Raw genomic sequence first — 144,179 nt, forward strand, 5'->3', positions numbered from 1 at the left:
GAGAGGTCGAACTCCGGGTCGGCAATGGAGCCAAGATGTTGGCCATATCCGTTGGAACTCTCAGTTTGTCTTTTCTCTCTGGGCTTGTTCTAGAACTTGAAAATTGTTATCATGTTCCAAGAGTTACCAAAAACATTATTCCAATTTCACCGTTAGACGCCAAGGAATTTGAATTTCGAATTAAAGACAATAGTTGTTCGTTTTATTTCGATAATGTTTTATATGGTATAGCACATTCAGAAAATGGTCTTTATGTGCTTTCTCTAGACAAACAAGTTTATAATGTTAATGATACCACCAAAAGTGCTAAGACCATTGAGTTGAATCAAATCTACTGGTGGCATTGTCGTCTTGGCCACATTAACATCAAACGCATCAAGAAAATTTTTCATGAAGGTATTCTTGACTCATTCGACTTAGAGTCGTTTGAAAATTGCGAAGGATGTTTATTAGGCAAGATGATAAAGCAACCATTCTCCAAGTTGGGAGAAAGGGCTAGTGACTTATTGGGTCTTATACACACGGATGTATGTGGACCAATGAGTACACCCGCAAGGAATGGTTATCGCTATTTTATCACTTTCACATACGACTATAATAAATATGGATATGTCTACCTTATGTTGCACAAATCTGAATCTTTTGAGAAATTCAAAGAGTTTCAGAGCGAAGTGGAAAGCTTAGCAAGAAGATCAAAGCACTTCGATCGGATCGAGGTGGAGAGTATTTGAGCCATAATTCGACGATCATCTGAAAGAACATGGTATTCTCTCAGAGTTGATACCTCCGGAACTCCACAATGGAATGGAGTGTCCGAGAGGAGGAATCGAACCTTGTTAGACATGGTTCGATCAATGATGGGTCTTAGTGATCTTCCTATCTCTTTCTGGGAACACGCACTTCTAGCCGCGGCACTAACTCTGAACCGAGCTCCGTCAAAAGCTGTCGAAAAGACTCCATATGAATTATGGACGAAGAAACCTCCACGGTTGTCTTTTCTTAAGATTTGGGGTTGCGAAGCATATGTCAAGAAATTAATTTCTGACAAACTTCACCCAAAATCAGACAAGTGTTTGCTTGTGGGATACCCAAAAGAAACTAAGGGGTATTACTTCTACAACAAATCCGAGAACAAAGTGTTTGTTGCTTGTGATGGTGTCTTTTTGGAGAAGGAACACCTTTCCAAAATGACAAGTGGGAGGAAAATCGAACTCGATGAAGTTCGAGAGGACGAGCAACAAAGTCAACCTGACAAAACTGACAATCAAAGTTCTTTAGAAGCAGCTGTTGACATTGCTCAGAGTCAAACCGACAATGTGCAAAGTCAAACCGACAATGCAAATGCTCAACCTATTACCCTACGTAGGTCGCAACGGCCAAGATCTTAACCAGACAGATACCTCGGTGTTGTCTTAATCGAAGATCAAGACATCCTAATTATGGATGCAGATGAGCCAGCGACATACAAACATGCTATGACGAGCCCCTACTCTGCAAAATGGCAAGAGGCCATGAAATCCGAGATGGACTCCATGTTTGAAAATCAAGTCTGGGACTTGGTTGATTTGCCCAAGGTTACACACCTATTGCTTGCTAATGGATTTTAAAGTTGAAAACCGACAAAGATGGAAATGTATATGTATACAAAGCTAGAGTGGTGGCAAAAGGTTACAGGAAAATTCACGACGTTGATTATGATGAAACCTTTTTGCCAGTCGCCATGCTTAAATCCATTCGGATTATCCTAGCAATTGCCGCATATTATGATTACGAAATATGGCAAATGGATGTCAAAACCGCCTTCCTTAATGGGATTTTGGAAGAAAATGTGTACATGACACAGCCGAAAGGGTTTGTTAATCCAAGCAATGGTGGGAAGGTATGCAAGCTTGCAGGCAAGCAGAAGTTGGAATCTGCAATTCGATGAAACCATTAGTAAGTTTGGTTTTATCAAGAATCCAGATGAGTCTTGTATTTACAAGAAGGTCAGTGGGAGTGACATCGTATTCCTCGTCTTATATGTCGATGACATATTGCTCATTGGAAACAGCATTCCAATGTTAAGAGTCCGTATGGGCTTGGAAAGTGCTTTTCAATCAAGGACTTGGGAGAGGCATAGTACATATTGGGCATCAAGATCTATCGGGATAGATCTAAAAGGATAATTGGATTGAGCCAAAGTACTTATATTGATAAGGTGCTGGCACAATTCAACATGGAGGAGGCCAAGAGAGGGCACCTAGCCATGTCACATGGTATAAGTCTCAGCAAGAAGCAGTGTCCACAAACATCTGATGAGCGAGAAAGGATGAATCAGATTCCATATGCTTCGCTTATTGGATCGATCATGTATGCCATGATATGTACTAGGCCGGATGTCTCGTATGCCTTGAGTGCTACGAGCCGATACCAATCATACCTAGGAGAGGCGCATTGGACTGTGGCCAAGAATATCCTAAAGTACCTGAAAAGGAACAAGGATAAATTTCTGGTCTATGGTGGAAGTAATGATTTGGTTGTTAAAAATTATACCAACGCAAGCTTCCAGAGTGACAGAGACGACTTCAAGTCGCTGTCAGGGTACATATTCTATCTAAATGGAGGAGCGTTTAGTTGGAAGAGTGCTAAGCAAAGCACAACTATAGATTTTACAAGTGAAGCCGAATACTTAGCAGATTCAGAAGCAGCTAAGGAGGCAGTTTGGATTCGTAAGTTCATTAGTGAACTTGATATTGTACCCTCAATCAAGGGTCCAATAGACCTCTATTGTGATAACAATGGAGCTATTGCTCAGGCCAGGGAGCCAAGGGAACATCAGAAGGTCAAACATGTCAAGAGATGATTTCACATGATAAGGGAATGGAAGTCCGAGGGTGAAATCAAAATTTGTAAGATTGGAATGGACGACAATGTAGCCGATCCACTCACTAAACCTTTGCCTCAAGTGAAACACAACAAGCACATTGAGGCAATGGGAATGAGGCACGTTGGAGATTGGCTTTGATTTCCCTATTCATGTGTTTTAATTAAATTTGAGGATTTTAAATGTAAAACACTATGTTCAACCATTCGTTTTTGGAGTAATTTAATTTTCTGCAAAATTATTATCACTCCATTTCTATATAATTGTGGTTTAGAATTAAATAATGAGTCCATTCGATTTCTAAAAAATGTTCAAAACAGGGTATCAAGACAATGTCTTGGATAAAGAAACACCTGTTAAGTGAACATTAAATATTTTAATCGAAAATTATCCCTAATCAAGGTCATTTAAATGATGGACGATTAATGACTACTTGAGATTAGTGTGTAGTATGATTTATAGCACCGTTTCTTGTGCTACAAGGACATGATTGTCATAAATCATTTGCACAGGTATTTGTTTGGAACTATACCGGATCGACCTATGAGAATACTTCAAGATATTTAAAATCGTCATAAGTACATTTCTCATTATGGCTATCAGAACCTCTTTCCTTGACCATGAGTATTGTAAGTTCTCTTGCCGTAAATGGGGATTATAACGGCAACACTCGGGCGGCTAGGTCCTCTTAGTAAGAGAAGCTAACAATGCAAGACTGGGAATGCCCCCCTATTAACAATAGGGAACATGTCTTTATTGTTTACAAGGCCTCTCGAAGAGTGAGACTGTGAAAATGCATGTTGTGCTCAGATGAATTTTAGAAAATCATCTGCTTATTGACAGTCGAACTCGGAAATCGAGAAACACTTCTGGACGTAATAAGGATGACGAAGAATCTTACCTTATAGTTCATGAAGAGACATTAAGTAACATAGGAAATAAGCTATACACTAACAGCGCACTTATTCGGAAGGACAAGTGGAGATTGAAAGGAATAGTGTCCTTCGAACAAGTGTATTATTCCGATAGAGGGTTCGGAATTATCAGAAAGCTAATTATTCAGTGAGGTCAAGTGATCGGAATGCCTAGCTAGAGGCCGCTTCCGATCAGTAATATTAATGCTTAATTAATTTTACAACTTAATCTTGACTGAAACCTTCGGGTCACACCCAATCGAGTAACTGAACCGAAACGACGAATTAATCCAAAGGATTAAATGAGTCATTAGAGTATTACGAATTAAGACGTCGGATATCGAGCTTAGAGCGTCAAACCGAGCGTCGTAAGTCGAGTCGAATTTAGAATTCGATGAGACGAGAAATCAAGCAAACGACAAGTTTAAGCTAAGACGTAGCTTCGCATTGGCCTAGCCATGCAAAGTCTAGGCTAGCATAGGGCACCAACCGCATTGCATGGATGTGCCGCAAGCCAAGCATGAATGTGCTTGCTAGGCTTGAATTGCTGGCCGAGCATGCTTGCGGGGCTGGTGCGCCTAGCCGCAGGCAACCTAGCACCAACTCGCATGGCTGGGCTAGCAAGGGCGTGGTAGCAGCTCCCTTATGGGGTAGCGAGGGCCTAGCTAGCATGTTAGGCCATGTGTGCAGCAATGCCGCACAGCACGAGGCCCAGCACGCAAGCTGGCCTGTGCGTGTGCTGGTTGTGCCGCACAGCATGAGGCCAAGCACGCAAGCTGGCCTATGCGTTTGCTGGTTGTGTCGCACAGCTAGGCTGGCAGCCAGCCAGGCCTTGCGCAAACGCCAGCCACGGCACTTGCGTGTGGCAGCTTGTGCGTGTGGCAGCTCTTGCGTGTGGTTGGTTGTGCGTGTGAGAGCATGTGTGTGTGGGTTTGCTTGGGGAGAAAGGGGATGGTGATCCCCCCCTTGTGGTCCCCACCTAACCCCTTGCTCACCATTTGATACTTGTCGTTTGTTAATTCACTTGTATTTCAATTTGATTTTTGAATTAAAATAAATTGAATAAAATGTATTTTACCAATTCTCCCACATTGATGGGAGATCAAAATTCAAGAGCTCATTTCCCTATAAATACCAATCATTTGGCATTGGGAAGGGACACTTGAGTTGTGAACTTTAAGGGATCTCCAAGAAGAGAATACCTTAGTTCTAATAATCTAAGTTCTTTTGGTCTAGCCTCGACTAAGCTTCGGGGTAGAGGCCGTTCGAGTTGGGTCTCGAGGGAGAGCCGTCGGAAGCTTTTGCATTTGCGAAGCTTTGAGCTTTCAAGTACGAGCTCTTAGAAAGAGCGAAGCACGCATCAAGGGTAAGATCGCCTTTTCTTCTTTCTCCCTCCTTGTTAATTAATTATGTGATTGTTAATTAATTAATTAATTAATATGCATGTTTAGTTACTTTAATTTGTGTGAAAATTTTGGGAGGGTTTCATTCCGCGTAGTGTCAGACACTACGAAACCCAACAGCAAAATCACTCTACGGTAATTCAAATTCTAGAGAGTATTCTATGCTCAATTCTTCCAATTACTTAACTTCGTCAAAGTTAGATAATTAGGGTTTCTCGAATTACCTCTAACTAGCCACTTTGAAACCTTTGTCAAAGCAATCATCCACCTTCAAAGTTACAACCTTTGCGACCTTTGACTTCAATGAATAAGAGTGAAAGTAGATTTATTTTTTTTTGTTTGGTTGGCTGCTTAGTTTGGAAAAAAATGGCTCCTTCGATTTTCTGGGAAAATTCGTTAGAGAAGAAACACTTTTGGGAGGGAAAGAGAAGAGGTTAACCAGTTGAAGAGGTAACCTGTAAAATAGATTGTTAGTGTAAGATAGGAGTGAAAGGTGGGATTGTTTGAGAATAATCAAAAGGTGGGATTGTTTATGGAAGACAGAGTAAAGGTGGGATTATTAATTTTCATTTTTCCTATTTTTAACCATCGAATTTAATTGTCAAATGCCCAATTAATTAATCATCCAATTTAAATTTCACAATCTATTGTATCATTAATCATCGAATGTCAATATCTTAATCTAGTACATATCAACTTCAATGGCAGAGGGAAAGCTCACAAGAAAAATGAAAAACACCTACCCTTTAGGGTTAACAATGCCCTTTATTTCCTTTTTTTTCTTAAGGTTTTCATTGAATTCGGCAACATTGACGTTGAAAATGGTGGGTTGGGGTTGGTGTTTTTTGTGGTGTTGGGTCGTTGTATGAGATCTTGGCATATAATCCCGAGAAAGCAAGAAGAAGGTAAAAGGAGGAAGAAAGAAAGGGGGAGGGAGGGTAAGTCAGCAGCAAAAGAATGATAAATATTGATGATTTTGCTTTTTATTTACAATTTTAGCCACTAGAGAAACTTTCAATGTTCAAAAGAAGAGAAACTGGAGCTCTCCACCTTATTTATAATCCATCCAACTACCGAGTCAATTACTCAACTCATTTAGTCCAAAGATCTGGTGAATTTCACTCCCAAAATCAACCCCTTGCTAAGAATCCTAGATGTCAAAACTTCTTGTTCAACTCGGCCTCTACTCTTTTTCTCTCTCCTGCTTTGTTTCTCCCTCTTCATCTCCATATTCCGAGTCTTTTTTTTTTTATCGGCTCTTTCTCTTTATTTATGTCACACACAAAAAGTTTGAGTAGCTCTACCACTTTTGGTAATATCAACATTTTGTAATTTATAATAATGAAATTTTTTAAATATTAATAATCAAAGTTGCATATCAACAAAGATGTCGCTCAACTTATTGCACTTATAATAAATAGAGTATAATTTTTACTAACATATAACTAGAGATATTAATGATTTAAGATTAGCATTGGCAACTGGCATACATGTCAAAGGAAAATGTGCAAAAAAAAAAAAAAAAAAAAAAAAAACAAAACAAAACTCTGTGTATAAATATGTATGACGTCCATCTACTTCACTACCCCCTTTATGGCTCTCTCTACATGCCAAATATTTTGGGGGTGGTATCTAAGACCAAATCTCATCTACTTCACTACCCCCATTATGGCTCTCTCTACATGCCAAATATTTTGATATCATAATCCTTAATTAACTATCTGTATAACAGTACGATGCCCATCAAACTGAATAATTTTCTGGAACAAAGAAAACAAAATCCAGAAGCAAAAGATATAAGGGGTTGTTTGGTTCGCTATAATGGGGAAAGGGAATGGGAATGATTACCTTTGTTGGTGTTTATTTTCCCTCTTTTGTCATTCCCATTCCCCCTTTTTATTTTTGGGTTTACCCAAAATCCTCCTAATCCCATTCCCATTCCCCACCCCCCTACCTTTCCCATTCCTTTCCCCAACCACAACCATACCCCTTAACCCTAAACCACCTCGCCGGGACTAGTAGCACCTCGCTGGAACTCGCTGCACCTCGTCGGATGCTCGCCGGCCTTCACCCTACCCTCGCCGCCCCTCCTCCCACCCGGAAACCCTTCTCCCACCCACGTATAACCCTTAAAAAACCCTCCCCTCCACCGGAACCTAAGGTCGCACCTCACCGGATGTGGTTTGTAGGGTTGCTTGGCTAGGTTTCGGTCGTTGTTTCACCGTACCTCACCGGACGCGGGTTTGGATTTCGGTCGTGGTTTGTGGGGTTGCGTGGTCGAGTTTCGATCATGGTTCGTTGGGTTGCTTGGCTGGGTTTCGGTCTTGGTGGTTCTTGGGGGTGGCGTGGGTTTGGATTTGGGTTCGTGGAGGTCTGGGTGATGTGCGGCCGGCAGGGTGGATGTTGGTTGGGCGATGGGGTGGCTAGAGAAGGTGGAAAAAAATGGACGGGTGTTGTGGTGGTGCAATGGTGGTGTGATTCCCTAGCTTTTTTTTGTAAACAAACAATATGCTTAATTTTGAGGGTTTCATTCCATTCTCCTCCATTCCCTTTCTGCATTCCATTCCGATTTCCCTGTGCGAACCAAACGGCCCCTAAATGTGGTTGCAGCAAATATATTCAAGCGTACAGGACTTAAAATACAAATAACAAGATAGTAATTAAACACTACATCGATATCCCTAGAGCACGTCTAATTGACAGTTTGACAACATAAGTTTATAAAAACTAAAAGCGTGATTTACAGAACATCTACTACTAATTAATTTACATAATCTGTCTAAAAACGCCATAAATCAACACGCGTACTTTGCAGTTTGGTAGCTCAAACGGCAGTATTAAAGCCAGGGAGCAAAGTGTTCTTATAAACATTAGAAATAAACTCGGCAGTTTCAGAGAGACCCCTTTTCATGTCTGAAATTTTCTTTTCGGTGTACTCCTTGCACCTGGAAACTGAATCAATCAAAGCAAATAGCTCATATGCACAGAGTTGTATTTCTTTCTCGCTTTGTCTTGTTTCCTCGTGGAGCTTCAACTCAGCAGCCTTCACAGACATATAACATAAATATTAAGCCAGTATTTCATATGAATAAATTACATCAATAGCAGGTTTTGGATGATAACTTATGTTATTCAGACACCTCATTTTCACCTCATACAACCAGTTTCTACTTTGACATGGGTAAGGACGATTTTGATACTCCAATTTGTACCAAAATCATGGATAATCTTTGTATCCTAACCTAATCAACACTTGGATTCTCACTACTTTGACATGGATATGAACGACACTCCATTTTAAAACAAGTGTGGACATCCTTCATAAAATAGCCAATTCCAACACTTGGACATGTGTGGGATGTACCCACAATTGACACTAGTATCCAAGTTTGAGTAAGGACCTTTCACCTTACCACTATATATATAGTAAACATCTGATAGCCTCTTTTTAGCATACATCTCACAGCACTATCACCAATATTAATCAATTACTTCAAAATATTTGCAAGAATTCATACCTTCAAGGTAGCAGTTGCTTCTTGTTCCATGATTTCAAGGTTATGCTCCTCTGCCACTATTTTTTCTTTAATCCTTTGAGCTTCACTTGCACACCAGGATGTGTATTCCTCGATTTGATTCCTCATTACTTCAAACTCTCGTTCCCTCTATAATGTTAGATTCATTTTTCAGTAGATCAGCCTCACAGTATTAATTATAAAGAGAAAAAGGAAATGAAAATAGTTAAAACAGAAAATGTGACACAGAATTTATTATCTGATATGCATGAATATATCTTCAGCCTCTTGATGAATGTGAATGTCACAGCAAATTGAAAACCTGATAAGCTACTACTCCTTTTTCCCTATCACTTTTATATCATTCCCTAGGAATATGAATACATGATTGTCAACCAACGACTCATCATTCAATAGCACAAATAGTAAGGAGCCAATCATAACAAAAGGTGAGCCAATTATATCCCGAGCAGAAGTGAGTTGATGCATGAGGAAGACAACTTATGAACTGATCAACCAGCATCGCTGATAGGGTAAGTCTTTAAATAAATTAAAAAGAAAACCCACAATTTGCATAAACTTGATCTCAAATTTGAAATTTAATGTCATGATTTGTATAAGAATTGAAGGTACTCTCATGCATATTTAGAAAGAAATGAATACATGTTGGCCACGATTAGCAAAAATCTGGAGAAATCTCACCTTTGGGTAGCAAATCCAATAAATGAGAGACATGAAAGGTAGAAATTAACAATATAGAATTGAAGAAAGTAACATCAAGTTTTCTTTTTCTTTTGACAAAAATATCAAGTTTTCTTTTTTTTTTTTTTTTTTGGCAAAAATGAAAGGTAGTTAAAACCAATCTTTCCAAATTAAAAACTTGGAAATCCCTCTGTAGTCAGTATTTTTGATTAGTTTAACAGTTGACATACAGGTGGAAATTTCTGTGAAAATTTGCAGTTAAGGCATGCACAAAATCTTCATTCCTTTCAGTAACATAGAAGAGTTTGAGCATTTCATCACTGAGTTGTCTGTACATGGCATGATGGCACATCTTCATTTTCTATGTCAGCGCTTAGGGTTCTCAATTCCTTTCTCACCTACATTATTGATGTGTATACCATATATTCTACCTTTTCATGCCTTTTGTCTAATACTTCGTATCTATTAAGAGTGCACTGTTCCACTAGGGACTTGAGGAGAATGGGTCATCAAGAGGTTGGGAGGATGGAAATCAGGTTGCAAATGATCCCAAATATAATTCAGATTATATGCTTAGCTTCAATAATCAAAATTGTATGCAATAATCCTATCCCAAGGACATCAGAATAGGATGTGAATCTGATCAAATCCCGGCATAATCTCCAAACAGAAAAATTGAGTTTAAAAAAGCCATTATATACCCTTAAAAGAGAATTGACTAAGAGGAGGTATACCAGATCTTTCTAATTTTTACTAAAAGCATTTCTCAAATTTTCATAAGCAAGATACAGTAACTTAAAACCAGAACACATCAACACAGGGATGCAATGTGGAACCGCAAGAAGTAGCATTATCCTTTGTTCTTTTCAATCTCTCACTTTCATGTATTCATCTCTGAAAATCCGAGCCTTCATAATTGTAGCTTCTTGGGGCAGCCATCTTGTTCTCATCATTTATCAGTTAGATTTAGGACCTTGTTAATTGTTTTCATAATAATAGTCATCTCTTAAATCCGTAAATTTTGTTTTCTCTCATCTGTAAATGAATTATTTAGTATCTCAATGTTGAAGGGTTTTGGTAGCACTCTCATCTGTTTATCGCCTACATATTTTGGCACGATTCTTTTGTTGGTCGTTGTGCTAGGTAACATTCATCCATTCTTCAGAACCAAGAAAATCAAATCAGTCTACATCTCAAAAAACTTGAGGGAGATTGTTTGACACGTAGAGGAAGGTCGTATCGAGAGACTAGTAAAAGAAAGAAAAATAAAAAAGCAGAAGTGTCCAAAACTAGCTTTCTAGGAAATTAGATTATTTAGTGTGTGGGAGTGTCTAAAACTAGCTATTTAGGACATTAGATAATGTCATTATTCTTCATTTCAAAGTAAGACGAACAATTTAAAATCTCTCTTTCGACATAGAATTTTCAATTTCCAGGAGCTCTTTTAAAATAAAGCATGATTACTTACTTCATCAATGTGCAACTGAAGTGCTGCAAGACGATTTCTCTTTGCTTCAATCCTGTTGCTCAATTCTTTAGATTGTTGTTGAAGGGCGATAAACTCCTCCAACTTGGCAGTAGTGCTTTTCTTAATCTCATCAGCACACGCTCTGATTGCAGGCTTAAGTGTATATTTGTAGTTTATGCCCAACACTTCAGCAGGAGTAGACCCATTAGCATTCAACACATACTGAAAATCACCTCCATGCTTAGTGATTGCAGGCTTAAGTCTGCAGTGCAAAAAACTCACATAATTAGAGACAAATAATATCATCCAAATTCAATTCCAATACAAAAACCGATTTCCATAATCAAACAGATCTCTTCTCTTGAAGGAATTAACTTCAGAGAAAGGATCAATAAATAACCAGACACACCGATCCTGGAACCATTGATTTCCTGAACATAAAAGACTAAATTTTCTAATCTGGCTATACCCAACTGATCACCAATTCACCATAAACACAATTAACATAAGATACAGAAGGAAACTATAAATTTCTCTCTTAAATCATAAGAATACCTGGCTTCATGGACTCAAATCATCAAAGTAAACAGTAGCCAGAAATACCAGGAAAAAACTTTGCAAAATCAAAGACCACTCTATTTAAAAAATATTGCAGGTTTTTAAGAGCTAATTGCATTGATGTGACAGCAACCAAATGATTCCACAGATGGAAAAGCATGTAAATCTGATGATTTCAAAAATCTTGATGCATCTAAGTTCTGACATTACTGAAATCAGTTCCTTCACACCAAGTTTGAATACCCAAATCTAAAAGTGCTGATCGTACTCATGCAGTCATGCATCTAAGCTCTTCCCAAACCTGAAAGTAACCAGCAAGTCAACCCAATACCAAAATATATGTAAAAAAAGACGGAAAAACATACCTTCTTAGAGTCTGGTTGCACTCAACGGAAAGGGCCTCAAGTTCTTTGTGCTTCTGCGCAATAGTTGCATGAAGATCCCAAGACTTCTCCTCCCAAGAGCTTCTGCTGGCCTCAGCCTCACTAATCTCCCTCTCCACAGACTGCAACTCCCTTTTCATCCTCTCCGCATCCCTCAAGTTAAACTTTTGAGCATCAACCCTTTTCTGAAGCTCTTCATTTTCCTCCCGTGTTCTCTTGATCTCCTCCTCTTTAGCAGCCAACTCCATTTCCTTCTCCTCCAATGCCTTCTGGGTGATGGAATTTCCATCCCGAACTTGAGCAATAAACTCTTCAAACTTCCTCAAGTCACCTTTAAGATCCTTGCTTTGACTCTCATACATCTCCCTCTCAGAAGGTTTGGATTTCAATCCTTCCAGCTCTGACTCTAACTTCTGTACTTCGTCATCCAACGCCTTCAAATTACTCGCCAACAACTCCTTCTCCCTCTCCATCTTCTCTGAAAACTCTTTATCCAATAACTCAACAGCCTCATCATCACCCTTCATATACGGTAAGTAACTATTCACATAATAAGCCATGAGAGCATCCTTCATAAATGAAAACCTGTTGCAATTATAAAACAAGTTACACTATGATCATCTTTGAAAAATCATACTAAATGCAACTTGTTTTTGAAATGGCAAAAAACTTCAATTTCTTCATAAATGCAAGAAAAGTAATACACCCTACATCCAGAATTAATCATGAACAATGCTAGTTTTATAGACATTATCGTGACTATTAATTCCAAACAGAGCAAATAATAACAAATAACCTTATAATTTCATAAAATAAACATAATTACATCACAATTTCAAAACTCAATTGAACAAATCCTTTCAACAAGTCTAATTGGACTAAATGCAACAAGTTATCTATCCTTTCAACCGCGAAGAAGTTCAATTTCTACAATTATTCACGAAAACAAATCCTTCAGACCCGGATTTTATTATCACTATCGACGTGACTATTAAATCCGGACAGAGAGAGAAATAACATTTCGGACAATAACAGTACTATAAACTAAAATTATAAACCAATTTAGCGAAATAAACCTGCCGGTATTCTCATCGGAAGCAAGATGATCAGTATAATCAGCAAGCTGAACAAGCCAATGAATAACAGCAAGCATCTGAGGAAAAGCATGAGGAGCAGCAGGGGCACGAAGCGCAGATTTATTGATCTTATGAGGGCAATTAAGACATTTCAGAATCAGAAAAAGCTCATCCTCAAGACTCCTCTTAGCAGCGCCGGAATTGCAGGAGAAATCGAGGCGAGAGAGGAGAAAACGCAGCACTTCAGTGACGTCTTTGGCGGAAGGAAGAGGTTTGAAGGAGAGAGAAAGTGAGACGCCATGAGAAGCGAGGTAGGCGTTGATGGATCGCACCATTGATTGTTTGTCGGTGGGGTGTCGGCCGGTGGCGATGATGCCGAAGGAGGAAGATGAAGGGCGGCTGCTGCAGAGACTGGCGTCGGAATCGCGGCCTCCGCCGCCGAATTGAGGGGTTGCTGGTGGCCGGAGAGATTCGCGGTCTGACGGCGGTGGCCGTGTTGCTGCGCCTCTTGGCTTCATTTCCGGTGGAGTGTGTGGAGAGGGGAATTAGGGCTGAGTGGTTGGGGGAAGTGGATGAGATGAGATGAATTTGAAGTTTTGAGTTTATAAAGTTGTAACGGTGTTGAGTGTTGAAATGGGAAATGGTAGAGGAGGGTCGGAGGGAGAGTATGAATTTGAATTATACACTAGTGTTTACTGTTTAGAACCTGGCGGTATGCCCCTAAACTTTTTCGGTTTCTAAGCTATGCCCCTAAACTTTTTCGGTTTCTAAGCTGTGCCCATGGTTTTTTAAACGTCTAAGCTATGCCCTCCAGTTTACTATTTTTAATTAAAAATAACCTATGTCATTAGCAGTAAGTAACAGACGTTAAGGTCTGTTAGTTGTCGTTGCTAGTTAAAATAGAAATAAAAAGAAAACAATTAAATTCCTTAAAACAATTAAACAATTAAAGTCCTTCTAGTTCCCAAACAGTGATAGTATCAAACTCCTCTTATTAAACTCCTCAAGTACTCTGTTTCATGAACACTCAAATGAAAATCAAATCCCTTAAAAAGTAGTGCCCAAAATTTGCGATAGAAATCAAATTGACGAGCTGCGTGGTTGAATTTCGTGGAGGTTGTGGGTTGCAAACGAAAGCTGGGTTGCGATTTGGTTGAGAGAAGGAGTCATAGTGTGGCTGCGTTGCTGAATTTCACCAAAAACGGGAATTTAAGCTTGGAAGAAAGGTAATTTCGAATAAATTTGTGAGATTTATAGCAACTCTGTTGAATTTCGTGGAGTTGTGGGTTGCGATCTTCATCTGGGTTGCAATTTCGTTGCGAGCTGGAGTGGAGTGGCTACGTTGCTGAATTTCACCAAAAAACGGGAATTTCGGCTTGGGAAGACAGGTAATTTCGATATTTGTGAGATTTAGAGCAACTCTTTGTTATGCTACATACATTTAAGCGAAATGTTGGTTGTTAATGTCGTAATTGATTCTAGGGTTTTGTTTTTTTATATATAGTTGGTAAATGTTGATTTAGTTAAATATTGTTTGGTTCAATTGTGTATTTGGATATGTTGGTTAATGATTATACATTGGTTTTGTGCCCAATGTTTTTGATCTGCAGAATGGGTGAAAGGGTGTTGAAAATGCATTTTATGGGTAACTCTGTCGATGTTATGGTTGCTGATATAGATGAATGTTTGATGATAGATGTAGTAAATGATATGGTTGACAAATTTAGTTCTTTTGGGTATGAACTCCCTACTTTTCCTGTGTTAAGTTATTGTTCCAATGGGAAGAGTCATGCACTTACTGATGATAAAACACTAATGACCATGTTTGAGGTAGTTGAATCTAGGAGGATAGATATATGGATTGGTTGTTTGAAGCAACCTAATTTTATTTGGACCTTAGCTGAAAAGGTAAGGTTGAAAGGATCAAATGTAAGTGGTTCAGCATCACTACCTAAACCACCAATAACTAAACTACCAGTTAGGGGTGGTAAGAGGGGTAAGCCGGAAGAAAAAAATTCTGGTAATCTATCTCCAACCCCATCATCTCATGGACCATCTAAAATTCAATCTCCTGAACAAAGTCAAACCATTACTTTGTCAAGCCCAAGAAGAAGCCCCAGGCTTATGGCTTCTAGCCCCTCAACCACACAAGAATCATTAATCAACCCTCCAACTTCAGGTGTCACCCAAACAGGTCCTAGTGTTGGCCATACTGCCCCTACTAAACCAAACAATATTCTTAAGCCTTCTTCATTCCCTCATGGTAAAAAAATCTCAAAATCTACCCTTAAATACAAGGGGTTATGGGTTCCACCTCAACCAAACACTGAAGCCAATGAAGTTCAGAAGGAGCAACCATTTGTTAGGACTAGAAAGAGGACTAGGGTTAGGCTAGATGATGATGTTGGGGTGTCAAATGTGAGTGGGGCTTTATTTGATAGTAGTGGTACAGATAGTGAAGGGGATTACCAACCTGACCAAGGTTTTGATGTAGACACTGAATCTGATGATGATGAAATGGAGTATGAAGAGGGTGATATTAATGAACTCTTGAATCAAAATTATGTAGATGGTGGATGGGAACCATTTAGGACAAATGAATGAGCTGTTGATGATGATTCCTACATGAGTAGGTTGTACAGGAATGGGGAGGTGTTTGAGGAGGCAGAGTTTGGTAAAATAAGGTTGAAACAGTGGCAGCTTTTTGTAGACAAAGATCATTTCAAGGATGCTTTAAGAGATTTTTGTATCCAAGAGGGATTTGCTCTGGTTGTGAACAAGGCAGACAATAGAAGATATACTGCAGAGTGTGCTGATGAGAGATGCAACTGGAGGGTTCATGCAGCTTTGCTACGTGATGGACAAACATGGGCCATCAAAAAGTTGAGAAAAGGCCATACTTGTGACCTAAACTTAGTAAACAACCCCATGTGTAACTGTGAATGGGCTGCTAATAAGCTTCTTGAGGACATAAGAGGTAACACAGACATTAAGGGAAAGGCCTTAAATGCTCTACTCTGGGAAAGATATGGTTTGAAAATGTGCAGATCTACCATTTATAGAATGAAGGGAATAGCAATGAAGATCATACAAGGGGGGCATGATGAATCTTACACTTCTTTGCCTCAGTATTGTGAACTATTGAAGGGGAGCAACCCTGGGTCAATGGCCTTTTGCTGTTGGACTAATGTTCCGGGTCCTGAAAGATCACTACAATTTTCATCAATTTTTATCAGTTTTGCTGCACAGTTCAAGGGGTTGATAAGCGGATGTAGAGGGTTAGTTGGAGTAGACGGATGTCACTTGAAGGGAAACTACGGGGGTATCTTATTGTCTGTTGTTTCCTTAGACGGTAACAACGAGATTTTTCCAGTTGCTGTAGCAGTTGTTGATTATGAAAATAAGACAAGTTGGAGTTGGTTCTTTCACCATCTAAAGAAAATACTCACTGCTACAGGGAGAGGAGACTGGACTATAATGTCTGATCGACAAAAGGTTACAACTCTATGCTATTTAATTTACTTATTTCGTTTTACTTTGTTTTTTTTTTGCTAATATTTGCAATGTTTATTTTACTTTCTTTGTTTTAATTTATGTTGTACAGGGTGTAGACCCATCTTTGGACTCAGTTTAGCCAAAGGTGCCTAGAAGGTTTTGTGCTAGGCACTTATGTAAAAACTTCAAGAAAGACTACCCCGGATTACTCATGCATAAACTATTTTGGAGTGTTACAAATGCGTACTCAGACTACTCATTTAGGAAGGCAATGGTTCAACTTCAAAAACATGGTGGTTTAGGGGCAGTGAAATGGTTTAAAGATGTAGGCCCACTAGAGCGATGGACAAGGTGGAGGTTTGACCCCACTTTGAAAAGTGATGAAAACACAAATAATTTTGTGGAAAGCTTCAATAGTACTATTGGGGTGGACAGAACTTATCCAATTCTAACTCTACTAGAAGGCAAGTGTGTACTTATTTTTGTTGTTGTTGTACATTAGGAAATGCAAGCCAATAATTACCTTTTATTTTCTATGTAATATCTGCAGGTGTTAGGAGAATAGCAATGGTTAGACATGCTACTAGACAACAGCTAGCAGACCAGTGGCAAGACGGAATCTGTCCAAACATTAGGAACAGGGTCAGGGTACTAACTAAGGATAGCAGAGTTTGTCAAGCATACCCTTCTGGTAGGGGTACTTATGAGATTCATGATGGAAGGGCAAGGTTACCAGTGTCTTTAACCGGTGGAACATGTGCATGTGGGAGATGGCAATTGAGCGGAATTCAATGCAAACATGGAATTAAAGCTATCTTACATGAAGGTAAGGATCCAGCAGATTATGTGAGTGAATGGTTCACTGTAGCTAAGTACAGACAAGCCTACACATATCCCCTGTTCCTGACCAAGAGCAATGGGCACACATTGATGGTGTTCCAACCCTCATACCACCAACAATGAAACGAAGTATTGGCAGACCAGCAAGAAATAGGAGGAGAGAGGAAGGGGAGCAGAGAAAAGGAAAAAAGAAGTGCAACCGTCCAGTGTAGTAACTGCAAGAATTATGGGCACAATATGGCAACATGCAAAGGTGGCCCAACTGCCAGAGAAGTAGCCGAGCAACAAGGGAAGATTGTGCCACAAAAGGGAGGCAATAAAGGAAAAAAGCACAGAGACTACCTGAAGATAATGATGTTGACTTCTCCCTGATTGAATTGATGGTCAGTGGAAATTACGCTAGTGAAGGTGCTGATAGAACAGACAACCGTACTCACCACAGTGGTACATCAAAAGGGAAAGGAAAGTCACACCAAGATCAGTCCAGCAACAGTGATGCATTTGATCATAGCTTCATTGATACCATGATTGCATCTTCACAGCCCCAAGTTCAAACATCAAACCAAAGTGCAGAACTCAGGCAACCATCGATGAGTCAGCCTTAGGTAATCAGATCCTTTAAGCAAGCCAACATACCACTCTAAAATGGGTGAAACTTATCCTTTTGTAATTATTGGGGCAAACTGTAATCACTTTTTTTTTGGCATAAACACTATAATGTAATGTTGTTAGTGTTATGTCAAGTATGCAAGTGGCCTAGTTTTTGTGGCAAACTTTAGTTTTTGTGGCAAACAATACTTTTTAAGCCAACTTTTGTGTTATTGCTACTAAGTGATGTAATTTTTTGGGCAAACTCTGAATATATGGTACTTTCGGTTGACATTATGGATTGGTATTTAAATTGCAGAGTGTCACTGTTTTCTATTTCAAATGTTATATTATCAAATTCAATACAAGACTCAATATAAACAGGAATCTGGTAAACTGTTATTAATAACCAAATAAAAAAGAACAGTACATTACGTCATGAGATCATACACAAACCAACTTACTATGATTCTCATACCATACACTACTTAAACACCACTTACATTTTCAATATGATAATTAACAACAAAAACATCACCACCCCAATTTTAAACATGTCCTTAAAAGAAGCAGTAACATTATCAACTTTATGCCTAAAAGCCTCCAATTCACGCTTCACCTCCATCAGCGCACCATTGTCAATGCTTTCATCACCATCAAAACCATTGTAAAAAGCTTGTTGGTATTCTCCTCTCCACAGCATGTTATGAGGGCCTATCCATTCGAAAAATCTACAGAATTCACACCTCCAATATGCCTTTCTAGGGTTCCTTGTTGAAGTGGAAACATGTAACTTGAAATCTAAAGGAGGCTTGCAATTGCACTTGGGACTAATAAAATCCCATTGACAACTACAAATCACAGAAGAAGAACGGGAGCTCGTCATCTTAATGGCTAAAATTTTTTGGGGCTAAATTTTTGGGAGCTAAATTTTTGGGAGATAAAGAAGAAGAAACAGGGGAAATGTGTTATACAAGCCCCCTTTTATGATCCAAGTAAAACCCTAACAATTATGGCGCCAAATCTTCCCTCCAAAGTGATGTACTTAACAGTTCCGCAACTACTAACGGGGTTTTAACGTCACAGGGTATAGTGTATTAAAAAAGGTAAACTGGAGGGCATAGCTTAGACGTTTAAAAAACCATGGGCACAGCTTAGAAACCGAAAAAGTTTAGGGGCATAGCTTAGAAAAACCCAAAAATTTATAAGGGGTCGTTTAGTTTGATCATTTGGAATGGGTTGGAATGGAGTTAGAATTCATTTCAATTAATTTTTTATTTGGTTGAGGTTTTAGTAATGGAATCTCATACCCAAAGTGTTCTAACTCCCCCTCATACCCATGGAATCTCATACCCACCCTTCCCCCTAAGATTCACAATCCATTCTATTAACGAAGGATAAAATCCATTCCAACAATAAAACCAAACAACTTTGAACTAGTATGGGTTTTGGAATTCATACCTCTCTAGTATGAGATTCCATATCAATCCATTCCAAATTGATGAACCAAACACCCCCTAAAGAATTATAAAGACACTAGTTTTGTGCCCATACGATACCCGGGTTGTTTTTTTAATTTTAAAATAAATTTTCTTATCTAATATATATAAGTTATTTAAATTTTCAACTCATGGATCAATAATCACTTGACAATCATACTTGTCCGTTTATGGGTATTTTATGGATTAGTAATCACTTAACAATCTAAAAATATTAGAAGTAATAATGTACAACTAAAAAAGAATGGTTGTCTAAATCTATGATCTCCTTTCATTTTCTTTGAACATCTAGGTAAAGGCTGGTTCCATGTTAAGACTTAAGAGAACTGTTATATATAATAACAGGTCTCTTTGATTTTTTATTTTTTTTCCTTTTGTACCCCTCTGGATCCGCCATTTTGTATAAAAATATTGGTATTTTATTAAAAATAAAATTCTAAAACAAATTTTTATTGAAAATAAAACTCTAAAATAATTTTATTATCATACTAAATGTATTTAAATTTTATTGAAAATATCTAAAATAACTTTTTTGTCCTATTCTATAAAAAATATATTCAAATAAATCCTACGTGTCATATTAATAATTAATTATTGCCTTCGTGACACAACACTTGGCGAAAAGTTGAAACGCCAAGTGTCGTTATCTCGTGGCCTGGCTAAAAGTGCAACTTTATATATTAGTTACTAGTTTTGTATCTGGACGATGTCCAGATTGTTGATAAAATTTCAGTATAAATTTTTTTGCTTGAATGTTAAATACAGTCCTACAACCTTTTTATAATTTAGGATATTTAAACATATAATATCATATCGCTTATTTAATTAAATAATAGCGTACTTTTGAACTTAAATTGTTTTTTTTACTAATTCTCTATTATTTTTTTACAATAAATTAAATATATTATACTGGATCTTATTTTAAAACGAATTTGACGATGGAATATAACAGGGTTATAGGATATTTATTAAAAGTTATGATTAATTTTATATATATGAAATATTAGAATTCTATCGATAATAAAACTCTATACAACAATTTTATCTTTAAAAATCTATCCAAAAATCGCTTACTTAGCATCATATGTGTCACAATAATACCTATTTTTCGTCTACGTGGCGCGACACTTGGCGAAAAACTGGAATGCCAAGTGTCGTTGTCTCGTGGCCTAACTGCGAGACCGGTTTTATTTATTAGTGATATGATATGATATGATATGATATGATTATTCCTCAACCACTCTTTATATAAAAAAAATGTAATTTATTTACAGAAATTAAATAACTTAGTCAAATTTAATTAGTCACATAGCTTATGATAGCATGTAAACACAAATTGGCACAAACCTAGCTATAACGATGATAGTAAAAAATTTAAAGAATTAGACATTGTCAATAATTTAAAAAAAAAAAAAAAAATTAATGTATTGTGGAATTTATAAATGAAGTACCGTTCTAAATTAATTATTCAATGTAAAAACTTCGTAAACTTGAGTTTATTAACAAGATGTATGTAAGGTTTTCATTAGAGGTGATCATAAAGTGTTTGTCTCGATATTACGATCAAGCTTGTGGTAAAATAATTTAGATTTTTATAACCCCAAATCATAATTGTAAGCCAACAAGTACGGTCTAAATTTGTGGGTTTTTACATGTAAATAAGTCCAACTCGACCTATCTTTAATATCACATCAAATGTTCTTATACTTTAAATTTTAAAAATTAAAGTGTAAGTATTAGAGTAGTAGTCATGTAATATAGGAACTCAAAAATGAAAATTATGTTTTTTTCTTTTTTTTTTTTTTTTTTTTTGTAACTACATTACTTATAGTTTTCTGTTAATAGTTGTAGAATTTTTTTTATTGAATTGGGAAGAAAAATACATTTTTTGTTTTAATCATATGTAAAATTTACATATATTTTCCAAAAGAATTGCAATGTTAATAAAGGTAAGGATAATTGCAACTATATATATTTAATAAGTATTGATAGTTTTGCATGGGTTCATATAAAAAATTTAGCGTATAGTACATATATTCAAACGGTAAGGATAAATTGCAATTGTATATAGTAACGTAGAATGTTAGGATAAATTGCAATTGTATGAAGTAACTTATAATATTAGAAAGGAAAGCTACATACATTTTTTAAAAATCTTATACTCTGTAAAGGTTAACCTGTGATGGGTGTTGTTTAACATCTGCAAATAGTACATATATTTTTGGGAAGGATATTATTGTTAAAATTGTTACGAAAATGGTTAAGTAAAAATAATTTAAAATTCCAATCAAAGACAATAATTCAAAAATAAGAAGAATATCGTCAAAGTTTTTGCTATAGATTTTTTTTAATTAATGAAAGAGTATATTAGTTACAATTATTCAAAGAACTATAAATAAGATTAATTAAAATGATTTCAATTGCACTTAAAGTTATTTAGGAAAATGACTAGAAAAAAATTACCAATAATATAGTTGTTGACCAATTTTGAAAATAATGTTGAACTTGAAATAAGTTTGATAAATTTAAACCTTGAATTATAAGAAATAATATTATAGTTGAAACAATTTGTAACACCCCCGATTCTAACTAACAATAAATAAGAAATAAAGGAAAATAAACAACCTTTGAATAAAATTGCAAAAGCATACACCTATATCGGAGGTATTACTGCCACACTCGACAACTTGTCAAGTGCTAAGGCTTACAAAATCCCAATAATTACAACTCAATAAAACTAAGTGAGCTATTTATACAACCTTACAAACTCGTTATATCAGACTAATCAAAACAATTGAGCTCCTTTAGCTACGATCACTTGATCAACCTGTTACAACCTTTACTGCTTACCATTAAGGACAACTTCCAAAATAGATCGTCGTAGGGCCACCATAAGAAAAAGACATGACCGTAAACACAAGTAGCACAACAAAACAACACACACGTCAGCGAAAAGCTGAGTAATCACCATATATCAGAATACAAAGAGTAATTGGATAACTAACATTACTAGCTCAATTAAACAATGTAGTTCAAAACTACATTAGACATTGTACTCTGAAATAACCTTTGTCAAACTCAACCTCAAATAACAATACGAACCTTTACCCAATTAACTCATCTATCCCATAAGTGTTCCATGCTCTTTGTTATACCTAGCCTTGGACATGAGTAATTCGAATAACAAACCAACAAGTATAAAAACTTGAATACTCTCAATAACCAGAAAACACCTTAAACCATGACCAATATTGGTCAAATCCCACGTAGGGTACCATAGAAAAATAAATAATAAAGATTGTACCTCATTCTTAACTCATGATTATTATCTCCTTACCAACATGCCAAGGACTAAGGTCTATTACGCCGAGCCTCAAACCAAGAACAAAATAATAATTCTCAACCTTTTTGATCTCATAGATTGAACAAACAATCATTCATGAGCGGCACAGGTTCCCAAACAACATAATAATTCGATTTACAAAATATCTCAACTCTTATAGGGCAAACATACTGGTTTTCAAACATAATCAAATCTCAACCCAAAAATAATACTCCGTATTAGTAACCCTAAGCCTCAACATTAAAAACCCTAGAATAAATAACACAATCAATCGATACGACAATTAAATCATATAATACAAGATCCAGCACACTAATCACATACGAGTATATATAAATTTTTTTCATACAAATAACAATTCATAAAATTTACGCACAATTATACGGTGTACAATCAATATAAACAATAATTTATAATTAAACAACTCCAAAAATTAAGATTCGTGTGATTACATATAATAATAAGAGTAAGCAAGCTAACTCCAAATGAAGAGTGTGATTACCTTCCCCTTCAATATATAGGGTAACGACCAGAAACTAATAACATTAATTTGTATATAAGAGGTCGCAATTTCGTTCGCACATGTATGTGACGATCAGGAAAAAGGGTTAGGCATAAAGGTTTGACAATCGTGCATAATTATTTATGCTGTGAGGATCATGGAATGATGAAATATATTTCTCAGAAACTAGGAAGGTTAATATATTGGATGAATGATTAAAATTAATTATACAAAGGCTTAAAATTATCATGCATGAAAAAGTCAAGTGTTCTTAATAGGAGGAAGAAAGGGATGATAAGAACAGTAATACAATGACCAAAAGGTTTTAGGATTGATGGGAGTATTTATAAGTACAGAGATTTAGCCAAAGTCCAGAATAAAGTAGGGTTTATAAAATAATATATATATATATATATATATATATATATATATATATATATATATATATATAAAACAAAACACGAAAACTCTAATTTATATCAGTATTACACAATTACAAAAGTAACAATAGGAAATAATTAAAATTTACTCATACATAATAAAATCATTCCTAGAATGGCTTAAATGAAGAAAAAAAAATGAAAATAGGTTTTGGAGGGAAAATTTTGCATTTGGAATTGACACGTGTCATTCCTGGTGTTTGTTTTAGTATTATTTTATCGATTATTTGATGATTTGCAAAAAAGAAAAAACAATTTGAACGTGTTAAAAACGACCCTACTGACTTGATCCGAAAAAAAATAAATTTAGATTTCGACTTGTAAGGACACAATAATGTAGCATGACTCAAATTTAAAATTAACCCGATCATATCCAACTTGACTTTACCGAACCCAAACTTATCACCTCTAATTTTAAGACTTAATCAATTTTGTTTGAAAATCATTACTCCCTCCGCTTTGTAATAATCGCAATACTAGATGTTGCACTTTTAGAAAAATTATAGGGTGAGGATCAAAAGGAGAATTTTATAATACAAAGTATATAGTGGGGAGAAGGATGTCAATGGGGCGGGGAGGATGTTGGCCTTCCCATGCCCATCCCCACCTAAAATTTTCATCCCTATCCCCATCCCCGTGACGGGTCCAAAATTCATCCCCACCCTGGCAGGGACAATTCCAAACCATATCCGCTCCACCCCCCACTTGGATATCCCACCCCCACCTAATCCCCACCCAAGACTCGCCTAATCCCCGCCTCCCAATACACAATCTTACATAATTAAGATTACAAACAAAAAAAAAAAATTGTTAATACTACTCACTTTTTTGTTTATAATATTAGTGTAATACAAATTATTATATCTACTATTTTATTTTACATAATTTTTTTATAAAATATTATAAAAGTATATAATTTTGTTTTTCGAAATATTTAGATGTGGAGATGGGACAGGTGGGGCGGGGCGGGTACAACCTAAAATCCACCCCGCCCCATTACCCATGGCGGGTATGGTTTTTATCCCCATCCCATCCCCACCCCACCACCCACCAAACCAAGTCCCATCCCATCCCTGCCCCATTGGGGCGGGGATGGGGCGGGTCTCCTACTTGACCCACCCCACTGACATCCCTAAGTGGGGATATATTTAATTGTTAGTAGGAGATAGAAATAATAAAAAAAAATAATGTAAGTGGTGTTGGTAAGGGAGAGAAATAATAAAATAATAGTGGGTCCTTACCAAATAAGGAATTGTTGCAATTATTATAAAACGGATATACAAGAAAAGTGTTGCACTTATTACGAAACGGATGGAGTATAAAATTATGGAAAGAATATTATATACAATTATAAGTACACGAACAAAAAATTAAGGGCCCGTTTGGCAGTGTTTCTTGTTTTCAGTTTTCTTTTTTTTGAAAACAACAAACCAAAAACAAGAAACAATAAAAAGGTGTTTTCACTTATTTGTTGTCAGTTTTCAAAATTATCATGATTTTAATAAGTTTGACTAATTTTTTATTCACTATAGGAAAAATTAAAACTAATAATCCTACCTTTGCCACTTCTGCTCAAAACAATCCCACCTTTGAATAATCTGAAAATAATCCCACCTTTACCCCTTATCTCCTCAAAATGATTCCTTCACCGGTTTGTGAAATTGGTAACCAGTTTTAGAAGGTGATTGCCACGAGTCGCCTTCTAATTGATCTTTATTTAAATAATTTTAAAAAAACAATTATTATTAAAAAATACAAAACAAAATCAATTATAATTTTTTTTTTAAAAAAAAAAAAACCAGAGCCCCCTTCATCTCCTTTCCCTTTCTCAACCCCCATCCGAAACAATATAAGTGACAAAGGTAGGATTAGTAGTTTCAATTTTTCCTTCATTATATGACATATATCATATGATTTTGACAAAAAAAACCAAAAAAAGAAAATCACAACGATACCAAACGAACCAAAAACCTCAAAACGGTTTTCGCCTTAATTTAAAGGATTAATTTGTTATTTATATTCCTAAATATAAGGGAATAATTTGTTATCTACATTACATATTATTAGGATATTTTTTATGACACGCATAATTTCATTTTTTTTTGTACGGAGATAAACTGATTTTATATAGGGAGAGAAACAATGACAAATTTTGAATTTCGAAGTGATTCGATGTACAATTATATGGAGTTTATTTTTATCATTCCAATGAATTTTTTAATAGAGAGATGTAATTGATGAATTCGGTAATGAAAGATGGACTTACCTAATTATTTTCTATCCATCACGCCTAGTTTGAGGCTTGTATCATGTATATATATATATGCTGACTTAGGTAAAGTGAATAATCAAGGAAAATATATCCAAATATTTTCATCATTTTAGACAAAAATTGTATCACATAAGATCAATAAATTTATATTTTGTTGGCAAAAATATTATACAACATCAATTATTTTTATTCTTGTATACGAACTTTGATATCTTTATTATATTATAATATACGAATTTTATACGTAATAATTATAGGAAATAAAAGGTATTTAAAAATTTAAGTGAACTAATTGCTTTATTTTTATTTTATTTCCTAAAAATCTTACGCATAAAATTGTGAGTTTGTGACTAATACATTTTTGGTATTTTTAATAAGACCATGTCGTTCATAAGTTCATTTTCATCATCATTATTTCTGATAAATGTTTGCATATTATTGGTAGGGGCTTGGCTCTGTAGATTATAAGGCCCTGTTTACTTTACCCTGTTTTTTGCTGAACTGAAATAATTTTTACTGAACTGAAATTATTTTTGCTGAACTTAAATTATTTTTACTGAACTAAACTTAATTTTACTAAATTGAACTTATTTTTACTGAACATAAATTATTTTTACTGAATATTTTTTTTTTAAGGTGAATTGAACAGGGCCTAATTGTTGTACTTTGGAAAATAGCATGACAATTAACGAATAATAACAGAGCTTGTCCATGTATAATTTTCCCATCAATGATTTTTTTTAATTACATATGATATATATATATATTTATTTATTGAAAAGGTGACAATATGCCAATATTAATTGATCTAGTATTTTTTTTTTGTTGTAGATTATTGTGCTCCCAAGAGTGCCATTAAAAAACATGAAAATAAACTAAAAATAAAATGGCATAAATTTTTTTAAGACCTTTTATTTCCTAAAAATATTACGCATAAAATCTGTTACACAAAAATTGTATCACATAAGATAAATCTATCTATTACATATTACTATAGGTGAAACCAAGAGGGACACTTGGCAGCGTCATATTAAAAATTTTCCCTCCAAAAGTATTTGCTCAAAACACATATTCTTACCATAACGAAGGATTATATCTAAATACTGACATTTTTTTTACATAAAATCTAAATTAAACTTTCTAAAATATTAAATTGTTCATTACAACTATTATATGTAGTTATAAACTTCATACTTGAATAATTGGTGCATCGAGTCCTTGTATTTTTATATTATTATTATGGGTCATTTTGTACAACCGTCGACCGACGTTGAAGACTAAAACTAAGATACATAAGACCAAGTTAAGATGGTTACGAGGGTTGTAACACCCCCAAATCTCCCTCTACGGAAATACTAGTATAATACATATAATTATAACGTAGAGGTAGACTTAGGCGTATTACTGCCACGTGATTACGTAAAGCTATTTTAAACTCAACTCAACAATAAACTTGCAGCGGAAAACTTAACTTTTTCTTTTATGAATACTTAAAATAACAACTATTGTTATGAGTACTCAAAACTAAAATAAAAAACCAACAACCCAAAACTAGGTGAAGCAAATCCCGAGACTTCCATATGTGCATTTAATGACTCCACCTGAAAATTCATCACTGTTTATCATTAAGGTAAACAGGGTGAACCAAAACAAATAGGAAGTACATATTAGCACAATATATATTCTAAGTACATTTAAGTGTAAGATAAGTAAATTCAATTTATTAGCAAACATGCTTTAAAAACCAATGATAGAAATTTCAATACTTATTCAATAACTCAAACCTCATATTATAAAACCAATTCTCAAATTCTTGAATGGTTCAAATAACTGAAATAATGTTTCAAATAATGAAAACCAATTCTTTTAATCCAATTCTTCTCTTAAGTGTGCACATCCCCCAAGTTAGTATCTTTATGTAGAAAAGCTATCCTTGAGGAAAGACTAGGTCATACAAAACCCATAGTCTTATCAACCAAATCCACATAGTGTTATTAATTTAATCATGCTTATCAAGCTTTTTAAAACAATCCAACATACTTTTAAAATCAAATTCCTGTAAATAATTCAAAACATTCAAATCATGATATTAAAATCAATTCCTCAAATATATTTATTATACATTAAAATCAAATCCTCAAAGATAATTTATTTTATAAATCATAATACTCAATTTAATTCAATTTCATTAAAATCATATGAAACATGTTGATCAATCAATCACTTGATAAAGTATCTAGCCAGCAAACGTACATTGATTCCGAATCTCAAATCAACACTTCGCTCTTTTAAAGTTCAATCACGAATACACCTTGCAATTAATGTAACCATAAGGTTATCACAACTTCTTTAGACATAAACCCAAATCTATATGTGCATGGACTATAAAACTCTTTAAAAAGAATATTTTAACATAAAATTATAACTTTGTATAAATGTATACTTCCTTTCTTTATATTTGCAACATTTCCCTAAAATTAAAATGTCACAATAGTTGCAACACACTATAAAAGGAAGGTTTTTGTGGTGAAAATTATACTATTACCTTTATTTAAATCTCATGGCCCGGCCCACTTGATTATACTCCTAACAATCTCTTAACCCCATTTTAAGTGTATCATATTATGTGAGGTCCACTTTTCTTAATACCGTGATAAAGTATATGTTGCAATTATAAAGAAACGAAGGAAGTATATTTTAGAAAACTAACCGTGAAGAAAATAAGGAAATAGAATTAAAGAGAATTGAATTCGCATTGGAAAGAATAGACTGAACTTGCAGAGACCATAACTCCTTTAATATAACTCCGAATTGGGTGATTCTTGAGCCTAACCTCAAGGAGTTTTCGAAAGGGAAAACCTTCTGTGAAACATTAAAACCCCAAAATGTGACCAGAAATGCCTGAAAATTGGCTTCAAAGGTATACAGGATAATATTTGTATGAAATGAGGAGGAAAAAACCAGGAAAAAGTTTAGGGAAAAGAAGAATAAGAGAGAAGAAGAGAATTGAGTTTTGGTATGAAGAATATGAGATGTATGGAGGAGGTATTTATAGTTGTCGTGTAACACCCCCAAAATCTCCCTATACGGAAATACTAGTATAATACGTATAATTATAACGTAGGGATAGACTTAGGCGTATTACCGTCGCGTGATTATGCAAGACTACTCAAACTACTTACCAAAACCAATACTTTGCAGCGGAAACTCAAACTATAAATAGAAACCATTGTCATGAATACTCATAATACCAACAAAGACCAACATTCTTAATTCTAGGTGAACAACATCCCGGGACTCCCATATGCTCAATTATTGACTCCACGTGAAAACAGTCAACACTGCTTACCATTAAGGCAAACAGGGTGACCAAAACAAATAGGAAATACGGATTAGCAAAATATGCTAAGTACGATAAGTGCAAGATAAGTAAACTCAATTAATTTGCAAACGTGCTTTTAAAACCAATTCCAATAATTAATTCAATAATTCCAAACTCATGATTTAAAAATCAATTCTCAATATAACTCCAATAGCTTAATAATTCAATAATAATGATAAATAAATCAATTCTGTTCAAAAACCCAATTTCCTCTCTAAGTGTGCACACCCCTCAAGCTAGTCTCCTACTATTTCAAGGCTATTCTTGAGGAAAGACTAGGTCATGCAAAGTCCATAGTCTTCAATGAATCCGCATAGTGGGATTAGTATAATAATCATGCTTGTAAAGCTTTTATAAATAATTCAATAATTCCAATAAATAACTCAAACTCCTTTTTATTTAAATTCAACATGCTTTCAAAATCAAACCTTTAAAACATGATAAATAATTTTAATCATTCAAAACTTGATATTAAATCAATCCTCCAATTTATTTATCAAAACCAATACTTTAAACATGCTTTTATTTCCTAAATCATAATTCAATTTAATTTAATTCAATCACCAAAATAATCATATAACACATGCTCATTCAATCCAATCAATTTCAAAAGTATCTAGCCACCTAACGTACCTTTGAACCTTGCTAGCAACACACAAACGAACGTCAAGAACTTTGATCAAACACACCCTACAAATAAATATAACCTTAATTAATATAAGGTTAACAAATAATCACAACAATTAAATTAAAAACCCCCAACTATATGTACATGAACCTTGTAAATTATATTTCATAAACTTTAATAAAAATCTGATTTTATTTAATTAAAACTACTCATTCCCCTATAATAATAATAATTAATTAAATAAGAGAAGAGAAGAAGAAGAGGTAGAAAACCAAGGAAAAAGAGGAAGAAGAGGTGGCGACAAGGGGGCAGTAGCCTTCCGGCAGGTGGCTAGTAGGGGCGGCTGGTGGCAGCCGGCAGTGGCAATGGCGGAGAGTGGTGATCGGTGGTGGTTGGCGCAAGAAAAGGTGAGAAAAAGAGAAGAGAATTAGAGAGAAAGTAAGAGAGAATTAGAGAATTTGGTGTGAGAATTTAGCCATGAATCAAGAGGTATTTATAAGGCTAGCTCATGCAAGAATTATGGTAGGAGAATGTAGGAAGAATTATGGTGAAAATGATTAAGGAAATTACTTGGAGAAGAGAGCTAAAGAATTATGGAAAGTTAAATATTAAGGTGACTAAAAATAATTAATTTAAGAAAAGTGTGTTGTCATAAAATATAATATGGCAAAAAGCCTTTGCTTGGGGAATAATCAAGGATGATATAAGGTAGGGAAATAAGATGATCAAATATTTAGGAGATGAAAAATAAGAATTAAGGAAAAATAAAAGATTTAAGGGAGATAATTAAAAATACAAATTACCAAAATAAATCACCCAAAATCCAACCAAGGTGGCCGAAAATTTTGAGCTCCCATAGCTCAAATTTTCGGACCCCTCATGTAGTATTTAGGGAATTATTTTTCTAGCTTTAAGGGATTAAAAATAATTGTGTAAACAATATATATTGTACAAAATAATTAATTAAGAGAATACCAATTATTCACTAAATAAATTAACTAAGAAAATCGGATTTTCCACACTAGGAAAATCTAAAATCCCTAGCTAATCATTAGGAATTTTCGGACCACTTAATTAAATAATAAAATATAATTTTGCTTAATTTAAAAATCCGAAATATGTATAAATAATCCGATTTTAAAAATAAAATAAATGAATAATAAATCTTATTCAAAATCCAAAAATAATAATAAAGTTTTAAAATACTTTTGGCGTCAAAATTCAAATATCATTTTGGCTCCAAAATTCAAATAGTAAAATAAATTACTAAAATACCCTTTTTAGAAAATAATAATTAATTAATTAATTAGAAAATACGTTTTAAAAATACGAGGTATTACATGTAGGATTACAAGAATTATGGTAAGCTCATATAGAAAGAAATATGGAAAAAAGTGTAGATTTAAGGTAATTAAATGGATGACAAATAAAATTAAGGCAAGTGCTTGCTTGAAGAATAATTAGAAAATAGCTTATGAAAAGTGTTAAATTGTAAGATGATCATGAAAATAGTTTAAGGAAATAAAACTTTTCTTGGAAAATAAGTATAGGAGATATATATATATATATATATATATATATATATATATATATATATATATATATATATATATATATATATATATATATATAATAAAACTTTGTTTAAGGGGAAGACTCTTGTGAGAATTTAGGCTTTATATGAGAAACTCACTTATATGAGAATACATCTTAGCCGTAGATTAGATTCAATCCAACCGCCCAAAACATGCTACAGTAATGGCAAAATTGTAATTTTGCTTGCTGATATATCCCATTCCCTTTTTCCACTTTCACTGATTTTTTTCTCTCTCTAAAATTGGGTTTTCTCTCTCTAAATTCGATCCACTCTCTAGAAACCCTAGTTCATGCTACTTCGTGAATCAGAAAATGGATTCGAATCAATTACTACCAACATCTCCTGTTCTTACATATGAAAGAAAGAAGTAAGTTTATGTTTACGAATTTTAATTATATATTTTCAAATTTTTCTCCTCTTTTTTTGTAAATTTTTGTTTAATTTTTTGTAGATCAACCAATTCACAATGCACAAATAGATCTCCAGTACAAGCTGTTTTTCCATCGAATCGGTAAGTAGCGATTTTATTAGGGTTTAATTTTTTGATATTTGTTTAATTTTTAAATTATCGTGTTAGAGCACGAAAATGTGGGCTCAGATTTGCTCGAATTTGGGGGGGGGGATTTGGCTCGAATTTTCTGGGGATATACATTGTTAGTCGAATTCCATGGGTTTTGGTGTCGAATTTGTTAGTTTTTGGTGTCGAATTGAAAAGAAACATAGCTTGTGGCTCAAAGAATAGCATATACTCCTAGTGCATGATTATGTTGCATCAAGTTAATAACACAAGAAGAAAAAAGATAGAGGAAAACAAGGAAAAGAGGAGACAACAATTAAGTGGCTTAGTCATTATTGATATACGTGCATTAGTGCTTCATGTTTCTTGTTTGTGGACCTTTTTTTGGTATCATTAGAGGTTAATTATACGGTATTACTGCTAATTAATAATTAATGTTGGGATTAATTTTGGAATGATCAAAATTTGGGAGTCCTAAGCTAGCTATAGGCTTTGGGTTTGTTATTGATGGTGGGTATGGTTTTGGTGTGTTTTTACCAACTCTTTTTGTAGGTTTTAGCCCTTTTCAATGTAAGTCAAGTATCTTTAGCCAATTTTATCTTTTATTATCTTTTTCTTCATCAATGTAAGTCAAGTTGTGGCTGGTATAGGGTGCTAATTTTTTAAACTTGATTGAGCAGAATTGTGGGAGTGATAGTGAATTGAGGTAAATCAAAAAGAATCTTGTATGTTGTTTGAACACAATTTACTCTATATTGAATAGAATGAAATTAACTCGAGCTTGAACTTGATTCGAAATGTTGATTAGTCCAATTGATTTAACTCGACTCAAAAGCATTACATAATACACAACTTTCCTAAAAAACAAGACTACGTCGTACTAATTGGAAATAATTTCCCTTGTGTTATAGTGCAACATATTTCTCATAAGGCAAACTATTTCGTACTAATTGAACATAAGTCCTTAAAAACAAGGCTAAAACTGTTTGGTTTTGGGGTCATTTTGGTGGTATTTTGCGGTTTTTTATTTGCCGGGTCGAACTACAATTGCAGCAAGGTAAGGGTTCTGCTCGAAAATGGGGTTGTATTTGTTGGGTTTTGGGGTCGATTTATGCTGGGTTTTTTTGGTTTGCCGGGGTTGAACAGAGGTTGCAGTAAGCTAGGGGATTTGCTTGAAAATGGGGTCGAATTTGTTGGTTTTAAGGTTATCTATACTAGTAGACTGAGCTTTAAGGTTGGATAAGGATTTTGTTTCTCATACTCATAACTTAAAGCCAAGATTAGAGTAGGCTGTTCATGCTTCTAACATAGTTTTTTTTTATTTTTTATTCTTGATACATTTATATCTTGAAGTTATATGTACTTTCTTTCGTGATTTATTTGGTGAGTTTGGAACAATAGGATTTGGCTTAATTTTGTGGAATATATAAGGTTAGGTTCTTATCATTCTTTGAAATACATAGTGTAACAGTTGGCACTTAGGCTTTTGGTCTTACTAGCCAACAAGTTTATCAGTTTATTCATTTCTGGGGAATAATGCCTTATGTGGCTTGGGATGATAGTGTTCTTTTTTCTATTGCCTAGCTTCTTTATTTATCTCCTTGGAAGACAGCCTTTGTGATTTCTCATCACTCGTATTCTTTTTCACTTCTCTGTCCACAAGTTTCTTTTTTATTTTTTTTTCTTTGGTCAAGTGTAAGGTTGCAACGTAGAATTTGGGGCCTTGTCTTGTTTTGTGAATAAACTTAGGCTGCTGAGATTACCAAGTGTACCTTGTTTTTAATCTCTATTTAAAGCTTCTAACATACTTATTTTTTTCAAATAGTGATGGTGATGAAGCTGTAAAAAATGATGATCAGTGGACCAGAAGTCCAATTGTGGAGTCATCTTTACTAGAAGTTATAAACAATGATCAGATTCAAAGGTTGGTTATCATCAATGGATACCGTTCAATTTTTTATGCATGTTATATATGTTCTAAAATTGTACTCATATGTTCTAAAACTTTACTTGTATGTTGTAAATTTAATTCTAATTTTAATCTTATTTTACTCACATTGTTATGTTTTCTACTAGAATTTTGTTGAGTATTGCAGTATATATACATTCTAGTCCAATTGTTAATTTTTGCTACAAGTTTATATGTCTAATTTTTTTACCCATAGGTTCTAAATTTTTGTACATATGTTCTAAATTATTACACATATGTTATATTCTAAATATTTTCCCTTGTGTTCTAACCTTTATATATGTTATATGTCTATGATTTGTAGTGATAATTTTGATAATCCTGTTGGTGATGATGCTGCTACAACCTCTAATCAGTTTGCTACAACATCTTCTGGAAACGTAAACAAGAGTACCAAAGTAGATAATAAAGGAGGTGATCCAATTGAGGGAGAACTTAAAGTTAGAGCTAAAGATGTTCCGAAAAAACAAAGCAATGAAGAAAGAACCAAAGAAGGAAGACAAAGGGAAAAAAAGGAAAAGAAAGGTTGATGAGAGTGATTCTGATGATGATATTGAAATTATTCATGTAGATCAAATGGAATGTAGAACAATAAATCAACGGATTCCTCCTAAGAATTTTAAGAACATTGTGCTTAAAGATTTGCCCAAATATCGTAGGGCGGCTACTAGAAAAATTGGCTTTGGAGGTTTCTTAGATTCACATAAATCCATGTTTTGCTCTAAGCTTGTGTCGAGTTTTGACTGTGATAAGGTGTCTTTAGTTCTTGAGAGGAACCAAGAGATTGAAATTACACCTGTAGACATACATTTGGTTTATGGTTTGCCGATGGGAGGAGAAATTATTAAAGAGCCCCGACAAGAGGAGGATGAAGAATGGGTTGAGTTTATTAGACGATGGAGATCTTATTTTGGGATAAGTGGTGGAAGTCCATCAAACTCTGTGATTATTAATCGAATTGAAGAGTTAAAGAAGAAACCTGCTTGTGATGAATTCATTTGGCATTTTGTAGTTTCTGTTGGCAATTATTGTACTCCCTCCGCCACAATTATCTGCAACATTTGCCATAAATGGGTGCTCTCTATAATCTGCAACAATTTTTTTTCCTATTTTAGTAAATTTTTAACAGCAAAATGTCAACCTTACCCTTACCTAAAACTTTTAACTTTGTTTACAATTTGTTAATTACACTGAATTAATTCCTAACTATCTAACTCACCCCAATGATTCCCACCTAAAATATGACCCCCTCCCCTCCTGTCTCATCAGCAACCTTTCATCTCCCAACCACCACATTCAATGAACTGCATTGAATTGGCCTTGAAATGCAGCCCAGATTGATTCATCTTCAGTAGAATTCTCCAAAATTCATTTAAACGCCTCCTCTCTCCCCTCTTCTCTCTCCACTTCTCCGTTTGTTGTTCTTCCCATTTTCTCCGCGAAACCCTACAATTTCTTCATCTCTCTCCAAAAAAATGAGTAACAATCTAGATCTGAACGAGTCCCCTGAAGCCTCACCCCTGAGAGGCACACTGAGCCTTCGTTTACTTGGTACAAGTTGCAGCGAGGAACTGGGATCTTGAAATTAGTTTGTTGGTGCTCTTCCTCCTTTTCCAGATTCACCCATGGAAAAATAGGAGCGAAACTCGTTGAGTACACTGGGAGTGATGAAGAAAAAAAGAAGGGTGCTACCTTATTCATAGAGGAGAAGGAGGTTGTGGTGATTCCTGACTTCCCGGAGGGTTCGAGGGCAGATCTAGCGAAGAAGGGGGTCTAGAAGGAAGCAGTAGTGGTTGTGGAGGTTCCTGACTCCCCGGAGGAGGTGACTGTGGTCTTCTTTGACCCTCTAACGGCTCCGGCCACCTCTGGCTCTGCCAGTGGGAGGAAAAGGTCCAGATCTGTGTTTACAGAGGACTACAGTGAGTGGGACCCTGATTACATGACCTATCTAAGGGAAAAATACCCTCATGACTACCCTCCCACAAACTGATCTTGCAGCGTAACTATTACTAAACCCTAAGTTTGATTTTAGTTGTTTTGATTTAGCTTTGCCTGTTTAAATGGTTGTTGTTGGTGCTTATCATTGTCGAAACGCATGTGAAGTGTGTGCATTTGAGTTCCTACAATTGTTTGTTGCTGGATTATGATGCTTGATTGTGTTGTTTTGGAGGTTGGATTATGTATTCTTCTGTATATGACGCTAGATTATGTTTGATGGTTGTTTGTGTACACTGCTAGTTTTTGTTTATGTATGCTTGGTTATATTATGTTGGATTGATGTTGATGGATTATGTTGGATGGTCTGTGTTGGATTTGGTGGGTGCTTGTAGTGTTGGAATGACCAAGAGAATGCATGGTTGATGGATGATGGGTTATGTTGGATGGTTGTTTGTGTATAGTCCCATTTGAATGTTGCTTAGTAGTGCTTGGAAGTCAGTGTCTGTGCCTTTCTGTATGAGTCCCCCATAAATTGTTTTGTGTGTGAACAAATTCCAAATGATGAAGGGACTCACTTTGAGTTGGATGTGTAGCTTTGTTTTGCTCCAACAACTGCCTTTTAACTCTTGTTGCTTAGGTAACAACCTACAACATGCCACCGCAACAAAAGCAAACTCCCTGATGGAATTCATTTTCCAACATTCATGCTAATATTCATTCATTACACTTCAAAAACTTACATGTTCACAGACCCTAAACCTAATCTTCATTACATGAGTGCCTGAAAATAAGAAAGTTTATCTACCAAAATACACATAACCAAATCATTATAAGCATCAACAAAAAAAAACAGTTGCTTACTTAACACAAAAACCAGTTGTGAGTCCATATTTGGTTATGTGTGGAAGTCATGTTGTCATTGTATGATGGTGTTGTACCTAGTCTGCATCAACCTCTGTTTCCATGTAATCTGCATTGTGTTGATTAGTTGGAATAAAAAGAGTGTTGAGGTGCTCAACTGCTTGTTGAATGAGTCCCCTTTCAACTTCCAAAAACTAAAGAAGATGACCAATGTTGTCCAACCTTTTCTTGCCCATATGAGGTGGATTGAAGTTATTACCCCCTTCTTTCTCTAGAATCTTTTTCATTACTCCTTACAAAGTGATCCATGAGTACTTGTTGAGTATTGGATCAAACCATTCATAAGCCTCATACACTTTCTCTATTAATTCATCAATTTTTGTGGGAAATGACTGGTATTGCAAGGACTGAATAACCTTGAACAAACCAAGGTCCAGAACATTCAGATCTAGAGATTGTGCTGGCTGAAACACCATTTGAATGTTGAACCCATTTGATGTACATGCAACAATGAAGTCATCATCCCTTGGAATTTGATGTGGCTTAGCATTGTCCCATTGAATGAATAAGTCCTTAGATAGACTATGATTCCATTGCCTTTGTAGTGCTGGAATGATGTTGGTCATGAGCATTTTCCTGAGTTCTTCTTTGGTCACACTCTACACATCCTTTGTCTCCATGACCCCTGCATCTCTGTTCTTGCTTTTCTTCTTAGCCCTTTACTGGTAAGTGAATGGAAAAATTCCATACTTACCATCATGTAGCATATTGCCACTTATGTCATAAAGGGGCTTACCAATCATCCCCATGAACATAGCCTTAATCTTGTATCTCTTGGACTGCTGACATCTGTATGGGTTTTCTTCCTTTGATAAGAGGTAGAACCTCCTTGTTTCTGGGTTCATATAGAACCATTTTTCATCTATGTGTATAACTTGTTGCATATCCATGAAAGTTGGATCTCCAACTGCTGGAATAGGGTGAATATGGGCTAATGCCCACTTGAGTCTAGCCACTTTGTAATTTGATGTGAGTGCTGGATGGTTGGTGCTTGTATGTGTTCTTAATCTGCCCTTTTTCTTCAAGCTATGGAGAAATCCATGTGAAACTTTTAGAGCAGCTGCATAACTTCTCTTTGTTGTCCTTTTGTATAAAGGCACTGATTGCAAGTACTCATCAGAAATAAAGTATGGGTTTGGGACCAGTTTTTCCCAATTTTTTGCTTATGACATCTATCACATTCCCTTGTGCTATACTTTGCTTTACAAACTGCCAAACCCTCAGTGATGTGCTTCTGTGAATGCCATATTTTCTTGCCATTTGTGACAAACACCCTCTTGGTAGTTCCCCACCATGCATGTGCAGTAGATAGTCATCAACCATTTGGCGTTTCTGCTGCACATTTAATTGCTTTCTACTTGTTGGCTATGCCTCTGCCTGTTGTTCCTCTTCACTGTTGTCCCCCTCAGTTTCATCATCTATGCTGTCAGCATCTGTGTTGTACTCAAATGGTCCTTCATTTAGCAATTGGTCTATGTCAAAAAAATCCTGATCAAAGTATGCTTCCATGTGTTGTGTGTCCCTTTTTCCTTGATTTTGCAGATTTGAAGGAAGGTGATGAAGTTTTTGGCCGCTGTTGTTTTTTGAAGTGGTGATGCAGCTGAACCCTAATGCAGCCCTTAGTGTAGGACTAATCTAGTGTAGGCAGTAGATATTTTGACTAACGAAACTTGTAATTTATGGGGTTTTTTTTTAACAAACTTGAATGCTTTACTCAATGCCCATGGTGGGTGAGGTGTGTTACGATTTTGGACAATCAATGATGTATGCCTTTTATATTAGGCACCTTATGTTTGAATGTGTTGTGAATTTTGAATATTTTGTCAAATGTGAAATGTGGGTCAAAGTTTTGGTTTTGGGGGGAAACAGAAGTTTGGGAAAAAAAATTGATTTTCAGGTGAAATTTGAAAATGGGGGAAATTTTAGAATTTTGGGTGAAATTTGGGTGGACATCTGAAATTTGGGTGCAAAAACCCATCCTTCACCCACCGAAATTCACACCAAAAAGAAAGGAGGGAAGCAAATTACAGACCAAAAGAAAAGGAGGGAAGAAAATTCCCCTCCTTCACCCACCAAATTCAGAAAAAAGGGGGAAGAGTGGGACTCTTTACCACCTTTTACCCACTATCTTAAACTCACCCAAAAATAAAAATAAGTAGGATAATAAATTTCCCTCCAATTTCCCACTTAATTAAACCTACTCAAACTTAATTGAAACCCACTAAAAGTTTTGCCTAGGAGTCCGCAAATATGTCCTATGGTGCAGATAACTACGGGCGGAGGGAGTATAAAATCCACTGCCAACCTAGCCTTAAATTACAAGTTTTTGTATAACTGCATGGATACAAAGAAGATCGAATGTTTGGATTGGTGTGAATATGTGTATAGAAGTTTAAAGTCGTCTAAAGTGGAATGGCAAGGTGGTTCAGCTTTCTTCACCGGTCCATTGCATTTCTTGATGGTAATTTCTTTTTTAATACATTGTACATTTTTATATTATTTTGGGTTTTTTAAAAATATGTCCTTGTTTAACGCATTTTTCTTTGTATATTTGTATTAGATATGCTATTTTGATTGTTTGGAAAGGTCTAAAATAAGCAATTCAAGGCAATTTCCACTTCGAAGAATTTGGTAATATCTATCTGTCTCATTTTACATATACAAAAACAATCCGAAGAATTTGGTAATATCTATCTGTCTCATTTTACTTGTGCTTAGAATCATATGTTCTAAACATTTATTTCAATGTTCTAAATCTTAAATCACATGTACTAAAATTATACTCATATGTTCTAAATCAGATGCTTTAAATTTTTTACACGTTCCAAATAGTACTCATGCTCTTAACATGTTTACTTATACATTCTTAATATTACTCAGATGTTTAGAATTATACTCTGTATATCATTTTCTAATACTTTTCTTTATGTTTAATTTTTAGTTGAGGGGTTTTGTCATGTTCTTGTCAACCAAGAGATCAAAATGCAATCAAGAGGTTTCTAGTTTCAAAACTAGGACATTAAAAATGAGTTGGAGGACCAATGGTACAATGATAATTGCAGCGTGTTTTTGCTTAAACACATGGAAACATATCATGGTGAGAAAGATACCAAGTGGGATAGCGTATCTAAATTGAATGATGTAAGTTTGTTCTAAAGTATTACTCATGTTGCTCATATGTTCTAAATATTTATACATATGTTCTAAATTTTTATACATATATTCTAAATTTAAAGTCATAAGTTCCAAATTGTAAAATTTAAGTAGCCGATTAAAATTGAATCATGTAAGTATGTAAATCTATTTTTTTTTTTATAATGATGTAAAAAGTGGGATAGTGGATACCAAAGTCTAATGATTTTATCTTATTATATTGCAGATCAATCAAATGAAGAAATTGAGGGTAGATTTTCGTGCTAAAATATTATCACACAAGGAAAATGAGCTACATCATGAGATTACTTCAAGATAAAGGAAATGGGCGAAAGAAAATATTTTGTAATATAATTTTAGAAATAGCATGTAGAAATTTATATAGTATAATTTTACTATAAATTGTAAGCCTTCACTCGAAAACTATTTTTCTAAAATGTTGTATTCGAATATATAAGCTTGTCTCGTCTTTCTTGTGATCTACATCATTGTTATGTGAGAATATAAAAAACACAATTTATTCTAAATTAATACTCATATGTTCCAAATTTTTACCCATATGCTCTAAATATTAATGTCAAAATCCCTTATGAAAAATATATAAAGTTATATAAATTTTTATGTTCTAAATTGTAATTTAGAAATCCCCTTAGAACAAAAAATAGCATGTTATTGTAAACTTTTAGTCATATGCCCTAATTTTTTTACCCATAAGTTCTAAATTTTTACCCATAAGTTCTAAATTTTTACAAATATGTTCTAAATTATTACTCATGTGTTCTTAAATGTTAACCTTATGTTCTAAATTATATGTTTATATATGTTTAAATTATAACTCATATTGTTTTATATAAAAACTCATATATTCTATTTTTTTTTTTACTCATATCCTCCCACCCAAATGCTTCTGAATGAAATTGAGTCAAAGTTTTAATCATATGGTCAAAATTTTAATTTTGAAATCCCATCGAAAACAAACAAAACACATGAATTAAAAATATTACTCGTGTTTAAAATATTTGGTCATACGTTCTAAATTTTAATACATATGTACTAAATTTAAACTCACAAGTTCCAAACTATAAACATATTTATACTACAAAAAAAAGTGTTATTAAATACACAAATTCAAAAAAATGTTCTAAAATCATTAAGTATCGCCTAACTTTTTTTGGACAATTTCGAATATCATGGTGACTCAATTCCCCACAACCTTTGCATAACCTCTTCTTTTTCTGGTTATGTTCTACTGCCTTTTCTTTGTCCCCCTTTAGCCTTTTTCCACTTTCAGATCTTGTTTCAACATTTGAAGTCTCTACAGATCTTGTTTCAACATTTGAAGTATGTACATTTGACACATGAACTCCAATGCCTTTGTTTTTCGAAATTTTTGGAGGTTTGATAGATATTTTAGTTAGAACACTAGCTCCAATTAATAGTTCTATGTCTTTTTCTTTGTTAGTAGCATTCTTTTCAACATCACTTCTTGCACTCCTCTTAGCTTCCAAATCAAGCCTCAATCCTTGAAGATTAATCACAAGGTCTTTGATATCTTCATCGTTGCCCTCTCCCAAACTAACACAATTATGTATCTCTGACCACAACTCATTCAACAACTTTTTCTTGTCGATTATATTGGCACATTGTTCCAACAGATTTCCTCCTAGGTCAAAAATTGGCCTTTTCGTTGCCATAGTAGTCCATCTATTTAGAATATACTGCTCAGGAATAATTTCAAACCATTTTGCTTTCCAAACCCAAACCATGTGCCTGCATGGAATACCTTGCCTAAAAAAACAACTTGCAAGAACATGTTGTCTCTTGGTTAGTCGGATTAAACACAACATCAAATGTTCTAATCCGATCCCCTTCACTTACTTTTGCAATTTCCAATCCATTTTCTCTCTTAAACTCTTCACAACCACAAGAAAAACAAGTCATTTCAACCTCATATTGGAATTCATAAAAAACATAAATAGTGTATATGTTTGAGGCATACTTTTCTATCCCTAATGGTGTCTTGCACTCAGGGTATTTGTGCTTTGAATCATTGTCATTCTGACCTTGAGTGTGTCTCTGGGCATCAATTGCAGCTTCATATCTCATGTAAAACTCAACAAGCGACACATGAGGATTGATAAAATAGCAAAAAAAGTTGTTTCACTTTCGGATCTTGATGTTGTACGCATTATTCCTCCAAGGAACACATCTCTGAAATATGCCATAATCCACTTGTCCCTTATCTCGTACATATAACGCAACCACTCATTTCCTTCCAATTGAAACTCAACCATCACCTTATCCACCTTTCTTCAAACTCAGCAGACTCAATTTCAAGATGCCAAACACAGGCACATATTTTTTTAGGAAACCCGTTTCCTCCTCTGTGATTGCTCGCCCTACTTTATCTGGCAACTTCTTCATTATATGCCACACACAAAACCGATGCTCAGACTTCTGAAACACTCTACTTACAGCAAATTTCATAGCTTGATCTTGATCTGTGATCAAACAATTAGGTTCATTGTTGCCCATTGCCTTAAGAAATGTTTTGAACAGCCACTCAAATGGTTCAACATCTTCCTTGGTTTTGAAACCAGCCGCAAAAGTGATGCAACTCTTGTGATGATCAACCCCTGTAAATGGAGTAAATACCATGTTGTACCTATTTAGAACATGAAGATCAAATTTCATCATATAAAAAATATAACACTACCTATTTAAAACATGTGAATAACAATTTAGAACATATGAGTAAAAATTTAGAACACGTGATTAAATATTTAGAATATATAATTTAATATTTAAAACACATGATTAAAACATAACAGAAGACATTATTTAGAGCATAAATTTAAGACAGAAGTTTACTTAATTATTTAGAGCTTAAATTCAAGACAGAAGTTTACTTAATTGTAATCATAACATAACAATCATTATTTAGAACATTTTAAAAGAAGTGTTGTTAAAGCTTATGAGTTTATAAAACATAATTTGAAACATTAGACTAAAAATTTAGAACATAAGAATTAACATTTGATTAAATCATAACAGAAGACTAATTATTTATAGCATAAGTTCAAGACTGAAGTTTGCTTAATTGTAATCAGAACATAAGAATCACTATTTTGAACATTTGAATGAAGAGTTGTTAAAGCTTATGAGCATATTAAACATAATTTGGAACATTAGACTAAAAATTTAGAACATAAGAAGAAATTTTTAGAACATTCAAAACATAAATTAGAACATAAGACATAAGTTATATGAATCACCTGTTAGTTTGAAAAGTGGTGTCAAATGATATCATATCACCGAAGAGAGCATAACTTTTTTTTACAAATAGGCTCCGCCCAAGAAGCTCTAGAGAGACAAGAATCATCAACAACTTCAAAATCAAAGAAAAAAGCACTCAACAACTTTTTCTTTGTGAAATTGTCAACAAACATATGAGCATCGAAACCTTGAATGAATACTTTTAAATCTTTATGAAAATTTTTAAAATCTTGGTTGGAAGCGCCAACATTATTATAACCTCTAAGTATTTCCTTCATCATTCCAAAAGTTTTTACAGAACCAATATTCACCTATTATAGGCACAAAACAGTTTTAGAACATATAAAGAACTTTTTGGAACATAAGTATTATTTTAGATTAAATGAGTAAAAATTTAGAACACATGATTAAATATTTAGAACACATGATTTAAAATTTAGAACATATGAATAAAAATTTAGAACATCTACGTAAGTAATTATTTAGAGCATCTGATTTTAAATTTAGAACTTGTGATAAAATTTTAAAAATCTGTTTTAAGATTTAGAACATGTGAGTAAAAATATAGAACATCCGATTTAAGATTTAGAACATGTGAATAAAATTTTAGAACAAATGAATAAAATCTTAGATCATATAAGTTAAATTTAGAATAAATAATTTAAGATTTAGAACATGTGAATAATATTTTAGAACATACGAGTAAAAATTAGAACATCAGAGTAAAAAATTATAATATGAAAGAGTTACCTTTGAATTATCAACAATCATTTTTTTGTGCAAAATGTTCATCTTTCTTCCTTCTTTTTGAAATATATTACAACTTGGTGTGTAAAGGGGATGAGTATGTCCTTCGTGGAACTGCGTCACTATACACTTTTCATCTTCACAATGTTTTAGAATCACAAGAGCTTTGCACCCAACACGAGTGACTAATCTTTTTATTGTGATTGAAACCTTGCTTTCCTTGCTTTGTCCTTCTTTATCATTTGAAATACTCTCAACAATAGGCTTTTTTTTCTCCTGGAAACCTTGTTTATTGCATAAGATATATTGAAATGCCAATTTCTTCTCTGTATGCCTTTTGCTGGTAGATTTCCTTGTGGTAAATCCAGCAGCAAGTGCATATGATTTATAAAATTCCTCACCCTCATCAACACTGTTAAATTTCATTCCTACTGCAGGTTTTAACTCATTGTGGCACATAGGAAACCATTCTTTTGTTCCTCCGGGAGTTAATATAGGTACTATTGTAGGAGTAATTGACACACTTGTATTGACATTAGAACCATTATCAAGTTCTTCGTTGTTGTTAATTATTTCTGCAGAAAAGTAGTTTTAACAAGTTAATAAAATTTTAGAACATGTGAATAAAAATATTAGAACAATTGAATAAAAATCTTAGATCATATAAGTTAAATTTAGAAAAAATAATTTAAGATTTAGAACATTATTGATAATAATTAATTCATAGTATACATGCAAATCAGATTCAAAACAAAGAGATTAATTATATAGAGCATAAATTCAAGATTGAAATTTACCTAACTAACATGTTTGTTCTAAATTTTTACTTATATGTTCTAATTTATCACTCATATGTTCTACATTGTTATTAAGACACCCCCTTAGAAAAATTCGAACATGTTCCAAAATTTTACTCATTTGTTCTAAATTATTTATCAAATGTTCGAAATTGTAATTTTTTCAACTACATCCTCAGTTATCATTTTCCTACCATGTTCTAAATATGTACATACATGTTCTAAATTTTCCTACCATGTTCTACGATTTTTCTACATACTCTAAATTTTTTTTACACAATTACCTCCACTAATGTATAAGCGTATTGTTTCGAACATATGCAATTGTAGTTTAGAACAAAGAGATAATTATTTAGAACATAAAAACATCCAAGTTAATAAATAAAAATTAAACCTGCTTCTGTATTTGTTTGTTCATCCATAATTTTAAACCTAATGTTATGAACCTGCAAAAATCAAACATAAATCAAACATAAAACGAACAAACTCGAGCATATAAATTGCAAAAATCAGGGAAAAAATTGAGAAAAAACTTATCAAAATCGCAGCAAAAAATCGCTTAAAAAATTGACAAAAATCGCATAAAAATGCTCAAAAAATTCGCAGCAAAAATCATAAGAATACAATGAATAGAAAGAATTAAATCATAAGAATTGAATTACTTACCTAAGAACAAGAAGAGAGAGAAAGTCAAGCAGCTTTATGGAGAGAGAGAAGTTGATAATTTGAGCGTGGGTTTGGAGGATGAGTAGAATGCTTGGGTTTTAGAGATTTTGGGAGGGTTTTATTTGAGCGTAAATTTACAATTTTGCCATTACTATTGGAGTGATCTCAATTATTGGATCTAGTTCTATTTAATGGTTGTTATGTATTTTCATATATGATAGATTTCTCACTTAAAGACCTATTCTCACCGGATCCCTCCCCTATATATATATATATATATATATATATATATATGGCAACGAGACATCGACGCTTGGCATTCCAGTTTTTCACCAAGTGTCGAGCCACGTAGGCGACAAATGGTATTATTGTGACACATAGGACGCTAAGTAAGCGAATTTTGGATACATTTTTTAAGATAAAAATGTTGTATAGTGTTTTATTACCGATATACTTCTAATATTTCATATATACAAAACTAATTATAACTTTTAATAAATATCTTATAACTCAGTACTATTTCCATCATAAAATTCGTTTTAAAAAGTTCTTTAAAATGAGATCTATTTATAATATATTTTAATAAAAAATAAAAAATCAGTAAAAATAAGTTTTAATTAGAAAAAAAAAATTTAGTTTGGTAAAAATACTTCCAGTTCATTAGAGATAATTTAAGTGCAATAAAAAAATCAAGTTAATAATAACATAGATATCTATTTACAAATAAAACTACAAAGAGTACACTATTATATAAATAAGCGATATGATATCGTGTGTCTAAATACTTTAAATTATCAAAAGGGGGTTATATGATCGTATTTAAGCTAAAAAGTTTAGGACAATTTGGACATCGCCCGGAAATATATATATATATATATATATATATATATATATATATATATATATATATATATATATATATATATAAAATCATGGAGAGATTGTTTGCCACCAACAAGTCATAGAAGTTGTTGAACATTATACACCCTAAAGAAGACCTAGTTCGTTGAAAGACCAAATCAAAGAACAACTACCTTTTCCTATTTTCATGAAGGACACCCCCTTCTATTCTCCAAGTCTCCAACCATCTATCAAATGACTTATAAATAGAAAAGTCATCCTCCCATAAACTCTATTCCAATCCTACGTATATAATTCCCCTCTACACACATTACAAACTACTTCTTTCATGCCAACTCTCTGCAAGTATCCACGATTTTCTACACCAATTTCACTTAACCTCCCATATCCTTATTCCACTAGGAGTAAAACTACTATAGTTTATTTCATGCAAATGCCACTTCAAACGACATACTACTCCTCAAATTACACTATGCTTCGCAATACCCTCCTGACTATACTACAAAGGCTACGTCCAAGCTAATTATATTTATTTCTATACTTGCTTTATTGTTATCAATTATTATATACATATTATAATTGTAACCTTTGGCTTTATGTTCACATTATGTTGGATTGGTGGACTCATTCCCACCTATGATTTTAACCTGTTGGGTTTTGCGATGTCCGACACCGCGCGGAAATAAAACCCGATAACCGGATCGCGTGCATAATAATTACAACATAATTAAAAGCATGCAAAATAAACATAAACATAAGAGAAAAGAGAGAGAATGCTCACCCTTGTAGCGTTCTTCGCTCAACCTCGAGCTCGGACTTGAAAGCTTCAAGTTCTGCAAGTGCGAGAACCTCCGACGACTCACACCCTCGCTACCGAACCGCATCGGTCCCTACCCCGAAGCTTAGTCGGGGCTAGACAAAAAATAACTTAGAGTTATTTGAAAAAAAGGTTTTCTCTTCTTGGAGATCCCTTAAAGTTCACCAACTTAAGTGCTCTTTCCCAATGCCAAATGATTGGTATTTATAAGGAATAGAGCCCCTAAAATCCCATCATCTTTCAATGTGGGATAGCTGGTAAAAAGGCAAAATAGAATTTAATTTAATTCCAAATTAAATTAAATATCCATGAAACAATAATCAAATGACAAGTGTCATCACACAAAGAGGGAGTAGGTGGGAGGACCACCTTGGCCTTGGAGAGCAAGGCAAGGCTTGCCCCCACCTACTCGGTCCAGGCAGTTGCCTGGCCTTGAGCAGCAAGGCCAGCCTTGCGCCACAAGGCTAGGCACGCTAGCCTATGGTCGCAAGCCCACGGATGCCAACGTAAGCCCACACACACCCGCAGGCCCAACAGCGGCACCCGCAAGCGAGCAGCAGCAGCGCAAGCCCAGCAGCAGCCTCGCAAGCTCGACTTGCTTGCTTGCCTTACTGGCAGCCCGACTTGGGGTGCTGTGGCGCACAGGCCCACGAAGCAGCCCCAGCCAACCCCGTACGCCACGGCCAGCCTAGCTGGGCCTTGCGAGGGCTGTGGTGGCTCGGTGCCTTGATGCTTGCGGCCCCTAGCCACTTGCCTCAGATCCGAGGCATGACTAGGGCTCGTGTTATCCTCGTAATTTTAGCACGATATATTATTTGATTATTTTTCTCGTTTTCGTCGATTCCTAAAATCGACTCGACACTCGATGCTCGTTTTCGTCGATTCCTAAAATCGACTCGATGCTCGGTTTCGACGCTCTAAGCTCGTAATCCGATTCCTTTGTTCATAAAACTCTATTGACTGATTTAATCCTTAGGATTAATTCGTCGCTTCGGTTCGGTCACACGATTGGGTGTGACCCGAAGGGTTCAGTCAAGATTAAGTTGTAATATTAATAACTTACTAATATTACTGATCGGAAGCGGCCTCCAGCTAGGCAATCCGATCACTTCACCTCACTGAATAATTACCTTTCTAATTAATTCTGAACCCTCTATCGGAATAATATACTTGTTCGAAGGACACCATTCCTTTCATTACCCATCTTTATCGGGGTTTTTAGCGTCACCATATCGTGCCCCTTCTTCTTTTTTCGATCCGTCCTTTACATTCCGCATTCAACGTTCTTTATTTTAATTTAGTTGTTCCGTAGCACGTATTCCCACGTCAAATCCTAGGTGCAAAATTTAGCATAAACATATACCGTTTTTATAATTTGATTTTCACTATAATTATTTAACGACAGTGCATCTATTGCACGACATTTAACCTAGTTAATAGTATATACTAAAGTAATCACCAGAATTATTCCCAAAGTACACGTGTCAGGTCCATAACAAAAATTTTCCTACCAATTTTTTTTTCCTTAAAAAACAATAAGATAATTGATAAATAATAATAAAAAATAGAATATGCATCCTAAACAACCCCGAAAAAAAAAACAATAACAACAATTTTAAATAAATAAAATATTTTTCTAAATGTTAGTCTATAAAATGTATTGTTCGTTTCCTACTAAAAAAGGTTTTGACTCAATTTTAAATTTATAACTTGTACACAAACTGTTTCGGGGTTTTTTGGATGTCCTGCGGGAGAGTTACAACACCAAGACTGACCTCTGGACGCCTGTACCTGCAAAACTGCAGAGACTCCTGTGGGTGGGAGTTCCGCCTCCGTCGATCAAGTTAGAACGTGTTCGGAAGTAAAGGTGCGGAAAGTAAAGGGGATCAGACTCCTCTTGGAAGGGGAGTGATCTTCCGACTGTCTCAAACAGTCTCGGAATCCGAGCCTTAGCTCTTAAGTAGCGCAATTAAAGCTGGAGTTAATGCCCAGCAAGTAATGTACGCGTGTGTTTAATAATTTCCGAATAATGTTCCTTAGAGGGAACATCTCCCTTTTATAGGGTCTGGAAATATGTGCCCAGCACCAAGTTTTCAGAAACCTAGGACTGACTGGGCTTGCCTAGGTATTTGGGGCCTTAAAGACCACTTTCCTTGTTGGCAATCTGCCTGCCACGTGTCGTGGCCTGATTGGTCCACCTTAGACCTCTCACAAGGTGACACGTGGCGGACTCTGGTTGGTCCACGTGGATGACACGTGGCAGAGTTTAATTGGTCCACGTGGTGGGAGAAATCCTCTAATCACAAACTACAGATTCCCTCGGGATACAGATCTTCAATAGCGTTCGGACGGCCGCAGACACTTGCAAAATAGCGAATATTCCGACAATTAAGTTAGTATTCGGAAAACGAGGAACTTAGAGAGAGAAAGTAGAGAAAAATTAGAGCAATCAGCAATCAATATGCCTTGAATGCAAACTCCTCCCATCAAAAATAATTGGGGTATTTATAGGGGTGGGAATGTGTGCCCTCCTAAGTTTCGGTGACCTAGAATGGTGGGCGCTAATTGGCAGCGCAATCAGGCGAGGAAACGTGTCCTTTGGGGGCGTCGTTATGTTGTATCTCTCAGGAATTGGGCTTCTTGATGTAATAGAGACATTTTCCTCCTTCTGGTGCTCTTATGTTGCCACGTGTCCTATCCTTATTGGGACACATGTCGCCCATTTATTGGGCCACGTGTCACCATAGGATTGGACCACGTGGTGGGGTATTTTTACTCTAAACACTCTACATTAACTTATCTCATCTATAAATAATACTAAAATAACAACCGCTGATGTCATCATTGTCTCCGTGTCACTTTTTTAGTTAATTTTTTCCCGCCTAAATTCAAAGATAATGTAATTTTTTCCCCCTTTTTTTAGCTACTCTATTTAACATTGCTTTGAAAATTATATTCCAAGCTTCTATAGTACGAATACAACTTATCATCTTATCCTAGGAAATTGAAATAATTTTGACTGTTACATTAATAAATGACCTCCTACTCCAATCTCTTTAATTTTACTCTGTATTTCTTTTTTTTTTTTTTTTTGACGGGATTTTACTCTGTATTTCAAATCTACTCCATTTCTCAATTCTTAGCCATAATTTTGTTTTTTCTTTTTCCTTTAACGTACTATATTTTGATTATGATTTTATAATTTAAGTTTTAATTGTTTAATATTTCTCTTGCACTGGTATATCTTCTTCTTTCTTTATCTTCTTTATACTTATTCTTAGATTGTTTATTGTGCTGTCATTTTAGAATAAAATGTAACAATGGTTTTCGATTATTTGGGTTTTGTGTGTGAAATTTGTTGGTTTTTTTCCCCTTTAATCAAGTGTGTTAAAATTTGATTTGATTTTATTTCTCCATTTTTTTTATCGATTTCGTCTTCTTTTTTTTTTTTTTATTGAAAGATGGTTTCTTCTTCTTTTCTAGATCTTTTTTCTTCTTATACTATTTGAAAAATGTTACACAACTTTTTTTATTTCACTGTACGATCGTCGAGAGTATGAAATGGTAATTTGATTGTGGTTTTATGTATTCTTTTACAAAAGTGTTTTAATGTAATTTGATTGTTTGTTGATTGCTCAATTTTGTGGGAATTTATTTGATTTTTACTTTTTTAACTGGGTTTTAAATATTGGGTTTTCTATGCATATTATAATTTTTGCAAGTAGTTGTTAAAAATAGTTAATAACTAGACTAATCTCGTGTGATGCACGATTTTGACAACTAAATTTGTTATATTGTTGCACTTACATAGTTATTAGACTAAATTTGGATAATACTTAATCAATTAAATTTTCAAACATTGAAATAGATGACTAAAAATTTTAACTAAAAAAAAATAAAATAAAGTGATGACATCACATATATATTTTAGGCGGGAAAATTTTCTACCGCAGCTTGACATGTGTACAGTTAGGAGAAGGGATGATGTCAACTGTTGTTATTTTAGTAATATTTATAGATATATTTTGACCGATTTTTCCTAATTAAATATGAAAATGACGGATTTTGGAAATTTGTTTTCATATTTAATTATTAAGTAATTAGGAAAACGGAGGAAGTAGTTGTCTTCTTTCAATATATGCTAAAAAGCTATAATTTATTTTTTATGTTAGAACTGTGCAACGCACAGGATTAACCTAGTTTATAATAATTTGATACTCCGTAACATAAATAGAAATTTAAAAGTATACACAATCTATAAACAAATACAAACTTTTATTAGTTTATAATAATATTTTTTTTCCTGTGAATATCTGAGCATTGCTCGGACAAAGAACTAGTAAATTTATATTTTGCTGACAAAAGTATTATAAAAGATCAATGGTTTTTATTCTAGTATACACACTGTGGTATTTTTATTATATTATAATATACGAATTTTATGCGTAAGATTTATAGGAAATAAAAGGTTTTTTTTCAAACCTTAATTTATTTTGAAAAAAATAAATTATGATGTCAGTAATTAGTTTTGGCAGAAAAATATTCTATGAGAGGTTGACACGTGGATAATAATGATATCGACGGTAATTATAATTATAGTTAGATAATTTAATTTTATTTTTTTTTTATTTTTTTATTTTTTTTATCTATATGCCCAATTTTAAAACATATCAATAGTACAAACTGGGTGTTATGTAAAAGTTGTATATCCCTTTTGATTTAAGATATTTTGACGTATGATACCATTGATTTATGCAATAGCGCGATATATATTATAGAAATATACATACTACATGAGAAAAATATTTATGTTATTTCATGGAATAATAATCACTTGACAATCATACTTGTAAAATAAAATAAATAAATAAATAAAAAATAGTACTATCGCTCAAAAAGTTGTCGGTGGTTTTGGGAAAGAGCTTAAGCTATCTTGTAGCTCTTGAAAGTGATGCAAGTAGCATGGCCAGAGCAATTAAAAAAAATCAGTTTAGAGTTGCACCCCCGGATTGTCCTAAACTTTTTAGCTTGAATGTTATATACGATCAAATAACCCTTTTTGATAATGTAAAATATTTAGACATACGATATCATATTGCTTATATTTATATAATAGTGTAATTTTTGTAGTTTTATTTGTAAATAGATATCTATGTTATTATTATCTTGAAATTTTTTTATTGCACTTAAATTATTTCTAATGAACTGAAAGTATTTTTTACCAAACTATTTTTTTTTTCTGATAAAAACTTATTTTTACTGATTTTCTATTTTTTATTAAAATATATTATAAATGAATCTCATTTTAAAGAACTTTTTAAAACGAACTTTATGATGGAAATAGTACTGAGTTAAAAGATATTTATTAAAAGTTATAATTAATTTTGTATATATGAAATATTAGAAGTATATCGATAATAAAACACCATACAACATTTTTATCTAAAAAAAATCTATACAAAATTCGCTTACTTCGCATCCTATGTGTCACAATAATACCTATTTATCGTCTACATGGCTCGACACTTCGCGAAAAACTGGAAAGCCAAGTGTCGATATCTCATGGTCTGACTGCGAGATCGGTTATATATATTAGTGACTAGTTTTGCGCCTGAGCGATGCCCAGATGGTTGATAAAATTTTAAATACGGTCAAATAATTTGTTATGATAATATAGGATATTTAGACATACGATATCATATGTCTTATATTTGTATAATAGTGTATTTTTTGTAGTTTTGTTTGTAAATAGATATTTATATTATTATTGACTTGAAATTATTTTATTAAACTTAAATTATTTTCACTGAATTGAAAGTATTTTTACCAAATTAAAATTATTTTTACCGATTAAAACTTATTTTTACTGATTCTCTAATATTTTTAAATAAATTAAATAACAATGCATTTTTTATGCAGTTAGCCACACCATCTGGATAGACAAAGCAGCCCCTATAAAACTGACCGAGTAACCCCTGTAATACTAACTAAGTAACCTCTAACACTGACTAAGTAACCCCTATCTATAACACTGATTGAGTACCATTATAAAACTAACTAAGTAACCCCTACAACACTAACGAAGTAACTCTTGTAATAGTTGGTGACACAATTTGGCCAACTACGTATAAAAGTCTGTGATTAAACTTATTATAAATGGACCTTATTTTATAGATTTTTTTAAAACTAATTAGATGATGGAAATAGAATTGAGTTATAGGATATTTATTAAAAGTTATGATTAATTTTGTATATCATGAAATATTAGAATTCTATCGATAAAAACTCTATACAACAATTTTATCTTACAAAATCTATCCAAAAAACTCTTACTTAGTACCATATGTATCACAATAATACCTATTTATCCCCTACGTGGTGCGACACTTGGTAAAAAACTGGAATGCTAAGTGTTGCTTTCTCGTAGCCTAGCTGCGAGCCCGACTTTATTTATTAGTGACTAGTTTTGTGCCCGGGCAATGCCTAGATGGTAGATAAAATTTTAAGATAACATTTTTACTTGAATGTTAAATACGGTCAAATAATTCGTTCTGATAATGTAGGATATTTAGACATACGATATCATATGGCTTATATTTATATAATAATAATTTTTGTAGTTTTGTTTGTAAATAGATATCTATGTTATTATTGACTTTAAATTATTTTTATTGAGCTTAAATTATTTTTACTGAACTGAAAGTATTTTGACCAAACTAAAATTAATTTTACTGATTAAAACTTATTTTTACTAATTAATATTTTTTTTAAATAAATTAAATAACAATGCATTTTGTATGCGACTAGCCACACCATCTAGCCGAACAAAAATAACCCTATAAAACTGACCGAGTAACCCCTGTAGTACTAACTGAGTAACATCTAACACTGACTAAGTAACCCCTATCTATAACACTGATTGAGTAACTGCTATAACATTGACCAAGTAACCCCTATAGCACTAACGAAGTAACTCTTGTAATAGTTGGTGACACAGTTTGGCCAACTACGTATATAAATTTGTGATTAAATATAATATAAATGGATCTTATTTTAATTTAAAGAACTTTTTAAAACGACTTTGATGATGGAAATAGAATTGAGTTATAAAATATTTATTAAAAGTTAAGATTAATTTTGTATATATGAAATATTAGAATTTTATCAATAATAAAACTGTATACAACAATTTTATCTTAAAAAATCTATACAAAAATCGCTTACTTAACATCATATGAGTCACAATAATACTTATTTATCTTCTACGTGGCGAGACATTTGATGAAAAACTGAGATGCCAAGTGTCGCTGTCTCGTGGTCTGACTGCGAGACCGGCTTTATTTATTAGTGATATGATATAAATGATATGATATGATAGATAGATAGATTAATGGTAATAATTATATAAATTGATAGAGCTCTTTCCCAAATTAAGGTCAAGAAGAACCGCAATTCCCAAATTGCAGCCAAAGTTTTAAGTTTTCCCATTCTACCGTCCACGTAAGCACTGGTTAAAAAACCGGTTTTTTTTTTTTCCGGTCCAGGGTAAACCGCTACTTGAAGTAGCGGTTTCTTTGCAATAAACCGCCACTTCAAGTAGCGGTTTCTTAGTTTAAAACCGCTACTTGAAGTAGCGGTTTGTTTACAAAAAACCGCTATTTAATGTAGCGGTTTATTTTGGAAAACCGCTACTTCAAGTAGCGGTTTACTTTGAAAAACCGCTACTTGAAGTAGCGATTTACCCTGGACTGGTTTTTTTTTCAAACTTGCATAATCACTCAAAAAAAAACCTGCAAGTTGTGTACCTGTAAAACATGAGATATATAGCATATTTTCAACACAACCACCATAAATAACAAGTTTATGAAGATCTAAGGAAGTCGAAATTGCAAAGTCGAATATTTTTCAATTGATTAAATATAACAAAATCCAATTCTAAGCATTTACAAAAAAATTAGTTTAGTTCCAAAATATACACTTAGCTCGGGCGTTGCTTCTTCCCATGAGGTGACGATGAAGATGATGCAGCTGTCTCCTCTGGAATGTCATCCAGGCCAACTCCAACCCCAGACGTAGTGTTGCTACGCCGTCGGTTTCTCTGATACTGGCGATGCACTAGTGGAGGAGATGTCATGATAGTATGCTGAGAAGGAGTCGGTGGACGGAAGGCACGTGCTGAATGGCCTCCACGATGAGGTGGTGGTCTGATCGGCATAGTGTGCACAGTAGAAGATGAAGACGTGGACGGTCGAGGCTGCTGAATAAGGTGTGACTGCCCCACCCTAGACAAGGTTTGGCCACGAAATGATGTAAAACCCTGCATCGTCTGTATGGCAAATGGTATAGCCGTCTCTGGTGGCAAGTGGGAGATGGTCTCAGTAGCTCCCGATAGCTGGACGTGCAAATCAGCAAATGCATGTGCCTACATTTAAGTGTAGTTTTAATGTTAGTAAAATGAAATCAAAAACGTAAGAACTAGATTGAAATGAAGTGAAGTTCATACAAGCAGGAGGTCAGAGGTAGCTGGCTGGTAATGACTCGGGGGGCGCTCCTGTGAAGGTGGAGTAATGACCAGTCTCGTGATGCGACGGTACCAAGCCATGTACTCTGTCATGGCCGGGGAAGAAGTCCCAGTGAACGGGTATCCCTGGACGACTAATGCCTCTCGTCGACTCCACCCGTGTACATGGTCCGAATGCCGAATCTCCCAATTACGCTGTCCCCTTCGATCCTTCCTGTGTAGAGCAACGTCCATGTCTACATCCTGTGGGATCGGCTGGTCTAACCCGAACTGACGAAGGACTCGGTCTGGGAGGTGGAACTCAACGACGTCAAAGCATATCAGAGGTGCCCGTGAACGCCAAATGTGCATGTCTGAGCGACAAATCTCCGGAAGTCGATCCATCACCGCCTCAGTATATGGCTGCCAAATCATCTAATTCCCAAAACAAGTATGTCAACATGTATATGACTAACATAATGGAAGAAATACAATGCACTAAAAAAAAGAAACACCGATTGTACCTGGTCCTCGCGCTGATGGTCAAACGCATCTCTGTAGTATGGTAGTCCAGAAGCAGTATGCGCACACGATAGATGGACACGTAACCACCTGTAAAGACATGTTAATAATAATTCTTGAAAGATAGAATTGTAAGAACATGAACTTGAAGCAAACATTGTACCTGCACGCCAAAGGGTCAACACCTCGCTGATGCTGACTCCCCAAATTGTCATCCTCATCCTCAGCCTCAGGGTCCTCCTGTGGCGGATCTCGAGGCCTCCTAATGTATGGTCGGCCAATAGTAATATGCTCCCACGACCACAACTGTAGTAGGATGAGCGGGCCTCCAATCTGTCTTGAATCTCGCTGACATCCTCGACATAGCTGCCGATACAAAAAACCAAGAGTCGCACTCCCCCAGCTGTAGGTCGAAGCTGTCCCCCAGTCTCGAAGGAACGGCAAGTAGTAGAGTGACACAGCATCGCCACTCTTGTCGGCGAACAGAATAGATCCCATGAGAGTGAGAATGTAAGCACGGCTATGGCGCTGAACTGTCAAGTCATCAGCTCCCTCTGGCATCTGTGAGAAGTGACGTCTGAGCCACGTCAACTTCAAAGTAGATCCCTCCAGAAACGGCTTACCGTTATCATCATGGCCAGGTCGAACTCCCAGCAACTCCTCAACTAGGTCATGCCATCCCTCAAATGGAGGTCCAATGACAGGAGGGCCGTGCACTCTCAGACCTAACAGGACGGAGACATCCTGTAAAGTAATGGTGGCCTCACCTACCACTAGGTGGAAAGTATGTGTCTCCTGCCTCCACCTCTCAACCAACGCCGTAAGAAGAGATCGATCAAGCAAAAAACCTCCTCCCAAAATCCTATGTACACCGTAAAACCCAGCAAGCCTAACGTACTCTAGTACTCCGCCATCTACCCTCCACTCACGTCCCACGCTGACCATATGCTCCCTAACTGAGAGAACTCTATCAGCTACGCCACTCCAAACATCGTGGCTCCTATGGGAAGTCTGCAAGCGTAAATTTTGACGACACTTTTAAATTTTGAGTTCACATTAGAAGCCAAGTGTCGTATACAGTACTTGTGGTAGGCATTGGGCTCCTCCCAACCACTTCCAACTTCTTCCATTGCTGCTAAAATACCAGCATGTCTGTCAGATATCACACATAGCCCTTTCCTATCTGTAACTCGAGCACGAATACAAGCCATGAACCAAGACCAACTATCATTGTTCTCTCCTTCGACAACCGCAAAAGCAAGGGGGAATAGTTGAAAATTGGCATCCGTTCCCATAGCAATGAGTAGAGTGCCTTTGTATTTGCCATATAAATGAGTGCCATCAATGGTGATAAGGGGTCTGCAGTGACGGAATCCATCAATACATGGCTTGAATGCCCAAAAGACTCGTTGAAAAACATGTGTTCCAGGAACCGTACACTCTAACAACCTCCACTCAACAACAGTTCCAGGATTTGATTCCTTGAGAGCTTGCATGTACTTAGGCAACTGTTCATATGAACCCTCCCAATCCCCATAAATGAGTTTTATTGCCTTTTGTTTCGCTAGCCATGCTCTCTTGTAGGTTATTTGGAATCCATCAAATTTCTCTTTCACAAGTTGCACCATTGTCTTGATTTTCAATGAAGGATCAACGCGAATGACATCTAGAAGAGCATTGCAAACAAACTCGGAAGTCAGTAGCTTATGATCTCCCGAGTCGATGTCACCAACACAGTTACTTGCATGAGGGCCGTTGTACCTCACAATTTTAAACGTAGAGAGTGTTGGATCTTTCACTCCTCTAAGCCTCCACGAACAACTACATTGTTCTTTCCTCTTGCACTCAACAACATATTTCTCTGGCTCTGCCTCCACAACTCGAATTGTTTGATTTCTAGCTATGGAGTAAGATTTCACAGCATCTTTCAGTTGTTGCAATGAGTCAAACTGCTGACCAACCTCAAATTCTCCCCCATTGTTATATGTCTCATTTCCTAACCAAGACATCCATGAGTTATTCAAACGAGGATCAACTTGCGCCACTTCATTGAAGTCTGAAGTGGGGGCGCTTCCTTTAATTGCCTTATCACGAGCTTCAATTACCTCTTCATCATCATCTTCATCAGTGTCATTCATCTCTGCATCGCCAAATACATCAACATTGTTTGGGTCAAGAGAATCAAGAATGCCTTGTGGTTGTGTGCTTGTCGAGGTTCCAACATTAGGCGATGAGGCCGGAGACCTAAACTGTGAGAGATGGTCATTGACATAATGTGGATCAACAAGCATTCTTGTGAATGACCCTATGCCCACACTTTGAACACCAGTGGAAAACGGTTGATCCACACTACCAAAAAAATCCATCCCCGGAAAGGAACCAGTGTTAGTTTGCACAACTGGCTCCTTTGGAACTTGTTCAATGAACAATTGCATTGCAACAGAAGAACTCTGAGTCACAGCAATCCACATAGCTCTAACAGCGTTGTCGTCATTTAACGGAATTGCAACATATGCCCCAGCCATAGGATAACGCATAACCACCTTCAACTCCACACCTCTAGGATCAACACTCAATTCTTCATATAGCTTGTTCAGAACTTGTGAATATGTCATCGCAGAATGTACAAACACAAATTTTTGATTCCCACCCCTATACGTTATATCGCTATCTTTGTGGACAATTTCTCCACCCCAATAGCAATATAGAGGGTAGTTCGGAACCTCCATGTTTCATTCTAGAAAAGACCATTATTAATCAAAGATATTAGATTGCAAAAATTCATTAACAGTGTGGCAATGTCCTAACATCAAGCAAGCAAACTACACAATTATAGCAACCTAAACTGAGCTATGAAGGTCTTAATACCTCTTGAAGCTCAACATGGGCATAAGTCATGACTACATGTACTTTGAGCTCATGTACTTTGTGTATAGAAGCTCTATTTTCACTTTCAAAATCAGCAATTATGGCAACCTAAACTGAGTAATGTGATCGAAACCATTAATAATTCTACAAGGGTTATATGTAAGGTAAGTAAATCAACAACAACAACCAAAACCAACCACAAACATACATACAATTCTGAAACTCAATAACAACAACAATAAACAAGAACACTAACAACAACAACACAACCAAAACCGAAACTCAATAACAACAACAATAAACAAGAACACTAACAACAACAACACAACCAAAACCAACAACAACAACACATACATACAATTCTGAAACTCAATAACAACAACAAACTCAATAACAACAACAAACCCAATAACTGAATACAAAAAATAATTAGGGCACTTACCACAAACAAGAAGATCAGCACGTTTCTTCTGAAATTAGCGAAGCCGACCACTAAAGTCGAACCCTCGGCGTCAACAGCGGCGGCCTTCGTTGCTGAGGAATGCTCCGGCGGCGTCGGTGGATTCCTTGGCTGCGCCGACTTCCGTTGAAGGAGGTGTGATTTTGGTGGAAGGCGTGGATGGGATTTTGGTGAGAAGACGAAAATGAAAGAGGAAAGTGAAATCGGGAAATTATACCTGCTAGAAAACCGCTACTTGAAGTAGCGGTTTATTAAAAAAAAAACCGCTACTTGAAGTAGCGGTTTATTAAAAAGAAACCGCTACCTGAAGTAGCGGTTTATTAGTAAAAACCGCTGCTTCAGGTAGCGGTTTTGCTGTAGACCGGATTTAAAATTTCTTCCCCCTGAACCGGTGACGTGGACGGTACTTTGGGAATTCTTAAAACTTTGGCTGCAATTTGGGAATTGCGGTTCTTCTTGACTTTAATTTGGGAAAGAGTTCAAATTGATAACCATAAAGTTGAAACAACTGTTTTTATATTACAGAGTTGAATGTGTGTCTTTTTATACGGAGGAGGGAGGACTAGTGGTTGTGTTCTTTAAAAAAGCCAGTGGAATATTTGCCCAGTCACTCTGGCGTACGATCGCTCATTCGCTCCTGCCACTGTAATAGCTTGGGGCGACGATAATGGAGGTTTTACCGACGATCATGGTAACCAACGACGATGGTATCGACGCTCCTGGCTTGCGAGCATTAGTGCGCGTCCTTGTCTCCACCAATCTTTACCATGTTCGAGTTTGTGCACCTGATTCGTATGTTCTTCACTTTTTTGTTTTATCTTCAATTTCCTATTAATTCTCTGCAATTTTAATATATTATCTTCAAAATTAAGATTGCTGTTATGTTAATTCTACTGCCGAATGTTGATTTGATAATTGCATTTCTGAATTTGAGCAATAGAAAAGGAATTTTGCCATTGAAATAGAAAATTAACTGAAGAAATTGTTTCTATTTGAGTTTGGGGATGTCGTTACATCTAATTGTTAGAAGAATAGAAGAAAAAAAATAAAAGAAATAATTCGTTAATTACAACTTTGTTATTTTACGTTTTCGAATTTGTTCCGGGTGACCGGTAATGGTTTATCACCTAACAGGGTACCTGCACAGTCAACGCAGATTAGCTGCCCTTGGGGTTTATCCGATGATAACCGCTCCGATGCTAAAGTTAGCAAAATGGAAGATATGAGTAAAATAGATGGTTTAAGAGTGTTTTGGTTAAGAAAAATCGTATCTTAAGAGTGAGTTATGCTTGGGTATTTATAGAAATCCCCAAGCTGGTGCCACGTGTTGGTTCACGTAGCGGGTATGTCAAGTGGACGGTGGGTGTCCACATGGTGGGAAGCAGCTCCACGTGACCGACTTCGGAAGCTGATATGGGTTATATGCCGGTATACGAAATGATCCAAAAGACAGGATCCAATATAATATCGGTGTCGGTACCATCCCATACAAAATTAAAATTGTACTCCGATGATTTGCTAACTCTAGAAACAAAATTATTTAAAACTTGAATAATTGATTTTTTTATTTTTATTTTTCTTATATTTTTTTTTTAGAGATTGATGAAGCATTATTCTTATCAGATTAGTTTTTGTACTGGTCTGAATTCGATGACAATCAGCCTAAGCTTTTAATGTGGTTGGTCTTGCATGGTACACTTGCTTAAAAGATCAAAAGAATTAAAATCATAGCCATTAGTTTAAACTTTTGATTATTGCGTTTTCTTACGGTTACCTTTAATATGTTGGCTTGCTGGTCTTGAATCAGTTACCGACCTTACCTTTGCTCAGTTATCGGAGTGTTAAATAGGAAGTACATATTACAGTGAGTCACTGACAATTGAAAACAGATAATCCCATCACATAGACCACATTGTACGCTTGGTAGTGATTTTTCTGTAATACCTTATCTATCATTCGTCATCCTATGGTCATTCGTCTTCCTATGATCGAGTCTTTAGGTAATTTATTTAGTTTTGTTATGTTGATACACGTCTAAACCAAGCCAAAGCCTTTGTTGCCTTTACATAAAAAGGAATTAAGATTGAAGTATTGAACCAAGCAATTTGAATTTGATTAAACAATCCAATTTGTAAGCGACTTGATAATCATCAGTAAACATAGTTTGACTATTAATTGGATTGTTTAATTTAATTCAAATTACTTTGTCCAACTGTTTGACTATAACTATATAGTTATAGCTTATAGTGAAACTTACAATTTAAACATTCTTTATTGATAAATAAGCTTTAAAATTTGTAACTCCAATCATTATAATTTTGATAAATGAAAGCAAGTAGCAACTAGCAAAGCTACAATTCTAGTTAGCTAATATGGAGTAATTAATATAAACTAACCAGTATAATTTTAGAGTTCATAATGAAGTAACCGCACTTATAGATAGAGCACACAATTTTATTTGATACAGAGTATAATACTACATGAGTTGTTGACTTCCATTTAATACTTTGGTTGCCATTTAGGAGTCGGTAAAAGTTTTTAGAACTTATTCCACAATCTTTTAAAGCATTGTGAATTTGAGATAACAAATCTGAGTTAAAACAAGTTGTTAACAATATTATGAAATGAATTATTAAAGAGCTATAGATTGTTTGTGAAGATTAATGAGCTGAACACAAAGGTGTTGGAGCTGGACTTGTTTACCACAAGCCTATAAATTTTGTTCGGGCTTTATCATATAAAAGTGCTTAATAAAGGAGTTTTGACCAATACTCAAAGTATTAGCTAATTTGCAGCCTTAGCTATGAAGAGTTGAACTGTTGAAGATTCTTGCTGTTCAGCAAATGCTTTTACTTGCTTTTGGTTAGCTGTTTAATTCCCAAACTTGCAGATTTGAACCAACATCCACCATATTATTGTGGGCTTGATCCTTGCAATAGTTATTTCAGAAGGGCGTTCTAGTTTTTATCACCTTTTCCTGTAACAAAAAACCCTTTGAAAAGTTTCGAATATTTTTATTTGTACTTTCTGCCTTTCTGGCAATGTGAAAGGAGGCCCAATTGGATAAGTTGAAGAATATAGTAAAAGAAGCTACCATTGTTCGAGCTCTATCAACTTTCTTATCAGGTCTTAGGCGTTATATCATGTAAATTTATCAGTTCAATTTGCTTGATATCATAATACGCAAACACTCTAGTATGTTATTGAAATTGTCCTCCCTAATAACACTTTTTATGGTGCTTTTGATTTGTTGATTAAGCTATTCCTCTTACGAACCTATAATTTTTAAAATTAAAAGAAATCTTTTAGGCAATAAAACTCAGGTTAGGCTTTGTTATGTTTGGTTTATTCTGTCTGAACTTATCTAATATTTTGTTTTAATTTGTATATGAGCTTTTTATGTTTGAACTTATCTTAACTTATTTTGTTTAAATAAGTTTCAGTCATTTCCTATAAGAGTTTTAACTTTGAGCTTGTGACTATCTTTTAATTCTATATCACAATTATTTATATGCCCATTCCCCTATCAATAGGTTTTCAATAATCCTCTTCATTTGCAAGGACAACTTTGTTATAGAATTGTTACTTCCATAGCCGTTCCTCTCCAATCTTCTAGCCTACTACACTTAGGGGTTGTTTGCTACAAACATTGTAAATGGAATGTGTTAGAAAAATAACTATGGTGAATGAAGAATTAGGGACGTGTTTACACTATCCTTAAATCAATTTTAACCCCCACTATGATTGCTATGGGTTTCGTTTAATATGCTTCCAGGATTTCCCAAAGGAACGAGATCCACTATAGCAACGTAATTGAAACTCCCTAAGAAGTAAGAACACTTCGAAAAAGGATAAGAAAAATAGAAAGAAGAATCATTGAACTTGTTTTAGTCAAGAGTCGCAATTTCCTAACTTAATTAACCAAGATAATCTAATTTTCTAATGATTAGACACGATTATCTTCCTTAATTATTCGTAGGAAACTACCGGTTGCACACTTGCTTGATCGGGCTAAGCCCGTTCGGTCGAGCGAATAATTTGACGGAGAGCAATTAGACTTGCGCCCGATCGGGCTAAGCTCGCCCGGTTGGGCAAATTAACTAACAAAAGTCCAACTAAACGCGCTCCAGATTGGGCCTTACAACCATCAAGAAACAAGTTTGGGTTCACGCCCAGTTAGGCTAACGTAGTCCGATCAGGCGATCAAACCATCCATTTTCTAAATATGTTGCACGCCCTACGATCGGGCTAACTTAGCCCAATTGGGCCCGTAGTCAAAGTCCTTGACTTCCGATAAAAATTGTTAATGCTCCAAATAGTCAAACTTATACATTTGCTCCAAGCTATACTTCCTCTGTTTCACCAATGTGGGTCTTCCTTCCCAACATCAAGTTAAATAGAATAAGCTAATTTCTTCTGTTCTACCAATGTGAGACTTCTCAACATCAAGCTATATAGACTAAACTGTATAAACCAACTTCTATTCTACCAATTTGGGGCTTATTTGCCATTATTAAATAACACCTTATGAAGATTATTCTAACAATCCCCCACTTGATCTTCAAAACTGGTGTATGTTCTTAACCAACAAAATAAATTATGCATCGGTGAAGGTATCTTATCGATTTGAACCTCCACATTGTGTAAACTTTCAAAGTAACAATAAAATAAATGGTAGCATGTAGCTTTGAACCATAATCTTATACACACAACATTGTTAAACCAAATGTTCTTAGAATTGGTAGCACTATTTTGCCCATGTGCTCATCCTTGTATTCATGAACATCTCCAAAAGTAAAATATACTTTTGCTAGGAATGACACCATTCCTCTATGCTCATATAGGTAAAGTACAAAAAATAACCTTTGAAATTTCATTAGGAGTCTAAAACTCACCCTTACATATTTGTCGATTGTACTCAACAATAATCAATATATCATCTACAAACAACTTGTTGCTACCACATTGAATCTTTAATATAGGGGTAGTATTATAGGAAAGGTTGGGTTTCCATTGTAATTGGTCAAATAATTGGTTTTAAACCAATTTTCTTGGACATTGTATGCACCATGTCCCTTAGTAATCCTTTTGTAAAAGCATCCGCCAAATTATTACAAGATCGTACATACACAACAATTATTATCCCATTTGATATTAAGTGACATACATATGCATTTCTTAAACTAATATATCTAGATTTCCCATTATAAATCTTATTATAAGCTCTGGACAAAGTAGCTTCACTATCACAGTTCAAAGAAACGGCTGACATCTGTTGTGGCCACAACTCTATATATAATAACATGTTCTTCAACCATTCTGCTTGTTTCCTTGATGCTACTAAGGCTAAAAATTCAGCCTCCATGGTGGAATGAGTAATACAAGTCTATTTCTTTGAACCCCAAGAAACAACACCTCCACCAATCATAAAAACCCACCCACTAGTAGATTTATTATCACCGGTACTAGTAATCCAACTAGCATTCGAAAAATCCTCGACAGATGGAAATTTATTATAATGCAAACTAAGATTTTTGGTTCTTTTTAAGAAACCAAAACTTTACCAATAGCTTTCCAAGGTTCAACACTAAGATTGCTAGTAAATCTAGAAAGTTTGCAATACAATATTGGGCCTAGTACAATGTGATATATACATAAATTACCTATTGCACTTGTATACTCAGTTGAGTGTTAGGAACTGTCATAGATTCCAACACTAAAAATGACAGAAAATAAGAAGAAAAATGGTGATTATAGTGATAAGATGAGAATTGCACTAATTTAAACGATAATTCCACTTTTGAGAGGTGGATTCTCTCCCAATATGAGCTTTTGCGAGGCTCACTCTCTCCCAATAACAAACCTCACAATATTCAACATATTCTTATTCTTCCTAATGAGACCTATTTATAGAAAATCCCTCATAACAAACCTCTAATTTATTCCCCTAAATATTGATTCCTTACAAAGCAGTTTTCATAATAGGTGTTATTTAATGATGGGAAATAAGTCCTACATTAGTAGAATATAAGTTGGTTTATATAGTTTAGTCTACATAGCTTGATGTTGGGAAGGAAGTCCTACATTGGTAGAATAGAAGAAGTTAGCTTATTCTATTTAACTTGATGTTGGGAAGGAAGTCCCACATTCAGAGCAAGTGTTTAAGTTTAAATATTTGGAGCATGAACAATTTTCATTGAAAGTTAGGACTTCGACCACGGGCCCGATCGGGTGCGACATATCCAGAAATTGGATAGTTTTATTGCTCGATCGGGCTGCGTTAGCCTGATCGGTGCGAAGCAAAACTTGTTTTCTGATGGTTGTAAAGCCCGATTGAGCGGGCATCGTGTTGGACTTTTGTTAGTTAATTTGCTGGACTTGGGGGGTTTAGCCGATTGGGCATGTGAGTAATTCTCGACCGGGCGGGCGAGTGTGCAACCAGTAGTTTCCTACTAATAATTAAGGAAGTTAATCGAGCCTATTCATTAGAAAATCAGATTATCTTAATTAATTAAGTTAGGAAATGGGGACTCTTGACTAAAACAAGTTTAAACTTTATAAGTATTCATGGTCTCCAATTATAACTTAAGTCAAAATTTTCTTTGTATTTTTTTTATTCTATTCTCACTGTTCATAAGTGTTCTTAGGGAGTTTCAATTACGTTGCTACAATTGATCTCGTTACTTAAGGAAACCTTTGGAAGCATATTAACCAAAACCCATAGCAATCATAGTGGTGGTCAAAATTGCATTAAGGATAATGTAAAGACGACCCCTAATTCTTCATTCCCCCATAGTTATTCTTCTAACAATCTTAAAGCAATTTTGGTGGTCAAAATTGCTTTAAGGATAATGTAAAGATGTCTCCTAATTCTTCATTCCCCATAGTTATTCTTCTAACAATCTTAAAGCAATTTTAAATTTCTGTCATGGAGAATGTCATGAAGAGTGTTGGTGACGCTGGAAAACTTGATTGATTTGATAGTTCCAATTTTACTCGATGGAAAGAGACCATGAAGTTCTTTCTCATCACCATGAAGTTCTTGATGTTGATTTTAAGCCCATTCCTGAATGGACTGAAGATGAAATTGATGTTGTGAAGGCTGAACGCAAAAAGTGTGTTGAAGATGAAATTGATGTTGAGGACGAGGCACTATGCAACCCTCTGTGAATCATCTTTCAGATCGCCATGATCTCTACATACCGATGAAGAATCCAAAGGAAATCTGGGACTCTTTGGAAATATATTACAATTCGGAAAGCAAGGGGTAGATAGGTTTATTACTATGCAATTTTTGAATTTACCATGAATGATTCTTCTTCTGTATTAGACTTAGTGCATGAATTTCTTATAGCCTCTAAATTTAAGGATTTTGCTATAACCATTCCGGAACAACTCTTTGTGTGGTGGGTGGGGGGGGGGGGGTGGGGATAAATGCAAATTACCTGCTAGTTGGAATGATTATAGGAAGAATTTGCATACTTCTAAGGATTATACTTTGGAACAAATTCAGAAACATTTACAAATTGAAGAGGAAACTCGAAACCATGATAAGAATTCTGATAATAGTTCTACTTCCAAAGTAAATTATGTAAGTAATGATCAGAAGGGGGGAGGCAAGAAAAGAAAGGCTAATAGAAATGGAAAAGATTTACACTAACTTCTAATATTTCAGCACAACATAAATTTGACTTGAAACCAAACCCGACCCATTGACCCATATTGCGTCCCCTAACAACCATTTTCCTTTATTCATCCAATATCCTATCTCTTATGAAGGTCTTGCCTAATCCAATGTATTGGATGCTCTACTGTTAAATTATGTGAAAGACTTTTCTTTAAGAAATCTCTGTAAAAATGGAGTATAATTGAAGAAACATTAAGTTTGTGTTTGCTGATCTTGCTTGATATGTGGCTGTGGAAAGTTTAAATTAAGGTATACAATTCTCTATGTATGTATCCTTTGTTGTTACATTATACGAATGCTTGGTAGCTTATTTATTTAGGAAACACTCAGTTTTTTCCTAGTTGGACATAAAGGTCTTCTAGTAGTCTTTTCTGTTACATCCTTGATTTGGAAGTTCATGGTTTAACTATTGAAGATTATTATACTATACCATAAATTATTTGTTTAGTGTTCTATGCAGTATGCATTTATGCACTATTACCCTTTTAAGGAACTGAAAATGATTATATAACCTGTTTTTAAGAGTTTGTCCAAAGAAGGTTACTGTGCTCATCATTCGCATTCTACCTTTTGCTTATGGTCGTAATGACCAGTGTTTGAAAAGGCGCGCCCAGGCGTTGAGACGCAAGGCGTTAGGGGTCATGTGTTTTTTGTGGTCTAGGCAAGATGATTTCGAAGAGGTGCAGGTAAGGCACACAGAGGCGCGCCTAGGCACACCCTTGAGGCGCACACAGATTTTTTCAGAATTATTTTTATTGATAATATTCGCCTCACTTCAATGAGGTGCACCGAGGAGCGCCTTAGGAGCAAGGAACTCTGAAACGCCTTGGTGCGCCTTGAGCCTTTTTATACATTGATAACGTCTTGCCGGTCATGGCTTGAGCTATTGTTGGGCTGTTAATCTGGATAGACTAAGGATTAATTCTGTGATGTACAATTTACTTTATGATATAAGATTCCATAGCTTTTCAGTGACATCCAAACATATTGCTAATTAGACTATTGTTTTCGATTGCTTCATATTAGTAAAGTAGTAACACACTGGTGCTTACAGGGAAAAATCAGCTGTAAGCCATGGGATCACTTGGCGTCATCCTATTGCTGCCAAGAAAGTGGAGATCGAGGGTGCCACAGCTTTTGCAGTTGCAGGTTCCATTTTGCTCTTAAGATAGTTCTGCTTTATTTACTAGTTAATTAGTTGGTTTCCGACCTTTTCGTCTTTCATTTTCTCTGATATTGCCCCTCACTGGGCCATAAAAAGTCGCATCTGTTGAAGCTTTGTTTAAAATCCTATGTTGACTGTATTTATATGGAATCAACTATCAAGTCTCCCGTTTATTTATTTAATTTTTTTTAAAGGTAAGATAACAAGTATTGGGTTTCCTTATCTGAGGTATTGACTTGCACAAATTCTGATACAAAGGCCAACTAAAAAGAGACAATAACATTAGATAACTTAATAAGGGCTATTACAGGGTAAATGTAGCTGACCAGAGTCTTATGTAAGGCCTCATCTACTGAAATTGGTCAACTTAGAAATTGATCTAATTACTTAAGGATGTACACTACAAATTGTTCAGGCATGTCGTAAACTGATAAGTATTTTTTTGTTTTTTAGAATGCCAGTTTATGGGTAAATGAGGCAATCAGGATCAATGAGTATCTGGTTTAATTTTGTAGATAGGGCAGATTTTGCTCCACTTGCTGTTTTATTTGGTGCTCATGAGTCATGCGTGGCTGGTTGATGCTTGCATAAGCATTCATACTAGAATTTCATGCTTACCAAACATAATTTTTGCTTGATAATTGTTATATTTAGTAAAGACACTAATGGTAATGATGCTTACTTCTTGCAGGCACGCCAGCAGATTGTTCTTCTTTGGGAATCTCAGATGCTCTGTTTCCATCAGTTCCGGATCTGGTATAACTTAAAATCTCTTTCTAAATAGTTTTTACACATGAGCTTTACTTTCAAAATCCAAGGAAAATTGTGGAAAAATGTGGAAATCTAAACTTCATTTATGAGTTTTGATAATTTTCCTCATTAAACTAGCCAAACTATGGATCCTCATCAAACTAATTAAACAAAGGAAAAGTAGGTAAAATAGTTCATTCTTCAGTAGTTTTGCTCAAACAATCAAACAAGTGAAAACAAGTAATTTCTACAGTCTTGCTTTTCTACATATTTCCATAAATTTACTTTTCCATTAAATTTCTACTACTTAAAGTCCAAAATAAAATTGTTATTGATTGGTGGGCTGGTTATGTTGGAAACAGAGGCCAAGTTTGCATCTTTGAGTTTTTTGAAGTATTAATTTTTAGATATTAGAAGACATGATTGATTTACAATTTGCATTTTTTTCTTCTTCTCTATCTCACATTGTCACTTCTCAATTTTCGAAAATAAGTGTCTTGACATGCCAATAAGCATTTCAAGTTAAGGGTAAAGTAAAAGGTTTTAGACAAAGATGGTAAAAGGACAACACCATGGATTGACTAAACAAATACAGCGTTTCCTTTTCTAATTGGATTTCCTTTTGGAATGTCCCAGATTTAGGTGAATATCTACTGTTAAACTTAAGCTATAGTTGGGGTCCTTGCCTCCTTAGGCCCACATGGCCACACCTACCCACCCTCTCACTTTTTACCTCTACTTTCTCTTTCCTTAATCTTTGTGCAAAAATTAGATGTTACCTTGAATATGGAATGAAGGTAGTACTTTTTATGTATATCTTGGAACCAGCCTTGGCAACAATGATGAGATTGTTGATAACTAATTTTTCTATAAAATGAAGTGGAAACTGCTCTCATGCATCTCCAATACAAATTAAATCACTTTTTATCGGGTGGTTGTGGTAAAGAGAAATAGGTTTTTTGAACCATTGAATCTTCTTGCAAGTTGGCAATATTATGCTATTTACCCGATTGTACCTTTTTTTTAATTTTTATTTTTATTGAGAGAAACTCCCAAATGAATTTTAGCCAGTGCATCCCTCCTTCCCTCTTTCCCTGAGAAGACCTTTATTATCTCAGTTATTGAAAGTTGATATGTTGACTTTTTATTTGCATTAGTCATTTATCTCAGATTTGGCCAACTCTTTTTATGTTTGCTTGCAGGTACTTAGTGGCATAAATATGGGAAGTAACTGTGGTTATCATATGTAAGTTGTTGCCATGGACTATGCAGCTTTTTTCTACTGTTGTTCTAACTTCTACGCAGCTTAAAATTTTCAGATCTCATCCAGTCAAACATAGGGCATAGTGGCATACCTTTCTAGTGCATAAACTCAAAGTTTTATGTTATACTGTATGAATTGGTGGCAGAAAACTGGTCCGACATTTATTTTTCTTAAGAAGATGAGAGAATGCCTTTGATGATCTAGATTGGATGTTGATGCTTGAAAATTGGTGTCGGATTTGATGCTTAAATATGTTGCCCTTCCTAGTCTTTCGTAGTCTCATCTCTATATGTGGATCTAAGGAGGTAGTGGATGACTAATCTTGGAGATACTTGGTGCAGCTGCTTTGTCAGAGGCTAGAGCTTCAATTTGGTGAATCTATTTGATGAAGATTTGGTGTGTTGCACTAGTGCACATCATAGACCATTGGATTATTTTGAGTTAATTAGGGTACCATATGTAGTTCCTAGTCACTGTTTTGTAGCTCTGTTTCTCACAGAAATTGTAAGTTTGTTCATGATGGTAGTTTGGCTGTGCACGATGTGAGATAGAATCTTAGTCATTCTGCATTTGGTGATTAGAATTTTCTTCTTGATTATAAAAACCGTATGATACAAAAACATCCGAACAAGGCTAAAAACTGTATTCTATCCATCGGGGTCTTGTAACCTGTACATCTATCCAGCAAAAGCCTATTATTCTTCTGCAGCCTCAAAACCTATATACTGGTTAGGCATGTCAATCACTTTAGAAGCTTTCTCATTTTATTCCATTCAGCTCTCAAATGTAAAGTGCAGATGATATAGAATAGAGGGCTAGCTATCAGTCCAACAAAAAGTGATTTTCCTGTTTCACAAGGCCTAAGGAACATTACATACACCCAAACATTTGAAAATGCACTCATTAGGGTGGTGAATTTGAAGATTGTCATTTGTGCTATACCTAGCCTAGTATGCTATAATGCTATGTATGCAAAGACTTTACCTTCTCCAAGACCTTAAATTTCTGAATAACAGGTTTCTAGAGATTGGACAAACTTGTGATAGATATTTACGAACAAGAATAGAGAGATTACAAGAGAAAGGACCTGTTAATCTACCATGCATAGCCTTTTATTTGGAGAATGGGAATAGGCACTATCTACACAAGCCCAACGAATTACCTAATTTACCCAACTTCCACTTTTGGGGATTAAGTTCTATAAAAGGAGATCATGTTAATTGTTAAGTGCCAGTAATAAAGGTGAAGTAAAGGGCCTTCCCTTTTCTGAGATGCCTCCTCAAGTATGATTTAGTACCCAAACCAACTTTAAACCTGATTATGGGGAGAGCAAAGATGACTTATAGCATACACTTAATTGGCCTAGTCTTCGTTATGTGCTCTATGTTTGTGTAGAGACCATGCCTACTTTTGATCACTTGATAGCTGATACTAGACCTTTTTAATGGATAGGGTAGCCCAATGGGTATAAGGTTAGGATTGAGTTAAAATGGCTTATGTGTTGACAAGGTTATGATGGCTTGTTTTTTTGTTAACATAGGGCTAAAATGATAACCCTATGATTTTGTAGTTGTGGTCACTTTGTCTTACTTCGTTTCAATAGTTCCTTATTCGTTTGTTGGCTTGCCCACTATTGACCTGCCACGTGTTTGATGCGACCTATTTCACCTTTATAAGGTGACCCACTTGTGAATCAACTTGGCACACCCAACCATAAGTCATAGTTCGAGCGTTTTGACACTTGATCATGTGAAGCACTCTTACTTATTATCCGACAAGGGTATAAGCCTTGTGGAAAAAGGTTTGTATGCAATGTAGTGACATCAGCAAACATTTGATTTTAGAAGGGACACTCTTGCTTATTGGTTATTGAAAGACATGGGTCAATCGCGTGAAAATTATATTGAAACTTTAATGAGTTATGGTTGCTTTACAATGAGTGGAAACACAAAATTTGTTGGTGTACCAACAAAACACAAGCATTGAAGCAACATAAAACAGGGTAGGAAGCTTTAATTCTCATTCACTAATTATCACTCCCTAGATAGCTTTTGGAACTACAAAAAATTCCTAGTGAATATTAAATTCCTAGAGTACCTTAAGAAAGTCCTAGAAAGCATTACATAAGGAAATCCAAGGAACTCAAGGATGGATTCTAATGCTAGGTCTGGTTGATACCATAAGGAATTTGGCACAAGAGGAAATTTTTAATTTTTAATTTTTTTTAAATTTTATTTTATTTTTTTCCATTACATCATGAAGATGTTTTTGATAGTAATTTAGTAAGAGCTAATCTCCCTCCTCCTCAAGCGATCAGATGTTACACAAAATTAGATGACCCTTTCTCTCCTTTCTCACCCCCAAACAAAAGAATATCTCTAAGTATTTTAATAATCTCTTAAATATAGAATGCTAGAGTGACAAGAGTTATGAGACTAAATACGGGAAATACAACCCTCTTAGAGAATACGAGTACTCTTCATCCAAGAAGCTTCCTCAATCAGCAAGTTAAGAAAAAAGTGCCCTTAAGATTAGTCTTTCTAAAGGAAAACTATAGTAAGAGGAAGACTTTTAAAAGGGCCATAAACATATCAAGTGTGGATTGCTTCAGATCAATCCTTGAACTACCACACTTACATAAGTTAATCTTAACCCCGCAATGATGTCTAATAAACATGCTTAATTGTTAATACTTTTCTAATTTTGGGCATGTTATGCAAGTGGAAAAAGATCGAACAATTGGCAAATGGTAGGTGTGAGAAATAAATATTACCTTCATATCCTAAAACACTCAAAGATACATGTTTGGTGCTATGGAGCTAGACCAATGAGCAATTACACAACCTAAGCTCTCTTCCCTATTCCTATAAAAGAGATGAGGAAAAATTGAGAAAAGTAAAGAGGAGGGTGAGGAAAGGAAGAAGGTAATATGAATAATTTTGTTATTTCTAGCGTAAGTGCAATTTTTTAAAAATAATTTAAAGCTTATTCCTAGGGTGTTTCATTTGGCTCGTAAATTTGGTGTGTTGTAATCAGGAAACTATGGCTTTCTTATTCTTCTATTAGGCTACCTAGAGGAATCAACAATGATTGAATATTGAACTTTGATTTCAATCAGTATCCATCATTTTGGTTACAAACAAAGTTGTGATGTGTAAACCCCATCATTGATGATTATGGACTTTATGGAGTCATCATTGTAGAACAGTAATATGTTCCTTTTCTCCAGTCACCCACCTGCCATCATCTTATATTTCGTAGGTCACCTTTAGCCTAGGAATGGAAACGGGTCGGATTCGGGTCGGACCCTACAATGTCCGAATTCGATCCGATTAACAAATAAATCTTATATTCACCTTCGAGTCCGCCTCCGAATCCGAACCAACCGCATCCGAATCCGCTTCAATAGGAGTCTTAGGACCTCCGAACTCGAATTCGGCAAATTTCAATAGCATTTGGTGAATTTTTTTTTTTTTTTTTTTTTTTTTTTCCCAATATCTTTGAAGGTTTAATTCAACACAAGAAAATGGTGTTAAATTAAAAATGAAACATAAAGGTGAAAGAAAAACATGAGCTTGTGATAATTTGTTATCGAATTTGTTAAATTTACAAAACAATATGTAACATAAACAATCAAATCTTCAAAATTCAGATCTTAAAAATGAGTACAAACTATTTACATCAAAATCTAGATCGAAACTTAAGAAGATGTGTAGGCTTTGATATTTGAGTCTTCAAATTATTATTATCTTTGGCGTTGCCAACTGGTAGTATGTAGGTGAAGCAAGAGTATGAGTAATGAGGGATGTTATCATGAGTATTGAGTAATGAGGGTCTGTTTTCAATAAAAATTAAGGAGAGAGAATGAGATGGGGTAAGAGAAAGAGAGAGAAAATGAAACAAAGGAGGAATGAGGCGGCAATTAGATTTGTAGGATTTCCAATTGGGCTTTTACAACAAGCATATTTCTACACATACGTAAAAAACTGGACTCGGATCGGACTCTTCACACTGAATCTGATCCGACTCCTATTAGGACTCGAACTTTTTTATCGGTTTCGGATTCAAATTTTTTCTATTTTCCTTCGAATCGAATCGGACTCGTATAGAATTTGGATTAGATTGCCATCCCTACTTTAGCCCCATAATTGAACTTTTATTTTCTATACTTTCCTTGGATTGAATCTTTCTTATTAGAATTTGTTCTCTTCAACCTATTTCAGGAACCTATTACTTTATTTTGTCAAAATCAAATGAGATCTGATTAGACTAGACTCAGATTAAATCAATCTTGTATCCGTTTACTTACTAACAAATATCTATAAAATCATATTTATATAAAAAAAATATGAAAATAAGGTACATAATTGGAAAATAGACTTCGAGATGAATTGAAGGAGTTCTCACTTGATAATACATTAGTGTAATAATACGGGTCAAAGTTTGGTCAAACCAGCACATCAGACTACCAAACTAATTTAGGAATATTTGGACAAAGGCCTTGTTTGGGGAGGTGCTTTTTGGAGGGTCTATTAGAGTTGTGATCAATCAGAAAAAGCTAATTTGGAAGTTTGGTAAACACCTTATTAAAAAAGTTTTTAGGCTCAATAGCTCTTCTTGAAAAAGCTCATAATAAGAGCTCTTTGAAATAAGCTTATCGAATATTTAGATTTTTGGCTATTACATATACTTAAACAACTAACAATTAACATCTACTTACAACACTTTTACACAACCAACTAGTCAAACTAATTAATACAATCAACTAGTCAAACTCTAATTGCCTAATAGTAACAACTACTTCCTTCGTTTCTTTATAGTTGCAAAACTTTCCTAAAATGGAAATGTCACAATAGTTGCAACACACTATAAAAGGAAGGTTTTTATGGTGAAAATGATGGTACTATTACCTTTATTTAAAGCTCATGGCCCACTTAATTATACTCCTAACGACCTCTTAACCCCATTTTAATTGTATTATATATTTATATCATAAGAGGTCCACTTTTCTTAAACACTGTGATAAAGTGTGGTTGCAACTATAAAGAAACGGAGGACGTATCTACTAACTCCCAAACAAGGCCTTAATTAAAGTAGACTTGAACACCTTATTTCAGGTGAAGAGAACAAGTTCTTAGTTCTACATACAAATTGATTAGAACCCCTTTAGACATTTGTTAAAATCATGCCAAATTGAACATTTAAATATGGTGGAACCTAAATACGTGAACATCCATATTCTTGATTCATGAAACTACTGAGATTTTGTTCTCTCTTTGTCTATGAAGTCTGTTCATTTCTCTTTGGAGTCTTTATAACAATTTTTTTTCCCTCTCTTCTCTAATCTCATTGGAATTTGTTTACTATAGAGAACTTTTACTAAATCTTTGATGGATATGTGCATATGTCCTCTTGGCTATATTCCTTGCCCTTTTCTTTTGCACCTTCCATATCTTTAATTGCCACTTTGAATTTCGCTTGTATTTATCATAAGCTCCTTTCCAATATATTACCTGCCTACCTTACGAGTTAGAACATGAGACTTCAATGACACGCTGATTTGTTTTTCAAAGTAGGCGAATCCTACTGGATTCTTTGGAATTAATATACTTCTTATCTTGTGTTCTGTTTATTCCTCAATGTACTTCCATCGTTATCTTTTTACTTGCAACATTTCTATAGTGTACACTGTTTACATACTTCACTTTAGTTACATTTTGTGATTTGTAGTTAAAGGAAAACATAGTCAAATGAGATCTTGTTAGATATGTCTCAATGTTTACTTTATTAAAAATTATTTTTTTATCATTTTTACTCATGCATAATATAAGAGATTAATGGTTGAAATCATGCATTGGTAAACTTGAAAAAACAGAAATGTTGCAAGTAAAAAAAAAAAAAAACGGAGGATGTATATGTTTATGGTTGCAACCCTAGTGTTTATTGTCCCTATGGGTGATGCAATCTATAGTTGGGAAGTATGCTTACAAGGCCTCTTGAGTTGGATTTTAGGAAAATAAATAGGACGCTTAAACTTTGAAATTGTCAAATACTCGTATGTGTTGTTACTTTATAGTCATGGTTTCCAATACTTATGTTATGCTGTTTGATTCTGTGGTAATGCTCTTTTTCATTCATCATTCACTCAGTGTTTACTCTGGGACTGTAGCCGGGGCTCGAGAAGCATTCTTCAACAATATACCAGCAATATCTCTGTCATATGATTGGTATGTATCTAAAATATTATTATCTTATATTTTTTGGTTAGTGAAAATCTTTTAAATGCCAACATAGATGGGTTTTATCAATGGTATGAGCCTTAATTCCTCAAGTTGGCAATATTTTATGGTTTAATATTCCACTTTCAACATGCACATGTATGCTGATTATATTAGTAGGCAAGTATTCTGTATTCTAGAGTTATAAATTCCCGTTGATTACATGCCTAAGACATCTTAAGCTACCTCAGTTTGCTGAGATAGAAGTGTAAAACTGCATGGAAACTAGAGTATGAGGACACACCAATAAAGTCCTAAAATATCCTTACATTCAGTCCTGCTGATTTTCTGTTCGTAACAAACTCAACTCTGTCCTTAAAGAAAAAAAAGTAGGGGGAGAAGCTTTCAGATACTCTGCTCTGTGAGTTAAACAATAAATTGCTGCCATCCAGATACCATTTGTAGACAATTAGGGACTCATTTGTTTTGGGCATTTGAAAATCAAACCCAAATTATCCTATGATCATGGACAATGAGAATCCTTTCTTTAACATCCTTTGTTTAAATAGGCTGCACTGGTTTTTAGTTTCTTCTTCTTTACAGTGAAACAAGTTACTTACAAGCAGCTAACATTTTATGAGGAAGCATACTCGGAGAAGGTCCAAGTAGGATATAGTGTAGGGTGTACATTATCATTTCTTGATGTTACATGCATGCATCATTACTTAAGGATGTAGCAAACTAGTTATGTACTGACGGTGTTGATTGCCATTCTAATTTTCTAGGGTTGGAGGTGTGAGCAATATTGATGACTATGGTCTAGCTGCTGAAGCATGTCTACCTATCATAAATGCAGTGCTAGCTGAGATTAAAAATAAAACCTATCCACAAAGATGCTTTTTAAATATAGACCTGCCAACAAATATTCGGAGTCACAAGGTACTTCCTGCATCTTATTAGGCTATCTGACATAACATGGTTAGGGAGAAATAGATGTCCTACTTATAGGATCTCTTCATATCTTGTTTTTCCATTTATTATATTTCCTTGAATATCTGATCAATTATTTAATCATTAACTTTTTATGGATAATCTGAATCTGGTAAAAAGAGAGGATAACTATGTAGGACTTTCCATATGTTTTTCAAGCATTTATTTTTCTTGCCTCTGATTAGCTGTTGCATTTAACTTCCTCTTATGGTTGTGCATGCTTTTACGGAGGGTCACCATTTCTTCCCAATATGTTAGTGTGCCATATCAGAAGAAATGGATCTTTTTTTCTATGTGTATAATGAAGGATTTACTCTACATCTGGGGTCAAATCTGGGAGGTTCTTTCCCTGTATTGTAGCTATACCAATTATCAAACTATTACCATTTTTTTCCTTCATTTAGAAATCACATAGACTTTTTACAATTCCCCTACCTCCCTTCCCCCGGGCCTGACCATGTTTTGGGGAATCATCATGTTTATTCTGTTGATTTGCGTGAAACTGATTAGTGAGCATCTCCTACTTCTAGTGGTTGAAAAACCTGTCTGCCTTAATTATCTCCTTTTTTCTTTTTTCTTGTTTAATTTAGTAGTACCATCTGCTTGGAAGTACTTTTCCATATTATCATCACTCAAATTGGTTACACTGGGATTTCCGAAACAATTCTTATTAGTCTGGAACTTTTGGGGTGATCCTGCATTTCTGTTCTTCAGAACTTGTAAATGATCGGGGATCAATATTGGTCATAGACTCAGAGCAATTGTTGCATTAGCTTGATAGTGGCTTGCCAGTTATTCCTATACACTTCTGCCATCCTATATTTGATGTCAAATGTCGTTCATTATTAACTTCAAGACTCAGAAACTCAATTCTTAAAATGCCGTTACATCTTTTATTGATATCTTGATTATAGGCTTTACAGCTTTTTATGAGGATCTGAACTTGCCCATTAAGTTTGATGATTAAATATATTGTCATTGCTGTGGCAGGGTTACAGATTGACAACCCAGGGTAAAAGTATCTTCAAAATGGGATGGAAGCAAATTACATCCACTGCCCAAGGAAAAATGTTGTCAACAATGGAGATGGATATGGACTCATCAGAGTCTCTGGATGTCAAATCATCAACAGTGTCTCAAGGCCAACAATTTTTTAGGAGAGTGGTATGTTTATCTTCCTTTATTATCTTCAATGAGACAACCCTTACCTTATTTTTGGTTCACACATAAGAGCACCAGGGTTTGAATTTAAAGCATCAACTATTTCTGCCATTTGCTAAAAATGATGAAAAAATGGGTCTCTTAATGTAAGTTGTGACCACTAAGTACATCATGCAATATACTTCCCCGATTATTTTGGTGATTAATATAAGCTGAACTCATTGGCCTTATTGAGTCGGTGAGACTGGATATGTATTGTAAACCAGTGTTCGAAGATGTGGTATCAATCACATTCACGTTAATGGTCACAATGTCATGGAAACAGAAATGATATGCTCATATCATCTTAGGTCACATCTGACATGGCACAACTTTGATTGTAAATCTATTTTGTTTTTTTTAATTTTTAATTTTTAATTTTTAATTTTTTTAATTATATAGTTTCACGATCTCATCTTTTGATTAACTAGAAATAGTACCAACTTATGGTTCCAACATAACAAATAACTTTTGATATATAGTTCATGTGAGAAGAACCATGCTTATGATGGGAACCACAAAAGGTATATGCAATAAAACTAAAAAGTACATCAAATTTTTATTTATTTATTTATTTATTTTTTTTATGTATCTTATAACTTCATCACATGTACTTTATTTATTTATTTATTTTTTTCTTTCGGGCATATACCTTATAGATATATGAAATCTACCTTAAAAGTTTGCAAAAACAAACTTTATTTAAAAAAATTTCTGCTCTTTATTATTTATTTTTTTATTTTTTTGCTTAATGTGGTGTACCATACAGTTTTAAGACATGGACTTTTTATATCTTATAAGTATATACCTTATAAGTTATAACTATACGACACATACCTTAAAATTTTGCAAAATAAAATAAAAAATTATTAACGAAATTTTAGTGTTTTGTTTTATTTATTTATTTTACTTAATGTGATGTACTTTATAATTTTAAGGCATATACCTTATACACGTACCTTAAAATTTTGTTAAAAAAAAAACACCAACTTTTAATTTTTTATTATTAATTTTTTTTTTTAAAAAATAAATTAATTTGGTTATGTTCTTTATACATATAGGGTATGTACATTATACCTTTCGAGCATGTACCTTATACTTGTAGGACATGTGCCTTATATGTATAAGACGTGTACCTTAATACTTCAATAAAAGAAATTAATTTTATGTTGAAAATATTTCCAAAAAATTATTGTAATTTTTTTAAATTTTTTTTTAATATTTTTATCATGTACCTTATATCTATGCACCATGTACCTTATGTGGTTTATGTCATAAAACCTCCTTTTTCCCTCCTTATACAATTTAGGGCGTACGATCATGCAAACCAGAACGTATGGTTTTGCTATCTAGATTTGGTTAAGCAAGTTGCATTATTCTCATAATTGCACCCATGCAGAATTGCCGGTAGGAATTTTCATGATCCTTGGAATTTGGAATTTCCCATAGGATCTTTAGGATTGTCCATGATCGATATAATCCTATGACAATTTTAACAATCTGTTAGAATGTCTCTATAAGGGCCTGATGATGCGATTTTTGAACAAGGCTGTCATTTGGATCCTAAAGCAAATATTTCAGTCATGGACTATTCAGAAAAGTAGTTAAGAGCTTAATTTTTATTTTTTTTTTTTTTTTTTTTTTTTTTTTTTTTTTTTTTTTTTTGTACGAGTTAAGAGCTTAATTTGTAAGTGTTACTTTCCAAAAAAAAAAATGAATAAACACTTGGTGTAATTAAGTAAGATCTAATCTTGAGTGGCTGAGTGCCCTATCCTATACAAAGTAAAATATTTTTTTGTGATTACTTTTCCATTGATACTTCTCCAAAATCCCAACCCCCTACACCATACCCGCAAACCTCTCCTACTTTCTCTTTCTTGCCATCGTTTTCCACTACAAACCACACCCAGTAATTATGTCACATTTTCAGCCCAAAAACTACTACCAATCCTAGTTTCAATTGTCACTATAAAGAATAAGTGGCACACATTACAATTATACATATACTTCCGTTTAAAATACTTGCATCGCTTGCCTTGTTCGGAAATGTCATATACAAGTTGCAACATTGTAAGAATAATTCTTCATTTTTAACTATATAATACATACTTGCTCATATTCTACTGACTTAATTTTATATAGTTACCCACTCTTAAATTTACCCATTCCTATAACTCCACCTCTCTTTCTCTCCTCAATTATCCCTAAAACCTAAACCACCGTGCCCATGACCCGCCACCACTTAACCTCGTCACACTCAGCAAAACCACCATCTAATCTCATCACCCTCACTAAAACCACCATTATTCACATTCACCATCACCCATCCTCCCTAATTCACCAAAACCACCAAGGAACCTTACCACTCTCATTGAAGCCACCATATATTAGCGGACAAAATGGCCTGTGGACTATGGTCATTGGATTTGGTCAGAGGTTCCAAATTTTGAAACCGCCATGGGCAAATCTAACCATTATGATGTCGATCTTGTGAAAGGAAGACCGAAGACTAGCAGATTATGATGGCGAAAATTTCTCTATGATGTTAATAGAAGTGGTGGTTCTAATTTTTGTGGGGTTGTAGGGTGAAGGTTAGGGTAGGGCTCCCCTTGGCCCTTTCATTTCTATCTATAATTTTAACTCCTGAGCTTTATATATACTTTTGTGTTCTTACTCTATCTTTAAGTGGTTGTGGTGGGTTAAGGTAGTGTTAGTATAGGAAGTGGGGGAGTAGGAGAGGTGATGTAGGTGGAAGATAAAGATCGGGTTTGTTGAGGAGAGAGATCAGGGGCGTCAGCGTCGGCATCGGGGTTGGGGTTGGGTGTTGTGGGAGCTAGTTGTGTACCAGGTAAGAGGTGACGTTGTGACGGTGGTAAAAATGGTACAGTTCATGGTGTTGGATATTTTGAAGAGGGATGAAAAGAATAATGAACGGAAGCTGCAGAACGAAAACTCAAACTTATAACTCAATATTTTCTCTATTATGAAATTAACTTACATAATGCAATTAAATAGAAAGAAACCTAACTAATAGGTCCTATAGTTTAGGAACACAAACCCACTAACATTACTCCACTAACCCAATGATATTTGACCACCAATAGTTTCGTTTAACACTTTACTAACCTATTGACTACTAACTGATTTCCTAAATAATAGTACCAAGCTTTGACTAATCTACTCACTACATTATTTTCACTAAGAAACTAATATCCCTAACAATAAGATATTGCAACTAACGTATCTTTGAAGCACAGCACCAACACACCCCCTTGCTTCAAATCCACATGCAACTTCCTAACTTCTATGACCATATTGCAACGACGGACTTCGACTTGAACTCGACACGCTTTAATTCTCAACACTCACCCGACTTTCATGACACAACCACGACACTAGATTTTAGAAGAGCCTAGTCTCTTCCTCTTCAACCTTTTGAGCATAGTTAGATTGTTCACCTTGCTCATCTTTTTGCTTATCCCAACATCGGTCTTCTTTGTTACCATACCTCTTGCAATAGTAGCATTGTATACTACCCATAGACTTTCGTTGTCCTTCGAATCGACCACGACCACCACTTTCTTCACGAGCTCTCGACCACGACCATGACCATCTCGACCATGACCTCCGCAATGCCCATTCAACATTTGCCCTTTAACTTGAAAGGCTTTCTCCTCGAAACTTTCCTCCGTAAACTTATCCATCCTCTCTTCATGAGCCATCAAGGATTTCATCAACTCATTAAATGTATATGTTGATAAGTCCTTAGACTCCAAAATTACAGTAATAACATGTTTATAATCTTTCATTTTGTGAAGGCTTCTCAATACCTTACTAACAATAGTCTCATTAGTAATGGTATCATCATAAGTTTTCATTTGACTAACAATTCCAGATACTCTAGACAAGAAACTTTGGATAGTTTCTTTATCTTGCATTGCATGCTCTCAAAGCTACTATGTAGAGTTTGCAATTTAACGGCAATCACCTTCTTATCACCGAAATAATCTTGCTTTAAAATTTCCCATGCTTGGTTGGATGTTGGCGCAGCGGAAATTCGTGGAAAAATCTCATCATCGAATGCCGATTCGATAAACAATAGAGCCTTTGCATCTTTCTTACGATTTTCCCGTAAATGTTGATCGGGAATAGCCGGTACTGGGTTGGCTCATCATAATCGTATTCCACCAAATCCCATATGAGACTTGAATAAAGTCTTCATTTGGGACTCCATATGTGATAATTCTTGCCCTTAAAAGTTGGATTTAAGGGTTGCGACGACGAGTTTAGACCACCATTTGTCATGCTTACTCACACACAAAACTTACGTGAAAAATACTACGACAAGCACTAATGAAACAAGACGATGTTCCTTGTTTCACTCACGTCTCTCTCTATCTCTTTTTTTTTTTTTTTTTTTTTTTTTTTTTTTTTTTTGTAATGTGTTTTTGTCTTAGGATCGAACCTGGATTAGCTCGAATACCATGTTGGATATTTTAAAGAGGGATGAAAAGAATATTGCACGGAAGCTGTAGAACTCAAACTCAAACTTATAACTCAATATTTTCTCTATTATGAAATCAACTTACATAATGCATTTAAATAGAAAGAAACCTAACTAATAGGTCTTATAGTTTAGGAACACAAACCCACTAACATTACTCCACTAACCCTATGATATTTGACCACCAATAGTTTCGTTCAACACATTACTAACCTACTGACTACTAACTGATTTCCTAATTAATTTTACCAAGCTTTGACTAATCTACTCACTACATTATTTCAACTAAGAAACTAATATTCCTAACAATAAGATATAGCAACTAACGTATCTTTGAAGCACAACACCAACACATGGGTGTTGTTGATGTGACAGTGTAGTGATTGAGGGTTTTCATGTAAGGCGGTGATGGTAATGAGTGCTTGGTAAGAAGGTGAAGGGTAGGTGCCAAGTGGGGTGGTGAGGTGGTTTGGTGGGGATGAGGTTATTAGGTTGATAACTTAAGTGGTTCTATATGCCCCTTTCATCTTCTTTTTGTTTTCTTAAAGTCTGTTCCTTAGCGTCACGGTCCGAGTATTTTGATACTGGATCCGTGCGGCACTATCTCGGCCACGGGAGATGAAGGTGCTAACCAAGTGTTTGGAATGGCTTGTGGCACGAAGTAACACAAGTAGGATAGGCGTCTATGGGACACTCTTGGCGACAAGGGTCGTTTGGGGCTTGTGGCGGCTGAATGAATATAAAGAGCCTCAAGTGGATCCGATTACAAGTTGTTTCGTTTGGAGGTTCTCTAGGGGGGCTGCTTTGATATTTGCGAGGCACTAGTATAAAGAGCCTTAAATAAAACACAAGATTCAAAGCAAATGGTAGGAACCCAGGATTTTATTAAACACTTGCTTCCTGGAGAGCTTTATTTTGCAAGCATAGTACTTCCCAGTTCCCATCAGATGTTGGATTGACTGAAACACAATAATTCTAAATAATGCATAGCATACTTATAGGAAACTCCTAGAAAGCATACATAAGGAAAATACATAGAAAAGAAAGAAATTACTAAGACTATGTTTCTATGTTACCACTTACCAGTATAAGCAATGGGAGTATATTTAACAAACTATGTAATCATTGTTGGGAATGATATCTCATCCACTATTGAATTATGTGAATATCTGATGAGTAGATTTATAACATGCACTAAATTTTGTCAGAAGTGCTCTCTTATTAATAGCGAGTTCTATGAATGATTATTGACTCAACATCTCATTGTTTACATTGCATCAATAGATTTGTGGGTTTTTGAAGAGTGTCACTAATAGATTGTGTACAAAGATAGCAATTTGGTGGTAGACAACCATAATTTCATAAGGAGAAAATCACGTGTAGAATATTATAAGAGAAATCTGTAATGAACTAATGTAGGGGGGAGGAGCATATTAGGTAGTGTCTTGAAGAGGAAGACGAGTAAAATGAGTTAAGAGCAATACTTTATACGAGAAGATTAGGAAGGGATCAGTGTGTGAAATATTGATCTAGTATTTTTGGTTAGCTTACTAAGCTAAATTGGGAGAGAATCCAAATCTTGAAATTAAACCATCTTTTACATTGGCCATAATTTCCTCTTAATAAAAATCATCTTCCTCTTCCCATTTTTTGCTGTTAATAATGCTCAAGCTAAGTTAATTCTTAGCAATTGGTGTTAGAGAATAGGAGTGACAATCAAAACCTTATTTCTTAGCTTTTTGAGTGACGATCAAAACTTTATTTCTTAGCTTTCCTGCAAAAGGGGAGAATCCTTATTTGCCGAGGATAAAACAACTTAGCTGAAGTATAGAATACACATATGACATATCATCACAACATCCGAAAACAAGTAAAGATCTAGCAAACATCATTTTCTTCTCTGAATGCACATATTGTAGAATACCTCAACAAAACACATTAATAGTGTATCCTTGCTATTCTTCTTTCTTGTGGATTTCACTAGGCCTGTACAAACTATCACAGAATCCGAGAATTCGATCCTTAACTGACGATTTTTTTGATATTTGATTTGAGTTTTCAATTCTGATTGAAAATCTAATCCGAAGAAGTAGATATCGGATGCGGATTTGGATATTGGGCTTTAAAATTTCGGATATCCGATATCCGAAATATAAAGGCTGAAATAGTGAAATATTTTTAAAAAATTTAAAATGTCCATATGAAACTGACCGCGTGTTATTAAGTTATTATAGTATTCTTAATATATTTGATGTTAATTTTATTGGAAAAGACTACTATTTTGTTAAAATATGTTGTACAACTTAGCGATAAAAAGGGATAAAATCATTGTAATTTAGAAAATAATCATAGTCAATTACTAATATCCGAATCATCCAATCCGAATAATTTCGGATATCGGATAACCGAAATTTTCGGATCGAATTCGGATATCGATTTCTAATACTCAGATATCCGAACCGGTTCGGATATCTGATCCGTGAACAAGCCACTTTTCAATTCCAACTAACCTTCCTCGGGAACAGCAAGAACCGGCCTAGAGCTCTTAAACTGATCCATTATTCTCCCTACTCCCATTTGACAATTTGAGTACACACGCCTAAAAAACGGTGCTCATATGTTTCAGGAGCAGAGCCACACAACACACATGATGGATTTATCAGATCATGTTGCTGTAAAAGCCTAATCTTACTAGCAAGTCTGTATTGAACTGCTAACCAAGCTACTAATATGCTTTTAGGGCTAGCCATGCTGTTGCAAATCAATCTTTTCCTAGGGACCTTACTAAACCTACCCCTTGTATGTATGGGCGACGCTTTTCCTTTAAAATAATTGTGAACTTATTTCCTGAAAAAGGATAGTGTGCAATGTTTTTTTCTGGAAATTATGATTCATTTTGTATTAGAAATGAAGATAGTAGAAGGAATGTTGGAGTTGTGGACATTGAGGATAATATAAGACAAAACCAATTGCGTTGGTTTGGGCATGTCTGGTGGAGATCAGAAGACACACTTCTAAGGAAAGTAGAGGGTTGAGGGTTTCCCGAAGGAGTTAAGAAAAAGAGCATATAACATTGGACAAAATGGAATTGAAGGAGAGGATTATGGTTGGTGAGTGTATGAGATAAAAGTTAGGTTCATGTAGCTGACCCCATAATTGGGATTAAGGATTCGATTGCTGTTGTTTTTGTCAAACACTAGATTTTTAAAATTTGTTTCTCTGCCCTTTTCAATTATTTCTTTGCAGAGGTCTGTTGCTTGCATACATCTTTATATTCATCACTTTTGTTGCCTTAAATCATCTATTGAATATATGGAGTTCTAATTTTTCCATGCATACATCTTTATATTTATCACTTTTATTGCCTTAAATCATCTATTGAGCATTTGGAGTTTTATTCATGCATACATCTTTATATTCATCACTTTAATTGCCTTAAAATCATCTATTGAACATTTGGTGTTTATATATCCTGCTAAATGGACATTTTATCTCACAGGCGATAGAACACTCAATTGAAGATACTGATATTGATACCCGATCTCTCCAAGAAGGATATGTAAGCAATTCCTTTAATGTGCTATTTTTATTTCCGTGCATAGCTGCATTGTCTGCACTAATGCATATGCATGTATATTCAGATATCAGTTACCCCTCTGGGTGGAATCTCGCCTGCTGAGGCAGAATGTCAGGAATTCTTCAAAGGTTGGCTTCCTGGTGTCATGGAGCGCTCTTTTTCAGCCTCAGCCTTGTGATTAGGGAGTTCCATATAACTTCTCAAAAACTAGTCATTCATTAATTTCATAAATATTCTTTACTCCGATTTATATGGAGTTATAATATCTTGTTGAGATCTTGACTTTCACAGTAGATTGCTCTTCAACTACTCCGTATATGATAGTGTCGTGTCTAAAAAATGCTTTCATGATGAAATCTACCGTCAAAGTGAATACCTCCAAAAAGTCAATCATCACTTCATAAAATCGGGAGTATGAATTAAAATTTACATATCCCTGTTGTGTTTAGGTAGCTTAATTTTGTATATTCTTAGTGTTCTTCGACTCTCTGGCTGAAAGGCCTGACATAAGCATAATATTTGCTTGATTTTCAAAAACAATAAAATTATGTCCCTTTTTAATGTAAATTATCTTTCGCTTTTTCCTATAACTAGACTTGGTTATTGGATAGGGTAGCCTAATGATAATAGGGTTATGATCAAGCTTATAAGGCCTGTAATGGACAGGGTTTGTAATGGACAGAGCCCTTATTGGGTAGGGTCAATATATGACCAAATGTTTGTCCAATTTAATACATAAAGAAAAGAAATAATGTAAAACAACTTACATACATATTTTTATATTCATATGTACTTAATTATGGCTTTGTCCAATATTTATTTTAATTGATAATTTGTTGACCCACCCATTATCGACCCGCGACCCGCGACCCGCATTCACCTGACTTGCTATTGGCCCATAAAATGTGACTCTCTTTGATCCGACTTGCAATCGACCAGCACTGACCCCTGACTCTGACACCGCCCAATAACTAGGTCTATAACTACTTCAGCATTCCTTATTATCATAACTCCTTGACTAGAAGAACGACTCTTCTTTCGTCCTTTGTTCATTTGTTACATTTACCTTATTTTCACTTCTTTTCGTTAAATATATTTAGATTAGTTTAGATAAGGATTAGTAAGTTCATATAGACTTATGCAAGTTCAAATTACAGCTTGAATAAGTTCAAGAAAGAATTGCTCGATTTTAATTTTCAGTTATAACAAGTTCCAAAACTCAGGATGTATAAAAAAACACCTAATGTATATACTTCCTTTTTTTTTTCCTAAACTTTTGCATATCATGGATAGCATGTTATTTCCCATTAAATACTTTAAAAGTCTAAAAGAATGTACTGCGTAATACAACTGTACAAGTTAATAAATTGATTGCACGTTATTAACATGTACTTAATAGAAATTTAGAATAATATTTTTGTAACATAACCTTTTTTTTTTTTTTTTTTTTTCCACGGTAAGGTCAACTGAGGCTCCTATCAAAGGAAGTCTGGCTAGCAATGTCCGAAGGGGGTAGAGGGATGAGATTTGTGCCTGATGAGAATCGAACCTCGTACCTCAAGGATGCAAGACGACCTCTGGACCACTGCTCCAAGAGGTTTTCTCATAACATGCTTTTTCTTTGCTCTAAGAGTTTTGATGACATTAATTTATGAATTAATATGATATTTACACTTGTAATTTGTCCATCCGAAAAGCTACAAACAACTTTATGTTGTTCATTCAGCGCCTTTTTAGTGTAGCAGGTCACACCGTGTGGCCAGCTGCCAACTCAGCAAAAATAACGGGATTTGCTTTCACGCGCTTTTCTTTCCAAAAAAAAAAAATACATTGAAATAACAGATAATGAAACAAAATTCGGAGCTGACACACCTATTAAAAAAGCCACTAACTCATCACTTCCTATAAAAGCGCACTGATATACTACTCTTAAAAAGCATTAACACACTACTTTCTTAAAAAGTGTACTCTTAAATAACACACTAACACACCAAATTATTAAAAAAGACATTGACCTACACCCCAAAAGTTAATAAAAAAATGCTCTGACACACTACATTAATTGCACAAAAGCACCCACTTTCCTCATTAATTTCACGAATCACTCACAAATTTCTCAACTAAAATGAATTACAAATATTCCATGTATAATAACCCCTATATTACTAAGTAATCCTTGTATTATTAACAAAGTAACCCCTATATGACTAATTAAGTAATCCTTGTATCATTAACTAAATAATCTTTATATCACTAAGTAACCCATGTATCATTAATCAAGTAACCCCTATATCATTAATTAAGTAACCCTTGTATTAGTAACTAAATAATCCTTTTATCGCTAACCAAGTAACCCTTATAAAACACAAGTAACCCTTATAAAAACACAAGTAACCCCATTATCACTAAGTAAGTAATCTCTGTATCACTAAGTAACTCAATATCACTTATCAAGTAACCCCTATAAAAAACCAACTAACCCCATTATCACTAATCAAGTAACCTCAGTATCACTAAGTACCTATCATGACTTTTTAAGTAACCCCTATATATATATATATATATATATATATATATATATATATATATATATATATATATATATATATATATATATATATATATATATATATTATATATATATATATATATATATATATATAGCTTATCAAGTCACCCCTATAAGTAACTCCAATATAACTTATCAAGTAACCCCTATAAGTAACACTAATATTATTTATCAAGTAACCCCTATAAAAAACCAAGTAACCCCATTATCACTTACCAAGTAACCTCTTTCTCACTAAGTAACTCAATATTACTTATCAAGTAACCCCTATATAACTTATCAAGTAACCCTATAACTCTAAAAGTAACCCCAATATAACTTATTAATTAAGTAAACCTAATATAACTTATTAATTAAGTAACCCCAATATAACTTATTAAGTAACCCTTATTAACTTATTAAGTAACCCCAATATAACTTATTAATTAAGTAACCCCAATATAACTTATCAAGTAACCCCTATAAGAACCCCCAATATTACTAAGTAATTAACCTTTATAAGTAACCCCAATATTACTAACCAAGCAACCCCTATAAGTAACCCTAATATTACTGACCAATCAAGTAACTCCTACATATAACCCCACTATTACTAAGTAACCTTACTATTACTGATCATCAAGTAACCCCATAAATACTAAGTAATTTAACCTCTGTATTACTTAGTAGGTAACTCCATTATAACTTTACAAGTAACTCCATTAGTAAATAAATAACCCCTATATTACTAACAAGCAACCTATTACTTCATTTTTACTAACAAGTAACCCCATTTTTATTAATTAACAAGTAATCCTTATATTTAGTCATAGTGCAACAAAGAACATTTTTTTTTTTAATAAACGAAGAACAAGAATTTAGAGGAGAGAGAATTGTAGAAAAATGCAATGGAGGAGAGAGAGATTCAGAACACAAAATGGCGGAAGCTTGAATTTCAACAAAGATTCGTGAATATATATGAGTACCAACCCCTACGAAATAGTAACCCCATATGAAATACACTTATAACAAAACACATATAACTCGTACAAATATAGAGAATTTAGAGGAGAGGGAATAAAAGAAAAGTATAGAAGATAGAATAAAAGAAAATTGCAGGAGAGATTACAAATAGAAATTGCAGGAGGAGAGAGAATAAATAGAGAGAACAAAGAGAGAGAAAAAGTAAAGAAAACTGGAGCAAAATTAAATGGAAATAACAAGTCTCTGATTACGTAATGGCAGTTTGGGGAAAAGAAGAAGGAAAGTGGAAAGTTCAAATAAAACGGTTGAAAATCTAAAATAACAGGAAATGTAATGGATATGTTATTTTTTAGCTGGGGTCCGTAATTTATTGGGCCTGAAACGCGATGGGCCTTATAGTGTGGCTAGCTGCATACAAAAAATTTTGTGTATTCATTTAATAATAAAAATAAAATTGAAACCGGTGTCTTTTAATTTTAATGGACAAAGTGATTGACACCTATGATGCACGGACACGCCTGCCAAGTGGCGTGTCCGAGTCGACACGCGTGTCGGACACGGACACGCGTGGGACACGGGGGGATATGTCTTGGACACGCGAAAATCCGTGTCCGTTTTTTTTTTGAATTTCTTCTGTACGGACACGGGCCGTATCTCACCCAGACACGGTCCGTTTTGTGATGGACACGCAATTACGGCTTTACAAGCCCAACTTCCTCCATTCTCTCTGACTCTCTCACATTCTCAATTCCTCCATTCACAATTCACAAACCTACTGCCTTACTCAAGCTCCCTGAGTCCCAGACCGTCAGCCACTCACCGTCGCGCCGATAACCGCCGTCGCTTCACCTGCTGCTGCTGGTCCAGACCGTCACTCAGTTCACCGTCGCTTCGTCGCCTACAGCCTACTCTCACAGAGACACAGACTTCACTCGCCGCTGGTTGTTCGTCCTCAGCCACCACCCCAGTGTCGCCAGCCACCAGTCCACCAAACCACCACCAGGTAACTCGCTCAACCTAGGTTTCAGGCCGTGGCTTGACTGGCTTCTGTACTTTGTTTTTTTTAAATTCAATTAATTCAGTCGCTAACTCGCTCAACCTAGGTTTCAGGCTGTCGTTGTTCGTCCTCAGCCACCAGTCCACCACCCAGTACCGTCCGTCGCCACTCGCCAGCCACCAGGCCACCACCAGGTAAGGGTTATGTGACTTCTGTCTTCTGTACTTTGTTTTCTGAAATTCAATTGCTGAATGCTGATGTTAATTGTGAGGTGGAGCCGTGGAGGCAGTATCACTGTAATTCGCAATTGTTAATTGTTAAATGTGATGTTAATTGTTAATTGTGATGTTAATTGTGAGATGGGTTCAGCTGTCAAATTGTATTGTGCCCTGGTTGCTGAAATTGTATTGTATTGTTGACTCGCTGACTTGCTGGTTGCTGAAATTGTATTGCTGAGTTGCTGACTTGCTGGTTGCTGAAATTGTATTGCTGACTTGCTGGTTGCTGAAATTGTATTGTTGTGTTGCTCACTTTGCTGTGTTGTCTTGCTGAAATGTGCTGTTGTGTTGCTGAAATTGTCAGGAATGTCTTCTAGTTCCTCTGCTTCATGCAATGTCAGTGGTAGTAGTAATTCATCTGAGTCAATGAAAGACCTCTACCCTTTGTGGAAGTTTGTTGTTAAGGGTGATAAAATATCGGGTGGTGGAGGAAATTATAATTGGAAATGTAACTTTTGCGGCGAAGTTAAAAATGGTTCATACACTAGAGTGAAAGCTCATTTGCTAGGTGAACAAGGGAAAGGGATTCAAACTTGTAATAAAGTGAAAATTGATGACCTTGCTAAACTAAGATCGCTTCATCGTGAATCCGAGGATTATAAAAAATCTTTGTTACCAAAAAATCGTGAATAGGTTGTCAAATTCTCGTTTTTTTGATATATTATATGCCTTGTTATATGCCGTACCCGTGTCCCCTATTTCAGGATTGCCGTTTTCCCGTGTCCGTATCGTGTCCGTGTCCGTGTCCATGTCGGTATCCGTGCAACATAGATTGACACTGCAGTTTGATAATGAGCTATACACGTTCTTCAATGAAATCTAATTTTCAGAATCAAAGGCAAAGGAAACAGAGCACCGATTAGGTTTTTCCGAGAACCGACCTCCCACCTACTCGCATCTCCCTTCACTGCCGGGACCAGTCACGGAAAGATTGGTGTTGCACGCCTTGCCGGTTCTCTTCTCGGATTTTGTGCCATGGTCATGGCCCTCGTCCTGCCGGGGGTTTGTCTTGCTTCGTGCTTCCCCTGTTTTCTCTAATAAAGTTTTCATTATTTTCTTTGCTGCTGATTTTTTGGAGTTTAACGTGTTTTTTGGGATAGCTTGTTTCTTTTTTGGGTGTTTTCTGTTCTTGTTCTTGGGATAGGCTGAAGTATTTTTGGAGTGGTTGACTTTTGTTTTCCTTTTTTCTTAAGTGCTTGTTGAATAGTTTCTTAGTTGGTGTTGTAATGTAGTGTGATACTCTTTATTACCCTTCCTGTGGCTTTTCTCAACATGGTTCCAACCCACAGAGAGATGTTAAGGTTTCTCAGGTATTGAAAAATGAGTCCCCTTCAGTACAGGTCAAGTTAGATTATGGTTTGCGAAAGTATAAGTATGTTTCCCGTCAATGTCCTGGGTCATCTCTTCAAATTCCATCCACTAGTCTACAGCGGCTTTTGCTAGGGAATGAGCTCAATTTTTACCATTTGAGGTCCATGTCAGTAGTGCCAGTTAGGATTATCCCTAGAAATTCTGATAGTGAGGCTGAGGTCCCCCTAACTGTAAATCCCAAGGTGGGAGAGGCCTCTTTTACTCCGGTTGTTTCTGTTTGTGGTTCGAAGCACCAAGCGGATCCACCTCTTGAGGTTTTGCGTGCTTCTTTACGTCCAACCACTTTTGCCTCAGCTGCATGTCATTGTTCTGAAGATTTTATTATGCTTCCGAAATTTCTAGTTAGTCCTACGGGAGCGGTTGTTACTCAAAAGGAGATAGAAAGTGGTTTGATCTCAAACCTTGTGTATCACCAAAAATTTTCTTGTTCTCATTTCCATCCTCCGAAGCCAGGTGGGGATAGGAAGTGGAGGAGGTTAAAGAGAGAAGGGGATATGGATCATGTTATGTTAGTGAGAATTTGTTTTTTGGTGAAAGGAATGGTGTAAAAAGGTCTCATGCGGAGACCACTCAGTTTGTTGACTTGAGATCTGATTTATGTATAATGAAAAAAGTGAAAGTGATTTTTTTCATCTAGTGCCGGAGACGGGGTAAATCAAATAGAGTGTTTTGGTGATGGCCAAACCCTCGAATAGCCATGAAAATTTTAAGTTAGAACTGCCAGGGGCTTGGCAACCCTTGGACAGTTAAAGCTCTCCAAGACTGGTGCTAGAAAGAGAGGCCAAATATTATTTTCTTAATGGAAACAATGTTAGACACTGTCGCTTTACAAAGAATTCGTAATGTTTGTGGTTTTGTATATGGTGTGTGTCTTAATATTGTAGGAAATCCAGGTGGCATTGCTTTTTGGTGGAGGGATATTAACGTGTCGACCACTTCTTTTTCTGCCCATCATTTTGCGGCTGATATTTGTGATCAGAACAACAATCCCGTGTGGCGAGCTGTAGGGGTATATGGGTGGCCAGAGCGGGAAAATAAACATCTCACTTGGTCTTTGATGTCCCGTCTGAAAGCTGATAGTTCAAAACCGTGTATTATGTCCGGAGACTTTAATGAAATTGTTAGTTTGGCTGAGAAAGAAGGTGGAGTGCCTCGAGAGGAAAGGTATATGGATGCTTTTCGGGGAGCTATTGATGATTAAGGGTTGAGAGATTTGGGTTTTCGAGGCAGCATCTTTACGTGGCACCGAGGGCTATCCCCGGAGACTTTTATGAGGGAGCGTCTTGATAGATTCTTAGGCGATTCAGACTGGTGTTCTTTATTCCGCTGGTTTGAAGTTTGTCATTTTCCTATTTATAGATCAGACCATGCACCGATTATGTTGACGACTAGTAACTACTATGAAAGAGGGGAGACAGGAAAAATGTTTAAGTTCAGTTGTCTAGTGAGAAATGTGGCGAGATAGTGGCTGAGGCTTGGGCGAGCTGTATCGGTGAGCAAACAACTACAAGGTTGTCAGTATGCGCGGAGAAGCTTTCTTCATGGGCTGCTAGCTATTTTGGTAATGTTAAAAGGAGGATAAAAGATATCGAATAGAAATTACAAACGGCTCAGGGAAGAACCCCAGATGCGCATATGTTACATGAATGCTCAACTTTGGCTGCAGAGTTGGATGACTTCCATAGGTTGGAGGAATCGTATTAGCATGCTCGAGCAAGGGTGAATGAACTAAAAGATGGAACAAAAATACTTCTTATTTCCACCAAAAGGCGAGGCAGCGCAAACGACTGACAGGATCTAGTTGTATCTCCTAATCAAAAGAATTACCTAAGTTCTCTAGCTAAAGCAGATAGGGAAGTAGGGTCGAATCCACAAGGAAATAAGTCTTTCTATTCCTAAATAATTAATATAATCTAGATTATCAAGTAACCAAATTATTTTTATGGGAATTAAATTAAGGAGAATAATTAAAAGCAAATTAAATAAGGGAGAAATCAATAAATCAAAACCTAGGGTATAGGTTCACCAATAAATAATATTTCAGGGTAAAACACAACAATCAATTATCAATGCATCAATAAATCAGATCATAAAGGGCTTTCGCTATGTACTACAATCACAGATTAATCTTCCGGTATTAAATTGGATCTCTCGAATCTTGACTTAACCATTTATAAATTAACCTGCCTATTGAAACTAAGCCTAAACATCAATTCTCATCTCTCGAATCTCGAATCAATATTGCATAACTCATACAATTAAACCAGGCCTAATAATTGCATAGCATTAAATCAATCAATAGGAAATCAAACAAAGAATTGACAATCAACAATAATAAATTACCCCTTCATATTATTGTAGGGTTTCGTAGTGACCCGACACTATGCGGAAGGAAACCCACCAAGACCCGCCCCTTAATTAAAGCAATTAAACAAGCATAATAAACTTAATCAAACCAGATTAAGAACAAGAATTATACCTTTGACGCGTGCTTCGCTCCCAAAGAGCTCTTACTTCAAAATCCCGAAAAGACGAGATCTCCGACGGATCGTACCCTCGACCCGACCCGAGCGTCCTAAGTCTTGAAGGTTAGTCAAGAACCGGACAAAATAACTATGAGTTTTACGAATCAAAGGTTTACTCTTTTCTTAGAGTTGCCTTTTTAATTCCACTCAAGGTTGTTCATTTCCCAATAACCAAGCTTGGTATTTATAGGGAAATGAACCCTTGTATTTCATTCCCCAACCAATGTGTGAGAATGTATATTTTGCTAATTAATTTATTTCTAAAATAAATTAATAAACAAATCTAATCACAATGCAACAAGTGTCAAATGGAGAGAGAAGGTTAGGTGAGGACTATGAATCGGTGGGGGGACCATTGCCTTGCTCCTCAAGGCTTTGCCCAAGCTTGGTCCCCACCCCTCACCAAAACCGCCTCTCCTAAGAAGGGTGCTGGGCTGCTGCTAGCTAGCACACCAGCTAGCATGGTGCTGGCCAGCCAAGCCAGCTAGCATGTGCCTGCCCAGTAGCCTCGCATGCCTGGTGCTAGGCTGTGCTAGGCGCTGGTGCTGGCCAGTGTTAGGCGCTGGTGCTGCTGGCTGCCCAGCACTGCCTATCGCACGTACACGCATCTCTCCCGCATCCTATCGCTAGCACAACCAGCATGCATGCTGCTAGCGAGCCACGCATGCTGCCCCCCTTCCTTCGCACCATCCACGCTGCGCACCATGCAACCCTCGCACACGCATCAGCCAGTGCCTAGCACTGCTATGCTTGGTGCGAGGCACGCACACACGCACCAGCATACGCATGGCACCTAGCACGCCAGCACTACTCGCCCATGCTCGCACAGCTACGTGCATCCAGGCTAACACGCACTAGCGCTGTGCTTGGTGCGTGGCCTGCGATGGTGCCTAGCACACACGCAAGGCCATCGCTGCCTGCCAGCTAGCTGTGCTTGGTGCGTGGCCTGCGATGGTGCCTAGCACACACGCAAGGCCATCGCTGCCTGCCAGCTAGCTGTGCTTGGTGCGTGGCCTGCGATGGTGCCTAGCACTCACGCAAGGCCAACACTGCCTTGCCAGCTTGCTGTGCTATGGTGCACACGCACATGCACACACGCATGTGCCTAGCACAGCGATGGTGCTGTGCGTGTTGCTAGGGGGCTGCGATGGTGCTCGCACTTACGCACATGCACTTGGGTGCTGTGCTTGGTGCGATAGGGCTGCGATAGTCCCCATGAGCACCCAGGCACCCAGGCCAGCACGCTGCTAGCTGCGATGGGCTGCCTGGTGCTTGTGGGGCTTGCGATAGCTGCCATGCGCACCCAAGCACCCATGCTAGCATGCTGCTAGCTTGCGATGGGCTGCCAGGGCGCGCCTAGGCTGCGATAGTGCCTAGCACACCATGGTGCGCCTAGCACACACATGGTGCGCCTAGGCTTGCGATGAGCTAGCCTAGCCTAGTTACGGCTACGCTCATACTTGTTGCTTGTGATTTTGCGACGCTCGGTCTCGACGCCCTAGGCTCGATTTCCGACGTCTGTATTCGTAAAACTCTGTCGACTCATTAAATCCTTTCGGATTAATTCGTCGTCTCGGATCGGTGATTCGATTGGGTTCGACCCGAAGGGTTCAGTTAAGTTTAAGCTGTAATATCAATAGTACCTCGATATTACTAATCGGAAGCGGCCTCCACCTACGCATTCCGATCACTTGACCTTACTGAAGAATTAGCTCTGTAATAATTCTGAACCCTCTATCGGAAGAATACACTTGTTGGAAGGACACCATTCCTTTCAATTATTTATGGATCCCCACAACCCTAGAAATAAAACTACTCACACATATTTAAATCCAAACTAAGCAAAGCAAATAAACAAGACATAATTAATCAAAGCAATTAAATTACTGAAAATAAAAGGGGAAGAAATCGTTACCAAAATAAATGGAAATAATGAATTGCATAAACTAAAAGTATAGAGAGAGAACATGAGTATTAACCAAAATCTTAAAACTAAAATATGAGAATTTAACTAATGAATGACGTAACAAAAATCACGCTTAGAAAAGCGTATTTATACTTAAGCTGAAAAATCCAAGCTTAATAGAAGTATTGATAGGGGAACCTGCGCTCGCGCCCGGTCGGGCGCGCCTCCGGGCGGAGAGCTGCTCTCTTCCTTCTTCCTCGCTCGGTCGGGCGCGCCTCAGGGCGAGAGCCTTCGATTTGGCGAGCACTCGGGAAAACATGGACTTTGAACTCTTCTGCCGAGACCTTAATCACCGGTTTGATAACTCTAACCGCTCTTGGGCTACGGAAAATGGTCATATGAATGCGCTCCTGCTCCGATGCTCGTAGTGGCTCTAATAAGTCCGGGAAAATGCTACAAATCTGCAATTTTCTATAAAATAATACCAAGACTACGAGAACACTAGAAAACGCATATTAGTAATAAAAGTGGCTCTAAAGAGCCAAAAATACTCCTAAATATGATCAAGGAACGGGGGTAAATCTCTAAATAAATTGAACATATCATCAATCGTCCATCTGTTAGATGACCTCGATTAGGGATACTTTTCGATTTAATATTCAATGTTCACTTAACAGGTGTTTCTTTATTCAAGACATGGTCTTGATACCCTGTTTTGAATATTTCCGCAAATCGAATGGACTCATTATTTAATTCTAAACCATAATTAAATAGTAATGGAGTGAATGATAATTTTGCACAAAAAATTAATTACTCCATTTATGAATGATTTTAATATAGTGTCTTACATTAAATATCCTATTTAATTAAAACACATGTACAAGGAATTTCAAAGCCAGTCTCCAACATGCTTGATTCCCATTGCCTCAATGTGCTTGTTGTGTTTCACTTGAGGCAAAGATTTAGTCAAAGGATCGGCTACATTATCATCCGTGCCGATCTTACAAATTCTGATTTCACCTTCGGATTTCCATTCCCTTATCATGTGAAATCGCTTTTGCACGTGTTTGACCTTCTGGTGTTCTCTCGGCTCCCTAGCCTGAGCGATAGCTCCATTGTTATCACAATAGAGGTCTATCGGCCCCTTGATTGAGGGTACAACACCAAGTTCGCTAATGAACTTGCGAATCCAAACAGCTTCCTTGGCAGCTTCTTAAGCGGCCAAGTACTCGGCTTCAGTTGTAGAGTTTGGAGTGGTGCTCTACTTGGCACTCTTCCAGCTAAACGCTCCTCCATTTAGACAGAATATATACCCCGACTGTGACTTGAAGTCGTCTCTGTCAGTCTGGAAGCTAGCGTCGGTGTAACCTTAAACAACCAGTTCTTTGTGGCCTCCATACACCAGGAATTTATCCTTATTCCTCTTCAGGTACTTAAGGATGTTCTTGGCCGCAGTCCAATGCGCCTCTCCTGGGTTCGATTGGTATCGACTCGTTGCACTCAGGGCATACGATACATCTGGCCTTGTACATATCATGGCATACATGATCGATCCGATTAGCGAAGCATATGGGATCTGATTCATTCTTTCTCGCTCAACAGGTGTATGTGGACACTGTTTCTTGCTGAGAGTTATGCCATGGGACATGGGTAAATGCCCTCTTTTGGCATTCTCCATGTTGTATCGAGCCAGTACCTTATCAATGTAAGTACTCTGGCTTAATCCAATCATCCTCTTAGATCTATCCCTTTAGATCTTGATGCCCAATATGTACTGTGCCTCTCCTAAGTCCTTCATTGAAAGCACTTTCCTAACCAGCCCTTTACGGACTCCAACAATTTTGTGCTGTTTCCAATGAGCAGTATGTCATCGACATACAGGACTAGGAATGCAATATCACTCCCACTGACCTTCTTGTATACACAAGACTCATCTGGATTCTTGATAAAACCAAACTTGCTGATGGCTTCATCAAATCGTAGATTCCAACTTCTGCTGGCTTGCTTTAGTCCATAAATGGACTTTTTCAGCTTGCAAACCTTTCCAGCGTTGCCTGGATCGACAAAACCTTCTGGCTGTGTCATATACACAGTTTCTTCCAAAATCCCATTAAGGAAGGCGGTTTTGACATCCATTTTCCATATTTCGTAATCGTAATATGCAGCAATCGCTAGGATGATCCGGACGGATTTTAGCATTGCAACTGGTGAAAAAGTTTCATCATAGTCAATCCCGTGGACTTGTCTATAACCTTTTGCCACCAGTCTAGCTTTGAATATCGATACAATTCCATCCTTGTCTGTTTTCACTTTGAAGATCCATTTGCAACCAATGGGTGTATAACCCTCGGGCAAATTTACCAAGTCCCAGACTTGATTTTCAGACATGGAGTCCATCTCGGATTTCATGGCCTCTTGCCATTTTGTAGAGTCGGGGCTCGTCATAGCTTGCTTGTATGTCGTCGGCTCATCACCATCCATGACTAGGATGTCATGATCATCGGTTAAGACAATACCAAGGTATTTGTCTGGTTGAGATCTTTGCCGTTGCGACCTACGTAGGGTAATCGGTTGAGCATTTACATTGTCTGTTTGATTCTGACCAATCTTTTAGATGCTTCCAAAGTATCTAGATTGTCAGTTTTGTCAGGTTGACATTGTTGCTCGTCCTCTCGAACTTCGTCGAGTTCGATTTTCCTCCCACTTGTCATTTTGGAAAGGTGATCCTTCTCCAAAAAGACACCATCACGAGCAACAAACACTTTGTTCTCGGATTTATTGTAGAAGTAATACCCTTTGGTTTCTTTTGGATATCCCACAAAGAAACACTTATCCGATTTGGGATGAAGTTTGTCCGAAATTTCGCTTGACATATGCTTCGCATCCCCAAATCTTGAGAAAAGACAACCTAGGAGGTTTCTTAGTCCATAATTCATATGGAGTCTTTTCAACAGCTTTTGACGGAGCTCTATTCAGTGTTAGTGCTGCTGTTTGTAGCGCATGTCCCCAGAACGAGATAGGGAGTTCACTAAGACCCATCATTGACCGAACCATGTCTAACAAGGTCCGATTCCTCCGTTCGGACACTCTGTTCCATTGAGGAGTTCCGAGAGGTGTCAACTCTGAAAGAATGTCATTTTCTTTCAAGTGATCGTCGAATTCATGGCTCAAATATTCGCCACCTCGATCCGATCGAAGTGCTTTAATTTTCTTGCCAAGTTGATTTTCAACTTCTTTCTGAAATTCTTTGAATTTCTCAAAGGATTCAGATTTATTCGACATTAAGTAGACATAGCCATATCTACTATAATCGTCGGTGAAAGTGATGAAATATCGGCAACCTTGCCTTGCGGGTGTGCTCATAGGTCCACATACATCCGTGTGTATTAGACTTAATAAGTCACTTGCCCTTTCTCCCAACTTGGAGAATGGTTGTTTTATCATCTTGCCTAATAAGCATCCTTCGCAATTTTCAAACGACTCTAAGTCGAATGAGTCAAGAACACCTTCTTGAAGAAGTTTCTTGATGCGTTTGATGTTAATATGGCCAAGACGACAATGCAACAAGTAGGTTTGATTCGACTCGATGGTCTTAGCCCTTTTGGCAGTATTTCCGATGTTATAGACCTGTTTGTCTAGTGACAGCACATAAAGACCATTTTCTGAATGTGCCTTACCATATAAAACATTATCAAAATATATAAAATAACTATTGTTTTTGGTTCGAAATTCGAATCCTTTGGCGTCCAACGCCGATATTGAAATAATGTTTTTGGTCACTCTAGGAACATGATAACAGTTTTCAAGTTCTAGAACAAGCCCAGTGGGCAAAGATAAACTGAGAGTTCCAACAGAGACCGCAGACATCCTTGCTCCATTGATGACCCGAAGCTCGACCTCTCCCTTCTCTAGCCTCCTACTTATCCTTAGTCCCTGAGCATTGGAACAAAGGTGTGAGCCACATCCGGTATCTAATACCCATGATGTTTTGCTAGCGAAGTTTAAGTCTATACCGAAAATACCTGATGAAGAAGCAACGTTGCCGTTCTTCTTATCTTCCTTGAATTTGAGGTAGTCCCGTTTCCAATGTCCCTTCTTCTTGCAGCAGAAACATTCGGAATCAGATTTAGAAGAAGCTGCCTTCTTGTCCTTGTTGCCCTTGGCAGATTTTGACTTAGGCGGGAATTTCTTCTTTTTCCCTTTAAAGCTCTTCTTTTCGCCCGCACGTTTGAAAGGCTTGCCCTTCCTCACCATGAGCATGTCGTGCTTGCCCTCATCCTTGAAGGTTTGCTCGGCTTGCTTCAACATACCATGAAGCTCGGTGAGGGTTTTCTCCATACTATGCATGTTATAATTCATCTTGAACTGATCATAGCCTTTGTGAAGGGAGTGGAGAATGATGTCAATTTCCATTTCAGTTGAATACCCATTATGAAGCCTTTCCATGTTTTCTAATAATCCAATCATTTTGAGAACATGCGGGCTGACTGTAGGGTTTCGTAGTGACCCGACACTACGCGGAAGGAAACCCACCAAGACCCGCCCCTTAATTAAAGCAATTAAACAAGCATAATAAACTTAATCAAACAAGATTAAGGACAAGAATTATACCTTTGACGCGTGCTTCGCTCCTAAAGAGCTCTTACTTCAAAATCCCGAAAAGACGAGATCTCCGACGGATCGTACCCTCGACCCGACCCGAGCGTCCTAAGTCTTGAAGGTTAGTCAAGACCCGGACAAAATAACTATGAGTTTTACGAATCAAAGGTTTACTCTTTTCTAGAGTTGCCTTTTGCCAATGCACCAACACTTGATAAGCTTCTCACTTGGTCCCTGAAAAGGCAACATTAAGTGAGTCATACTTGGTATCCAATACCTTATGATAAGCTTAATCCACAAGTGTTAAGGAAGAGACCTGAGGCGGATGCTCCATTCCTCTCCTCCTCCTCCCGAAAGAGCTTGCATTCTCTCTTGAAGTGGCCTTGCCCGCCACAGTAGAAGCAACGCATCTTAGCCTTAACCTTGAGATCCCTCCTTCTTGATGGTCTTTTGGTTGCCCCAAATGAGTTGGCCCGGTGCAGAAGCTCCACCACATTCTTTAAGGAATGTGTCTCCTTTGAATCAGAGATATATGCCTTTAATGCATCATATCCTGAGTGGAGTGAAGTGAGCAAGATATGACCGGCCATTCCATCTTCTAGTGGAATTTCGAGGAGTTCCATGTGCTTGAAGAGCTTAGTCATTCTTGCCACATGGGGTCGGAGGGGCATACCCGGTCTCAACTTAGTGTTGCAGACCGTAGACCAAAGATGGTACCTCTCTTTCGCAAGACAACCTTGATCTGACGGCTTCACATTCATGTCCGTAAGTGACTTAGTCACTTCAAACAAGAGTCCATCATTGTTGTCGTTGAAACTCTTAGAGAATCTCACACCGACAACATCCCTTAGTCCTCCAAGGAACAAATCTGGGAAGGAAAATGGAAGTTTTTCTTTTCATTCTTCCGGGATGGAGTAAGCCATGAGTTGTGACACTAATTTGCAGTCTTTCGACCATGAACAATAAGTTTTGTCACTTAAGAGGGTCTTGGAACAGAGAGTTGGGAGGGAAGTATCCAGAACATACTCCTTGGAACAACTCCGGAGAGTTTTCCTGATTTCTTCTTCTCATTCATCAAGGTTTGTTAAGTTAAGCTTGATAGCTAACTTATCGGGGAGTTCCAGGCACATTTGGTTGTTGTTCGAGTTACTTGCAGACATTGTTCTACAATTGAAAGAATTTGAAATGAAAAACCATTCATACATCAATAAGTTTGAAATTTAAAGCATTCATGCATTTATTCACACTTATTGAACATTTTATCCACGCATTGTAAGATTGTCCCTTATGGGCGAGAATAAAATGATTCCGAGATCCCAAAGATCAAGAAATGGTCAAGCATGCTTTGGCTTGTCTTAACCATTAAATATCTTAAGGTAAGCAATCCAATTGCTAATAGCTCCAAGCTACTCTCGGTTTGATAAAATGTCGCATCTAATGCATTCTTGACATTTTATCTCTTTTGCCACGACATCTAAGGACTCCTTACTGATATCGTTGAGCTTAACCAAGACAACTTGTATACCTAGTATACCTTACGTTCCTAGGGAAGTAGTGATGCCTCGCTTTGGCGTAATCCATCACGTACGCGCATTAGTTCGGTAAGTGTTGTTCTTGGAACGACAAATTTTAGCTCAATATTATTAAGGGACCTAGGGTTTCTATGTTGGTTGATTTAAGTGAACTTAACTAATCGTCGCAACATAATAGAAATCCTAGACATGCATCTAGCAATCATATATAATAACAATATATATAAGGCATAAAATAGATGAATTTGGCAACTAGCATGACCCCTTGAAATCTTCAATTTCCATGGGTCTTCATCTTGGCTCGTCTTCGTCGAAACGCCGTCTTGAGACATCTTGGCCAAAATGAAATAAAAGAAGCTAGCTAGAACGATTAAGATTAATCTAATAGTACAAAAATACTTAACGGTTCGCAGACCGTATTTAGATTTACTAAAATACATAACGGAACGCAGTCCGTATTTTCTATCCTAGTTGGGCCCCACTAGTTGCCATTTTCAAACAACCTGTTTTGAAAGCAATTTTCATTCACCCGTTCACTATTTGTGAACGGCCCATGCAATTTTACGAAATACATAATTAAACACGCACAACTAGTAACTAACTTAGGTGGTTAATCCAATTAACGCGCCTAATTAAAACTAGTCAAGGTGGTTTAATTCATTATTTCTAAACGCAAAATGCCAACGCATTCAATTAAGCTCCCACTAAATTCCGCATCCGTACTTAATTAATCTGCTTAATTAAGTCGGCATAACCCATAATTTGTCAAAATTTTGCAAAATCGAAAATCGAGGTTTTTAGCCTCGTTAAAATAATTAATTAAATTTATTAATTCGGAAAAATCGCAAAATTCATAGCTCATCTTTAAGCAAGAAGAGTATAATCCAATGATGCTTGGCGCACCATGGCTGCTAGGCAGCCCATGGCCCCTACGCCATGGTGTGTGGTGCTGGCAGCTAGCAGGTGCGCCTAGCACAGCCTGCCTAGCATGCTAGCACCAGCAGCTTGCTACGCGTGCTAGCAGCTTACTGGCACAAGCATCAGGGGCTGGCTGGCTAGGGCTTGCTTCCTCGCTGCCCAGCAGCCGCACAAGCATACCAGCAGCCTAAGGCCCCTGCGCGCCAGCATATGCACCACATAGCACCCCTCCACGCCACACAGCTACGCACCAAGCGATGCACAGCCTTATGCGCACCACAGGCAGCCTACATGTGGGCTTCTAGGCAACCCGATTGGCCTTGGTGACGCTTGCGGTTTTGCATCGTTTTGCGTGCATTTAACTCGGAATTTAATTCCGATTTGTGTGCGACGATAATCAATTCTAAATCAAATTTTAGAATTAATTTTGAGGGAAAAATAAAATAAAACAAATGTTAAGTCTAACTTAAGCAATTTTATTTTAATTGGTGCACAAGCCCAAATTTATCCAAAATTATCAATTTTGAACAAAATTAGGTCAAGCTTTATGCTTAAAATAAAATGAGCTATGTCCAAAATTAATCTTGCCAATATGCAAATTAATCATGGATTTGACAAAAGGGAGTTGGAAAAACAAAATAATCATCCAATGATAAAAATTTTCCAACTTGCATACTTGTGTAAAATACCAAGATCACATCTTCCAATATGAAGATTAATCAAATTTTACTCACAAGTAATTGAACTTAATGGATTTTAATCAACCAAAATATGAAAAAATCCAAACTTTGTTCAACATGGAATTTAGGGTTAGGGTTCCAATCATTTAAACACTTAAAGATTAGAACTTTAACATTTCTCGGGAACTCAAAATACAAAATCACAACAAGTTTTCACACCTTATTGCAATTTATTTGCAAAATTGTGAAAAACAAGTTTATGTGATTACTAGGTATATCAACTCAAGAACTAATAAACACTCCATTATTATGCTCAAGGATATTTTAAAACAGTAGGTTAGTGATGCAAATGTGCATTTAATCTAACCTTGTAATGCTTGCATTAATCAAGGCTTAAAAGAATTAAAACTTTCGTTGAAAAACGAAAAACCCCAGAAAAAATAGGTTTCTGGTTCGAATTTGGCTTCTGGACATCCCTAAAAGGATTGAAACAGTTCCAGAATGTCGATTCCACCCAAAAATCACTATTTTTGAGCCAAAATCTGGGTTCAACAGCCAAATCGATAATAAAATCGAGTTTTAAAATTTAATTAAAATGAGCATCTAATCTAATTAGATGAACATGAACCAGAAAAAATAAATTCTTTAAAACACCTCAATGAAACAATAATTGCAAAAATTAAAAGGAGCGTAGCTCTGATACCACTGTAGGGTTTTGTAGTGACCCGACACTACGCGGAAGGAAACCCACCAAGACCCGCCCCTTAATTAAAGCAATTAAACAAGCATAATAAACTTAATCAAACAAGATTAAGGACAAGAATTATACCTTTGACGCGTGCTTCGCTCCTAAAGAGCTCTTACTTCAAAATCCCGAAAAGACGAGATCTCCGACGGATTGTACCCTCGACCCGACCCGAGCGTCCTAAGTCTTGAAGGTTAGTCAAGACCCGGACAAAATAACTATGGGTTTTACGAATCAAAGGTTTACTCTTTTCTAGAGTTGCCTTTTTAATTCCACTCAAGGTTGTAACAAATCCCTATACCAAGCTTGGTATTTATAGGGAAATGTTCCCTTGATATTTCATCCTCCACCAATGTGGGAGAATGAATTTTGCTAATTAATTTATTTCTAAAATAAATTATTAAACAAAACTAATCACAATGCAACAAGTGTCAAATAGAGAGAGAGAGGGTTAGGTGAGGACCATGAATGGGTGGGGGGGGACCATTGCCTTGTTCCTCAAGGCCTTGCCCAAGATTGGTCCCCACCCTTTCACCTTAACCGCCACCACATGGGCAGCTGGGCTGCTGCCAGCTAGCACGCCAGCTAGCATGGCGCTGGCCAGCCCAGCCAGCTAGCATGGTGCTGCCCAGCAGCCTCGCATGCCTAGTGCTAGGCCATGCTAGGCGCTGGTGCTGGCCAGTGCTAGGCGCTGCTGCTGGCAGCCTAGCAATGCCCATCGCACCACGCATCTCTCTCTCCGCATAGCATCGCTAGCACAGCCAGCATGCGTGCTGCTAGCGAGCCACGCATGCTGGCCGCACTGACCCTCGCACCACTCGCATACCCCATCGCACACACGCACTGGCACGATGCGCCACGCACCACGCACTGCCAGCCCACATGCATCACATGCGAGGCTGCTTGTGCGAGGCTGCGAGCGCCAGGCCTAGCATCGAGCTGGCCCCAGCCCTTGCATGTGCTGCGATGCTTAGTGCTGCCATGCGAAGGCTAGAACTCAAGCATACGCACATGGCGCGCCATGGCTAGGCAGTCAACCATGCTAGCACTTGGTGCTTGCGATGGTGCTGCCAGGCCTGGCACGCACGCACGCAGCACCTAGTGCTTGCGATGGTGCGCCTGGTGATGCCATGGCCCTGCGATAGGCGCCTAGGCTTGCGACAGCGCCCAGCCATCCTAGGCCACACATGGTGCGCCTAGGCATGCGCATGAGCTTGCGATGGGTGTGGTGGCTTGCGATGGCTACCATGCGCACCTAGGCACCCATGCTAGCATGCGATGGGCTGCCAAGGTGTGCCTAGGTTGCAATGGTGCCTAGCACACCATGGTACGCCTAGCACACACATGGTGCACCTAGGTTGCGATGAGCTAGCCTAGCCTATTTATGGCTACGCTCATGCTTGTCGATTGTGATTTTGCGACGCTCGGTATCGACGCCCTAGGCTCGATTTCCGACGTCTGTATTCGTAAAACTCTGTCGACTCATTAAATCCTTTCGGATTAATTCGACGTCTCGGATCGGAGATTCGAATGGGTTCGACCCGAAGGGTTCAGTTAAGATTAAGCTGTAATATCAATTGTACCCTGATATTACTGATCGGAAGCGGCCTCCACCTAGGCATTCCGATCACTTGACCTTACTGAAGAATTACCTCTGTAATAATTCTAAACCCTCTATCGGAATAATACACTTGTTGGAAGGACACCATTCCTTTCAATCTCCCACTTGTCCTTCTGGACAAGTGTGCATATTGTGTATAGCTCATTTCCTTTGTCACTTAATGTTTCTTCGTGAACTATAAGGTAAGAATCCTTGTCATCCTTATTACGTTCAGAAGTGTTTCTTGATCTCCGAGTTCGACTGTTAAATAAGCAGATGATTTCTAAAATCCATCTCAGCATGGCCATGCATTTTACAGTCTCACTCTTCGAGCGGCCTTTTAAACAACAAAACATTTTCCCTATTGTTAGTAGGGGGACAATCCCAGTCTTGTATTGTAAGTTCTTCTTACTAAGAGGACATAGACTCCCGAGTGTTCCCGTTATGATCCCCAGTTACGGCAGACGTTAGGAAACATCAAAGAGCCTAGTACTCAAACAAGAAAACTTCACAGTACTCATGGTCTGAGGAAATAAGTTCCGATAGCCATAATGAGAAATGTACTTATGACAAAATTTAATTTTCTTAAAGTACTCTCATAGGTCTTATCCAGTACAGTTCTAAACTATACCTGTGCAAATGATTTATGACTGTCACGTCCTTGCAGCACAAGAAACGGTGCAGTAAATCATACTACACACTAATCTATTGCGGTCATCAATCGTCCATCTGTTAGACGACCTCGATTAGGGATACTTTTCGATTTAATATTCAATGTTCACTTAACAGGTGTTTCTTTATCCAAGACATGGTCTTGATACCCTGTTTTGAATATTTCCGTAAATCGAATGGACTCATTATTTAATTCTAAACCACAATGAAATAGTAATGGAGTGAATGATAATTTTTGCACAAAAATTAATTACTCCATTAATGAATGGTTTTAGTACAGTGTCTTACATTAAATCAACCCTGTTTAATTGAAACACTTGTACATGGAATATCAAAGCCAGTCTCCAACATGCTTGATTCCCATTGCCTCAACGTGTTTGTTGTGTTTCACTTGAGGCAGAGGTTTAGTCAAAGGATCGGCCACATTATCATCCCTGCCGATCTTACAAATTCTGATATCACCTTCGGATTTCCATTTTTTATCATGTGAAATCGCCGTTGCACGTGTTTGACCTTCTGGTGTTCTCTCGGCTCTCTGGCCTGAGCGATAGCTCCATTATTATAACAATAAAGGTCTACCGGTCCCTTGATTGAGGGTACAATACCAAGTTCACTGATGAACTTGCGAATCCAAACAGCTTCCTTGGCTGCTTCCGAAGCGGCCAAGTACTCGGCTTCAGTTGTAGAGTCTGCAGTGGTGCTCTGCTTGGCACTCTTCCAGCTGAACGCTCCTCCATTCAGAAAGAATACATATCCCGACTGTGACTTGAAGTCGTCTCTGTCAGTCTGGAAGCTAGCTTCGGTGTAACCTTCAACAACCAGTTCTTTGTGGCCTCCATACACCAGGAATTTATCCTTGTTCCTTTTCAAGTACTTAAGGATATTCTTGGCCGCAGTCCAATGCGCCTCTCCTGGGTTCGATTGGTATCGACTCGTTGCACTCAGGGCATACGATACATCCGGCCTTGTACATATCATGGCATACATGATCGATCCGATTAGCGAAGCATATGGGATCTGATTCATTCTTTCTCGCTCAACAGGTGTCTGTGGACACTGTTTCTTGCTGAGAGTTATGCCATGGGACATGGGTAAATGCCCTCTTTTGGAATTTTCCATGTTGAATCGAGCCAGTACCTTATCAATGTAAGTACTCTGGCTTAATCCAATCATCATCTTAGATCTATCCCTGTAGATCTTGATGCCCAATATGTACTGTGCCTTTCCTAAGTCCTTCATTGAAAAGCACTTTCCTAACCAGCCCTTTACGGACTCTAATAATTTTGTGCTGTTTCCAATGAGGAGTATGTCATCTACATATAGGACTAGGAACGCAATATCACTCCCACTGACCTTCTTGTATACACAAGACTCATCTGGATTCTTGATAAAACCAAACTCGCTGATGGCTTCATGAAATCGCAGATTCCAACTCCTGCTGGCTTGCTTTAGTCCATTAATGGACTTCTTCAGCTTGCAAACCTTTCCAGCGTTGCCTGGATCGACAAAACCCTCTGGCTGTGTCATATACACAGTTTCTTCCAAAATCCCATTAAGGAAGGCGGTTTTGACATCCATTTGCCATATTTCGTAATCGTAATATGCAGCAATCGCTAGGATAATCCGGACGGACTTTAGCATTGCAACTGGTGAAAAAGTATCATCATAGTCAATCCCGTGGACTTGTCTATAACCTTTTGCCACCATTCTAGCTTTGTATACCGATACATTTCCATCTTTGTCTGTCTTCACTTTGAAGATCCATTTGCATCCAATGGGTGTATAACCCTCGGGCAAATTCACCAAGTCCCAGACTTGATTTTCAGACATGGAGTCCATCTCGGATTTCATGGCCTCTTGCCATTTTGCAGAGTCGGGGCTCGTCATAGCTTGCTTGTATGTCGCCGTCTCATCACCATCCATAACTAGGATGTCCTGATCATCAGTTAAGACAATACCGAGGTATCTGTCTGGTTGAGATCTTTGCCGTTGCGACCTATGTAGGGTATTCGGTTGAGCATTTACATTGTCTTTTTGACTCTGACCAATCTTCTCAGATGCTTCCAAAGTATCTAGATTGTCAGTTTTTTCAGGTTGACATTGTTGTTGCTCGTCCTCTCGAACTTCGTCGAGTTCGATTTTCCTCCCACTTGTCATTTTGGAAAGGTGATCCTTCTCCAAAAAGACACCATCACGAGCAACAAAGACTTTGTTCTCGGATTTATTGTAGAAGTAATACCCTTTGGTTTCTTTTGGATATCCCACAAAGAAACACTTATCCGATTTGGGGTGAAGTTTGTCCGAAATTAATCGCTTGACATATGCTTCGCATCCCAAAATCTTGAGAAAAGACAACCTTGGAGGTTTCTTAGTCCATAATTCATATGGAGTCTTTTCAACAGCTTTTGACGGAGCTCTATTCAGTGTTAGTGCTGCTGTTTGTAGCGCATGTCCCCAAAACGAGATAGGGAGTTCACTACGACCCATCATTGACCGAACCATGTCTAACAAGGTCCGATTCCTCCGTTCGGACACTCCGTTCCATTGAGGAGTTCCAGGAGGTGTCAACTCTGAAAGAATGCCACATTCTTTCAAGTGATCGTCGAATTCATGGCTCAAATATTCGCCACCTCGATCCGATCGAAGTGCTTTAATTTTCTTGCCAAGTTGATTTTCAACCTCTTTCTGAAATTCTTTGAACTTTTCAAAGGATTCAGATTTATTCGACATTAAGTAGATATATCCATATCTACTTTAATCGTCGGTTTGATTCGACTCGATGGTCTTAGCTTAGTGGTATCAACTTTTGTCATATGTAAAACATGCAATTTCATTGAACATAATTTTGTAAACTTGAAACAACTATTGTTAAAAGTCTTACATTTGAAATTCCTAGGTGTCCAACACCATGGATAATATGTTCAAAGCAAGATAAAACTAAATAGTTTTAGTTACATGTCATAGTCAAAATGGTGCATGCAAGCACGACCGAAAAAAACCATCTTCGTCGTCTTTTGCCAATGCACCAACACTTGATAAGCTTCTCACTTGGTCCCTGAAAAGGCAACATTAAGTGAGTCATACTTGGTATCCAATACCTTATGATAAGCTTAATCCACAAGTGTTAAGGAAGATACCTGAGGCGGATGCTCCATTCCTCTCCTCCTCCTCCCGAAAGAGCTTGCATTCTCTCTTGAAGTGGCCTTGCCCGCCACAGTAGAAGCAACGCATCTTAGCCTTAACCTTGAGATCCCTCCTTCTTGATGGTCTTTTGGTTGCCCCAAATGAGTTGGCCCGGTGCAGAAGCTCCACCACATTCTTTAAGGAATGTGTCTCCTTTGAATCAGAGATATATGCCTTTAATGCATCATATCCTGAGTGGAGTGAAGTGAGCAAGATATGACCGGCCATTCTATCTTCTAGTGGAATTTCGAGGAGTTCCATGTGCTTGAAGAGCTTAGTCATTCTTGCCACATGGGGTCGGAGGGGCATACCCGGTCTCAACTTAGTGTTGCAGACCGTAGACCAAAGATGGTACCTCTCTTTCGCAAGACAACCTTGATCTGACGGCTTCACATTCATGTCCGTAAGTGACTTAGTCACTTCAAACAAGAGTCCATCATTGTTGTCGTTGAAACTCTTAGAGAATCTCACACCGACAACATCCCTTAGTCCTCCAAGGAACAAATCTGGGAAGGAAAATGGAAGTTTTTCTTTTCATTCTTCCGGGATGGAGTAAGCCATGAGTTGTGACACTAATTTGCAGTCTTTCGACCATGAACAATAAGTTTTGTCACTTAAGAGGGTCTTGGAACAGAGAGTTGGGAGGGAAGTATCCAGAACATACTCCTTGGAACAACTCCGGAGAGTTTTCCTGATTTCTTCTTCTCATTCATCAAGGTTTGTTAAGTTAAGCTTGATAGCTAACTTATCGGGGAGTTCCAGGCACATTTGGTTGTTGTTCGAGTTACTTGCAGACATTGTTCTACAATTGAAAGAATTTGAAATGAAAAACCATTCATACATCAATAAGTTTGAAATTTAAAGCATTCATGCATTTATTCACACTTATTGAACATTTTATCCACGCATTGTAAGATTGTCCCTTATGGGCGAGAATAAAATGATTCCGAGATCCCAAAGATCAAGAAATGGTCAAGCATGCTTTGGCTTGTCTTAACCATTAAATATCTTAAGGTAAGCAATCCAATTGCTAATAGCTCCAAGCTACTCTCGGTTTGATAAAATGTCGCATCTAATGCATTCTTGACATTTTATCTCTTTTGCCACGACATCTAAGGACTCCTTACTGATATCGTTGAGCTTAACCAAGACAACTTGTATACCTAGTATACCTTACGTTCCTAGGGAAGTAGTGATGCCTCGCTTTGGCGTAATCCATCACGTACGCGCATTAGTTCGGTAAGTGTTGTTCTTGGAACGACAAATTTTAGCTCAATATTATTAAGGGACCTAGGGTTTCTATGTTGGTTGATTTAAGTGAACTTAACTAATCGTCGCAACATAATAGAAATCCTAGACATGCATCTAGCAATCATATATAATAACAATATATATAAGGCATAAAATAGATGAATTTGGCAACTAGCATGACCCCTTGAAATCTTCAATTTCCATGGGTCTTCATCTTGGCTCGTCTTCGTCGAAACGCCGTCTTGAGACATCTTGGCCAAAATGAAATAAAAGAAGCTAGCTAGAACGATTAAGATTAATCTAATAGTACAAAAATACTTAACGGTTCGCAGACCGTATTTAGATTTACTAAAATACATAACGGAACGCAGTCCGTATTTTCTATCCTAGTTGGGCCCCACTAGTTGCCATTTTCAAACAACCTGTTTTGAAAGCAATTTTCATTCACCCGTTCACTATTTGTGAACGGCCCATGAAATTTTACGAAATACATAATTAAACACGCACAACTAGTAACTAACTTAGGTGGTTAATCCAATTAACGCGCCTAATTAAAACTAGTCAAGGTGGTTTAATTCATTATTTCTAAACGCAAAATGCCAACGCATTCAATTAAGCTCCCACTAAATTCCGCATCCGTACTTAATTAATCTGCTTAATTAAGTCGGCATAACCCATAATTTGTCAAAATTTTGCAAAATCGAAAATCGAGGTTTTTAGCCTCGTTAAAATAATTAATTAAATTTATTAATTCGGAAAAATCGCAAAATTCATAGCTCATCTTTAAGCAAGAAGAGTATAATCCAATGATGCTTGGCGCACCATGGCTGCTAGGCAGCCCATGGCCCCTATGCCATGGTGTGTGGTGCTGGCAGCTAGCAGGTGCGCCTAGCACAGCCTGCCTAGCATGCTAGCACCAGCAGCTTGCTACGCATGCTAGCAGCTTACTGGCACAAGCATCAGGGGCTGGCTGGCTGGGGCTTACTTCCTCGCTGCCCAGCAGCCACACAAGCATACCAGCAGCCTAAGGCCCCTGCGCGCCAGCATATGCACCACATAGCACCCCTCCACGCCACACAGCTACGCACCAAGCGATGCACAGCCTTATGCGCACCACAGGCAGCCTACATGTGGGCTTCTAGGCAACCCGGCTGGCCTTGGTGACGCTTGCGGTTTTGCATCGTTTTGCGTGCATTTAACTCGGAATTTAATTCCGATTTGTTTGCGACGATAATCAATTCTAAATCAAATTTTAGAATTAATTTTGAGGGAAAAATAAAATAAAACAAATGTTAAGTCTAACTTAAGCAATTTTATTTTAATTGGTGCACAAGCCCAAATTTATCCAAAATTATCAATTTTGAACAAAATTAGGTCAAGCTTTATGCTTAAAATAAAATGAGCTATGTCCAAAATTAATCTTGCCAATATGCAAATTAATCATGGATTTGACAAAAGGGAGTTGGAAAAACAAAATAATCATCCAATGATAAAACTTTTCCAACTTGCATACTTGTGTAAAATACCAAGATCACATCTTCCAATATGAAGATTAATCAAATTTTACTCACAAGTAATTGAACTTAATGGATTTTAATCAACCAAAATATGAAAAAATCCAAACTTTGTTCAACATGGAATTTAGGGTTAGGGTTCCAATCATTTAAACACTTAAAGATTAGAACTTTAACATTTCTCGGGAACTCAAAATACAAAATCACAACAAGTTTTCACACCTTATTGCAATTTATTTGCAAAATTGTGAAAAACAAGTTTATGTGATTACTAGGTATATCAACTCAAGCACTAATAAACACTCCATTATTATGCTCAAGGATATTTTAAAACAGTAGGTTAGTGATGCAAATGTGCATTTAATCTAACCTTGTAATGCTTGCATTAATCAAGGCTTAAAAGAATTAAAACTTTCGTTGAAAAACGAAAAACCCCAGAAAAAATAGGTTTCTGGTTCGAATTTGGCTTCTGGACATCCCTAAAAGGATTGAAACAGTTCTAGAATGTCGATTCCACCCAAAAATCACTATTTTTGAGCCAAAATCTGGGTTCGACAGCCAAATCGATAATAAAATCGAGTTTTAAAATTTAATTAAAACGAGCATCTAATCTAATTAGATGAACATGAACCAGAAAAAATAAATTCTTTAAAACACCTCAATGAAACAATAATTGCAAAAATTAAAAGGAGCGTAGCTCTGATACCACTGTAGGGTTTTGTAGTGACCCGACACTACGCGGAAGGAAACCCACCAAGACCCGCCCCTTAATTAAAGCAATTAAACAAGCATAATAAACTTAATCAAACAAGATTAAGGACAAGAATTATACCTTTGACGCGTGCTTCGCTCCTAAAGAGCTCTTACTTCAAAATCCCGAAAAGACGAGATCTCCGACGGATTGTACCCTCGACCCGACCCGAGCGTCCTATGTCTTGAAGGTTAGTCAAGACCCGGACAAAATAACTATGGGTTTTACGAATCAAAGGTTTACTCTTTTCTAGAGTTGCCTTTTTAATTCCACTCAAGGTTGTAACAAATCCCTATACCAAGCTTGGTATTTATAGGGAAATGTTCCCTTGATATTTCATCCTCCACCAATGTGGGAGAATGAATTTTGCTAATTAATTTATTTCTAAAATAAATTATTAAACAAAACTAATCACAATGCAACAAGTGTCAAATAGAGAGAGAGAGGGTTAGGTGAGGACCATGAATGGGTGGGGGGGACCATTGCCTTGTTCCTCAAGGCCTTGCCCAAGATTGGTCCCCACCCTTTCACCTTAACCGCCACCACATGGGCAGCTGGGCTGCTGCCAGCTAGCACGCCAGCTAGCATGGCGCTGGCCAGCCCAGCCAGCTAGCATGGTGCTGCCCAGCAGCCTCGCATGCCTAGTGCTAGGCCATGCTAGGCGCTGGTGCTGGCCAGTGCTAGGCGCTGCTGCTGGCAGCCTAGCAATGCCCATCGCACAACACATCTCTCTCTCCGCATAGCATCGCTAGCACAGCCAGCATGCGTGCTGCTAGCGAGCCACGCATGCTGGCCGCACTGACCCTCGCACCACTCGCATACCCCATGGCGAAGGCTAGCACTCAAGCATACGCACATGGCGCGCCATTGCTAGGCAGTCAACCATGCTAGCCCTTGGTGCTTGCGATGGTGCTGCCAGGCCTGGCACGCACGCACCTGCACCTAGTGCTTGCGATGGTGCGCCTGGTGATGCCATGGCCTTGCGATAGGCGCATAGGCTTGCGACAGCGCCCAACCATCCTAGGCCACGCATGGTGCGCCTAGGCATGCGCATGGGCTTGCGATGGGTGTGGTGGCTTGCGATGGCTACCATGCGCACCTAGGCACCCATGCTAGCATGCGATGGGCTGCCAAGGTGTGCCTAGGTTGCGATGGTGACTAGCACACCATGGTGCGCCTAGCACACACATGGTGCACCTAGGTTGCGATGAGCTAGCCTAGCCTAGCTATGGCTACGCTCATGCTTGTCGATTCTGATTTTGCGACGCTCGGTATCGACGCCCTAGGCTCGATTTCCGACGTCTGTATTCGTAAAACTCTGTCGACTCATTAAATCCTTTTGGATTAATTCGACGTCTCGGATCGGAGATTCGAATGGGTTTGACCCGAAGGGTTCAGTTAAGATTAAGCTGTAATATCAATTGTACCCTGATATTACTGATCGGAAGCGGCCTCCACCTATGCATTCCGATCACTTGACCTTACTGAAGAATTACCTCTGTAATAATTCTGAACCCTCCATCAGAATAATACACTTGTTGGAAGGACACCATTCCTTTCACTGACTGGCTCTCCTTTCTTGAGCTTGCTCTCAAGGATCTGCCTGTGGGTTTCGAACCTTTCAGTTCGGGCCTGCTCTTGGAACATATTCTGAAGTTCAGAAATGATCTCAAAAGCTGTCTCCTTTTCAAAGAAAGTCTTTTGAAGATCTGGAGACATTGTGGCCAACATGATGCATTTGACATCCCGATTGGCACTTTGCCATCGGTTAAGGGCAGCCTGAGTGACCTCCTCATTGGGAGCGTCGGGCATTTCCTCATTAAGGACGTATTCCTTTTGCTCCTGCATTAGTACAATGCGGAGATTTCTTTGCCAATCAAGAAAGTTTGGCCCGCTCAACTTCTCCTTGTCGAGAATTGAGCGTAAAGAGAATTGGTTGTTGTTTGAGTTACTTGCAGACATGATTTCTACAATTGAAAGAATTTGAAGTGAAAAACCATTCATACATCAATAAGTTGAAATTTAAAGCGTTCATGCACATATTCAAACTTATTGAGCATTTTATCCACGCATTTTAAATTTTTCCCTTATGGGCGAGAATAAAATGATTCTGAGATCCCAAAGATCAAGAAATGGTTAAGCATGCTTTGGCTTGTCTTAACCATTAAATATCTTAAGGTAAGCAATCCAATTGCTAATAGCTCCAAGCTACTCTCGGTTTGATAAAATGTCGCATCTAATGCATTCTTGACATTTTATCTCTTTTGCCACGACATCTAAGGACTCCTTACTGATATCGTTGAGCTTAACCAAGACAACTTGTATACCTAGTATACCTTACGTTCCTAGGGAAGTAGTGATGCCTCGCTTTGGCGTAATCCATCACGTACGCGCATTAGTTCGGTAAGTGTTGTTCTTGGAACGACAAATTTTAGCTCAATATTATTAAGGGACCTAGGGTTTCTATGTTGGTTGATTTAAGTGAACTTAACTAATCGTCGCAACATAATAGAAATCCTAGACATGCATCTAGCAATCATATATAATAACAATATATATAAGGCATAAAATAGATGCATTTGGCAACTAGCATGACCCCTTGAAATCTTCAATTTCCATGGGTCTTGAGACATCTTGGCCAAAATGAAATAAAAGAAGCTAGCTAGAACGACTAAGATTAATCTAATAGTACAAAAATACTTCACGGTTCGCAGACCGTATTTAGATTTACTAAAATACATAACGGAACGCAGTCCGTATTTTCTATCCTAGTCGGGCCCCACTAGTTGCCATTTTCAAAGAACCTGTTTTGAAAACAATCTTTCATTCATCCGTTCACTATTTGTGAATGGCCCATGCAATTTTACGAAATACATAATTAAACACGCAAAACTACTAACTAACTTAGGTGGTTAATCCAATTAACGCGCCTAATTAAAACTAGACAAAGTGGTTTAATCCATTATTTCTAAACGCAAAAAGCTTACGCGCTTAATTAAGCTCCTACTAAATTCCGCACCCGTACTTAATTAATCCGATTAATTAAGTCGGCATAACCCATGATTTGTCAAAATTTTGCAAAATCGAAAATCGAGGTTTTTAGCCTCGTTAAAATAATTAATTAAAATTATTAAAACAGCAAAGTCGCAAAATCATAGCTCAAGTACTAAGCAAAAAAGGGCATCGTCCTATGATGCATGGCACACCATGGCTGCTAGGCAGCCCATGGCCCCTGAGCCATGGTGCGTGGTGCTGGCAACTAGCAAGTGCCTAGCACAGCCTGCCTTGCTAGCTAGCACCAGCAGCATGCTACGCATGCTAGCAGCTTGCTGGCGCAGGCAGCAGTGGACTGGCTGGCTAGGGCTTGCTGCCTCGCTGCCCAGCAGCAGCACAAGCGCACCAGCAGCCTAAGGCCCATGCGCCAGCACACGCACCACACAGCAGACCCCTCCTCGCCACACAGCCACGCGCCAAACGATGCACAGCCATATGCGCACCACAGGCAGCCTACAGGTGGGCTGCTAAGCAGCCCGGCTAGCCTTGGTGACGCTGGCGGTTTTGCATCGTTTTGCGTGCATTTACACGGAATTTAAATTCCGATTTTTGTGTGACAATAATTAATTCCAAATTACATTTTAGAATTAATTTTAAGGAAAAATAAAATAAAATTAAATTAAGTCTAACTTAAACAAATTTATTTTATTGGTGCACAAGCCTAAATTTATCCAAAATTTCAATTTTGAACAAAATTAGGTCAAACTTTATGCTTAAAATAAAATGAGTTATGTCCAAAATTAATCTTGCCAATATGCAAATTAATAATGGATTTGACAAAAGGGAGTTGGAAAAATAAATTAACCATCCAATGATAAAATTTTCCAACTTGCATACTTGTGTAAAATACCAAGATTACATCTTCCAATATGAAGATTAATCAAATTTTACTCACAAGTAATTGAACTTAATGGATTTTAATCAACCAAACATGAAAAAATCCAAACTTTGTTCAACATGGAATTTAGGGTTAGGGTTCCAAGCATTTAATCATTTAAAGATTAGAACTTTAACATTATTTGGGAACTTAAAATACAAAATCACAACAAGTTTTCACACCTTATTGCAATTTATTTACAAAATTTGTGAAAAACAAGTTTATGTGATAAATTGGTATATCAACTTAAGCCCTAATAAACACTCCATTATTATGCTCAAGAATATTTTAAAACTAGTAGATTAGTGATGCAAAAGTACATTTAATCTAACCTTGTAATGTTTGGATTAATCAAGGTTTAAAAAGAATTAAAATTTTCGTTGAAAACGAAAAACCCCAGAAAAATTGGGTTTCTGGTTCGAATTTAGCTTCTGGACAATCCTAAAGGGTTGAAACAGTTCCAGAATGTCGATTCCACCCAAAAATCACTATTTTTGAGCCAAAATCTGGGTTCGACAGCCAAATCGAAAATAAAATCGAGTTTTAAAAATTAATTAAAACGAGCATCTAATCTAATTAGATGAACATGAACCAGAAAATTAAATTCTTTTAAAACACCTTAATTAAAAATAATTACAAAAATTAAAAGGAGCGTGGCTCCGATACGGCTGTAGGGTTTCGTAGTGACCCGACACTACACGGAAGGAAACCCACCAAGACTCGCCCCTTAATTAAAGCAATTAAACAAGCATAATAAACTTAAACAAACAAGATTAAGAATAAGAATTATACCTTTGACGCGTGCTTCGCTCCCAAAGAGCTCTTACTTCAAAATCCCGAAAAGACGAGATCTCCGACGGATCGTACCCTCGACCCGACCCGAGCGTCCTAAGTCTTGAAAGTTAGTCAAGACCCGGACAAAATAACTATGAGTTTTACGAATCAAAGGTTTACTCTTTTCTTAGAGTTGTCTTTTTAATTCCACTCAAGGTTGTTCATTTCCCAATTCCCAAGCTTGGTATTTATAGGGAAATGAACCCTTGTATTTCATTCCCCAGCCAATGTGGGAGAATGTATATTTTGCTAATTAATTTATTTCTAAAATAAATTAATAAACAAATCTAATCACAATGCAACAAGTGTCAAATGGAGAGAGAAGGTTAGGTGAGGACCATGAATGGGTGGGGGGACCATTGCCTTGCTCCTCAAGGCTTTGCCCAAGCTTGGTCCCCACCACTCACCAAAACCGCCTCTCCTAAGAAGGGTGCTGGGCTGCTGCCAGCTAGCACGCCAGCTAGCATGGTGCTGGCCAGCCCAACCAGCTAGCATGTGCCTGCCCAGCAGCCTCGCATGCCTGGTGTTAGGTTGTGCTAGGCGCTGGTGCTGGCCAGTGCTAGGCGCTGGTGCTGCTGGCTTCCCAGCACTACCTATCGCATGCACACGCATCTCTCCCGCATCCTATCGCTAGCACAGCCACCATGCGTGCTGCTAGCGAGCCACGCATGCTGGCCCCCTTCCTTCGCACCATCCACGCAGCGCACCATGCATCCCTCGCACACGCATCAGCCAGTGCCTAGCACTGCTATGCTTGGTGCGAGGCACGCACACACGCACCAGCATACGCATGGCACCTAGCACGCCAGCACTACTCGCCCATGCTGGCACATCTACGTGCATCCAGGCTAGCACGCACTAGCGTTGTGCTTGGTGCGTGGCCTGCGATGGTGCCTAGCACACACGCAAGGCCATCGCTGCCTGCCAGCTAGCTGTGCTTGGTGCGTGGCCTGCGATGGTGCTTAGCACTCACGCAAGGCCAGCACTGCCTTGCCAGCTTGCTGTGCTATGGTGCACACGCACATGCACACACGCATGTGCCTAGCACAGCGATGGTGCTGTGCGTGGTGCTAGGGGGCTGCGATGGTGCTCGCACTTACGCACATGTACTTCGGTGCTGTGCTTGGTGCGATAGGGCTGCGATAGTCCCCATGAGCACCCAGGCACCCAGGCCAGCACGCTGCTAGCTGCGATGGGCTGCCTGGTGCTTGTGGGGCTTGCGATAGCTGCCATGCGAACTCAGGCACCCATGCTAGCATGCTGCTAGCTTGCGATGGGCTGCCAGAGCGTGCCTAGGCTGCGATAGTGCCTAGCACACCATGGTGCGCCTAGCACACACATGGTGCGCCTAGGCTTGCGATGAGCTAGCCTAGTCTAGCTACGGCTACGCTCATACTTGTTGCTTGTGATTATGCGACGCTCGGTCTCGACGCCCTAGGCTCGATTTCCGACGTCTGTATTCGTAAAACTCTGTCGACTCATTAAATCCTTTCGGATTAATTCGTCGTCTCGGATCGGTGATTCGATTGGGATCGACCCGAAGGTTTCAGTTAAGATTAAGCTGTAATATCAATTGTACCTCGATATTACTGATCGGAAGCGGCCTCCACCTACGCATTTCGATCACTTCACCTTACTGAAGAATTAGCTCTGTAATAATTCTGAACCCTCTATCGGAAGAATACACTTGTTGCAAGGACACCATTTCTTTCAATTATTTATGGATCCCCACAACCCTAAAAATAAAACTACTCACACATATTTAAATCTAAACTAAGCAAAACAAATAAACAAGACATAATTAATCAAAGCAATTAAATTACTGAAAATAAAAGGGGAAGAAATCGTTACCAAAATAAATGGAAATAATGAATTGCATAAACTAAAAGTATAGAGAGAGAACATGAGTATTAACCAAAAGCTTAAATGTAAAATCTGAGAATTTAACTAATGAATGACGTAACAAAAATCTCGCTTAGAAAAGCGTATTTATACTTAAGCTGAAAAATCTAAGCTTAATCGAAGTATTGATAGGGGAACCTGCGCTCGCGCCCGGTCGGGCGCGCCTCCGGCCGGAGAGCTGCTCTCTTCCTTCTTCCTCGCTCGGTCGGGCGCGCCTTAGGGCGAGAGCCTTCGATTTGGCGAGCACTCAGGCAAACATGGACTTTGAACTCTTCTTCTTCGCCGAGCCCTTAATCGTCGGTTTGATAACTCTAACCGCTCTTGGGCTACGGAAAATGGTCATATGAATGCGCTCCTGCTCCGATGCTCGTAGTGGCTCTAATAAGTCCGGGAAAATGCTACAAATCTGCAATTTTCTATAAAATAATACCAAGACTACGAGAACACTAGAAAACGCATATGAGTAATAAAAGTGGCTCTAAAGAGCCAAAAATACTCCTAAATATGATCAAGGAATGGGGGTAAATCTCTAAATAAATTGAACATATCAACGCCTTAACAGTATTCAGGGCTTACTTGATGATGGTGGTGTGTGGCGCGAAAGTAAGGAAAATCTAGAGAACTTGGTGGTCCAATATTTTCGTGTGTTATTTCGGCTTGAATCACCTACCAATTTTGAGCAAGCTTTAGAAGGGATCGAAAAGGTAGTCATAGATAGAATGAATGATTTCTTGAATGCAGAACCTTCAGACAAGGATATCAGACACGCCCTCTTCCAAATGCACCCGAACAAGGCTCCAGGCCCTAATGGTATGCACTCTTTATTTTTTCAAAAATTTTGGCATATTGTTGGACCGGACATTATTTGTTTTTTGAAAAATTGGTGGCATGGATTGGTGAACTTATTGGAGGTTAATAAAACTTGTGTTGTTTTAATCCCGAAATGCAACAATCCTCAACGTATTACTGAATTTCGTTCAATCAATTGATGTAATGTGCTTTAAAAGATTATATCCAAGACTATGGCAAACAAACTGAAATTTTTTCATGGTGACATTATCACTATCAATCAGAGTGCTTTTGTCCCGAAAAGGTTGATTACGGATAATGCCCTAATCGCTTTTGAGGTATTCCATGCTATGAAGAGGAGTGTTGGTAAGATGGGTTCGATTGCCATGAAATTAGATATGACAAAAGCTTATGATAGGGTTGAATGGATCTTTCTTGAAAAAGTCATGTACAAAATGGGTTTTGTGTGGTGACTAGGTTTGACGGATAATAGATTGTCTTTCGAGCGTTCTTTTGCTTTCAAGATTAATGAGAAGAATTCAGGTTTTGTTATTCCGTCAAGGGGTTTACGTCAAGGTGATCCCATCTCTCCTTATTTATTTGTTTCTCTTGGTCGCCGATGCTTTTTCAACTTTGATATCTAAAGCGACTCGTGAAAATCTGACTCATAGAGTGAAGGTTTGTAGAAGAGCCCCTAGAGTATCACACTTATTTTTTTGCAGATGACAACTTATTGTTTGCTAGAGCTGCTGTTAGAGAATACTCCGTGATCGCTAATTTAATCAACAAATATGAGAGGGCATCCAACCAAAGTGTCAACCTAAATAAAACAGATGTGGTTTTTAGCAAATGTGTAGACTCGTCAATGATAGAGGAGTTTTAAACACGTCGTTGAATGCTCAAATCCCTATCAACAAAATTTGTAAACACTCAACTAGCCCTAACAAGAGTATAGGGGTAAGTCAGGGGTCGATCCACGAGGAATGGGAGAGAGGTTACTAGAGCCTAAAGTCAAGCTACTTCGAAGCAAGAAAGGTGTTGATTGTGTAAGTTATGGTATCAAAACAACTAAATCACTAAAGAAATTCAATATAAAAAATACTAGGGATTAGGATCCACATGCAATCAAGATAGAGATGCTAATTGAGGGAATCAATCAACCAAACATTGCAAGGGAAAATAGTAATCGCAATCGAAAGAACTCAAAAGGTTATCCCCCAGAAGTCAAGCTAGGTTTCCTCTATGAATGACTAACAAGAAGAATCACAATTCAAATTCAACAATAAATGCAATCCCTAAATCAAGTGGTCATGTCATTAGGAATCACAATGCAATCAAGCTTGAATATCAAGGTTAGCTACTCTTATCAATCCCAACACATGCACAATTCTACCAACCAATTTAATTACGACATTCAATCAATCAAATTCCTTCAATTAGCAATGATCCATCATTCATGCATGCTTCACCATCACCCTAGCAAGGATTCTACTTACTAATCATTGTGATTTGAAGAAGCAAAACTAAGCTAATCATCATTAACATCATCATAATTGCAAAGCAAACTAATCAAGATCAAATCAACCAACAAACTTAAAATTGCAACAACTAACAAAATCAAGTGCAAGAGATTGAATTAAGAAGAAGAAGAAGAATCTTACAAACTTTGATCAAATTCATGAAATTGTGCTTACATTCAAAGTAGAAGAAGATCAAAAGTAGAAATCACCAATTTCTCTCTCTAAAATCTAATGCAAAAATGGAAATTGAAGTCTAATACTAGTTGTCCATCAAAATGGAAGGAAATAACTATATACAGTATAACTAACTAGGGAGGAATAAGAAAGAAGTCCAAAAATAGACCCGTGTGGGCGCTCTCTCCCGAGCAAGCGCGCCCGCGACGATCTGGGTACAGAGCAGGAAACCCAGGGTTTCGTTGTGCGCTCGTGATGTAGGTGGTGCGCTCCTCTTGATCGTCACTAGATATGACAGTCTCGATATGGAGTTACGGTGGGTTCAGCACCATATTTTCATGCGAGCGTAGCACTCGAGCACAATCACCAAATCTTGAAGCTAGCCACTCCTTGCCTTATGATCTATGTAAGAGCTTCCACCTTACACTTTGAGCATCCTCCAACCTGAGAAATCATCATAAGGGGTCTCGAGCTTCACCTTATACCTACAAACAAGGAAAGAAGAACAAATAAAAGAGAAAACATAATAAAATCTACGAAAATAGAAGAAAAGGTAAAATAAGTAAGAAAGAGATAAACTAGAGAATAAAAGGTCAAAACTAGGAGAAAAAGATAGGAAGAAGGCTATTATAGCAATCAAAAACATTCTAAAATAACACCATTTGAGTGCCATAAATGACGCTCATCAAATTCCCCCAAGCTAAACTTTTGCTCGTCTTCGAGCATAACAAAAGCAAGTAAGGAAAATGAATGGCTAATTCAAATAAAGAAAAGAGGGAAAAGGGGATGGGAATATACACTGACTCACTATCGTAGGAATCGCGGTTGTTTTTAGCTACAACAAGCCTTTAAAACCCCAAAGTCGCCAATGAGGACGAGTGAGGTCTTGTAAGGGTTTCTAAAAGAGCTTAACCCATAACTCTGAAAACAAAACGAGGCAAAGCTTTAAAATAAAATGAAAAAGTAAAGGGGAAAATACATGCTAATGAAATGGACTTTTGAAAATGACCAAGCACAAATGGATGCAAAACTTCCTAAACAAATAAGGGTATGCACGTTCCAAGATATCCAAGGTTGATTGAAACATAAAATATGCTAAGCATAGAGAACTAATGAAAAATAATTCACCTTCATCCCAAACAATCTTACTGCGTTCTCCCTAATAGTTTCATATTTATCTCTAGTGAAAATCTCAATGATTCCTTGAAGGAACCGGAAAAGAAGAGATTTTAGGGCTACTCGACATCTTGACTGTGCGAACCCGCTCCATAAGCTTGAATCCTATCTCCCTCCACCGACTTGTGACTTAACCATAAAGGTTAAAAGGTCTTTAAAGGGTTGTAATTTAAGGGCAGAAAGGGTAAAGGTAGGCTAAAATTTGAAAATTGGTGGTATACCTAAATTGTTAAGCAAAGGGTGATCAATACTAAACACCCAAATCAAGTTATCACCCAACTCAAACAAAAATACCAACACCCCCAAGCTCATTCAAAGCATAGTCACAAACATATATACAAAAAGCGTAGACACACTTCCCCCAAGCTTAAATGGAGCATTGTCCTCAATGCTCTAAACTAGGGAGATCACACCTACATCAAAATATTTTTGTGCTTTTCATTTTTCTTTTTTTAAACTTTTTTCAAAGAATTTGCATTTGAATTTGCAATTTATATTCTTCTTCTTCTTTTTATTTTTTTATTTTTTTTATTTTTTTTTATTTTTTTTTTATTTTTTCCACTTTATTGCTTTGTACTTGCCTTTTTTGACTATGGAAGGCTTTTTCAACTTGCATTTTCCTTTATTCACATACTATATACAACACATGCTTGCTTAGCAAAAGAACCAAAAACTATACTTATACTTCCATAAGCACCAACAAACTAGGAACCATAAGCTTCACAAAAACCAAAGATGGAAATAAAAATGAAACAAAAGGTTATAAAGCTAGAGAAATGGCTAGAAAAGAAGGTAAAAGGCTCAAATGGTTAGCAAGGAGGCAAATGTAAAACCAAAACCAAAAATATAAGAACTAAACCTAGAAAAGAAAAGTAACCGCCCTGAAAAGATGCCTTTGTCCTTCCCAAATGGTTCGGTCGCGATCTTGGGAGATAAAAGTCAAGTTCTAGATAAAGTAAGTGATAGCCAAGGATCCATGTGCCACTCATGCAAAGTAGATAGAAGGTTAGAAGAAAAGACCTCACATGCTTGTAGCAAAAACTCACTATTAGCTTCAAATCCACTATAGGTAGCAACGCCTTTTTACCACAAGCAAGTAGACTAGGGCTTCAAGGTCCCTAAAGTTCTAAACACACTACCTTAGCATATACTATCTTAGAATCAACCAAGCATACTCTCAAAACGTGCATAACGTTAACGATTAGGAAGACACACATTCAAATATACAAGTCCAAATGGTATTATGCCAAAAAAAAAGCAATTATAACAGGAAACACAAAACTTTGCCTCAAACAAAAACCTTTTTAGAATTTTTATATTTAATGAAAGAAAAGAAAAGAAAAGAAAAGGAAAGAAAAAGAAAAAAAGAGTTCAAAGGTGCATGCAAAATCATATATATACCCCAATCGACAAACAAGTGGCCATTCGACTACAACGCCAATGGCCCCAAACACCCTCAAGGTGTTGAAAGCAAACATGCTCGAACCGTTCAACTCTTCCTGATCTAATCCTAAACTATGCAAACAAGAAATAAAATAAAATAAGGGAAAATAGAAAGATCTCACCAAGTGTTCCAAGCTAAGCTAAGAAAAGAAGCGTAAAGAAGCTTACACCTCCACGTAGCTCCAAGAAGCTTAACTTGATCTGCAGGACAAGATTAGAAAGGAAAAAGGAAAACAAACTATATAAAAACACATGTTAGTAACTTCAAAATAAAAACAAAGAAATAAAACTATACACTAAGCTAAAAAGAATTTGGATTTCAAGGGTTTGGATTGAAAGGGAGCACAATCATTATTATTCATATCATCATCAAAAATCACCAAAAACCATCATCATGAGCATCATTAAGAATTATCAAAAATCTAAAATCAACCTCATCAAGAAATATACATAAAAACCATCAAAAATCATATCAGCAAATCATCATCATCACAACAACAACCAACAAAATCATCAAGGACTAAAGAGAAGTATCATGCACAACAAGAAGAAAAGATACCAATCATATCAACAACAAGCATGCATAAGACAAACCCTCCCCATAAATGATGAATAAAGTTCCCCAAGGTTAAATAAAATCATCTTAACATCCCATCATGAAAAACAAACAATCAACAAGTAAAGGGATGGAGGAAAAAGCACAAGTAGGGAACTATTGGCCACTTGGAGTGACTTCAAAATCGGTATCACCAATTGGAGTGACTTCAAAAGAGGATAGGAATCCCCTAGTGGGCTCAACATATGTGCGATAGGCGGTGTTTGCAAAGGTTCCCGTTCGAAGATTGTCAAATAGAATCCATAAATCCTCATTAATGCTCAACTTTATCATGTCTTCTCTATAGTAATGGCGAGAGGGTCTAAGAAGTCTCTTTTTGATGTTGTCATAAATGGGTTTATGCGATGGTTGTTGAACTTAAGAGATGGGAGGGGTAAGGGTTCGTTTTAGGTTTGGTTTTGATTTTGAGGTTCTTGTTGTGGTTCCTCAATCCGAATTTGGGGTTCCTTCCCCTTCCTCTTCTTGGATGTCAAAGATCTCAAGACTCTTGACATTGTGAACAACCAAAATAATAGCCAAGCAACTTAAATAAGTACTCTTACAATCACCACCAATACCAATATTATCAACACCACAAGGCAACCACACAAAACACCAAAGTGAATACCAACTTCAAACTTCACCAAATTCACACCAAAAGTGACAACAATGCTAAACAAACAACAACAATTAAATGTTAAGCATCAATGATTATCAAACAACAACAATATGAATCAACACTATCAATTCAATCATCAAAATACCCAAAAACAATACTACACTATTCACAAATATGGAAAAATCAAATTCTCATACAAATGTAGTAAAACAAGTTCAGTAAAGAGTAGAGAAGATGATTATACCATACAAGAAGCAAGATTAACCAAGTTTCAAGCACTAATTCACCAAGATTTCTGAAAACTTAATTTTTAGTCTTCCATGGAGATTAAAACTTGAAGAAGAAGAAATGGTGAGTAGTAGTATGGAAAATGAGTAATTTAAGGTGAATTATGTAGGAAATGAGTGATTTGTGATGGAAATTTGTGAGATTGAATAATGTTTGGGAAGATTTGGGGTTAGGGCTTGTAGTTTTAGAGTGAGAAAGAGTGAAGGTAAAAAATTAGGAGTATGAGAAATGAGGAAAAAGGAGAAAGAAAGAAGAAATGGGGCACGACCTGCCGGCGCGCCCGTGCGTGGTACTTGCGCACCCGCACAAGTGGGCTGGGCGCTCGCGCCTAAATTTCTTTTCGGCATTTCTGCTGGAGCGGTCGCGCAACAAGCACTCGCGCCCGCGCTCCCTTGTTTTTCCCTTCTCTTCATCTTTAACCCTATTCAAGCTATCCTTAGTGCACCTAACTTCGACATGTAGCTCGTGAATATGCCACATTAAACTCAAGTTCCCACTACAACCATTAAGCGACCTCACACAATGCTTCACGCTTGATCAATGAATCCAAATCGCATGAAAACCATCCTACAAAAACAAACACAAACATAATTAAAGAAAAGTGTAGATAAGAAAAGAAAAATGAAAAATGAAAAGAGAAAAGTTAGAGGGCCGGGTTGCCTCCCGAGAAGCGCTAGTTTAAGGTCCCTAGCTTGACCCCACCTCCAAGTCATGGAGGGTCAAAAGAAACCACCTTATCCAAAGTGGTGAAGAGGGTAAAGTCATTGCCAAGCTTGGGCAAAATCACATCATGAGAATCATTGTCTTGAAGCACAAAAACCCGATCAAACTTGTTGAACTTCAACTTCTCTTTCTTTTTCTTGGGGTCTCACTTTCTCTTCTGTGTTTTTTTTATCCTTAGAGATAAGAACTCCACATAAACAACACTAGAGGAACCATCCTCATCATCCTTTAAAGAAAGCTCAAACCATGATGGCATTTCAAACTCATCCTCAAGCTTTGAGACCTTCTTGACATCTCCACTAACAATCTTGCTTTCAACACTTTAATAGGCCGTCGTCGAGCCTACCAAAATAAATCCTATTTTGGTCTTCTTTCGGGGGTTTTTGATGTGTCATGCGGGAGAGTTACAATTCCTAGTATGTGCCACCGACGCCTGTACCTGCAAAACCAAGAAGACTCCGACGATCAAGTCAGTAACGTACAGGAGGTAGATAATGCGGAAATAGTAATTACTCCTCGCTAATACAGGAGGATTCTGCAATTAATATTGCTCGGGATTGGTGTTTTTATTTATGGCTGTTTCTGAATGCCCAATAAATGAGGTCTGACCCACTATTTATAGTGGGGAGACCAGTACCCCATCTAGGGTTCAAAGGACACGTGTCAATAGGGGATTGGTGCCCTGTTGACCTATGGCTGGCTACTACGTGTCGCAAGGCCATTGGGCCACGTGTCTAGGCTAATTTTTACCCTAAACATTTGCCTCTCTCAGGTGCTGACGTGGCGGTGCTACGTGGCGCCTGAGACGGGTTTTTTTTTTGTTTTTTTTTATTCGAATTTGAATTCGAATTTTGAAAGTGCAAAGGGCAGAAGGTGAAAGGGCGCGAGGGTTCACTTTCTGAGGATTGCCTATAAATAGCAAAACTCCTCCCTCATGTTCACATTTACAACCTTGAACAATTTTCAAAGATTTTGAGAGCAGCCGGCATTGAGAGCAAATTTTCTCCAGAATTCTTCCGAGTGCACATCTGGTATTTCCCGCCTCTTTCAAAGGATTTTCTGCCGTCTATGTGTGTTGTGAACAGCATCTCAAACTTGCAGCTGCTACCTAGAGAACACATCTGGCTACGAGGACGCCTGAGTCTTTGCAAGCCGTTTGAAATCTTTCCAGCTTGGTCAAGCGGTTGTCTCCTCTTCCCAATTAACTTAGGTACCACCTCTATTCTCTCTAGCTCTTCCATGTATTTACGTTTGTGCTTCTTTCTTGCTTTTTTCTTTATTAGTTCCATAAGTAGATGGACCCTCTATACCCACAGCCGGAACATAGCTTTGAGACCAACCGGTCCCTTAGTACGGCTGAGTCTAGGACTGGGGATGCCGCCTTTGGGCATTGGAATCTTTCTTGTTCATCTCCCAATCCGACCGTCTCCGTGTCTATGTAGGACACAATGGCCAGAACCAGGAAGACGGCTGTGGATCCCAATTACAGAGGCGGAGGCTCAGAAGAGTTGCCGCTTGAGGAGAGGATCCCGGATGAGATGACAAGGGGATCTCCTAGAGGCACCCCCCAAGTACCCCTAGTGATGGATTTCTAGGGTCTTACAGTGGAGACGGTGAGGAAGCCGCCTCTACTTCTGGAGCTGAGGATCAAGAAACCTTAGCGAGAAACGAGAACCCCGCCTCCAGTTCCGGCTCTGAGTCCGGCTCTGATGGGGGCAAAAGCAGCAGCAACAGCTATCTCACGACGTCTGTGGATAGCGAGGAGAATGAGAGGCCTCCATGGAACAGCAAAGGCGACCCTCTCATGATCTCCGTCTCTGCAAAAGACAAGGCTAGCATGCAAAGGACCTTAGCCGATTTCGTACTCAAGCGGCCCTTAGGAGAGGGGTTTAAATTAGTCGTCCCGCTTGAGATAGGGACCATTGCCTGGGAAGACAACCAGCGCAATGCAAATGGCTTATTTGGCTGCTATGAGGCGGCTTTTTAGCGGGGCTCGCTTCCCCCTTCATAACACAATAAAGGCCATACTCAGGGGTTATGGCCTAGGCGTCTGGCAACTTACCCCCAATTCTTGGGTAAATATTCTAGGGTACATTGCCGCCTGCGAAATACAAAACCTGAACCCCGGCTGGGAAGCCTTTGCCCACATGCACTATCTAAGCCGAAGCCCAGGCGGTTGGAGGCCTGGTACACTTTGACCACATATCCCAAATACTTAATGACGCTTGACAAGCCGTCAAAGTGGTCAGATTGGAAAAACCGCTTCTACTAGGTTAAGGCTCCAACCAACAAAGAAAATCGGGAGCTCTGGAGGTACAACCGGAAGCATGAGCTGCTTGGGCAAAATGCAAAATGCCCCCGATACTGGATGGGGATTACGAAGCAATCATAGAGTTCGGATTCTTCGAGCTCACCACTGCCACCATCTCAACCGGAGAAGTTATCAGTGTACCCAAGAATTGGGTACCTAAACATGAGTTCCTAAGGGACGAGGCGTTCTTGTCCGCCTGCGGGTTAAGCACTATGTTAAAAGATAAATGTAGGTTGAGAACCTCAGCTGGCAAACTTGTGCCGGTTGTATAACTTTGCTTTGCTCAGATGTGTTTTTGAACCTTTTCTAACCAGGCGTCTTTTGTTATTTTGCAGCTGAAGCCAAAGGTATGTTGCCAACATACACGACGCCTGCCAAGAAGGCCTCGAATATCCACAAGGAGAACGCCGAGAAGAAGGCTGCCTAGGCGGCTAAAAAAGTAAGTCCGCCTGACCTTATTGCATATTGCCTGCTTTATCTTCTATTCCCAGTCGTTTTAGATCTATCCGTCTGACCTCTTTTTGCCTCGTTTCAGGATGGGATCAAGGTTCCTTGCTCTCTTTCCAAACAACACCGGCCAAAGCCGATTGGAGTGGAGCCTGCCCCTAAGGTCCAGAAGACCTCTCACGCCGACCGGCTGACTGTCGGCGGCAAATCTGTGAAGAACACCGGGATAGGGCTCGACCTTTCCCATGGAAGGACAGAGGTCCCTCCTTTCCTGCATACTACAGGCGGTACATCTGCCGGAAAAAGCCCACACGGCACCCAGGAGACCCAAGGTACGGATGACCCCTTCAATCTCACTCTACTTGGCCTGCCCATGCGATTCAAGTCTTATTCCAACTCCAGCCATTGCTGCGCGTAGAGGGGCTGAAGAGAGCCTATGTTCGCAAGCAAGAGGAGGTAAGAAGAGCCAAACGGGACGCCAATGACGCCCATAATGTAGCTCAGTATTCAATGATTTTGCATGACTTAGAAACTAAATCTATAATCATGTAACAGGCGGACCAGGTCAAGGCCCTTCAAAAGGCCCTCAATGAGTCCAAGGTTAAGACAGACAATCTTCAGGCAACGCTGGACAATGCCGAGAATGAGCTGAAGGAGAACAAAGAAGCCCTCCAGCGCATGGATAAGGCGGAAAAAGACAGCGAACGCCTGAATAAGGAGAATGACCGTCTGAAAAAGGAGGTTTCCACTTCTCAGCAAAACTTCAAGGCAACCCTTCAGGCAGAACAAAGCCGGCTCATTGAGGAGAATAAGTAAGACTGCGAGAACCGCATGAAGATGGCGTTCTCCCTTATCCATCCAGATGCAGACTACACCGCCTGGGAGCTCGCCTATAAATACGCAGATCTTGCCATTCTGGCGTAAGAGGAGGGTCAGCCGGGACCGGAGCCCTATGAGGAGTGGGCAAGGAAGGAGATCGAGAGAATGCGGGCTGAGGCGGCCGAGGAAGAGGAGGAAACCGAAGAAAATGTTGATGTTCCCGTCTCCGTGGCCACTGCCACCCAGACCCAGCCGGAGCAAACTCAGACGCCTGCTACCCAAACTCCGGCTGATCGCATTACAGTTCAGATAGAGTAGCAATTACCTCCCGGCTTGCGTGCCGTGTATTACTTTGTATTTTCACCGGATGGGGATCCAGTTAACAGTATAACAATTTTAATTTTTGCCTGAAAAATATATTTCGCCGACTGTGTCGGCTTTGCCTTGATATGATTCTCAGTATTTCGCAAGTTTTTCTATTTTTTTCGCAAACTTTTGCAAGTATAATGACGCTTGACTTCCCATATATACTGAGTGGGGTTACTGAGTTTGCCCCTGGATGGCTGGCTGTTAACTTCGAAAGGTTAACAGGTAGGCGTCCATACGCGCACCCAGTTTAGACAGACAAGCGGAGCTTAATTCCTTGACGGGAACTGATCGCATTACTAACCGGCTGGGGTGTGCTCGTAAGGCACCCCGTTTTTCCATGTTTGTATGCAGCCAATTATTTGGCCAGCTGTAGGTCAGTCATTTGTTAAATGCCAAGGTATGGACCTTGCTAGGTTCAGGGGCATAACCGTTTGAGGTTCCTTTGTATAAAAGCCGGTTATGGCATGACCAAGATTTCGCATGCCGTCTGTACCATTTGGTAGTACGTGCGGCTGTATTTTCCTACTGGGGTACCGACTGTATTACTTTTAAGTAAAGCCTGGGGGTACCGCTTTGCGAAAATGACCGGTTGTACTATTTGCAGTGAAGACCGGTCGTATCTTGGTTACAAAGGATCATTCAAACAACTGGTTAGAGCCGTTTGGTTTATGATCACTAGAACAATGTACCACCCGGAAGGGAGATGTTCTCTTCGACGAATTCACCTCAAAATGGGCGTTGCCGGGTGTCTGCTCTTTTGGAGCACACGATTTTTATTTTTTAGCTGGCCGATTGGCCTTTAATTTTATTGCTGCCGCTTGCGTTTTGCACAGGACAAGGCGAATGTATGCAAAAAAGGAAAATTTGGAAATAAAGCATTCTCATTAATACACTTTATTTAAAATTTCTCAGAAGTAGTACTTTTTTTAAGTTGTCTACATTCCAAGTTCTGGCTAGCCGCCTTCCGTCTGGGGTCTCCAGGCGGTAGATGCCGCCTCTGACTTCTTTAAAAATCCGGTAGGGGCCTTCCCAATTAGAAGTTAGCTTCCCTTGCTCATTCGCCCTACTAGTTGTCTCCATTTTACGTAGCACAAAGTCCCCCACTTTGAGGGGCCTTTTGTGTAATCTTTTGTTGTAGGCCCTCGTCGTTCTCAGACGGTATATCTCATGATGCAAGGCGGCGTTGCCCCTGCACTCCGGGAGTGAATCCAATGCTAGACGCATGGCCTCCCAATTAGCCTCTTCATCATAGAGCATAACCCTAGTGTTGGCTCATAAAGTTCAATAGGCAGGACGACTTCAGTGCCGTATGTCATGAGAAACGGGGTTTCACCGATTGCCCCCTTTTCAGTTGTTCTTATGGCCCAAAGGACATGAGGTAACTCATCCGCCCAAAGATCGCTAGCTCTCTCAACTTTCTTTTTTATGCCGTCTGAGATAAGTTTGTTGAAGGCTTCAACTTGGCCTTTTGCCTGGGGCCGGCCAACGGATGCAAAATGATGTGAGATCCCTTGATCTCCCAACCAAATCTTGAGGGCAGACGTTTCAATTTGAGGGCCATTGTCAAAGACCATGGACATGAGAACCCCAAATCGGGTGACTATATTTCTCCAGATGAAGGATATCACATCTTTAGTCTTTATGCCTTTGACCGCCTCTGCTTGAACCCATTTGGTGAAGTAATCCACAGCAACCAAGATGTAACGACGACCGCCTGAAGCAGGCGTATATGGTCCCAGAATGTCCATGCCTCACTTTGCAAAGGGAATAGGACTGTGAATGGTTGTTAGGTCTGTGGCCGGACGGTGTATTAGCCGGCCAAACCGCTGACATCTGTCACACTTCTTCACCAAATTCATGGCATCTGCCTTCAAAAGGGGTACCGGAGTTCAGCATTTTTGAGGACATGGCTGATGAAATACACCAGGAGCTGATTGCCGTCTCTCTCAGCAAGGAGAACATCACTAAGGGAGTGATCTGAGACGGCTAGGTACATATAGAGAACCTCCTGGGGCAGGGGGCTCACTAGCCTTGGCAAAGAGTGCAGATGTTTTTTCTGCCTCAGGAATGCCGCCTCAGCCTCTTCACCCCACTCGAATCTTGACCTCTTCCTGATTGCTTGGAAGAAGTAGAGGCATTTGTCGCCTGACCGACTGAGGAACCTCCCCAATGTCGCCAGGAAACCGGTAAGTTTATGGACTTCTCTGACAGTGCGGGGTGACTGCATGTCAATAACCGCCTATACTTTTTCCAGATTAGCCTCTATACCTCTTTGATAAATCAGGAATCCGAGAAACTTCCCAGACTCAACACCAAAGACACACTTCTTGAGGTTAAGCATGACCTTGTGCCGCTTGAGGGTGGTGAAGATGTCTCGGAGGTCAGCCAGGTGATCCGTCTGTAGCTTAGATTTGACTATCATGTCATCAATATACGCCTCTACATTCCTTCCGATTTGATTGATGAAGACTGTGTTTGTCATTCGTTGGAAAGTAGCAGGCGCATTTTTCAACCCAAACGGCATCACCGTGTAACAATATAACCCCTGATCAGTGACGAATGCTGTCTTCTCTTAATCTTTTTCCACAGGGGTATTTGATGGAAACCTGAGTAGGCATCCATGAAACTCATCAGAGCATGTCCGGCTGTAGAGTCGACTAGGCTGTCGATCTTTGGAAGTGGATAACTATCCTTCAGACATGCCCTGTTCAGATATGTGTAGTCTACACACATCCGCCAGGTGCCATTCGGCTTTTTGACAAGGACAACGTTTGCTACCCAATCCGGGTAGTAGCATTGCCGGATGAACCCAACATCTAGCAATTTTTTGCCCTCGGCGGCTGCTGCCTGAGATCTTTCCTCTCCGTGATTCCTCTTCTTTTGCTTAACCAGCTTCTTTTTGGGATCAACGACGAGTTTATGGACAACAAGATCTGAGATGACGCCTGGCATCTCTTCCACTTCAAAGGCAAAAATGTCTTTGAACTCTCTTAGCAGTTGGAGCAAGTCTGCCCCCAATTTCTCAAAAGCAACCGTCCCAACCCTAACGGTTCTGTCGGGCCGGATGTCGTCTAGGACGACATCAATGCTCTCACCAGCCGGCTGGGGTCAGAGATCATCCGACCGTTCACCGGTCAGTGATTGCTATTATTTTTCTTTTTTGACGGGTGCCAATTGGTCCGCCTTTCTCTTTTTACCGGCTGCCCTTGGAGCCGGCACTGCATGATCGCAGTTAACCAGTTCTATGGGTTCTTCGCCATGACCGGCTGAAGCCAAAGTTGGTTTGACGTCTGAAAGGTAACACTCTCAAGCTGTCTTTTGATCCCCATTTAGGGCACTGACTGCCCCACATCCTTCTGAAACTTGATTAGCATGAGAGACGGGATGATGACAACCTTGAACTCGTTGAGGGTGGGGCGACCAAAAATCATATTATAGGCGATCAGCTCCTCAACAACAAGAAACTTGACGACCATGTGCCGCCCTTGCCCCTTCTCTCCCAACCGGATGGGTAGGTCAATCTTTCCCACCGGATGCACTACTCCTCCCCCAAAACCGACTAAGGGGCGAGGAGCCTTCTGCATGTTGTTGGGCTTGTACTTGAGCTTTGTCAAGCACTGATAGCTTATCAGGTCAGACGAGCTCCCGATATCAATTAAGATCTAGCCAACTCGTTGGTTGGCAACCTTGCATTCGATGACGATAGGGTTATCGTGAGGCCGCCTGACTAGGCCTCGGTCCTTTTCAGAAATAAGGACCTCAGGAAAGGTGTCTATCGACGCCTGACCCTCATCTACTGAGTTGACCAGCTTCCTGATATTGTCCTTGGTGCCCCGAATGGTAGGGCCTCCACCTGCAAAACCGCCTGCTATAGTGAAGACTGTTTATTCATCTGTTTCTGAGTTAGCAGCCGTTGATTTGGATGGGTGTCCCTTTTTTTTCTTGGGGGCACCCTTGGACTTGGGTAAGTAGGACTTCAGGGCCCCCTCCTCAGCCAGACGGTCCAACAGCTGCCCGAGGCTATAGCAACCGTTGGTGTCGTGGCCAACATCCTCATGGAATTGGCAGTATTTGCACTTATCCCGGCTGTTGACGGGACTTTTCATTGCTGCCGGTTTTTCAAGAGACAACTGGTCTTTGATCTCCATGAGGATGGAGGAGCAGTCCTTGGTGAACTCGTACTCTAGGACGTACGGTTTTGATTTTCTTCTGCTCTTCTAGGTCGGCTGACCAGATCGATCTGCCGCCCAGACTTCTTTTCTTTTCTTTTCTTCTTTCTTTGTCGGCTGGGATGGTCGGCTCTCTCTCCGTTCAGACTTTTTGGGGTCCAACGGGTGCCTCACGGCGCAAAGCTCTGTCGCCTGTATATAGGCTTCATCTTCCATTAATGCCTCTTGGAGGGTGGCAACCCTTTTTCTGACCAGGTCAAACTTAAAGGTCGACCCGTCTTTTAGACCCTTGAAGAAGTCTGTGTAGGCGACGTTGTCAGACAACCCTTGAATTTGAATTCTCATCAGATTGAACCGCCTGACGTAGGACCTAAGCCCTTCGTTCTCTCCCTGCTGTATGGCCCCAAGATCGAGGCTCGTTTTCTTGGCAGGGATGTTCATTGAGAAGTTTGACGTAAACAAGTACGCCAAGGTTCTGATGTTGTTGATGCATCCAGCTGGCAGGTTGCCAAACCATCGTTGGGCTATGCCCTTCAATGTAGCCGGGAAGCACCGACACCAGCCGATATCATCCAACCCCGGTAAGTACATAAGGTTGGTATAGGCCATTAGGTGATCTTCTGGGTTGGCGATACCGTCATAGGCACCAAACAACACGTTTTTCACCTTAGTCGGCTGTGCCGCCTCGGTAATTTTTCCTAAAGAATGTTGTGGGTTGTTCCCCAAGGTTAAGCAGCCGGAGCTGCCAGTCCATAGGCTGGACTAGTTGTGTCGCCTGACCCCCAAAGAGGGCCGGCTTCATGTATGGAGATCCATAAGGCATGTACGGTGACCCGTACTGTACCTGCTGGATAATTTTGGGACTAGAGCGTGCGGACGAACCGCACGAATGACTCCCTTTGTCTGATTCCGAATACTTTATGAAAGCATTTCGGAAGCTGTCTGGGTAGGTCGACGTTGAAACCGACGCGGACAGCTGCAGACTTCTCTTTTCCTGGATGAGCATCCGGGCATCAGAGTAAGTCTTCTTGGATCCATCCGGCTGTACTTGCCGGATGGGCTTCCTTTGTCCTGTCTTAGGGAAACGAAGTTTTGAGATGTCGATCGTGGACCCATAAGCCACCTTTGGTTTTGGGTGAGGGGTAGGCACACGGTCTTTAAGTTGCTTCTTCCCGGAGGGAGAAGGCTTCCTTACCGTTTGACCCTTGTGAGGGCCATTGGACTTGTTTAGAAGGCTCTTGATCTGGCCCTTGAAACTTGTCATGAATTTCATGAGTTCGTCTCTCGTGACGGGAGCAGCACCTTCTGCCGCCTGGGTTGTACCAGTCGGTCTGCCGTTTGGGCTGCCTGGAGTAGCCTGACTTTCACCCCGCTCCTTTATTTCTTTGGAGCGGATGTGTTTTGTTCTGAAGGACCCGTCTGGGGCCACATAGGTGTCGATTTGATAATCGTCACCACTGTCTTTTCCGTATGGACCTCAAGCTCGATCGTAGGCCGTTTTCCTTTATTCGTTGGTACAGCTTCAGAAGCCATCTAGAAAGTACTCTCCCCACAGACGGCGCCAAATGTTTCGGGGGTTTTTGATGTGTCCTGCGGGAGAGTTACAATTCCTAGTATGTGCCACCGACGCGTGTACCTGCAAAACCACGAAGACTCCGGTTGGTGGGAGCTCCGCCTCCGACAATCAAGTTAGTAACGTACAAGAGGTAAATAATGCGGAAATAGTAATTACTCCTCGCTAATACAGGAGGATTCTGCAATTAATATTGCTCGGGATTGGTGTTTTTATTTATGGCTATTTCGGAATGCCCAATAAATGAGGTCTGACCCATTATTTATAGTGGGGAGACCAGTACCCCATCTAGGGTTCAAAGGACACGTGTCAATAGGGGATTGGTGCCCTGTTGACCTATGGCTGGCTACTACGTGTCGCAAGGCCATTGGGCCACGTGTCTAGGGTAATTTTTACCCTAAACAGGTCTCACTTACTAATAGCAAGGATAAGAAAGGGTCGAACCCAAGAGAGGCGTTGAATCAACCACCGACATACTACCGTTTAAATAAGCTAAATGAAGTCGATATTGGTTTGGTTTTAAGTAACTTCTACTAGTTCAAAACAACTAAAAGCTAAGGGGAGATTAACAATATTAAGAGGAATCTAGGACTCGGGTTATACCACTCAACTTCATCACAAATAAAAAATAGCTTGCAATAATCAAGGTAAATTAAGGGGATAGAATAGGGGAAGTCATCTAAGGCACCCAACTACTCTCTCAAGCTAGAGGAATTACTTGAATCATGAATACAACCTACTCTCATGGTTACAAAGCATAAAACAAGTGTTAAAGCATAATCACGATGACATAAACATTCCCTTGACTAGAAATTCCTATTCTCATGGCATTTCAAGTCAATTAAGCATAAGGGAGCTAACTCAAGTTCATCTCTCGATCCTTCGTTGAGAAAGCTTGGATAAATAGTTCTAGTAATGGCCATATACAAGAACTAAATAATGAAACCACTTAAGCTCAACTATTTAACACCCAATAATTACCAAATTAGCACATGCAATAAATTCTTTGTGACTATATTGAGGGTTTTACCCAAACCCTACAAAATAGACTACGTACTCACAATCCATGGAAAATAAAGCAAATTAAAGGGTTTAAGCAATTCATGAACAAATTCAAACAAAGAATTAACCTAATTAACAATCTAAGCATGCAAGAATTAAATAAGTAATTAACAACTAAGATGAGAGAAGATAGAAGAGTAAGGAAAGAGAATGTTACTAGAAGCTTCAAACTTGAACAACAATGGTGGAATCATGTCTTCTATAATTGTTGAAATTGAATTTTCCAAGCTATTAATTAAAATCTAGCTAATGATTTGAGAGTTTTAATGTTCTAAGATTTCAAACTAAGGGAAAACACTAAAAACTTCAATATCCGTACAAAATGAGCTCAAGGGGGTATATATAACCCCCTTAAACAAAAAGGACGGAGAAAACGAGGAAAGAGCCCGAAAACAGGCGTGCATGGACGTGCCGAGTAGGGTGAAAAAGTGGGCAGTAGCTACTGCCATGAATCAAGCAGGTCTGCACGGTCGTGCAGCTTTGCACGAACGTGCCATTTTGTTGCACGTCCATACAGAATTCCCTGCCTTGACAACTTAATTTTGGGAGGCTGTAACTTCTTTATTTCATGCCGAAAATGGACTTATGACCAGTCGTTAAAAAGCTCATGAGACGAACTTTAATATCCAATTTGAATCACTTTAAATGGTTGAGTAGATAAAAAGTTGTGGTTAGTTGAAGTTGACGCTTATGCGAATAACCCTTCAAGGCTCTCCAAAAGCTTTTCATTTCTCTTTAAGGCACTCCTCCTTTTCCCTCCATGGGTTTATCAACCGAGATTGCCCTTATCCTTGCTCACTCATGCTTGATCACATCCATAGTGTTAAAAATAGCTACATTACATCAAAAACACAAACAACCCGTGAAGCATGGATGGTACAAAATTTGCATAAAAATAGGATAAATAATGAACTTTGATGCCAAGTAATAACAAAAACAAGGTTCAAAAGTACCCTAAAATCATACCAAATAACAAGTTATCAAATCCCCCCAAACTAAGCTTTTACTCGTCCTCGAGAAAAACAATAATGTCAAACTAAAGAAGGGAAAATAACTTGCTAGAATCAAAACAAGGAGGGGCAACAAGGAGAATGCACATACACACTAGTCCGCATGGTAGCAACCACAATCACTTTTAGCGCAAGTGAGAAGCAATTTAAACCTATAAGTCGCCCTAGAGGACGAGTTTTTATCTCGTGAGGGTTTCCAATGAGCTTACCCCACAACTCACACAATCCGCAACACATCGTCAAAAATCACACAATTTCAATTTTTCGCCCAAGTCAACTCATCGGGATATGAGACACAAGCAAGACAAGTGAACTTCCAGGAATTACCAATCATACATGTGCACATGAGTTGAGGGTAGAGAGGAGAACTAAGCAAGGTTGCACTAAGATACTTCCTTAGGCCTTTTACTAGTTCATTAGAGCACACCTAGATATTCCAAAGTTGTAACAAGCCCTCTTTCGGTTATAAAATCTCAAAATGCTAGTCCACCTCCCAAAATGCACACCCAAGGCCCCTTAAATACACTCTAACTCGGGAATTTAACAAGAGACAATGATGTAAACAAGGTGCGGAAGGCATCCACGAGTTGACTTCTAAAGAAGAAAATTTTGAGAATTTGCGGGAGAGTTTTTGTTCTCCCTTTTTATTCATTTTTCTATGCTCTTCTTTTCTTCTTTTTTGTTTTTTTTTCAACTTTTAATGCTCTCGCCTCTTTTAACTGTGAGCGGCTATTTCTTTTATTAAGAACATGTGACTTATTATGCCACTTATTACACAAAACACAAATAGAACCAATTCCCTAATAGAGTTTCATTTCGGGGAGGAAAGGAGGCACATTAAGGGTACAAGGGACCGCAAATTAATTCAAACATATCCTACTTGAGCAAATTAGACAATATCCTATACTAGGCGTGCAATTGAGCATTCATTGGCTTTCATTTCATATACACTAATGCATTCAAGATTAATAAGCCTCTAAATGATCCCAACTCTTGCATACACCCTTTTATAAAAGAACTAGTACTCATCGCTTAAGAGTCAAGCAAGCAAAACATATAAGCATCGTCATTTGAGTCTCATCCTTGGGAATTTTTTCAATATTTTTTTATTTTTTTTTATTTATATATATATATATATATATATATATATATATATATATTTGACAATAATAATTACACAACTAAGCTAAGTTAAGCATAAGAGGAAAAACAAAACTACACAACTAACTAAAGAGAAAGGAGAAGTATTCACATGATAAAGTATTTGGATTAAGGGTATTGGATTTCAAGGGAGCAAAATTTGGATTCAAGGGTTTTGGATGTTAAGGAAAAAGGACAAACCACATGCACACACAAAAACAAACCAACATGTCAAGAAGGCATGTAAATGACTCCCCCCCCCCCCCCAAGCTTCATGAACATAGTCCCCAATGTTAGACTCTTGAAGCACATAAAGGGGGAGGAGAAAGCTTACTCAATTGTTTGGGCCACCTTGGGAGCTTGATCCTCCCGGATGCCAATGTTGATACATACCTCGGAACTCACCCAACTCTGTTCGAAGTCCTTCAAAACTCGTCCTCATGGTGTCAAAGGCTTTTGTCATGTCCTTGTCGGACTTTCGAACAGTCTCAAATTGGGTTTGTAGTTGCTCAAATCCAAGTTGTAGGTTGGCCATTTGTTGCTCATGAATAAGAAAGCCTTACGGCATTTGGTATTAATAGCCTTCTTGTTGCTGAGATTGTTGTTGAAAAGGGTGCTGGAATGGTGGTTGTTATTGTTGTTGAAATTGTTGTTGTTGTTTCTCTTGTTCCTCACCTCCTTGGGCTTGGTCATCTTCTCCACCCGGAATCCACTCAAAATCCGGCTCAAAGATCTAATTCTCGGGGTTGTAAATAATCGTGGCTTCCGGGTTGGGCAAGGTTGCATAGGGGCACCTACTTACCAACCATGTGTAGGTCTTAGCCCCCTCTTCTTCCTCCAACCAATTCATAGCCTTGAGGGAGCGGATGTCTAGTCCCGTTGGTCCGGAAATGATCTCCAAATCTGCAAAATTAAGATCAAGAAAAGCAGCAATAATAGTGATCATCCCCCCAATTGTTATCACTCCACTCCCCATGGTTACGCCATCTAGGTGGTCTATAAGCCAAGCCCCTAGATTCAACCTTTCGTCACCTCACTCAAGTGACAAAGAAAAAGCAACTCATGGTTAGAAACTACACCCAGACTATCTCCCCTAGCAAAAAAAAGTGCTAGCTATTAGGCGTTGGGATAGTCTAAAGGCAGGGTGTACTATGGTCGTGGCCTTGTCGGTCCTAGGATCTCTAGTAAATAGATCGGTGATTTTTCTCCAAAAAGATCCCGGGTTATGCTTTCGGGAAGGCTTATCCTTAGGTCCGAATTTGCCATCCGTTGGCTACTCAAATGCTTGGTTTACTTGTTCTATGGTCATCTTGTGATGGGTGTTCATCAATTGGAAGGTCATATATCGAGGGTTGTTGCGATTATCTCGGTGGACATATAGTGAGGAGAGAAATTCTAAGGTAAGCCGTTTGTAGGTGTTAGCATGCATTTCTAACCAATTTGGAACATTGGTTTGAAAGAATAGTTGTCTAACATCATTCTCTACACCTAAGGCTTCGGCTACCTCATGGTTGTAAAATTTTGTTGGCCGAATTCGTCTCCTACTAATTCTTAGGTAGTTGTTCATGAAATCGGAATTATTAAAGACAATACCAAGGTATCCACTTGCGGTGGTTCGACGGTGGATGGAGGGTTCCTAAGTCTAGCGGAGGAGGTGTTTCTTAGTTGGTTCCTCCTAGACATGATCAATTTTTTTTATTTTTTATTTTTTTTTCAAAAACACTTCAAACAAGCACAACACTCAATAAACAAAGACTCGAAACACACAAGGCTCTAAGTCTCCCACCTAACCAGCACACAACAAGAACAAGTTCGAAAATTTACTAACAACAATATTATCAACAATTCAAACAATCCAACACCAATATTATCAACTATTCAAACAAACAACCACCTTAGTGTCAAAAATAACTCATCCAAACTTACTACTTACATCATGAAGAACCTATTACCAACAAATATTCCAACGCTCACAATTCACTAAATTTTTTCAATTTTGATACTACTAAACCAACAAAAATCACAAATATTCAACAAAATGTCAATAAATTCAACAATTACTACTCAAAATATCAACCAACAAGCACTTAAAAGAGATAGGAAGAGCTTGAAATTAGAAAGATTATACCGAGAATGCCGTGGGTGTAAAACCCGCAAACGAACCTTTCTAGTATTCCTTGATGTTGATTGAAGATCCTTGTTCACCCAATTTTCTTAAAAATTCAAATTTCAAGAAACCCCCAAATCAATTTTGAAAGTTAGGGTTTGAGGAAATTTTGAGATTTTGGGGTTTTAATGGTGAAAAGGGGTAGTAATTTGTTATGAATGTTGAAAGAGAGTGTGAGATTGTAGTTTAGAGTAGGGATTGGAGTGAAAAATGGAGTTTTAAGGGTGGA

General features: G+C 37.6%; 7 protein-coding genes across 10 annotated transcripts; 3 read left to right on the forward strand and 4 right to left on the reverse strand.

Moving 5' to 3' along the window:
• Nucleotides 1-7,779: 7,779 nt before the first annotated feature.
• On the reverse strand, nt 7,780-13,525 carry LOC110684915 (kinetochore protein ndc80-like). The gene is made up of 5 exons (XM_021861354.1): nt 12,883-13,525; nt 11,789-12,391; nt 10,866-11,127; nt 8,699-8,845; nt 7,780-8,223 (listed from the first exon to the last, which is right to left on the reverse strand). Exons 1-5 carry the CDS (start codon nt 13,398-13,400, stop codon nt 8,005-8,007), a joined length of 1,749 nt encoding a protein of 582 aa, XP_021717046.1. The 5' UTR covers nt 13,401-13,525; the 3' UTR covers nt 7,780-8,004.
• Nucleotides 13,526-13,692: 167 nt separating this feature from the next.
• On the forward strand, nt 13,693-16,837 carry LOC110684924. Of its 3 annotated transcripts, XM_021861374.1 has the most exons (3): nt 13,693-14,270; nt 14,493-16,377; nt 16,487-16,837. In XM_021861374.1, exons 2-3 carry the CDS (start codon nt 15,508-15,510, stop codon nt 16,514-16,516), a joined length of 900 nt encoding a protein of 299 aa, XP_021717066.1. In that variant the 5' UTR covers nt 13,693-14,270; nt 14,493-15,507; the 3' UTR covers nt 16,517-16,837. The 3 variants fall into 3 exon arrangements, 2 of the variants coding, with proteins under 2 accessions (XP_021717066.1, XP_021717059.1); XR_002503891.1 differs by having other exon boundaries at nt 13,693-16,377; XM_021861367.1 differs by having other exon boundaries at nt 14,493-16,837.
• Nucleotides 16,838-31,527: 14,690 nt separating this feature from the next.
• Nucleotides 31,528-35,446, forward strand: LOC110684841. Of its 2 annotated transcripts, XM_021861282.1 has the most exons (4): nt 31,528-31,835; nt 31,920-31,979; nt 33,811-33,909; nt 34,259-35,446. In XM_021861282.1, exons 1-4 carry the CDS (start codon nt 31,780-31,782, stop codon nt 34,482-34,484), a joined length of 441 nt encoding a protein of 146 aa, XP_021716974.1. In that variant the 5' UTR covers nt 31,528-31,779; the 3' UTR covers nt 34,485-35,446. The 2 variants fall into 2 exon arrangements, with proteins under 2 accessions (XP_021716974.1, XP_021716966.1); XM_021861274.1 differs by lacking the exons at nt 31,528-31,835; nt 31,920-31,979 and having other exon boundaries at nt 32,898-33,909.
• Nucleotides 35,447-38,178: 2,732 nt separating this feature from the next.
• On the reverse strand, nt 38,179-42,072 carry LOC110685526. The gene is made up of 3 exons (XM_021862068.1): nt 41,845-42,072; nt 41,180-41,684; nt 38,179-38,267 (listed from the first exon to the last, which is right to left on the reverse strand). Exons 1-3 carry the CDS (start codon nt 42,070-42,072, stop codon nt 38,179-38,181), a joined length of 822 nt encoding a protein of 273 aa, XP_021717760.1.
• Nucleotides 42,073-55,016: 12,944 nt separating this feature from the next.
• On the reverse strand, nt 55,017-57,168 carry LOC110684946 (serine/threonine-protein phosphatase 7 long form homolog). Its single transcript, XM_021861393.1, has 4 exons — nt 56,316-57,168; nt 56,155-56,242; nt 55,634-56,065; nt 55,017-55,552 (listed from the first exon to the last, which is right to left on the reverse strand). Exons 1-4 carry the CDS (start codon nt 57,095-57,097, stop codon nt 55,109-55,111), a joined length of 1,746 nt encoding a protein of 581 aa, XP_021717085.1. The 5' UTR covers nt 57,098-57,168; the 3' UTR covers nt 55,017-55,108.
• Nucleotides 57,123-59,730, reverse strand: LOC110684938. The gene is made up of 2 exons (XM_021861382.1): nt 59,463-59,730; nt 57,123-58,889 (listed from the first exon to the last, which is right to left on the reverse strand). Exon 2 carries the CDS (start codon nt 58,879-58,881, stop codon nt 57,127-57,129), a length of 1,755 nt encoding a protein of 584 aa, XP_021717074.1. The 5' UTR covers nt 58,882-58,889; nt 59,463-59,730; the 3' UTR covers nt 57,123-57,126.
• A 281-nt stretch (nt 59,731-60,011) lies between these two features.
• On the forward strand, nt 60,012-87,572 carry LOC110684955 (5'-nucleotidase SurE-like). The gene is made up of 9 exons (XM_021861404.1): nt 60,012-60,272; nt 68,222-68,316; nt 69,024-69,088; nt 70,285-70,328; nt 76,496-76,573; nt 77,350-77,503; nt 78,545-78,718; nt 86,758-86,817; nt 86,900-87,572. The coding sequence occupies exons 1-9, from the start codon at nt 60,148-60,150 to the stop codon at nt 87,011-87,013; spliced, it is 909 nt and encodes a 302-aa protein (XP_021717096.1). The 5' UTR covers nt 60,012-60,147; the 3' UTR covers nt 87,014-87,572.
• Nucleotides 87,573-144,179: the final 56,607 nt, after the last annotated feature.

This window comes from Chenopodium quinoa, unplaced genomic scaffold (assembly GCF_001683475.1).
Source record: "Chenopodium quinoa cultivar QQ74 unplaced genomic scaffold, ASM168347v1, whole genome shotgun sequence".
In the NCBI taxonomy this organism is placed as follows: Eukaryota; Viridiplantae; Streptophyta; class Magnoliopsida; order Caryophyllales; family Amaranthaceae; genus Chenopodium; species Chenopodium quinoa.

Bases quoted from the DNA above. Each gene is read 5' to 3' on its own strand.
- LOC110684915 (XM_021861354.1), bottom strand. From the start codon at position 13,400: ATGAAGCCAAGAGGCGCAGCAACACGGCCACCGCCGTCAGACCGCGAA. The intron at 8,846-10,865 runs GTAAGTAATCAT...CTAACATTATAG, and splicing joins TTCAGTTGCACATTGATGAA to AGGGAACGAGAGTTTGAAGT. The intron at 8,224-8,698 runs GTATGAATTCTT...ATGTCTGTGAAG, and splicing joins AAGCAACTGCTACCTTGAAG to GCTGCTGAGTTGAAGCTCCA.
- LOC110684955 (XM_021861404.1), top strand. From the start codon at position 60,148: ATGGAGGTTTTACCGACGATCATGGTAACCAACGACGATGGTATCGAC. The intron at 69,089-70,284 runs GTATAACTTAAA...GTTTGCTTGCAG, and splicing joins TTCCATCAGTTCCGGATCTG to GTACTTAGTGGCATAAATAT. The intron at 76,574-77,349 runs GTATGTATCTAA...CTAATTTTCTAG, and splicing joins ATATCTCTGTCATATGATTG to GGTTGGAGGTGTGAGCAATA.
- LOC110685526 (XM_021862068.1), bottom strand. From the start codon at position 42,072: ATGAGATATGAAGCTGCAATTGATGCCCAGAGACACACTCAAGGTCAG. The intron at 41,685-41,844 runs GTAAGTGAAGGG...ATTCCTGAGCAG, and splicing joins ATGGATTGGAAATTGCAAAA to TATATTCTAAATAGATGGAC. The intron at 38,268-41,179 runs GTTGTGGGGAAT...TGCTAAATGAAG, and splicing joins AAAGAAGAGGTTATGCAAAG to GACCATTTGAGTACAACACA.
- LOC110684924 (XM_021861367.1), top strand. From the start codon at position 14,494: ATGGGTGAAAGGGTGTTGAAAATGCATTTTATGGGTAACTCTGTCGAT.
- LOC110684938 (XM_021861382.1), bottom strand. From the start codon at position 58,881: ATGGAGGTTCCGAACTACCCTCTATATTGCTATTGGGGTGGAGAAATT.
- LOC110684946 (XM_021861393.1), bottom strand. From the start codon at position 57,097: ATGGTCAGCGTGGGACGTGAGTGGAGGGTAGATGGCGGAGTACTAGAG. The intron at 56,243-56,315 runs GTACAATGTTTG...ATGTCTTTACAG, and splicing joins GTTGACCCTTTGGCGTGCAG to GTGGTTACGTGTCCATCTAT. The intron at 56,066-56,154 runs GTACAATCGGTG...TTTGGGAATTAG, and splicing joins ACCATCAGCGCGAGGACCAG to ATGATTTGGCAGCCATATAC.
- LOC110684841 (XM_021861274.1), top strand. From the start codon at position 34,408: ATGTTCCGAAAAAACAAAGCAATGAAGAAAGAACCAAAGAAGGAAGAC.